This window comes from Xenopus laevis, chromosome 2L, assembly GCF_017654675.1.
Source record: "Xenopus laevis strain J_2021 chromosome 2L, Xenopus_laevis_v10.1, whole genome shotgun sequence".
Taxonomy (NCBI): Eukaryota; Metazoa; Chordata; class Amphibia; order Anura; family Pipidae; genus Xenopus; species Xenopus laevis.
The window spans coordinates 92,578,663-92,722,841 of record NC_054373.1 but is presented as its reverse complement, the minus strand read 5'-3'; the positions used below and the strand labels follow the sequence as shown (position 1 = coordinate 92,722,841).

The window sequence follows — 144,179 nt, the reverse complement described above, 5'->3', positions numbered from 1 at the left end:
GTTACTCGAGTAGCATGGATACAAAAAGCTAATTGTAAAGTATACAATTGTGCTGCCTTCTGTACGTTGTACTGTACAAAAATCCACTGGTATAGTCAGCAATTCAGAAGAAGGAGACAAGAGCATTAACATAGTTTTTAACAGATAACATCAACTTTCCATTAATAGGCCGTTTCAAACACAAGCCCCGACTGTGGGGCTCAAGCTGAACACAAGTGCATACAAAGGTTTTACAAAAAGTTCTATAAAAAGTAGTATTTCAATCTGATTTATCACTGTATAACAACACCAATGATTATTTCACTAGTAAATGGTTATATACTGTAACTCCAAACAATCCATACAATACAGATTTATATTAACTGAATACAAATTGACATCTGTTTTGTTTAGGGATAAACATACTTACCTCATATTCTGCACTGAAGCCAGCACGATACAACACTTGCTCAGCAACATTCCACAGGAATGGTATTCCTCCTAGCAGAAGGATAAGCTAAAGATAAATAAGAAAGTAGTTACATCCAAGCATAATATTTTCAACCCATATATTATATATACTGCATTTTAATAAACTAAACAGCTTTAGACCAGTATTACTTTAACTGAAGCCAACTAGCAAATCTGTGGAGATTCAATAAATTCCCAATGACAAAAGATTACAAACAGAAAATAAAGGTCTCTAACATACAATACAAAGTTCAATGCTACTGGTAATTTTGGAATAATACAAAAAGTGGTTAGTACAAACCATAAATAGATATACTCCTGCTGTATATCACAGGATGTACACAAGATGGACAAGTAAGTGTGTGTGGGTGTGTGTTGAAGTGATACTGACACTAAAAAAAACTACTTTTTAAAATATGAATGTACATTAACAATTACCTATAGGTCATGCTGATGTGTTTTGCAGAGAGTTTTGTTTTTGTAAGTAATTGTTAGTTGAAGTTCCTAAACCTGACTGTTTTGCCAACCTGACTGGGATCCCCCATTAGCTCCCCATCTTCTTTTCAGCTGGATCAATGCACATGCTCTGTGCTGCCGTCAGTTACCTGAGCTTAGGGACCCACTTAAAATATACTTTATATACAGAAGTATGTACAGAAGCCTAAAACATAAAGTACATTTCTGCCCTATTTAGGCTTTAGTTCTCCTTTAATATTACCACATGTAATTCAACAAAGCTTTCCTGGGATCAGAGAGGTAATCTGTGGGGGGGGGGGTCTATCTGACCAATCAGCTTTTGACATGAACAAATGCATCAAAACATATACCTTTCAAAGGTGATAATCTTCAAACTGCCCTTATGTTTGCCCTACATTTTTCTTCCACGAAGACCAATAAATTGTTTCTATGTAGGAGCTACATCAATATCTGTTCCTTGTCTAACAAAATTTGATCAGGTAAATTATTGCCCAGCTAAAAGGCTTTTGTATGGATATAATTAGATTTCTATAGTTTATAATTCATGCACTAGAAACTAGCAAACTTATTTATTAATCGTGTATAAAACTGATGCAGTTTGCCAAACTGAGGTGTAAGAGGTAGGGTGGGAAAAAATTAGTCGTAAGTGAAAGGCACTTGTAAGGTTTATGTTACTTGGTTGCATTGAAGTGAAAGGAGGAGGAATGGAATTGGCTTGTCTGAAAGGAAATGTTATAGTAGTATATGGTACATATCTTTCCTCTCTTTTTGAAAACATTACGAAAGTTTTTATTACTGAATTTTAAATAATTTTAAATAATTGTTTTATCTCTGCACCAAAAAAAGATTTGATATTTTCAGATCACTGACATCCAAATTAAATGGGCTTGTGCAGTACCATACCAAACTTACCCCGATAGTACTACTCTGTCATCCTGTTGGCAGAGTCCACCGTTGTAAGCAGGGGGTCGGTGACCTCCCAGCTGGGGGGGGGAAATCAGAGATTTCTTTTTGACTGGCAAAGAGGAGCTGCAGAATATCTTGGTAACACTTCATTTTCAAAAACTTTCAAACCTGGAAATGTTTGTAATGGCACAGGTTGTTCACTTTCAGACATTTGTCCGAAAATGAACATCCCCTTTAAAAAGAAATGATCACATGGATCACAGAAACATTCTTGGAATCCCATGGCAATTTTAAAAAGGCAGGTTGGGAGCGCAGCTGTGCTCAGAAAAGCAGGCAGAACTTTCATTGTGCATCACTTTTACTTGAAACAAGGCGAGGGATATGTAATGGGGGTTGGGGAAATAACCCCTTAGATTCAGGGGCAAGGCATTACTTACATAGGATGTTTTTGTTTGTTTTCAAACAGTGGATATCAGTTGTGTTTGTATGAAAAAATATATATACATTTACCCATTTATTTCTGGCAAGTTAGACAATCTGTATGCATGAACTGAATTGGTTCAGGTGAGAAAGTGCAGTATATTTTCCTTTTAAATACGAAGAATGAATGATTATTGCTGAATATTGTTTATTACATACCGTGCCTTCTGCCTCAGAATACAATCCTGACCAAAAGCTGAAGGTACTTTTATCCAGTTGATACAGGCGAGACTTTTCAAATGTCTCTGCATCCATAATGTTTCCTAGTTCAGCCGGTACATGTGTTGTGGTACGATAAATCTTTCTCTGAAAATATAAATGAAAATATTATCTTCCGTTTCCCATTTTAGAGATGAGGGCTTATACATCTCATGCTTATTATTCACATGTTTAAGTAATGCACAATACAAATATTTCACCCTAACATTATTTCCAGTAAGGATGGCTTGCACATTGTTTCCAGTTGCACTGTGAGAAGGAATTTAGGGGAACCATTTTGCTTCAAAACCCATCTAGTAGTCTAATTAATGAGTGTATTTTAGGGATGCACAGAATCCATTATTTTACTTTCTAATAAATTATGAAAGATATTTGATACGGTGTGCGTGTAACATTTGGAGCACTGGATTCTACAATCTATACACAGCCCCCGGCTAATGACATGTGCGGGCTTGAACGGTGGATATAGATATATATAAATATATATATATATATATATATATATATATAAATGCATTAATGGACAGCACCTTGTAGCTGCCCCTGTGCTCGGAAAAGAATTCATATACAAAAAGAACAAAAAACCTTATGATGAAATCAGGAGTGTTCAAATGTAATAACTGTGTCATGTGTAACACATTAATACTTTGGGACCAATTTCATTTTTTCGTTATTTATATCATCAAATGCCCATGTGGGTTGTTGTATTGCGGCATGACCACAAGGCAGTTGAGAGATAGGATTAGCATGCATCGGTCAACGATACGGGCGGCATTGGATTCAAATTATGATAATAAATTATTTTAATAAGAAGGTAAAACAGGATATATTGAAACAGCCTATTGCATAACATTGGCTGAAAGCAAAGCACCCGATCGCCTCATTTAAGTGCATGCCCATTGATTTTGTGAAAGCTCCACGCAGGGGTGGAGATGTCAATTAGATTCTACTACAAAAAGAAGCATTCTGGACATTTGAATTGGGGTGCCTGGCTCCTAGAGGACTGAACTCTACCCTCCAGTTTAATGGTTTTCTAAATAAGAGATAATGCATTTGGGTTGAATTTAGCGAAACAATATAACTAGCACTGAAAGGATTAAATGGTTTTCAGCATAGATTCTCAAACCTACTTTCAGGCTTTACCAGCACATCATGTACTTGGATAACCAAACAGTAGCATAGGTGAGTCTGTCAGACTTATGCATCAGCTTATTTGATGTATCTGTGGTTCTGTGTGGACATTAAGTAAAGAGGGGCTGATAGGAGAAAGGAAAAAAAGGTAGGAGTCAGGAGGGGCCCATTTCATCTGATTGCAGATGGAAAACACGAGAAAGACAGAGCAGGGTCATAGCCCAGTGAATGGGCTCATGTGTATGTGGTTTTTTTTTTTTTATCTGAGGTTCATGCATCAGAGGATATAGGATATATTCACTTTCATAGCTAATTAACAAAATGGCAGAATAAAAAAATATCCTTAGGAGACTTCTTATCAGAGGCACAGATTCCAGCCAATCAGAATTTAGGCTGCCAGTCTATCCTGACTGCTCAATTAAGCAAAGGATGCCACAACACTTCACCTGGCAAATCAATATCATAATAGCTTTACCTATAAGCGGAGGCATGTAAATAAAAGTCTGTAACGGAAACACTATTCTCATTGTGAAAAGTTATGCCTTTGCACAAATTTAATATAGCTTCTGTGAACCTGGAAACTGTTTATTAACCTCTCCCAGCAGTTGAAGACACTTTGCAAATTTTATAGTTTGTGCCAAATGTGAATGTAATAGAACTTCATACTGAAAAAAAGTTGTTCACTCCAAAAGATTACGACACCTTCAAGCACTTCTTAAAAGCGCGCAATTAAAATTCGCAATGCAATAACAGTTTAAGGAACAATATTACATTGCGAGATGTTTTCAAACAACTCTTGCTCGTGTGCTTGATAAATAGACATAATTTGAAGTTAAGAGGATTGCAGTCTAATGGAATTGTTTGTAAACGTTGCTATACCTACTGATAACCAGTTGCAGATTTAGTGGCAGATCCTGATACCTCTTGGGCACTCCTGCTTTAAAGTATATGAGCGATCGACTAGAACGACAACTTTTACCCACTTTGAAAATCGATATTGTTTTTAGACTAAACTATGCCATTTACAGAACATTTTTTCAGCCATGGAAGCATCTCGATTGTAAAATGATGTATTGTCATCTATTGTGCAAGTAATCCATTCCAGCATGCAGGCCTAGACTGGCAATCTGTGGGTTCTGGCAGATGCCAGAGGGGCTGCAGTAAAATGCCATAGAAAGTCAGTATTTAGTGGGGTGGTGGGGGCTGTTTGGGCCTCTATGTTGCCTGTTGGGGCCTCTGGGTACCTGAAATGCCAGGGCCTATTTTTATTCACAGTCCAGACCTGCCCTCATGTCACACTGCCTTGATCACCGCCCTCTCCAACTATGAGGCCTCCTCTAGTGCCAATTCTACTCGAGCCAACTAACACAGTTACTCACCTGTCTATTAGAAAGGTAAGCCTCCCATGTGTATACGATCCATGAAAAGAATAGCACCGAGTAGAAAATCTGACTTTCTACGGACAACTCGGCCAGCATTTGCATCATGACGGCAGCTGGAGAATGACCATGCACCGGCTTGACACAGAGACACCGAAAGCTCACAGCTCATGGGACAGCGAAAAGTCCCGCCTGTGAAAGCTATGCTGATTGGCTAAAGCACGTGTCTGTCCAATTGATTGGTCAGAACTTCGGACCGCCTCCCATTAGGAGAGTCTGGTAGAGCAGGAAAGGGGCGGGTTGCTCTAGTGAGCGAGGAAGTGGAGGATGATTGGCTGGTTAGCGGCATCGATCGTAATGACAATTATTTTGACTGCAGAAGGCGCAAGGCATTTCCAAGGATTTGCCAGAATTTTCCGCCAAAGACCGCATGTGTCTTTATTAATTCTTGCGTCGCTGTATAAAGGTGCATCCGCCATGCTTTTGGCAGGAAAAGAATAATGGTAGCGGCTAGTTCCTATTCTAGAAAAGGACCTGACGTCACGGTCATGTGACGCTACCATGTGACCGCTCCACTGCGGCTTACCTATTCGTGAGCGGCAAATTCAAACATGGGAAAGTGGTAATGGGTTCTAGTGGCGTGCTGCCGACTCTTGACAGGACCTGCAACTAAATTCCCATGGTTGCCAACTTGTATTGTATGTTTAGTACAGGTTGCAACCTCTACCTCAGGTTTTGGGGCAGTTTTTACACACCCAAATGCAGCTACAATATTGTTGTTGGAGCTGGGGTTTTTACCATTACTCTCGCCAGTGGTGGAACTACCAGGGGAGCAGGGGCACGCCACTCAAATGCGGTCCAAAAATGGCGTACGGGGGGCGGCTGCGCGTCACGCACCAGGGCCCGCCCCCCTCTAGTTACGTTACTGACTCTCGCACAATTACGGTGCAACAATGGCAAGATAAAAATGAAAGGCAAGACATACTGACACAGCTATAATATAGTGAATAAAGTACCCCCTCTTGTAAAATATAAGGATATTATTAGTTACCGAGGAGTTTCATGACCATATAAAAACACGAGGCCGAAGGCCGAGTGTTTTTATACAGGTCATGGAACTCCGAGGTAACTTCTAATATCCTTATATTTTACAACTGGGGGTACTTTATTTATTATAATACACAAATTTTAGTGAGTCATGTGACAGAAATGACATCACTACTCACCGTTTATAACTGATGACATCACTACTCACCGTTTATAAGGATATAATTTACAGGATATTCATGGCTTTTGTGTATTATAACATTATATTCATTAACCATAAACAGAGAATAATGTAATGGACAACTTGGGAACAATACATTGTATAGAAACTGTTGCCTTGGTGTTTCATGAGCTGACAGAAAATGTGGAGCGCCCAGTCAAGTAATAGAACATGGGATAACGGTCATGAGAGGGACTTCTATTTAAAGGGGAAGGAAACCTAGTCGGCGCAAACATACCACCCCCCCACCCGTTTGTTGCCCACCCTCCCTCCTCCCCCCTGGCCTACCTGTCCCGCTGGGCAAATGCCCCTAACTTGTTACTTACCCTTCTGCGCAGGTCCAGTCCAGGGAGTTCACAGACGACATCTTCTTCCACGCGATCTTCTTCCTACTGTGAACGGCTTTTTGGCGCATGCGCAGTAGGATCATTTCGCCGGTACGGATCTACTGCGCTTGCGCCAAAAGTCACGTGCATGCGCAATAGATCGTACCGGCGAAATGATCCTACTGCGCATGCGCCGTTCAAAGCAGGAAGAAGATCGCGTGGAAGAAGATGTCATCTGTGAACTTCCTGGACTGGACCTGCGCAGAATGGTAAGTAACAAGTTAGGGGCATTTGCCCAGCGGGACGGGTAGGCCAGGGGGGAGGAGGGAGGGTGGGCAACAAACGGGAGGGGGGTGGGGGTTTGCGCCGACTAGGTTTCCTTCCCCTTTAAGGAGAAGATCATTGCCCCTACACCTTTTTAAAGTACCAGTAACACCAAGTTAGCTTAACACTTAATTCCCCCCAAACTTCTATATAAGTCAGGCTTACTCTCCCCTTTGGTTTTCTTTTTAAATCTTGAGCTTCAATCTGACTTCCAAAGTGCTTCATAACAGAATGTGAAAAGGTGACGGCCGCTTGAATTCCCCTGTGTGCTGAACCAGAAGTCAGCTTTACATGGATGACCTAAAGCACCTAAGCTTTTTTTTTTTTAAGCATCTGCAGTTCAAATGTCTGTTTCTTTTCCTTCAGACAGCTTTGAGGGTAATATTGTGAGCATATATATTAAAGGAACAGTTCAGTGTAAAATTAAAACACTGGGTAAATAGATAGACTGTGCAAAATAAAAAAATGTTTTCAATATAGTTAGCCAAAAATGTAATGTATAAAGGCTGGAGTGATTGGATGTTGAAAAGAATAGAACAGAACTGAAATTCCTGCTTTTCTGCTCTCCAACTCTGAGTTAAGGTGGCCAAACAGGGCCAGATTTAAGATGCTGATATGGGTCCTTTAGACCGATTCGGCAGCTTATCTGCCGATGTGTGGGGACTCCCGATGGGTCCCCCCAATCGATATCAGGCCAAAAATCGTGCAGATATAGATCGAGCAAGTTTGGTTTTTTTCTTTTTACAGGATCGCATCGGCTAGTTGATGTCGTCCTGTGACCCGTCGGCGCCCCAGAGCCGAATGTTCGGATTAACCTGATATCGCCCAGCTGTTAGTGGGCATATCGGGTTAAGATTCGCTCGTTTGGCGAGCTCTAATAGTGTATGGCCACCTTTAGTCAGCGACTCTCTCTGGACATGAGTAACTAAGTGCTTCAGTGAGTGCTTCAGAACAGATCCCTGCAGCTTTCACTGTGAGCAGAAAAACCTCTGTACCTATGTGTCTCTCAAAATCTCACTGACAGCTGCTAACACTGGGGGGGGGGGGTACGGCAGGGGCAGGGCCCTGAGAGTAACCCTGGTGGGCCGCGGATCCCCAGCCCGACCCTGACAACATATGTAAGGGCACAGCCTGCCGCTAGACATGTAAAGTCAAATGTGGTAATAACTAAGCTGGTATGCAAGAATATGATAGAAAAATTTTTATTTCAGATACTGGAGCATACAACTACCAACATCCTCCCTGCTAGTGCAGGAATATGTGGAAGTGCCACAACAGGATCAAACTTTTTGTTTTATATGTGACATTTGGTACTAAAGTTACACTTCCTACTCTAAATGCAGAACTCCCTGTACCCCCTCAGTGGGGGCCCCCGTTACTGCCTCAGAGATCTCTGTATGTCTCTAGTCATTGCTAAACTACCCAGCAGTCCCCGTGATAACTAGTAGCTGAGCTGTAGTTCAGTTACAGACAGAGATCTAAGCAGGGCCGTCATTAAATGGGGACAGGGTGGTCCAGTCAGGGGTCCCAGGAGATCTGATGGGGACCCTGGTTCTAAACTGCTTATGTTTATAGTTTATTAGTGTTGTTTCAGAATGTGCAAGTTTGATATGTATGCGATTGGCTGTCGATTGGCAGGTAAGTGCAGCAGATCCATATATGGGAAACAGGGGGGCATATTTAGATGATACAAAGGGCAATTTTGGGTGTTTTGTCACCCATCATTTATAGTAGCTTGGGTAGTGGGGCCATCGCTCCCAAAATTGCCCCATTGTCTACCAATCTAATTACTTGGAGAGTGGCTTGTCATGAAACTGTTCCTAAATGGCATCTGTGTGACAAACAGGGATGGGGGGGTAATTTAAGGCAACTTGGCATTACATTCCTGCAATAAATAAACTATGATTGTATAAGATACATTGTGCTCTCTGGCTATTACTTTCTAAACATGGGAAATTTCTGCAATTGTACACAATAAACTAAGTATTAATTGGATACAGATACCTAGATATTACACTTATAAAGGTTATCACCTGAAAATGGGATTCTGATGGCAGCTCTGACCCCCAATCAACTAACACATGTGGGTGTCAAAGTGCCTAAAATCTCCCCATATGCCATCTCTAAAGGGAGTGAGACCATCAAAACTTATATTTCTAAGGCAATGGGTGTTTGGTTTACTTGTTGTTGCATTTGAAGCATTAGACAATTTTTTCTGCCTCTGCTGTAAATGCCAACGGTCATTTGTCATCTGTCATTTTCCAACGGTCACACTCATCCTAACAACAGTCAGTGGCCTCAGTACTAGAGTGGGTGACAGTTCAGAGAGGCTTAAGTAGAAAGACAAGTAGCACAAATCAGAGAAATAAATGTCTGCCCTTAGGATTCCTGGCATTATGGGTGCAGGGGGACTGATAAGAACACAGCTGGTTATGGGAAGCAGGCATACTAGGTACATGCAGGGGGAAAGGAAAACCAATAGGAATATGGAGATGTATTAATATAACCAAGTATTCATAGAGCATGATGGGATCTGTAGTGCTGTTACAAGCCCACCCTGATCATGACATTATAAGCAATACAAATGCTACCTACCTCTTATGGTCAACCCTTATACTGCATCATGAAGGCCATTTCCACATGCCAGTGATAAAAGCCTACATCCTGATTGCCCAACATTTTTGTTAGCTAAATTGCACACGCAATGGCAGTCAGGTTCCCTCACTTCCCTCACACAATTATAGCCTTATAGTGAGTGCATTATGGGACCTGTAGTTTATGCATTGGCATACTATTTTTAATCATAGTGTAGAAGGATAAAGAGCTGACTGCCATTTAAAGGGGAAGGAAACCTCCTCGGCGCTAACCCCCCACCCCCCCTCCCGTGTATTGCCCCCCTCCCTCCTCCCCCCTGGCCTACCCCTCCCGCTGGGCAAATGCCCCTAACTTGTTACTTACCCTTCTGCGCAGGTCCAGTCCAGGGAGTTCACAGGCGACATCTTCTTCCACGCGATCTTCTTCCTGCTTTGACCGGCGCATGCGCAGTAGGATCGTTTCGCCGGTACGATCTACTGCGCATGCGCGTGACTTTTGGCGCATGCGCAGTAGATCCGTACCGGCGAAATGCTCCTACTGCGCATGCGCCAAAACGCCGGTCAAAGGAGGAAGAAGATCGCCTGGAAGAAGATGTCGCCTGTGAACTCCCTGGACTGGACCTGCGCAGAAGGGTAAGTAACAAGTTAGGGGCATTTGCCCAGCGGGAGGGGTAGGCCAGGTGGGAGGAGGGAGGTGGGGCAATACACGGGAGGGGGGAGGAGGGTTAGCGCCGACGAGGTTTCCTTCCCCTTTAAGGCATCTGGGGCTCTAGAAGTGTCAGGGTCCACAGCCCCCATTATGCTCCTGCTCACAATGTCCATTATTATTTCTCCCCAAAAAGTGAAATATTCCAAGAGATTTGAGAGAGAAAGCGATTGTGAGAGAGACGCAAAGAGAAGAGAGAAGACAAAGAAGAAAGAAGACCTTGAGTGACCCCCTGCCAGAGATTAAAAACATCTTCTCATTTGGGATCCTCTGGACAAAGGTACTGGTCCTGTATTTCCCCCTCTATAATATGCGCTTGCAACAGTAAGGTTAGCTTATCCCTTGGCTGTAGGAGTTGCCATGCTGTTCATTATAGATGTAGCTATAGCTGTTCTTCTTCAGTCTCACCTTTGTTGGGGGATTTATATTTAGTCTGTCCCTGCAGTTCCCCTTGGTTGGCCCCAACCCTCTATTGTCCCTGAAATTCAATGTAGAGTCCCCACCCCTGCAATGTACTTTATCCCACTAGTATAAACTGGACTGTATGCTTTTCTATTCCAGGGCACCCCTAACATGGGACTCCCATGGAAAATTTCCAGGGTGGGGCAAATTAGGTATAATGTAATTTAAGGCAGGTGGGCAGCCAATCAGAGCATTTGAATAGTTCCAGTAGGTTCAGTAGAAGCACAAAAAAAGGGGGCATAATATCATGGCAGGTAAATCATATTAGTAAACGTGCTTGTTCCTATGTGCTGTCCCTATACATATGGCACCTCTCCACATTAACTCTAAGCTTCCCAAATCTCTATTTTATATTGCAGGGGTGTCGGAGATGGGCTTGTGTTCAAGCAAGGACCACCTTTACATAAAAGGCTATCACCAGGTAAGGCTGCTCTCTAAAGTGGCTGCTGACAAAGGTACCCAAGGGGTTAAAGGGAATACTAACCCAATTATTAACATGTTGTATCTTTCACGTAAATGTCATTAAATAGAAATATAACAGGGTTTAGTTTAGTGTTTGCCATGAGCGTTACATTTTCCATATTGGGAGTTAGAACTTACTAGCGAGAGTTGCCATGTTATTTGCTCTGTCTGTAGAGATCATAGTTACATAGTATACATAGTTACATAGTTAAATCTGGTTGAAAAAAGACAAAGTCCATCAAGTTCAACTCCAAATGAAAACCCAGCATCCATACACACCCCCCTCCATACTTTCACATAAATTATATATACCCATATCTATACTAACTATAGAGTTTAGTATTACAATAGCCTTTGATATTATGTCTGTCCAAACATCATCCAAGCCACTCAAAGGCATTAACTGAATCAGCCATCACATCACCCAGCAGTGCATTCCACAACCTCACTGTCCTGACTGTGAAGAACCACCTACGTTGCTTCAAATGAAAGTTATTTTCTTCTAGTCTAAAGGGGTGGCCTCTGGTACGGCGATCCACTGTATGGGTAAAAAGGTCCCCTGCTATTTGTCTATAATGTCCTCTAATGTACTTGTAAAGTGTAATCATGTCCCCTTGCAAGTCTACAGGCAAAATAGTCAGCACAACTTTGTTAAATCTTCTTACTTTGTATGGGTGCAGGTTCTCCAGTGGCCACTTCCCACCAGCAAATACAGCAGAGATTCAATGTGAACAGCACCACAATATCTTGTTGAAATTTAAAATGCCTTTATTGCACACTTATAGGGCATTACCGCAACGTTTCAGGCCTCACTTGGCCCTTTTTCAAGCTCAAAAGGGCCAAGTGAGGCCTGAAACGTTGCTGTAATGCCCTATAAGTGTGCAATAAAGGCATTTTAAATTTCAACAAGATATTGTGGTGCTGTTCACATTGAATCTCCCTTGCAAGTCTACAGTCTACCCTCATAATTTAAGTCTTCCATCCCTCTAACCAATTTAGTTGCGCGTCTCTGCACTCCAGCTCATTTATATCCCTCTTAAGGACTGGAGTCCAAAAATGCACTGCATACTCCAGATGAGGCCTCACCAGGAACCTATAAAGAGGCATAATTATGTTTTCATCCCTTGAGTTAATGCCCTTTTTTAAGCAAGACAGAACTTTATTTGCTTTAGTAGACAGAGAATGACACTGTCCAGAATTAGACAACTTGTTATCTACAAAAACCCCTAGATTTATAGAAACTCCCAACACACTGCCATTTAGTGTATAACTTGCATTTATATTATTTTTGCCAAAGTGCATAACCTTGCATTTATCAACATTGAACCTCATTTTCCAGTTTGCTGCCCAGTTTCACAACTTAGATAAATCACCCTGCAAAGTGGCAGCATCCTGCATGGAACCTATAGTTTTGCACAATTTAGTATCATCAAAAATAAAACAGTACTTTCAATGCCCATCTCCAACAAATAAACAAAAACAAATAAACAAGTTGAAAAGCAAGGGACCTAATACAGAGCCCTGCGGTACTCCACTAACAACATTGGTCCAATTAGAAAATGTTCCATTTACCGACACTCTTTGTAGTCTATCTTTTATCCAGTTCTCTATCCAGGTACAAATACTATGTTCCAGGCCAACATTCCTTTATTTAACAAGTAACCTTTTGTGTGGAACTGTATCAAATGCTTTAGCAAAGCCTAAGTAAATCATATCCACTGCCATCCCAGAATTGAGGTCCCTGCTTACCTTCTCATAAAAAGAAATTAAGTTAGTCTGGCAAGATCTATTACGCATAAAACCATGCTGGCACACACTCATAGTATTATGATTTTCTATAAAGTCCATCCTTTATTAACCCTTCGAAAAGCTTTCCTACCACTGACGTCAGACTAACTGGCCTATAGTTTTGAGGCTGAGAACAGGATCCTTTTTTGAATAGAGGCACCACATTAGCAATTCTCCAGTCTCTCAGCACTATGCCAGACCTCAATGAATCCTGAAAAGTTTACTAAAACTGGGAATATTAAGAAGGAAACCTTCATTAACTGGTTCCTCATTTGTGTAGACAGACAAAAAATATGAGTTCAGAATCTGTACATTTATTTTGTTTTCATCAACCAGCTGACCACCCTCTGATACTAAAGGTCCCACCCCTTCCTGCTTCATTTTTTTACTATTAACATATTTAAAAAATAATTTTGGATTCTTTTTAAAAAATATCCTTTTCCATATCAATTTTAGCTTGCCTTATAGCTTCTTTGCATGATTTATTGGCCTCCTTGTACCTTATAAATGATTTGGCTGTCTCAGCTAACTTGAAAGCCTTAAAAGCATGTCTTTTCTTACCCACCTTAACACCAACACTTCTATTGAACCAAAAAGCTTGGGGTCCAATGGAATGATGAGGAATGCAGGGTTCTCTTTGTAGCTTGATGGTGCTCATGTATATGCAGCCATATTCCCTTCTATTTTAGTTCCCTCTACCGCAATTCCAACCACAGTGTCGCTTATTTCCCCATTTATTTCTACCGTAATTCCACCAGCGGTGCCACACTTACACCTAAAAATATGGTTCCATAGACAGGAGCACCCTCAAGCCACTCGATAGACCCTGCATTCCTCTTTACTCCATCCCTCAGACTGCAGAAGCCGGGTCTGCAGGCTGCCTGGGGTCCAATGGAATGGAGAGGAATGCAGTTTTCACCTAGCAGCTTAAAGGCTCTCCCATGTATATGTAGCCATATTCCCCTCTGTTTCAATTCCCTCCACCGTAATTTCACCAGCGCTGCACCCCTTACACATAAAATATGGGTTCATAGACAAGCGCACCCTTAAGCCACTCAGTAGACCCTGCATTCCTTTCCATTCCATCCCTCAAGACTGCTGAAGCTAGGTTCTGCAGGCTGCCTGGGGTCCAATGCAATGGAGAGGAATGCAGTGTTCACCTTGTAGCTTAAAGGTGCTCGTGTGTATGCTAGCATATTACCTTCTATTTCCATTCCCTCCATCGCAATTCCAACCACAGTACCCCTTCTTTCCCCCTAAATATGGTTCCATAGACAGGAGCACCTTTAAACCACTCGGTAGACCCTGCATTCCTGTCCACTCCATCCCTCAGACTGCAGAAGCCGGGTCTACAGGTTGCCTGGGGTCCAATAGACTGGAATATAGTGTTCACCTTGTATCTTAAAAGCGCTCATGTGTATGCTGCCATATTCCCTTCTGTTTCCCTCGATTTAATTTGCCGCATTGATCCTGGGAGCAAATACGATCGCCTTTTAAGGGATCAGGAAGGAATTTTTCCCTCTAGTAAGCAGATTGTCCCAAGCTTTCCAGAGGTTTTTTTTAGTGCAGTTTATCTAATTAATATCAATAAAACTGTGACTTACACATATTTAAAATCAAGTTGCTTTGTGTGTGTGTGTCTTTATTCTGGGTATTGGTCACATTTGGGAGGGGTAACATATAGATGGGGTGGGTGGGGTGAGAATGGAACAAATAAGAATCACTAAAAAGTTAAAGAAGAATGAAAGTGAAATCTACTCATGTTCTTGTTTTATAAGAAACCCAGTCAGTGGAAACCAAGTGAGCTTCAAAGCAGGAAGTAGTTTTCTGTTCTTTTAAACATGCAGTCACTCCAGTCTTTATACATTTACATTTTTGGCTAACTAACGCACATGTTTTTTTTCAGCTCTTTAAGCTTAAAGGCTCCTTAAGCCTTTAAGCTCAGCATAGCAGAGGAATTCAAGCTGCCATCACCTTTCTGCTATGGAGCACTTTGGAAGTCAGATTCAAGCTCAAGATTTAAAAAAATAAATAAATTAGAGTAAACCTGACCTAGTACTATAGCTATTTGAGGATGAATTAAGTGTTAAAAAATGCAATAATGTATTTACAGGCACAAGCAATTTCTAAAGAAATGAATTGGGTGGGGGTGGCAATTTGGAGTGGTTTGGTGTATGTTCACAGCACTGAAAACACTGAAGCAGCAAAATGTTGGGTCCATAAAGAGGGTACACATCAATGACTGTTCAATTAAAAGAGTCTAGTATATGTATAGGATATATTTAATTCTTTAGGCTAATCAAAAGGCTGAAGAATTTGTTGCAATTTCCCATTGACTTAAATTGGAAGCTTGTGGTCTAGGGCACTACCAGACGTGTTCTTCACACTGCTGCTACTTCATCTTCTTACCTAAGAGAGCTGCAAAAATTGGAAGGTGGCTGATCTTTTAGGCCAAACTGCTTGGCAACTTCCACACGATAATGAAGTGCTCAACCCCTGTGTTCCGTCTCGTCAGACCAGGTGCTTAGTGGTCAATTACCCTCTCTGCCATGGGTTGAAATCATATATTCAGTCCATACGACCATAGCACACTGACAAACAGGTTTCTGTTGCGTTTCAAGTGTTTTATTGGCTCATTACAGTAGAAAAAGGCAACGTTTCGGGCCGCACAGGGCCCTTTATCAAGCCCTGTTGCTTGGCAACTTCCTGCATTAGAAACTGATTGGTGGTCAAATTCTTCCCAATCTAACTGAGTTTGAGGGCATGGGAGCTGTAGTATGAAGGGATCTTACAGAGGGTATACTCAGAGTCATGAGCAATTAGTCCATGAAAACTATTCTCACAAAAGAAGGATACTACCTCCAGGTTATGGTCCTCCGAGCTCTGAAATACCTGGAATGCAGAAACGGAGTTTCAGTAAACATATTCAATACATGTTATTATATTAAGACTAGAAAGTAGTCTCTGACCCTCTCCCCACTCATGACATAAGCCTTCATGCACATGATTGACATGTTTCCCAGAAAGCACCAGCTGCTCTGTTCAAGTTTAGAATGTGGAGCTCGGGTGGCACCAAGGAAAAGGCTGGTCAAGATAAGAGATATGGAGCTTCACAAGGAAAGATGGGCCTTTACTGCATTAGGGCTGCTGTGTATCTGAATTGGTAACATCACCCCTAGTACAAGAAACATTATTTCTATTCCAACACTTTTTTATCCATAATACATAATTTAAAACCTGCTTACCAGGTGCAATCTTTAAAATGTATCAGTACTGGGATTAACTGGCCACTGCACAGATTACACTTCAAATTCAGATTGTAAAATCCTGCATAGTTCACACCTCTAATCCCCCTGCACTGTTCACACCTGTAACCCCTGTATTGTTCACACCCCTAAATCCCTTTACTGTTCACATCTCAGACTGAAAGTGCCCACACTGTTCACACCTAATGCAAACTGCTGCAGGGGCACCAACATTGTGTCACTGTATGTAGCACAGTATGAACTGCCAGGGCTGGATTTATAATGCAGGTTGCCCTGGGCCTACTGCTGCTCATCACCCCCATCCCCTCCCCTTCCTTTGTGTACATGCAGAAATTTTCAGCATCGGGTCTGGAGTACTGGTGATTTGTGCACATGGCATTTTAAAAACTATTGTATCTCCTGCAAATTCCCAGTGCTTTAGAACCAATGCGGGCGTGGTTGGGCGTGCCGCCCCTCTAAAATTCTGCCGCTCTAGGCCCAGGCCTTTCTGGCCTTTCCACAAATCTGAGCCTGTGAACTGCTCGTATTAGAGTCGTCCTGATAGGTTTCCCTGTCTCTAGCTGTAGTCTGCTTCCCTATGCTCTATGTATGTGCCATACTCTGCCTGCCCTATGCTCCTTGTGTGTGCCATACTCTGCCTTCCATATGCTCCTTGTGTGTGCCATACTTTGCCTGCTCTATGCCTCCTGTGTGTGCCATACTCTGCATGCCCTATGTGTGTCAGAGCTGTTTGTCATACTCTTCTTGCAATGTTCCCACCATAAAACCCAACTACATCTGCCACAGATATGGAGAAATGTTTTGTGCAACAAAGTATGCCCTTGTATTTCAAAGTCTTGTAAGTCTAGTGATTGTGAATCCCACTTGGGGTTGTTTGCTTTAACTCTTTGCCTGCCAAGCACATACGCTGTACGTTCTGGCAGGCAAGGACTTTAACTTCCAAGAACGTACCTAGTACGTTCTGGCAGAAATCAGTGCTGATCTCTGCATCAGCGGCTTTAGCCACCTCAACAGAGATTTAGCAGTGCTGACAGCCCCCTGGGCAACAAGGCGGGGGGGTTGTCATGTCGGTCCTGCAACAGGATTGTCGCAGGGACGACCTAAAATCGCAGCAAGAAGCAACTTACCAGCTCCTCCATCTTCCTTCTTCTCTCTGCTTCACTGGCGACACCCACTCACTTCCTGGCTGCAGTGACTCAGCACACACGCTGCTGAAAGTCTTCAAGCGCAATCTGACTGTACCTCCTGCTCCAGCAACGGTAAGTGGCCTTTATTTTACACACACACTACACCCACTTGTATAGATCTATACACAGTTACACACAAATTTTAGTAAAGATTTTTTTTTTCATTTTTTTGTAGTTATGCAAACTTATTTGCACTTTATTTCACACTTATATACACACTGTCACACCACTTTTAGAAGTGTATACACAAAAAACTCATAAAGAGGGCTTTTTTATTTTTTTACTTTTTCATTTTACTAATTTGTGTTTTTTTACCCCTAAAAACCATTTGTTTTGGCAGCATGACTATTGGGTAATCGATTTTGGCCACTAATTATGCTGTTCGATCAGTCATTTTGTTATTTCATTGATTTACACATTTTTTGTGGTTTTATTGCAATTTTATCCCTGCATTATTTTTCCTTATGTATCTTTAGTATAGTTTTGCTGTTTGGTGCTTTGGTATTGAAAGATATGTTTTACTTTGTTTGATCCGTCAGAATATGTACTTTTCAAAAATATATGGTGTTCTGGGGGCTTTTTACAGTTTGGGGGTCTTACAACACATAACGCAAAGTTGGGGTACTGTTTTCAGCAGCTTAGTTGGCTAGTGTGACAATTCATATGCATGTTTTTTATTTGGGGTCCGTACACAACACATACTTTGGTAAATCTATGCATATTGGGCATCAAGCTATTCATTAGACCTCTGATGTCCATATTTAGGGTGATTTTTCTTTGTACGTAAAACATTGTGTGCGAAAAATGCAGCAAACTGCAACATTTTTAGGCGATTTTCAGAAATGTTGGATTTGTCAGAATGTGTACTTTCCAAAAACATATGGTTTCGGGGGGTCTTTGCTGTTACGAGGGTCTTGAGGCACATAATATGAAGTCAATGGTCTATGTTCACAGAAGGCGAATCGGCATTGGAGAAAACTCATATGCACTATTTTTATTTGGGGTCCGCACATGCCAGCTGCCTTGGTATATCAATAGGGATGTAGCGAACTGTTCTGCGGCGAACTTGTTCGCGCGAACATCGGCTGTTCACGTCCGCCGCAAGTTCGCGAACGTCGCGCGACGTTCGCCAATAGGCGTTCGCGTCAAAATCGTTCGACCATTCAACCATTCGATCGCTAAAATCGAACGATTTTTGTTCGAATCGAACGATCGAAGCCATTGGATTGAATGAAATCATTCGATCGAATGGCTTCGATCGTTCGATTCGAACGAAAATCGTTCGATCGAACGATTAAAATCGAACGATTTTCGGATGTTCGAAGTTCGCGAACTGTTCGCGAACTGTTCGCATTTTTTGCCGGTGTTCGCGAACGGCGTTCGCGAACACATACTCGGCGGTTCGCTACATCCCTATATATCAATGCATATCGGGCATCAAAGTGTTCAGTAGTCCCTTGGCATCAATATTTATGTTGTTTTACAATTGTATGCAAGAAATTGGGTGAGATAAATGCGGCCAATTGTAATATTTTTAGGCGATTTTCAAAAATGTAAAAACCGTTGCTTTTATCGCAAAATTTGGGAAAAACTTGCGACTTGGTACTTTGGAGTACAAGGACATGCATACCCAATTTGTGTTTGCGGGAATGTGTACTTTCCGAAAATATATGGTTTTCTGGGGTGAACTTACCCTTTTCTACTTTTGCCCACCCCAAAACTATGTAAATGTCTTGATTTTGCAGTACCTAAAATTACAGACCATATGGGGGTCTTCCTTTTGGGGCTCCTATATGCCACGTGCTTGGGTACACCTATACATATTGGGCATCAAACTGTTCAGAGGACCCTAGGCTTTCATATTTGGGGTGATTTCTCTTGATACCTAAAAGTATGTGGGTAATATGATGCTGCAGGGTAGAAATTTTGAGGTGATTTTTGAAAATGTCACCAAAATCACCAAATTTAGAAATGATTTGCGGCTTGGTACTTTGTAGTACAAAGACATGCATACCCAATTTAGATTCATGGGAATGTGTACTTTCCGAAAATATATGGTTTTCTGGGGTGAACTTACCCTTTTCTACTTTTGCCCCCCCAAAACTATGTAAATGTGTTGATTTTGCAGTAACTAAAATGACAGACCATATGGGTGGTCTTCCTTTTGGGGCCCCTATATGCCAAGTGCTTGGGTACACCTATACATATTGTGTATCAAACTGTTCAGAGGACCCTAAGCTTTCATATTTGGGGTGATTTCTCTTGATACCTAAAAGTATGTGGGTAATTTGATGCTGCAGGGTGGAAATTTTGAGGTGATTTTTGGAAATGTCACCAAAATCACCAAATTTAGGAATGATTTGCGGCTTGGTACTTTGTAGTACAAAGACATGCATACACAATTTAGATTCGTGGGAATGTGTACTTTCCGAAAATATATGGTTTTCTGGGGTGAACTTACCCTTTTCTACTTTTTCCCCCCCCAAAACTATGCAAATGTGTTGATTTTGCAGTAACTAAAAAGACATACCATATGGGGGTCTTCTTTTGGGGCCCCTATATGCCACGTGCTTGTAATGGAGTCTGAGTCAGGATTCCAAAATGGTGACCAAGATGGCGTCCAAGATGGTGGCTCCCTGGTTCCTCGCGGACGCAGCCAGATGACGCCCACCTCTTCCCGCACTCTGATTGGTCGCCAGCGACGGAATGGGCGTCGGCGTCAATAATCGGCGCCGGCGTCAGTCGCACACGTCAGCGCGTCGGTCGCTGACGTCAGCGCGTCCGCGCACATGTTATGACGCCGATGCGTCCAAAATTGGCGCCAAACCTGGGCCTATAAGAAGGAACTCTGGGAAGTCATCAGTGCCCAATTATAGGTCTTAGCTTGCTATTCCTGGGTGTGTTCTTCTGATATTCTTGCTTATTGTGTACCGACCTCTTGCCTGGATTCCTCAACTTTGAACCTCTTCTGCCTGGACTGATATCGTTGCCTGTTTGACCATTCTTTTGTCTCATCCCTATCTGTACTGCGAACTTGGACTTTTGTTACCTCCTCCCTTGGTCCTCACTACCTCTGAGGCCTTTGGCCTTACATTATAATTGGGCCATGGACCCTTCGGAGGAGAATCCAGCGCCGCCTGATGTCGGTGGAGCGCTTCGTGGTCTGGCTTCCCGGATGCAGTCCTATGAGGTACAGCAGTCTCATTTTGGTCAGGCTCTGGAAACAATACTTGCTAAGTTGTCGGCTCTAACCCCCGCTGATCCTGTTCCTGCACCTGTACCTGTGACCCCACTTCACGTCTCCGAGCCCCGCATTCCGGCTCCCCCACTCTACAGTGGTGACCGTGCAGCTTGCCGTGGGTTTATCAACCAGTGCGAACTCCACTTTGCACTCTCACCTTGTCAATTCGTTTCTGAACGTGCCAAGGTGGGCTTCATATTCTCCCGTCTGCAAGGAAAGGCATTGGAGTGGGCTTCACCTCTATGGGAGAAGGAGGATCCCATTATCGATAACGCCAGAGCCTTCGTTCGTGAACTTCGAGTGGTCTTTGATGCTCCGGGTCGTGCTACTGCTTCCTCCGCACGCCTGTTCCATCTTCAACAGGGAACTCGCTCGGTCTCGGAGTACGCCATTGAATTCCGCACCCTGGTTGCAGAGACTTCGTGGAATAATGACGGGTATCACGCTGCCTTTTACAACGGTCTGGCGATACGCATAAAGACTGATCTGGTGTCCAGGGAAATTCCATCCCGTTGGGAAGATCTAGTCGCCCTGGCCATAAAGGTAGATACTCGGCAGAGGGAGTTTCAAGCTGAACTCGACAGAGAGCGCTCCCCAACCAAGAGATTCCACAGGTTCCAACCTACTCTGGCTCCTCGTTTCCAAAGACCCTTCCTTCCCAATCCGGCTTCCTCCTTGTCTTCTCCAAATCCTGCGGCTCCTGCTTCTTCTTCCCTGCCTTCGGAAGAACTGATGCAGATCGGACGGGCTCGTCTGACCGAACAGGAAAAGCTTCGGAGAAGGGCTGCTGGACTTTGCCTCTATTGTGGTGGAAAATCCCACTTCGCTTATGAGTGCCCAGTGAAGCCGGGAAACACCAACACCTAGGTAAGACTGGGGAGGCTTACCTGGGTGGAATTGGTCCCTCTCCCCATTCTTCTGCTCAACGCTTCCTCCTTCCTGTGCAGATTCGTTTTGGAACCCAGACGATTTCTTCTGAAGCTTTCCTTGATTCCGGTGCAGCTGGGAATTTCATGGATAAAGTCTTCGCTGAAAACCACTCCATTCCCCTGCGATCTCTGGCTGTTCCTCTTCGTGCTTTGGCGATTGATGATCGTCCATTATCCTCTGCTACAATTTCCCACTCCACCGATGAACTTTCCGTTATTGTGGGATCCATGCACCTTGAAAGACTGTCCTTTCTTTTGATCAATTGTCCTTCTACTCCCATTGTACTAGGTTTGCCCTGGTTGAATATTCATAACCCAGTAATAGACTGGGCTTCATCTCAGATCTCCCGATGGAGTCCCTTCTGCCAACAAAATTGTTTACCCACCAAATCCATCATTAAAGTTTCATCTGTATCTTCTAATTCTTCTGTGCCCTTGGTTTATCAAGCCTTCTCTGATGTCTTCAATAAAAAGTCTGCCGAAGTCCTGCCTCCCCATCGTCCCTATGATTGCCCCATCGAACTTCTTCCTGGAACCATGCCCCCCAGGGGTCGCACCTATCCGCTTTCTCCTTCTGAAACCCGTGCCATGAAGGAATACATTCAAGAGAATCTGCAAAGGGGTTTTATTCATCCTTCCTCTTCCCCGGCTGGAGCCGGCTTCTTCTTTGTAGAGAAAAAAGATGGAAGTTTGCGGCCCTGCATTGATTATAGAGGTTTAAATAAAATCACAATCAAAAACCGTTATCCCCTTCCTCTCATCTCCGAACTGTTCGACCAACTCAAAGGGGCTTGTCTTTTCACCAAGTTGGATCTTCGTGGGGCTTATAATTTAATTCGGGTCAGAGAGGGAGATGAATGGAAGACCGCATTCAACACCCGTGACGGGCATTATGAATATCTTGTAATGCCATTCGGTCTCTGTAACACCCCCGCGGTCTTCCAAGAATTTGTAAATGACATTTTCAGGGATTTACTGGGCCAATATGTGGTGGTGTACTTGGACGATATCCTTATCTTTTCCAGGAACCTTGCTGAGCATCGTCTTCAAGGTCCTTTCCCGTCTACGGAGAAATAACCTATTTGCCAAGTTGGAGAAGTGTTCCTTTGAAGTATCGTCCATCTCTTTCCTTGGTTATATCATTTCTCAACAGGGTTTCAGAATGGATCCTGCCAAGATCTCTGCTATCCAGGACTGGCCTCTCCCCACCAGTATCAAAGCTATCCAAAGATTTATTGGCTTTGCTAACTATTATAGACAATTTATCAAGGGGTTTTCTTCCAAAATTGCTCCCATTCTCTCGCTTATCCGAAAAGGGGGTAAGCCTCAGCATTGGCCACCTTCAGCTTTGGAAGCATTCAAGGATCTTAAAACTTCTTTTTCTTCTGCCCCCATTCTCAGACACCCTGAACCATTGCAGCCATTCTTCATTGAAGTTGATGCCTCAGATGTCGGTGCAGGAGCAATTTTGTCCCAAAGAGCGTCTACTGATGGAAAACTACATCCTTGCGCTTTCTTTTCTAAGAAATTCACCTCTTCTGAACAAAATTATGATGTTGGAAATCGTGAGTTACTGGCAGTAAAACTTGCCTTAGAAGAATGGAGACATTTGTTGGAAGGCTCTTCCGTCCCTGTGACCATCTATACAGACCATAAAAATCTTGAATATATCCAGTCACTCAAACGTCTCAACCCTCGTCAGGCCAGGTGGGCATTATTCTTCTCTCGTTTTAATTTCATTCTAACTTTTCGGCCTGGTGCTAGAAACAAGAAGGCAGACGCTCTTTCCAGAAGCTTTCTTCCTGAAGATCTCTCTTCCGTTGAACCAGAATCCATTGTACCTCCCACAAAGATCATCGCTGCTCTATTTCCATCCTTGGCCTCCCAGTTATTATCAGTTCAATCTTCTGCTCCTGTAGGAACCCCTCCTGGTGTTGCCTTTGTCCCTCCTGAACTCCGTCATTCCCTTCTGGTTCAGTCCCACAGCTCCAAGCAGGCCGGGCATCCTGGGATCAGAAAAACCACTGAACTTCTGTCTCGTCTTGTATGGTGGCCTTCCCTAAGAAAGGAGGTCAAAGACTTTGTTTCTTCTTGCTCTGTATGTGCCATATCCAAGTCTGGACGTTCCCCTCCCAAGGGGTTACTCTTACCACTACCCATTCCTTCTCGCCCATGGACTCACCTATCTATGGACTTCATTGTGGACCTCCCTAACTCCTCTGGTTACACTGTTATTTGGGTAGTAATTGACAGATTCAGTAAAGTCGCACATTTCACTCCTCTTCGGAAACTCCCCTCGGCCCCTGAACTTTCTTCATTATTTATCAAACACATTTTCCGCCTCCATGGTTTCCCTGCCGAAATTGTCTCTGACCGTGGTTCTCAATTTGTTTCCAAGTTTTGGAGGTCCCTGTGTAAAGCCCTTGGTGTCTCTCTTCAATTTTCTTCTTCATACCACCCACAGTCTAATGGAGCAGCAGAGAGGGTTAACCAGGCCCTTGAACAGTTTCTTCGATGCCATGTATCTTTGTGCCAAGACGACTGGGCGGATCTGCTTCCGTGGGCTGAATTCGCACATAACAATGCCTTACACATGTCTTCTGAAAAATCCCCTTTCTTCTGTATGTATGGTCTTAACCCTTTGGCTTTTCCTCAGGACTTATTACTCACCAATGTCACTGCCGCCAATGACCAAGCTGCCCACATGTCGGCCATCTGGCACGCCACGGTTGTCAATCTGGAGAAAAGTTCCTTGGTCCAGAAAAGATTCGCGGATCAAAGAAGAATCCCTTCCCCTCTGTATGCACCTGGTGACAAGGTTTGGCTATCCACCCGGAACATTCGTCTCAAAATCCCCTCTCCGAAACTTGGTCCCAAGTTTATTGGTCCCTTCTCCATCTCTGAGATCATCAATCCGGTGGCTGTCCGTTTACAACTTCCCTCGGAAATGCGGATTCCAAACGCCTTCCATGTCTCCTTGCTCAAACCTGCAGGTACTTGTTCTTCTTCTTCTTCCTCCTCAGCTCCTGTCTTGGTGGACGGTCATCAAGAATTCGAGGTAAAGAGAATCCTGGACTCCCGAATTTTGAGGGGCACCCTACAATACCTCATTGAATGGAAGGGGTTCGGCCCTGAGGAGTGCTCCTGGGTAAGAAGTGCAGATGTCCATGCTCCTCTCCTGGTCCAAAAATTTAATCGGCAGTTTCCTTCTAACCCAGGTGGTCCTGAGGCCCCCCCTAGGGAGGGGGGTACTGTAATGGAGTCTGAGTCAGGATTCCAAAATGGTGACCAAGATGGCGTCCAAGATGGTGGCTCCCTGGTTCCTCGCGGACGCAGCCGGATGACGCCCACCTCTTCCCGCACTCTGATTGGTCGCCGGCGACGGAATGGGCGTCGGCGTCAATAATCGGCGCCGGCGTCAGTCGCACACGTCAGCGCGTCCGCGCACATGTTATGACGCCGATGCGTCCAAAATTGGTGCCAAACCTGGGCCTATAAGAAGGAACTCTGGGAAGTCATCAGTGCCCAATTATAGGTCTTAGCTTGCTATTCCTGGGTGTGTTCTTCTGATATTCTTGCTTATTGTGTACCGACCTCTTGCCTGGATTCCTCGACTTTGAACCTCTTCTGCCTGGACTGATATTGTTGCCTGTTTGACCATTCTTTTGTCTCATCCCTATCTGTACTGCGAACTTGGACTTTTGTTACCTCCTCCCTTGGTCCTCACTACCTCTGAGGCCTTTGGCCTTACAGTGCTTGAGTACACTTATACATATTGTGTATCAAACTGTTCAGAGGACCCTAGGCTTTCATATTTGGGGTGATTTCTCTTGATACCTAAAAGTATGTGGGTAATACGATGCTGCAGGGTAGAAATTTTGAGGTGATTTTTCTGAAACGTCACCAAAATCACCAAATTTAGGAATGAATCGCGGCTTGGTACTTTGTAGTACAAAGACATGCATAACCAATTTAGATTCGTGGGAATGTGTACTTTCTGAAAATATATGGTTTTCTGGGGTGAACTTACCCTTTTCTACTTTTGCCCCCCAAAACTATGTAAATGTGTTGATTTTGCTTTTGCAGTACCTGAAATGACAGACCATATGTGGGTCTTCCTTTTGGGGCTTCTATATGCCATGTGCTTGGGTACACCTATACATATTGGGCATAAAACTGTTCAGGGGACCCCAGGCTTTCATATTTGGGGTGATATATATTGATACATAATAGTATGTTGGAAATACAATGTTGCAGGTTGGAAGTTTTGAGGTGATTTTAGAAAATGGCACCAAAATTGCCAAATTTAGGAACGGTTTGTGGCTTGGTGCTTTGGAGTAGAAAGACATGCATACATGCATTTGGATTCGGGGGAATGTGTACTTTCCGAAAATATATGGTTTTCTGAGGTGAACGTACTTTTTTCTAACTTTGCCCCCCCCCCCCAAACTATGTAAATGTGTTGATTTTGCAGTATCTAGAATTACAGAACTGATAACTCAAATGAGGTGTCTACATTTTAGGACCCCTATATACCACATGCTTGGGTACACCTATACATATTGGGCATCAAACTGTTCAGTGGACCCCAGGCTTTTATATTTGTGGTGTTTTACATTGATACCTAATGATGTGTGGGAGATATGATGCTATAGAGTGGAAGCTTTGAGGTCATTTTTCAAAAAATTCACTAATTTCTATAAAACATTATAACTTTAGGAAACAATTGCAACTTGGTAGTTTGGAGTACAAAGATATATTTACCCATTTTTGATTCACCAGAATCTGTTCTTTCTAATGATGTGTGGGAGATATGATGCTATAGAGTGGAAGCTTTGAGGTCATTTTTCAAAAAATTCACTAATTTCTATAAAACATTATAAATTTAGGAAACAATTGCAACTTGGTAGTTTGGAGTACAAAGATATATTTACCCATTTTTGATTCACCAGAATCTGTTCTTTCTAATAATGGGTAGTTTTCTAGGGTAAACCTACTGTTAGTGGAATGTTTGGCCTTGAAATCAGAAGTATGCCGTTTGGGGAGCGGTGCTTTGGAAATTTGGTAGTGTACTGCTTGTAGATTTTGATCTATACAAGTGAGAAATCTCCATAAAACTCTATAAATTTTTTATTGCCGCATTCAGGAGACACAGACCTTTCCAAATCGGCTGTGTTCTTGTACATAAAATAAATGATCTTTCTGATATATGTGATTGTTCTTTGTTCTTTTTACAGAAGTAGAATTACACCAAAATGCTTGCAAATTTTGAAAGTTCAGGTTGTCCTGAAAAAAAACCAATATATTGTTTTCCTGGGTAAACTAAAAGACCGCCCCAGGAAAGGTCCTTAAAGGAGAAGGAAACCTAGTGGGCGCAAAAACCCTCCCCTGTGTTGCTTCCCCTCCCTCCTCCCCCCTGGCCTACCTGTCCCGCTAGGAAAATGCCCCTAACTTGTTACTTACCCTTCTGCGCAGGTCCAGTCCACGGAGTTCACAGACGCCATCTTCTTCCAAGCGATCTTCTTCCTGCTTTGACCGGCGCATGCGCAGTAGGAGCATTTCGCCAGTATGGATCTACTGCGCATGCGCCAAAAGTCACGAAATGAAATCGGAAAACTACGTGACTTTTGGCGCATGTGCAGTAGATCCGTACCAGCGAAATGCTCCTACTGCGCATGCACCAAAATGCCGGTCAAAGCAGGAAGAAGATCGCGTGGAAGAAGAGCAAACAAATTTTTTTATATTCAATTTTGAAATCTGACATGGGGCTAGACATTTTGTCAATTTCCAAGCTGCCCCTGGTCATGTGACTTGTGCCTGCACTTTAGGAGAGAAATGCTTTCTGGCAGGCTGCTGTTTTTCCTTCTCAATGTAACTGAATGTGTCTCAGTGAGACATGGGTTTTTATTATTGAGTGTTGTTCTTAGATCTACCAGGCAGCTGTTATCTTGTGTTAGGAAGCTGCTATGTGGTTACCTTCCCATTGTTCTTTTGTTTGGCTGCTGGGGGGAAAAGGGAGGGGGTGATATCACTCCAAGTTGCAGTACAGCAGTAAAGAGTGATTGAAGTTTATCAGAGCACTTGGGGCAGCTGGGAAATTGACAATATGTCTAGCCCCATGTCAGATTTCAAAATTAAATATAAAAAAATCTGTTTGCTCTTTTGAGAAATGGATTTCATTGCAGAATTCTGCTGGAGCAGCACTATTAATGGATTCATTTTGAAAAAATCTTTTTTTCCCATGACAGTATCCCTTTAAGGTATGAAGACCCAAATTAGGGAAAGATCCCTTATCTGGAATACCCCAGGTTCCGACCATTCTTGATAACAGGTCCCATACCTGTACCTTGCACTTGATCCAAACTAAGATATAATTAATCCTTATTGAAAGCAAAACCAGCCTACTCGGTTTGTTTAATGTTTACGTGATTTTCTAGCAGACTTAAGGTACAAAGACCCAAATTAGGGAAAGATCCCTTATCCGGATAACCCCAGGTCCTGATCATTCTGGATAACAGGTCCCATACCTATACTTTCCCTTTAGAACACCAACACAATGAATTGTGAAACACTGCGGGTATAGTTTTTAAAAAAAATATGCATAGGGCCTGGAGGAATACAGAGGGTTGTACCGGGTATTCTACTCGGGAGGCCATATTCATGGTTACAAGGGACAGCTACTAGTGCCAGTCTGATAAGAGATTAATCAGAAAACTCATATGAAACAGAATATCTATGTTTTACCTTTAGCACAAAGCAGCACTCAGGTGTGGGATTTGTGGTTATCTCTCAGGCATGAAACTGGCCCATAAAACATGTATTATTGCCTAAATCTATAAGCTGGTCACAATAATGTGCTTTAAGGGGCAGATTTATCAAGGGTCGAATTTCGAAGTATAAAATACTTTGAAATTCGACCATCTAATTAAAATACTCGAATATCGAAGTCAAAGTATTTTTCACCGAATTTGGCCATCAAACAATCTAAGTAAAATAGTTCGAAATGAACAATTCGAACAATTTCAAAGATTTTTACTTCGAAACAAAGTCAAAGTAAATTCGTCGTAGTATCCTATTCGCTGGTCGAAGTATCCAATTACTTTGAAAATTCCCTCTAATTCACTAGTTTTTTAAATGACCCATGTGGGATAAGTCGAGCTGCAGGGTGCTGATCTGGTTAGAAAAAGCACTCAGCAGTGATTATGAAATGAATAAAGGGGGAATAAAATATAATATAAAATATGTGGAGCAGAGCACATTTCATTTCATTTGGGGGCTTATTGAAAAAAAAAGTGTTAGCAAATAGATCCCCTACACAAGCCAAGGGCAACAGCACATACATAACAATGTCAAGTGCAGATTGGTTACTAAGAGGTTAAATAAATTTAAAAATTTATGATTGCCACTCAGATTAACCCTTCCCAATCAACTCTTATGGAACTACAACTCAAAACTGAAGAGGGTTGCAGCAAGGCTGACAGGCCCCAACCCTCAGTCTCTGCAGAGCATGAGGACAGCAACAACAGAATAAGAGGTTGCCAGATCAATTACAAGCAGGCCTTACTAGCACCCAGTATGCACTGCCGTGGTTATAAACGGTACACAGAATTGATCTGGCAGCCCATTTCTAGCCCCAGCATTTAAAAGTGTTGTTCACCTTTAAATTAATGCTATAGTAATTCTATAATAATTCTATAATAGTATGATGAAGAGAGATATTCTGACAGCGTCGGACTGGGGGGCCCGGGGCCCACCGGGACTGCTGGTCCAGGGCCCCCCGCTCCCCTACTGCGCCGCACAGAGTTCGGCACGACTGTGCATTTGCACCGCTCAAACGCCGCCATGCGCATGCGCGAGCGGCGCTTCTCGGTGCGCATGCGCAGGCGGCGGTGCGCATGGGCATCGCCGAAAACTTTTTTCCCCCATAATTTTTATATGTAGAAGGGGTCTGGCCCGGCGGGGGCCCACGAGGGTCGGGGCCCACCGGGTTTTTTCCCGGTGTCCCGCCGGGCCAGTCCGACACTGTATTCTGAGACAATTTGCATTTGGTTTTCATTTTTTTTTTCAGTTATTTTGATTTTTCAATTTTGATAGAAAAAAAAGATAGATATAAATAAATCAAAAACTATATAAAAGAATAAAAGAAAGCCAAATGAAAAGTTGCTTAGAATTAGCCATTCTATAATATACTAAAAGTTAATTTAAAGGTGAACCACCCCTTGGAAGACACCACTGTGCAGAAATTGCTTGCTCCTTACAGATGATCCTGTGAGATTTGTCAATACAATATGACAGCCAGGGCCTGGCATCAGTCAGTCTCATGACAGGGTGCAGATCTAGGGATTTGTCCCATTCCCCTATGGACCTATTTCTTTCCCATGAGCCCCTACATGTTACCCAGCACGGCCTCCCTCTATAATGAAGGGCTAATGAATCGTACTCCGGTAACATTGGGGGCTCATGGTTACCAGTAAAGGGACCTATGGGGAGGCTGGTGGTGGCTACTAGAGAGTGAGGGCCCTGTGTGAGGGTGGTTTTGGGGCCCTGTGTGAGGGCAGGTTTGGTGTCCTTTGTGAGTGCAGGTTTGGGGCCCTGTGTGAGGGCAGGTTTGGCATCCTGTGTGAGTGGCGAGGCCACAAGGGCCCGGGTCAAGCAGAATATTAGGGGCAGCATGGCACCCAGCTGTTTACTGGGGAGCAAAGCTCCCCAGTGCTCCAGGGGGCTCGCATGTGCGCTTGCACCGGAGGGGGTATGTGGGCGCTAGGACTGCTCGGCCAGGCACCTGCTAGGGAACCCCTGGGCCCTGTGCTATTGTCTGGCTATGGTCCTGGCCAACTTCAACAAGTCCACAGGCACCACAGCCCCTGGGCAACACTTCTCCAGGAACTCCTGGAAGCCCTGCACCCCCATGATGCTGCCGGGCGGAACAGGGCTGAGGCAGTGGAGAGAAGCACTGAGACAGCTTGGGGGGGGCAATAGGAAACCACTCCACCAGTCCCGGGCTGTCAGATGCAGATAATGTACGGAAGAGGCGAGGTCCTGCTATGGACTCGGGGATCCTTCCTCACAGTAGTCTGTGGGGTGAGGGGTGGGATCACTGTGCCTATGAATTTCTGTGGGGTGAAGGGGGAGTCACTGTGCCTCTAAATTGCTGTGCATTGTGGGTATTCAGTAACCAAGACTCGGCAGAATAACTGCGCAAAGCAAAATTTTACCACTTTGACACCTTTTTGGCACTGACACACGCTTTGGCAGGAAGGTTTTACAAGCCGCAGTGATCTCTTGCACATAGGACCTCTTGCCTACCCTACTTTGGGGACAGCTTTGGTATTCCCCACCAGGACTTCCGTCCCTGGTTGGAGGCCCACTGTTTTTATTAGACATGGTTTGGCATTAGCCAACAGGTTTGTTCATTAATTTTTACTTGGGTCACGTTTTTCGACTTTATTTGGTACAAACTGATTAGGGCTCCGCCCATTGGAGGGGTATAGCCAGTGGAGGAGGAGCTATTTATTCTTTTGGTTGTGTCCTGCCTCCTAGTGATACGAGCTATACCCCACTGTTTCCTGTGTCCCCCAAGCGACTGAAGAAAAAGAGATTTAATGGTGAGTCCACAAAATTTCTTTATTCGGTATTTGCGCGTTCAAGAGACACAGAACTTTACAAATCTGCTGTGTTCTCATACATAAAATAAATTATGTTTCTGATGTATGTGATTGTACTATGTGAAACATGATTTTTCATTTTATTAGATACATAGAAGCCTATATCGTTTTACAGAAGTGGAATTAAACCAAAATTCTAGCATATTTTGAAAGCACAGGTTGTCCTGAAAAAAAAAACAATGTATTGTTTCCCTGGGTAAACTAATAGACCCCCACAGGAAAGGCTCTTAAAGTAAAAGAGTACAAATTGTCTAAAAACTGCTTGGCAGTAGATGTTTGCATTTAGGACAAATCGGCTGGCAGGGTTAAAAATCAAAAGTCTTTTGGGACAAAATTAATATAAACACTATAATAAATGTTATAAAACAGCAATCCAGAAGGCAAAGAAAGGAAATGAAGAGAACATTGTGACTGAGGCTAAGACTAACCCCAAAAAGTTTTTTAAGTATATTAATAGTAAAAAGATGCAGGTAATTTGAAGGCTTGTTAAGGGATCAAGTTCAAAATGTCCTAGTGAATGGCATTATTAGCAGCAATCAGCATGGCTTTATGAAGGAAAGGTTATGTAAGACAAATTTAATTGCTTTTTATGATGAGGTAAGTAAAATGCGGGACAGTGGGGGGCAGTCAATGTCAACTATTTGGATTTTGCCAAAGCATTTGATACCGTGCCCCATAAACTACTGCTTTCTAAACTAAGGTCTGTTAGGCTTAATGAAGTCGTTTCCAAATGGATAGGAAACTGTCTACAGGATAGGGTACAGAGGGTGGTTGTTAATGGTACATTCTCTACTTGGAGTAATGTTCTTAGTGGGATCCATCAGGGCTCTTTATTGGGTCCACTTTTATTTAACTTGTTCATTAATGACTTAGGGGAGGGTATTGTAAGTAATGTATCAATGTTTGGACAAAACTATCCAGCCCAATGAATTCCATCCAGGATGTGGCACTTGCAACAGGATCTTGACAAACTGGCAATCTGGGCAGCTAAGTGGCAAATGAGATTCAATGTTGATAAATTTAAAGTCATGCAACTGGGATGTAAAAATATACACTTAACAAAGAATTGTCCCCTCTATACTCACCTCTAATCAGATGGGTTTTCTCCAGAACAGGCACCCTGTACAAGCGATCAGGAAAGCTATAGCCACAATCTATCAATGTAACCTGGAAAAAAGAAGACAAGGTTTATTAATCAACTTAGATGCAGATAAAGCATTTGATAGGATCTGGCACACACATATACGACGACTTCTGAAATTCCAACACTTTGGGATACACATGCTTAATCTTTTCAAAGCCTTATATGACTCACCTTAAACCTTCCTGACAGTTAATGGGTATAACTCAGAAAAATTTAGAATTCAACAAGAAACCAGACCGGGTTGCCCCCTCTCCCCTCTAACATAGCGTTAGACCCTTTAATACAATACCTCCTTCTTAATAAAACCTTTCCAGGAATCCCTCTGGGACTATTATAACAAAAAATAACAGCTTTCGCAGATGATCTTCTTATTTATTCAACATCCCCAAACAGAATTGCCCGCAATTTTAGATACCATCCAACTCTTTAGTACATTCGCAGGCTTCCGAATAAATCTGACTAAATCAGAAGCACTGGATATTGGTGTTGAAGGAACAAATAACAGGAATGACTTTCCATTTACGTTAGCAAGATCACATATAACATATTTGGGTATTAAACTACCAAAAAAACATTCAGAATTATACTCTCTGAACATTCGCCATACTATAGATAATACACAACAAGAACTCGAAAAATGGGAGATGTTGAACTTAACATTTCTAGGTAGAATTCACTTAATAAAAATGATTGTTTTCCCAAAAATATTATATCAACTGCAGATGTTACCGTACAGCATAAACCCTCAGATTATAAAAGATTACTCAAAACACTTCACACCTTTATAAGGAAACAAAAAAGACCTAGGATAAGCCTGTTTAAGTTGCAACAAACTAAAGAGATGGGTGGGGTAAATTTCCTAAACATATGTGAATACAACGAGGCATCACTCTTACGTTTCACAGGTGATTGGATCTACTATAGAAATGTATATACCTCAACAGAACTTTATCAAGTACTGAAAGGAGGCCTGTCTCTTAATTTCTTTCTCCACTCTCAGCTAAAAGACATTCCTCAAGATATGCATGAACATCCCCTATTCATAGACACATACAAAACTTGGAATACAGTAAGGCATAGATTTAAACTCACATCAGGCAAATCCATGTAACTCACATGGATGGGTAACCCAACATTTCCAACGGGGAAAAATAATAGAACATTACTGAACTGGCAAAATCATAACTTGAGATTGATCAAAGATGTTGCTACTGACAAATTCACCATAATTACCGAAGGAAACTTAGCTCAGAAATTCCCATTTCTATCTGAAGACTACCTACTCTCTATTCAAATTCTACATTTTGCTACAAAAGCTCTACAACATCTTTCTCAGATCGATAAAAATAACCCAATAAATACATTATGGCCCAGAAGCACTACAGTTAAGACTACATCTCAAATCTATCGCAAAATTATGACCACATTATTAATTGAAACTCCAAATAAATTTATAAGCAAATGGACCTCAGTAATTCCGCAGACAGAAGCTGCTAAAATACTCCAATTTCACACAAAGACTATGCAAACGCTTTCTACTAGTAAATATCAGGAAATGTCTCTACAGATACTACATCAATCGTATCTGACACCACTTCGGATACATCATATAGGTACTACAAATGCAGACAAATACCTGAGATGCCAACAGCCTAGAGCTGACCTCATACACTGTCTATGGCTTTGCCCTAGTATCCAAAAATTATGGGGAGAAATTCAGGGATATTGAAAATCTCTAACACAACAAACTGCACCCTTTACATTAACATGGGCAATTTTTGGAATCCCCCCCACACAATTAAAACTTACACATTCGGAGGGACTCTTAGCAGAAAGATTAACTGCTGCAACCAGGAAAACTATTTTACATCACTGGCTTTCTTCATCTGCCCCCCCTCCACTCTCATTAGTCAAACAAAAACTCCATTACATTTTTCATATGGATTGGCTGGAATCTATGACAAATAAAGAACTGCATACAGAATTTTTTTTCTTAACTTGGATGAGTTACATAGCCTTCCTTCCCACACACATTAAACACCTATTTACTCATTTAGACACACTACCTGGTTTGACACAGAATTACTATCTAACAATCCCACCGTACAGGAAACAGAGCTATACATCCAGAACCTTTCTCATTCATGGGAATAGAGCCATCGATCACCCCCAGGAGTCGCCAGATAAACCGGATGTTACATTCAAATTGTTAATTATTTTCAAACTAAGATGTAAGGAAATATTGTTGTTTTAATTAATCCCATATTCAAGCTATCTACATTAACTCACAGGTTTTCAGATAAATCGCTAAGCTTGTATTGACAATGGAATCTTTTCTCTTTGTATAATTTATGTACCTCCAAATTTCCATTTTGGATTAAACAGTTGCAGCAGCACTCCGATGTTTGAAAAAACTTTTTATTCGTGCAACAACGGCAACGTTTCGGACTATTCCAGCCCTTTATCAAGCCAAACAAAATGTGTAACAAACGTGCTTTTAAAGGTGATTAACAGGTGCTTGATGGGAGGATTTACCTCCCAATTAAGAGACTCAATTCCCAGCAGTCTCTGTAGAATATCTGTGGAAATTTGTGCAAAATTATCTCTCAAACAGCTCAATACATTGATAATTAAATAACTCATCTATTGTGTTAAGAATCATTTAAAAATGTATAAAAGTTTAAAAATTTAGAAAATCGCGATAAAAATCCAGTATAATACATTTCAATTGTGAGAATTCTGAGAATTTTGTGAGACACAATGTGATGCTGTAACATTATAATCCATAGTGGCGAGTTTTAAAATTTCTTATGACTCACATATTTACTCTGTCACTGGAGTTCTGGATGTCTACGTTTGTCAGGACACCAGCAATTCCCAGGATAGGAGCAACATACTTCTAAAATATAAAAAGTATACATGAGTATGAGCAATTCAAGTATAGTAAAAAGATGCTTAATAGTTGAAACATTGTCTATTCCATATAGAAACTTTGTATACATCATAGAATTACATTTTGTTACACTAAAAGCACGATACAAGAAAATACCATCTCAAATAAATACTTCGGGAGTATATTCTCTGTTTAATCCCCCAGGGTTCAACGTACCCAGTTTCAATATCCATTTCATTTCCATTTTCTTTAGCAGTTGCACTCTATTTCCCCCACGTCTCAGAGGGCCCACACTATCAATCACTTGTTATCTTAATTGGCTTACTGTGTGTCTGGCTTCCACAAAATGTGCCGGAATTGGCAAATGTGTGTAATGACATCTAATGTTAGACTTATGTTGTTTAATTCGGTCTTTTACTTTTTGTGTCGTTTCTCCCACATATGCCAATCCACATGGGCACTTAATTCAATATATGACATAAGTTGAATCACACGTATAAAAGTTGTTGACTTTAATCACCTTTCCCGTATGTGGATGTGTGAAAGTTGTTCCTTTTGTGATGTTATTACAATTGGCACAATTCAGGCATGGGAATGTTCCCATTTTGGGAGCTCCTAAAAACCTCTGTGTCCCTTTCTTTGTTGGTCCCACATCTGCCTTTATGACTATATCTCTCAAATTTCTACACCGTTGGTATGCCATTTTTTCCAAATTTCCATTTTGTTACTTTGTTATTTATTTTATTTGGAAAATAAATAAAAACATATGTTAAAAATAAATAAATATCCATTTATACCCTTAATGGGACTGCACTAGGCAAATCCATAATGGAGACGGAGCTTGGTGTCTTTTTATATAATAAACTTGGCTTTAGCAAATAATGCAAGTCAGCAGCATCAAGGGCAAATAAGGTCTTGCGCTGTATTAAAAGGGGCATAGATTCACTGGAGGAGGTGGTCATTCTTCCACTTTATAGAGCACTGGTAAGGCCCCATCTAGAATATGCTGTACAGTTTTGGTCTCCATCGCTCAAACAGGACATTATTGAATTAGAGAGGGTACAGAGAAGGGCAACTAAGCTGGTAAAAGGAGTGGAAAATCTTAGCTATGAGGAAAGACTGGCCAAGTTGGGGATGTTCACACTGGAGAAGAGGCGCTAAAATCAATACTGACACAATCCTTTAAAAATCATAGGACGTGTCAGTATCAGGTGCTGCACCCGCAATAGTTCCCCTCAAAGCCACCACCAGCCCCGCAAACCTGCGTTGACCTGACCCTTTGACACTGCTAAAAGATCTTCTGTGCTGTTTCAGTGACACTGGTCTGTGGGTGGCACAATCCTTCTATAGGCTAATTACAAATGAAAACAGAACTTCAGCCTATGGAAGGATCACTCCGCCCCCAGCACAGCATCATGGAAGCAAGGCAGAAGATCCATTAGTAGTGTCAGAGGGTCGTCTGCTTTGAGGGAAACTATTCCTGGTGTAGCAACTACTTGATACTGACACATTCCTATGATTTTTATAGGAACTTGTCAGTATCACTTTAAGGGGTGAAATGATACTATGTACTGTATAAATATATAAGGGGATCACATAATAGTCTCTGTAATGCTTTATTTACAAGTAGGTATTTACAGCTGACAGAAGAAAGAGGTTCCGGCTAAATATTCGGAAGGGGTTTTTTACAGTGAGAGCTGTGAAGATGTGGAATTCTCTCCCTGAATCAGCTGTACAGGCTGATACATTAGATAGCTTTAAGAAGGGGTTGGAAGGCTTTTTAGCAAATGAGCGAATACAGGGTTATTTTTTTTTTTTTACACCCAGGTCACGTCTGTTGCTGGGTGAGCAAGGTTTCCTTTCCTCATCCAACTAGATTATATTCATTTATTCATATATGATCCACTGCGGGACTGTGCAGCTTTAAATTCTGTTGTATATTAATATAGATCCAGGGACTAGTCCGATTATTCTTTCAGATTAAAGGACTGACATAGCCCTGTTTAGAAAATATACATGCTGGATTGATAAGTATATATCATTTAAGACTGGTTTACTCCTATACAATCATGAAATATGCAGCTGAAACAGGGCCAGAACTAGGGGTAGGCAGATGAGGCACCTGCCTAGGGCAAAACCATGGGGGGGGGGAAATGTGGGCGCTGGGCAGGTACCTGTTAAAGGGTTTGCGTATCCTAGTCTGTGTTTACTCCCCTCTGCTGTGCTCTCCCCTCCATCCACTGCCTTCCCCTCTGCCTCTCCTCTGTTACATGCATGCGTGCTCATGTGTGTGCCCATGGGGAGCAGTGTGGTGGGCCAGGCGGCCTAGGGCACCCCATCGGCTTGGCCCGGAGTGGAAAACTAACTGGCCACGTTGAGTTTATATTTTATGGGTATCTGTTATTTAAGGGATATGGCAATAATATTCCTATAAAACTGAAAACCCATAACATCAGCACACAGCAAGCCTTATAAGTAGGTTGTTATGTCTGTATTCTTAAATAAAAAAAAGGGTTTTAGAATGTATTGCAGCAGGTAGTTCTTTATTCCGTTTAACTTGCAGTCCATGCTAATATACATTCAATATTAAAATGTAAACCTATTTTGGCTTAAACAAGCTAAAACCATCTTACTGGCCAACTGTCCTGTTTTCTGTGGGACAGTCCCAATTTTGACAGCTCAGCCCGCAGTCCCGGGTTTCTTACTGAAATGTCCTGACTTTCTCTTAGATCTCCTTTGATGGACACCAGAAAAAGATACAAAGCTTCTTAATTAACTTCATTAAAATAAGAGCCTTTTTGGCAGTAAGCCCGGAACAGACCACAGCTGCACTTAGATACATGTGTAACAATTTAAGATAAGCAAAGAAGCAATTGTAACTATTTTAGATAAGCAGGTCTCTTGGGAGAAATGAGACTTGCAGCTTAAATGGCAATTCACTTTCATTATCAAAACTGTTATAATACATAAAACATGGCACAAAAACTCAAAGAAATGTTTAAACTTTTTCATTTTTTTCATTTAGTAAAATGGACATATTATGGGGTGTGGCCATAAAATGGGTGTGGCCAAAAATGTTTTGCCGTGCTGCGACCAGCACACATTTTTGTCCCTCATTTCATCTATCAAATGTTGGAAGGTATGCAACAAGAATGGTAAGCATGGGTTATATAAGACACTCTTTCAGCAGTATGGACCTTTGCTATGTGGAAGGAACATGTGAGGTGTTGTTTCACTACACCTAAACACTGCCAAAACAGAATAGAAAAAAGGACACCAGGGGTTCTATGCAAAACAAATAACAAATGCTTTATTCAATATAAAGCACCATATGGTTAACTACTCAGCACATGAGGTAGTTGAATAAATGCAAGTACAGTCACAGGTGTTAGTAGACACAGCACAGATGGCAACATGGTAGGAATAGCTTTGAGACTTGAAAGTTTCAACTCTAGGTTCTTAATACCTCATGTCGTCCAGAACCCCCAACAGTAGACATGGAACAGGTATGGAATATAGCCTGATTCCCTTGTCAGTAGTGCAATCCCTTCAAGCAAGCAGAGCCTAGGGGAGAGCTACTCCCTTCTATCCTCCTTGATGGAGCACAAAGCTGCTCTTTCTAACTAAAGCTCAATAGGGCTCATTAATAAACAGTGGGCAAATTTGCATTTGGGCAGCATCCCATAGCAAACAATCAGTGATTAGCTTTTTTTCTGCCAGCTGCAAGTTAGGCTCTGAAAGCAATCATCTGATTGGATGATTCATATGGTTGTCATTGTTTACTGCCTGGGTGCAAATTTGCTCACTGTTTATAAATGACTCCCACTGACTCACTATCCTGCTTTAACAGTTTCTATCCTGTACACTAGCTAACCTCATTCACAGGGCCTTACACCTCTGGTGCCTTGTTGATCCCAGGCTCATGGGAATATCCACCAGGATCAACTGATATAGGCCAAAGAGGAAAGACCACCCCTTTCCAAACAGGAAACTGTCATCAACCTAAGGGCCAGTGAAAGGGTTATGCAAAAAAACATATGTAATTGATTTCTATACAAATCTTTACATGCAATCTCTTTATAGCCATTCCATGTGACAATTGCCTGTTGTGCACACATATTAGGAAGTTCCACTATGGTGCACGGCAGGCAATTGGTGTCAAGCGATTTACATGCTGCACAACAAATAAAAAAACAAACAAATACAAAAAGTATTGTAGAAGTGATACCTATATTAGCTAACAATAAAAATACATTGCAAGCTTTTGGAGCACCAAGGCACCTTTGTCAGTCAAAATACAAATGAAAGCTAGAAAGGCACAGCATAAATACTGTTAGATCAGTAAAAGGTATTTATGGGCAATAAATTAGGAAGTAACAGATAAATACAGATAAATTGTAGATATACAGTAATAAATTGAATTAGAGTGGGTTGTAAATAGTCCAGGAGTCTGGATTCAGCCAGGTCACAGAAATAAAAATCTCCATTCCTTACGGAAAACTTTTGTTAATTAGGGATACCATTTGGAGGTTATTGTTGATCAAATCCACAGAGCAACTCAAATACCCAGAGACACACTCTTGGATTACAAAGAAAATACAGAAAACACCAGGGTACCTATATGTAGTTACCTACAACTGAACATTATTAGAAAAATAGCCAGAGACCTGCAACCCATGCTCCATACAGATACCCGACTAAAACAAATATTCCTGGAACTACCAATCTTGTCTTATAGACAACAACCTAATCTGAGGAAAATGATTATCAGAAGTGCTCTTCCTAAAACAACTAAAGCAGGTCATTTCCCTGCAACAACAACAGATGTGAAACCTGCAAATACATCCTGTGCAAAGATCAAGTTGCTATGCCAAATACACAAAAAGTCTACACCAGGGCCGGAACTAGGGGTAGGCAGAGAAGGCACATGCCTAGGGTGCAAAGCTGAGGGGGCGCCAGGCACGTACCCCTCATGTCCGGTCCCCTCACTACCCTTCTTCTTGCGCTTCTGTGCGCACTCCAATTGGCGCTTCTGTGCATGCGTGCCGGTGGATTATGCGTGGACGTCAACTCAGTGTGGCCCGGCTCTGATTCCTGCGCATGCCAGCAAGGGGGCGAAGCAGTCGGCCGGGTTGCCTTGGGCGCCCGGCTGGCTTGGCCCAGGCCTGGTCTACACCATTCGTGTGCTTCATCCAATGTGGTATACATGTACTTGGTGCTCTACAGGAGGCATATACATTGGGGAAACAGGACAAAAATTGTGCACAAGGATGAAACATCACAGGCAAAATAAATACCAAATCATGTGATACACCAGTGGGGCAACACCTCTGCAGTCAAAATCACAGTCTTCAGGACATGCAGTTCTTAATTCTTAAAGGGATACTGTCATGGGAAAACATGTTTTTCAAAATGCATCAGTTAATAGTGCTGCTCCAGCAGAATTCTGCAATGAAATCCACTTTTCAAGAGAGCAGATTTTGTTATATTCAATTTTGAAATCTGACGTGGGGCTAGACATATTGTCAATTTCCCAGCTGCCTCCAGTCATGCGACTTGTGCTCTGATAAACTTCAATCACTCTTTACTGCTGTACTGCAAGTTAGAGTGATATCACCCCCTCCCTTCCCCCCCCAGCAGCCTAACAACAGAACAATGGGAAGGTAACCAGATAGCAGCTCCCTAACACAAGATAACAGCTGCCTGGTAGATCTAAGGACAACAATAAATATTAAAAGCCCACTGAGACTGATTCAGTTACATTAAGTAGGAGAACTAACAGCAGGCCAGAAAGTAATTCCATCCTAAAGTGCAGGCACAAGTCACATGACTGGGGCAGCTGGGAAACAAAATGTCTAGCCCCATGTCAGATTTCAAAATTGAATATAAAAAAATCTGTTTGATCTTTTGAGAAATGGATTCCAGTGCAGAATTCTGCTGGAGCAGCACTATAAACTGATGTGTTTTGAAAAAAAAATGTTTTTCCATGACAGTATCCCTTTAAAGGGAACTTTAAAACTGAAGAGGAAATTAAGATTTATGAATTCAAATGTATGTAGTTATTTAACACATTAAGACAGGGCCTTAATTTAGGGTCAAGTTTCATGTCACACTATGTGACCTGACTGAATCCAGACTCCTTGACTATTTACAACCCACCCTAATTCATTGTATTATCTCAACAATTGATCTCTATCTATCTGTAACTTCTTAATTTATTGCCCATGAATACCTTTCACTGATCTAACAGAATATATGCTGTGCCTTTCTAGCTTTCATTTGTATTTTGCCCGACAAAATGGACCTTGGTGCTCTGAAAGCTCGCAATGTATTTTTATTGTTAGCCAGTATAAAGGTATCACTTCTACAATACTTTTTGTATTTGTTTGTTTTTTATTTGTTATTTTTGCTACTGGCTAACACAGTACCACAGTTTTTGTTTTTTTCTTTTATTTATGGATCTTGCCTACCCTTCCCATTTTGTTTCCAGCCATATTTTGTTTCTGTGCACTGACTGTGGTGACAGATCAACTTTTTTGTCTGCAAGGCAGGGGACTGTCAGAAGAAAAAAAAATGTGTAATACAGTTTAAATACAAATAGGTTTTATTTAATCAAAATGTAAACACAAGGAAAACCAAAGAAATGCATTTAACATTGATCTAATGTACAAATAACCTGAGTGAGTAAAATGAAATGTATTAGAAAAATTGCAAGGATGTTGTTCTAGTTAAAAAGGTTCACAAATCTGACTTAGAAAGCAGTAATAAGAATTCTATATTAATGTTTGGCAAAATATAGAGGATATCTAAATAATCAAAATCTTAAAAAACACAACCAAGATCTTAAAAAGATCTTTTCCAAGATATTTTAGATATGTACTTTTGGCATATAGCTACTTTGTAAACTTGAAATCTAAAGTCATTGGAAACATTCTTAACAGATTGTTGAAGTATTGCTTGGATTTGGATATGGCATTATAAAGTTTAGCTAGATGGAAGAAATTAACTTAATCATTTAATCTACAATGTATTACTGTCCTCATCTTCATCATCCTTTTGTGAAGTTTTCAGAAATACAATTAACATTACAATTGCTAAGAATGTACATACAGAACCACATACAAGGTAAGCAATGCCTAGAAATTGGTTTTTTCCTCCCATCCAAGACACGCTACTGAACACAATCTTTTTGCTTCCTCCAAAGCTTAGTACAGGATAATCTATAAAGGGTATTGTTAAGGATAAACAAAGAGGAGAAGTTAAGAGTTTGCAGAGCAAGCAGCTGGTGGTGCATAAGTTTTAGTCAATCACCCATAATTTTATGGGATATACTGGGATATACTGAAATATCAGCATACTGCTCTCTATAGTGTGATAGCTTTGGTGTCCATTTACTAAAGTATGTCAAAATTGACTATAACTGAATTAACATACTTTAGATAGAATAATTATCTATAACTCGTGATGATGCAGATATCCTTGAGCAAAGCTTACATGAACTTATGTTTACTAAAGATGGGTGCAACAACTGCGTTATTTATGCAAGCACAGTGGTTTATTTCAGTTATTTCTTGCAAGATAAAATAGTAATTTATGAATGTATTATTTTCAAATTGTATTGTTATCATAAATGAATACACTATTTATAATATATAGATATAATATATAGAACATTTGTACATTCTTCCCTCCCACTAAGCTATTTCTGGCATTTTAAAGTAGCTGACAAGCTGGTGCTGTAATCTTTATATACACTATACATAGAGGGCATGTTTTATACAGTGAAGAGCAAACCACTGCCCTGCTTTCAGGTCTGGCTGGTACAAAAAAATTGGTTAGCTTTTTCCAGTGTATTGGTTTGCTGTAAACATAAATCTTTGTATTATTTAAAAAAGGATACTGTACACAATCTTCAGCCGATATTCCCCAGGCGGTAGACCTGTTGTAAAATTCCCAGACTCAATTCTGCGATACAATTTCCGGAAAGTAGGCAAAGCTGCTGTTCGCATCCAAACAATGAAATCTTCATTTATAAACCCTGTGTTATAGGGATCATCCGAAAGATTGTATACAGGCGTTAACCAGTTTGGAGGCTGTGCTGTACCTGTGGAGCCAAGATATAGTAAATGTGGTAAATTATTTCTTGCTTTCAGTGAATAAAATAGAGGAGTTAGAGTTCCTAGACCCACTTTATAGCTGCACTGTTGGCTCAGCTCAATCTAGTCAGTGGCTGACTCAGGATATGGTTCATAAAACTTTGCTAAAAATTAATATGAACAAGGCACCAGGGCCAGATGGAATACACCATCGGGTTCTAAGAGAGGTTAGTTCAGTTTTAGAGTAGCTTCTATTTCTGATTTTCTCCGACTCTCTTTGATCTCATACCTATGGATTGGAAGAAAGCTGAAAGAATTCCTTTATTTAAAAAAGAATTTCAATCTCAGCCTGGCAATTATAGGCCAGTAAGCTTGACATCCGTGGTGGGCAAATTGTTTGAAGGCTTGTTAAGGCTTTACTTGGTTATGAAAGATAGCTCACAGAATAATTTGATCCAGGGACTGGTCCAATTGCCATCTTAGTCAGGAAGGATTTTTATCCCCACTGAGGCAAATTGAAATTTAAGGATATAACCAGTTGCTAGAGGATACTATTTTTATCCTCATTTACACTACAGGCATGTTTTTTCTAGTTGTGTATGAAGTACTTGTGTATGAACGCTAAGGGGGTTATTTATTAAAGGTTGAGTTGTTTTTTACCCCAAAAATTGCAAGGGTATTTTTCAGTCAAAACTAAAGTCAATGGCAGAAAATGGGTTTTTTTACAGTGGGTTTTGCTCGATAACCTAATTAATTACATTTTTTGGGGGGGGGAAATGCAATAAATTAGAGTATTCAGGTTTTTCACACAAAATTTGCTTTTTCAAGTTTTTTTCATTCATGTTTTTTCATAAATTAGAAAACATTAGAGTTGTTAGTTTATTCGAGGTATAAAAAAACCCTCAAACTTGACCTTTGATAAATAACCCCCTAAATGTCGATGGTACTTAGATTTGCACCGATAAGCCAATTATTGTACATCTCGATCAGGTAAAATATTGATCTGAATCCGAATCCAAATTTCCATATTTAAACTTATTTAGTAACAAAAAATAGTTTCATTGATTGTTCAGAGCTTTAAGTTCTCAATTCAAGTTTTCTGCCAAAAACTCCCAACATCTAGCAGGCTGTTAACCTCTTCAAATAGTTCAAGGGACCCTTGCCATCAACTTCTACAGTACCATGACAGGTTTTAGGTCTTGTATTTTCGGATTCAAGCTATTTCCAGAGTCGGGGTATAATTAATCTTGAATATTCTAGGTTTTTTTTTTTTAAATCCGAAAACGTGAGTTTTGACCCCAAAAAAAACTCGAATATTCAAATTGTCATGGAAAAAAACAACTCAAACTTAAATAAAGCTGCCCCTAAGATTTGGTTTGGATAAAGCGATATGGGCTGGTTTAATATAATAAAATTTTTAATTGTTATCAATATTTTTTCCCAAAAACTCCCAAAAAAATTTAATTTTGTTTGTCTTCACTTTTCCAAACTGGAAATGAAAATCTTAAAAAAAACAAAAACAAAAAGTAAAATCTCTCCATCTAGAACCTGCTGAAAAAAATCAACAGCTGAGGTTAACCCATCCCAATTTTAATAAAACACAAAATATAAAACAGCAGGAAAATTTCTGATCATGTTTTGTCAACATTCTGTACCATCCTCCCAAAAAAATATACATTTTTTGAATATGCCCTTAATGCTGCATTCAGATTCAACAGAACTGAAGTCTGAATCCTGGATTTGGTGCATCTCTAATTAAAAGTCAATGATTAGTTGCTGTAGGTTAGCACTAAAGTGTTTACCTTACATGTTCATCAAAAGACAGGGTCCTGCTGCTAAAAAAATATTTGTATTTGAACAAATAATATTTCAGCTTTACCTTGAAAGACTGACTTAAGGTAAGCCAAAGTTTCATTGCCGCTTGTCGGATTTCGAAATTTAACATTGTAATCAGTCCACCACGAGATTCCTTTTCCTGCGAGTGGAACTTCAACATATTCTCCATTCTCCTTATAGTACAGGGAAATCGTATCTAGAATAAATTAATTTTATAAAGTACTCCACCAGTAAGTTCCATATGCTCAGGCACAGATCTATGATTTGGGTGCCACTAGGCACTAGGGTCTAGAGTAACTTCTCCAAGGGCCCCCCATCCCTGGCAAACATGCACATGTACAGGTTTCTGGATATTGTTGCCCTAGGCCCAGGCCTTTGTGGCCTTCCCTGGCAATGCTAGTGGGGGAGTACCATGGGCCCCCCTACATGCACACACATTTCTGAAAGCATTGCTCCCACACAAAATTAGCCCATTACATACAGCCAATAACGTGACAGAAACAATATTACGATCTTACCATTAAACATGCTATTAGCAATAGCACCACAGGGAGCAATTGGGATATTTTCTGAACTCAATCGATATGGAGAACAGTCATTAGAAGGGCTCTGCAAAAAAAACCAAACAAATTAATGACTTTTTCAGTTTGTTCAGTTTTATTTTCTGACCAGTAAGAATTTTATTTTTATCTAATAAACTTCTAATATAGAAAATAAATAGTAAATCAGTAATGTTATCCCTAAATCAATGGTCAAAATTCTTATCTGTCAAAGTGTTTACAAACCTAAGTCATTGTGGCAGAGTATATCTCTATTCAACATAAGCCCATTAAAAAATGCTTGTATCGAATGTGTGCTCTGCCTGCAGTGACAGTTCTGTGAATATGCTGCTTTGTACATTACGTGAAGAAAAGGCAGCTGAACCATATAAATTGTGGTACTCAAATAGGAGTTTTTGTATTCCTTCATAAAGTACTAGAAAGCTTTTAGAGCAAATAAGATTGCGAAAAGGCACAGGTGTTTTATATGGTTTCCAAATAAGGAAGCCATGCTTTATATACAATGAATAGAATCACTTACCTTAAGATTGTCAATTAGTCCACTTAGTTGCTTTGGATCTCTTGAGATCATGTAACGATAGTGGTTCTGGTAGAAATTAGACAACTCGTAATACATAAAAACAGGTCCCTTAGAGGAATAAAAAGTGAATTTTAGTATACAGTTTGCTTTTAAAGAATAAATATTGGATAACTGAAACCCCTAATTTTGTAGGCAATGATATATACTATAATACACAAGAGCCATGAAATCCTGTTATTACAGTTTTGCTAATGAAGGCGAATTGCCCTTTAAGCTGTGAGTCTAACTTTTCCCAAGGGACCTGTTATCTTAAATTGTTACAATTACTTATTTGCTTATCTAGAAATTGTTACAAATGTATCTTATCTTCTGTTGTGGCTGTTCTGGGCTCTTTGCCAAAAGCCAATTAAGTTAAAAACTTTTTGGTTTTTTTCTGGCTGCTCGGTGCAGAGAAAAATGACACTTTCCAGTACAAATAAGGGACTGCAGGTTGAGCTCTCAAAAGAGCCTGGGAAAAGAGACAGCAGGAAGTGGAAGAGATGGGCAGAACTAGTAGGGTTTTTGCAGAAAACTTTTTAAAGCACATTCCTTCTATATTTAAAAGAGTATAATGAATTGGTACATTCTTGTTTTTTACATAATATGTCTCCTTTAAAAATACACAATAATATACTGTATGCACAATGGTCATGTGTCTTAGATTTAGAGATGTTTTATTGTCTTCCTGGTGCCTAAATGAAAATATATTCACGATTTGCTCATAAACCATTTAACATTTATTGCACCTTTATCAGAACTGGTGTTGCAATATGTAGTACATAATGAATATTATACCACGGATTAAACTAAACCTCAGTGATGGCTTGATTATATGCCAAAGAAGTAGTGTATGTATGGGTGCACTGTAAATAAGTTTGTCAGGCAGGAATTCCTTTTTTGTTGCAGTCATGTTTTCAAAATTTAGAGTGACCTATAGGGCTCTTACACATGGGTGTTTTTTGCACTTAGCATGCATTAAAAAAAACACTGCTGTATAAAAGCACTTAGAGGGGGGTTATTCGCCTTTAAACTAACTTTTAGTATGATATAGAGAGTGATATTTTGAGACAATTTGTGGTTTTTGGCTTTTTTTTCAGCAGCTCTCCAGTTTGCATTTCCAGCAATCTGGTTGCTAGAGTCCAAATTACCCTAGCAACCATGCATTGATTTCAATAAAAGAATGGAATATGAATAGCAGAGGGGCTGAATAGGAAGCGGAGTGATAAAAAGTAACAATAACCTTACAGAGCATTTATTATTTATATGGGGTCAGTGACCCCATTTGAAAGCTGGAAAGAGTCAGAAAGAAAAAGGGATATAATTCAAAAACTATGTAAAACAGGTAATGAAGACCAATTGAAAAGTTGCTTAGAATTCTAAAACATACTAAAAGTTAACTTAAAGGTGAACCACCCATTTAAAGTCAGCAGGCACTCCACCAAGCACAATTAGGTTACACCTGATGTTATTCTTCTTATGTACATTTTAGGAACAAAATCTGCCTCATGTTTGTAATTACAGGAAGTTGCCCTTGTCGTCACTTGGGCTCATTTATCAACACTGTGCAAATTTACCCATGGGCAGTTCCCTAAAGCAACCAATCAGTGATTAGCTTTTTAAAGCCAGCTACGAGTAGAACAATGAAAGCAGCTATTTGATTGGTTGCCATGGGTTACTGCCCATAGGCAAATTTGCCCAGTGTTGATAAATGAGCCTAAGTGATGACAAGTGCAATTGCCTGTAATTACAAACATGAGACAGATTTTGTTCCTAAAATGTACATAAAAAGCATTTTCAGACCGAAATCCACCTCAGGTGTAGACATCTAATAACAAGGGCCATATTTGCTAATGTATGGGTGAATCTAACCCACCATAAAATTCTCAAAATAGCAAAAATTCACCAAAATGCATTAAAGTCTATTGGTGCCAATTTGTCACGCGATGTGGCGTGTCAAATTTTTTTTAATGCATGACAATTTTTTTCACCCATTGGAGTCTGTGGGCATCATTTTTGCAGCAAATCCTGCTCACTACAATCCTGCTCTTGCACAATTTGTATTTATGATGATATTTAGGCATCTGCTCAAGACAATTACACAGACATAAAAAAGGACTAACCAGCAATACCGTGTTAAGCAACTTAAAGTTTGAGAACATTTAGCCTATAGCATACCAGAAGCCAGCCTCCACAGTGTTATCAGTAGGGAATACATAACAAAACGACCTGACATAGTATCCATATGTATTCTTTGGTGTCCACAGCAGTGGCATAACTATAGAGGGGACAGACCCCAGGGGCTTGGGGTGGCATGAGGGAATAGGAGGCACATTGGCACAGAGGACCCACAATTTGGCTTGCGTAATAGGTATAAATGTGGATGGAAGAGTCTGAAGAAATCATTTTTATTATCAAGTGTTATTTCAATTATATTTTCAACATATATAAAAAATTGTCTTCCCCATCGTATAGCTCTACAGTACACTATGCCTACGTTTGTAATTCATTTCACATATCTCTTAAACATGACAGAAATCTATACTTCTATATTTATTTAAAAGAAAAAATATAAAATACACAGTTCTGGGAACAAAGAATATTTTGTTTACCTGGAAGAATTCTGTAATGTTAAATAGGACATCACAATCGCAAGGTTTTGATGCGTTTCTGCATTGATAGCAGTGGTCTCCAGGCATAGCACCACTGTAATCATACTTTTAAGAAAATGAGGGTAGAACATGAGAATAGCCAAGCAAACTGCAGAAATTCTATACAAATCAATTAGATTAGAATACAATAGAACACAACCAGTGTGTGTGGATGTCATGTGTTATACACTGAATACCCCTACCCTATAAACAATTGTGGTGTGCTCCACACCGGCCCCCCCCAGAATTTCCCATACATTTTTTAGGGTAAGGGCCTCACAAGGAAAATTCGGGCGACTTCAGAAAATGAAGCGCTGCGACTGCCATCCCGCAGGCGATTTTTCATTATAGCCGGCGGGAAGGCAGTTCAGCGAGATTGTAGCCCCAAAGAAGAGGCAATTTGTCGTTGGGGCGACTAATCTCCCCAAATCTGCCTGTGTGCCCTTACCCTTATAAGCCTTTGCCAGCATAAACCAACTTGGTTTTAATAAACCAGTAAAAAAACGCAGATCATGTCAGCCCTTTGATATCAGGTACACTGAAATCCCACTGAGATCATGCATTTGGCCTAACATAATCACCATCTAAAATGTGATTATTATTGAAGGATGAGGTAGAAACATGTCTACAGTAAAGTTAATGCCAACTTTGCAGGTAGGGTTGCCACCCGGCTGGCATTTTACTGGCATAGCCGGTAAAACACCTGCCTGGACTGGGGCCAGTATTACAAATTTACCGGCAATGTAGCTGCTGGTAATTTGTAATACCCTTAAACGCCCTTGCCCTCTGGTGGAAACTTACCTTTTCTTCTTCATCGTGGCCCTATCCCCACCACTGGCTGGCAATTTTTTTTTAAAAAGGTGGCAACCCTTCTTGCAGGTTACCAAAGCTGGAAGCACATTAAAAAACACAATGCAGATTGGATCTGATATCAGTGCAACAATGACATGGGGCTACTGATACAGCTATCTTTTTTAATTAGTTGAAATGCTGTCACTCACCTCACTTTCCTTAATGCTGTTTGAGGAATAGTATAAACCTATGCCAATTGCTATGAAAGATAAGCCTGCAAATAAGAAGAAAGGGATAACAATGCCAGCGGAGAGTAGTGGTTGCCATGCTGGGAGTCGCTGCTGAGTAAATGCAGTGTTATCTGGTCTCTGTGATGAGAAAGGCTCGTTCTTGTTTGTCAAGTCTTTGGAAGAGGATTTCATTTTGCTGCTGTTAAAAAAAAAAAATTAGAGTGGCAAGAGTTATTTCCTCTGCTGTTCCTTCAAATTTTTCCAATTCCCTTTTTGTCCCACTTGTGCCAGGGTAGCTAAAAGAGTGGCTGGGGAAGGGGATCCTAACAACTACAAACAAAGCGGACCCAGTTGTCTGGACCCCCCCCGTGACGTCTGCTTCCTCTATAGTTATGCCACTGACCATAGGGTTATCAATTCATGTTGAAATAGGGCTAAATGGCAGAGTTAAAATAGCAGATAACAGATTATCTCTGTAGAATACCATTATACTCTACAGAGTTTAGCTGCAATGTAATCCGTCTTTTCTCCTTTTTCAGACTGAATGGCTAACCAGAAACTTGTTTATATATAGTAGTTTTTCTGTGGCAAACATACCAGTTTTACCAGTGCAGGGCAACAGTACATTATTGTATAGTTAATTTTTCAAAACACTTCAAATTTTTGGTGTTACTACTCCTTTAAGAGGCAGCAAAGAAATCATGTGAAGAGCAGAACCTTACTTGCAGAAGAAAGAGGCTGCATTCTTAGGCAATGGCACAATATGCTAGCCTATTTAGGGGGCGGTCAGCTTCTTTAAAAACCGTGGTGCAGACTGCGCCAAAAAAATGTGTGTCCGGGGCCTAAAAGAAATGCACACTCCTTTATACCGGCACTACCATGATAACCGTTCTCCAATGAAGGGCACTTTGTATGCCCCGCAAACAATGATAGTAGGACTCATGGGACTTGTTATCGTGAACAAAAATTATTTAATTATAGTCAGTGTTTTTGTTCTACCATGGGGACCTTTCTAATGACATATAAAAACAACTTCACAAACTGAAATTGGTTAGATGAAAGTGAAACAGGCACCAAAACCCCTGTGACTTCAAATGCAAATTAAATGTAAACATTGAATCACCAATCTGTAGTAAAATTATTTTTCTTTCCATCAAAAGATCAGTGGTAGTCAACTGTATTAACCACACATAGCACATGACTTAAAGGGGTTGTTCACCTTTTGGAAAATAAAGCTAATTTAACAGCCCATGTCATAAAAACGTTTTTGTAATGTATCTTTAGTACTTAAAATGTTTGCCTTCAGAGATACATACCATAGAAGTGGATAATCTCTGCAAAAACTCAGTTCTTTGATCCGATTGGCTGAATCTTGCCAGCCAATGGAATTGAAGATATGCAAATGTAGCAGGAGAGTGAGAGCATGAGCAGTACAGATTCAGTCGTGAACTTCTTAACACATAAGAGAACTGAGAGAGGTTTTGCAGAGATGATCCATAGCTTCTGTAGTATGTATCTCTGAAACATTTTAGGTAATAAAGATAAATTACAAAAACGTTTTTTATGACATGGGCTGTTAAATTAGCTTTATTGTCCAAAAGGCAAACAACCCCTTTAACCCTTTCCCTGCCAGCCGTTTTGTCCTAGATGCGAACATCTACTGCCAAGCAGTTTTTAGATATTTTGCACTCTTTCACTTTAAGGGCCTTTCCTGGGGTGGTCTTTTAGTTTACCCAGGAAAACAATATATTGTTTTTTTCAGGACAACCTGAATTTTGGTGTAATTCTACTTCTGTAAAAAAATATAGGCTTCTAAGTTTCCAATAAAATGAAAAAACTCATGTTTCACAAAGAACAATCACATATATCAGAAACATCATTTATTTTATGTACGAGAACACAGCCAATTTGGAAAGGTCTATGTCTCCTGAACGCGCCAATACCAAATATATATAGTTTTATGGAGATTTCTCACTTGTATAGATCAAAATCTACAAGCAGTACACTACCAAATTTCCAAAGCACCGCTCTCCAAACGGCATACTTCTGATTTCAAGGCCAAACATTCCACTAACAGTAGGTTTACCCTAGAAAACTACCCATTATTAGAAAGAACAGATTCTGGTGAATCAAAAATGGGTAAATATATCGTTGTACTCCAAACTACCAAGTTGCAATTGTTTCCTAAAGTTATAATGTTTTATAGAAATTGGTGAATTTTTTGAAAAATGACCTCAAAGCTTCCAATCTACAGAATCATATCTCCCACACATCATTAGGTATCAATGTAAAACACCCCAAATATGAAAGCCTGGGGTCCACTGAAAAGTTTGATGCCCAATATGTATAAGTGTACCCAAGCATGTGGCATATAGGGGCCCTAAAATGTAGACACCTCATTTGAGCTATCAGTTCTGTAATTCCAGATACTGCAAAATCAACACATTTGCATCGTTTTGGGGGGGTGTAAAAGTAGAAAAAAGTAAGTTCACCCCAGAAAACCATATATTTTCGGAAAGTACACATTCCCACGAATCTAAATTGGGTATGCATGTCTTTGTACTCCAAAGTACCAAGCCGCAAACCATTCCTAAATTTGGTGATTTTGGCGACATTTCCAAAAATCACCTCAAAATTTCTACCCTGCAGCATTGTATTACCCACATACTTTTAGGTATCAAGATAAATAACCCCAAATATGAAAGCCTAGGGTCCTCTGAACAGTTTGATGCCCAATATGTATAGGTGTACCCAAGCATGTGGCATACAGGGGCCCCAAAAGGAAGACCCCCATATGGTCTGTCATTTCAGGTACAGCAAAATCAACACATTTACATAGTTTTGGGGGGGTTGTAAAAGTAGAATAAAGTAAGTTCACCCCAGAAAACCATATATTTTCGGAAAGTACACATTCCCATGAATCTAAATTGGGTATGCATGTCTTTGTACTCCAAAGTACCAAGCCACAAACCATTCCTAAATTTGGTGATTTTGGCAACATTTCCAAAAATCACCTCAAAATTTCTACCCTGCAGCATTGTATTACCCACATACTTTTAGGTATCAAGATAAATAACCCCAAATATGAAAGCCTAGGGTCCTCTGAACAGTTTGGTGCCCAATATGTATAGGTGTACCCAAGCATGTGGCATACAGGGGCCCCAAAAGGAAGACTCCCATATGGTCTGTCATTTCAGGTACAGCAAAATCAACACATTTACATTGTTTTGGGGGGGTCAAAAGTAGAAAAAAGTAAGTTCATCCCAGAAAACCATATATTTTCGGAAAGTATACATTCCCACGAATCTAAATTGGGTATGCATGTCTTTGTACTCCAAAGTACCAAGCCGCAAACCATTCCTAAATTTGGTAATTTTGCTGACATTTCCAAAAATCACCTCAAAATTTCTACCTTGCAGCATCGTATTACCCACATACTTTTAGGTATCAGGTATCAAGAGAAATCACCCCGAATATGAAAGCATGGGGTCCTCTGAACAGTTTTATGCCCAATATATATAGGTGTACCCAAGCACGTGGCATACAGGGGCCCCAAAACGAAGACCCCCCCATATGGTCTGTCATTTCAGGTAGCGCAAAAGCAACCCATTTACATCATTTTGAGAGGGGCAAAGTTAGAAAAGAGTAATTTCACCCCAGAACACCATATATTTTTTGGAAAGTACACATTCCCCCGAATACAAATTGGGTATGCGTGTCTTTGTACTCCAAAGTACCATACTGCAAAGCTACGCTAAATGCTGTTGTTTTTATGACATTTCTAAAAAATTACCTAAAAATATTGTAATTGGCTGCATTTTTCTCACCCACTTTCTTACATACAATTGTAAAACACCCTAAATATTGATGCCAAGGGTCTACTGAACAGTTTGATGCCCAATATGCATAGATATACCAAAGCAGCTGGCATGTGCGGACCCCAAATACAAATAGTGCATATGAATTTTCTCGGCTGCCGATTCGCCTTCTGTGAACAAAGACCTTTGACTGCGCATTGTGTGCCACAAGACCCTCCTAACGGCACAAAGACCCCCAAAACTATATATATTTGGAAAGTACACATTCTGACGAATCCAAATTTGCTAAAAATGTGTTTGTACTCCAAATGATCAAAGAGCAAATGACGCTAAAAGGAACAACAATGAAAGCATAAAATACCAAAAATCAAATACAATTAGGCAAATCAATAAAATAACAAAATAACTGATCCAACAGTGTGGTTAGTGGTCAGAATGCTTGATCCACTAGTCACACTGGTAAAGCAACAGTTTTTTAGAGAATTACAAGAAGGAAACTGGTAAACTGAAGAACTAAAAAAAAAAAAAACCAACAAAGATCCTATAAGTGTGTGTTTGTGTATACATGTGTGTGTTTGTGTATACATGTGTGTACAGCTCTGACAAGTGTATAAGTGTGTGTATATCTGTATGTGACCCTGTAAAATACATAAAAAGCCAGTAAATTAAAAAAAAAATAATCTACCTTTAGTTATATGTGTGCTGTGTATGTGTAAATGGATGTATGTATGTTTGATTGCATGTATGTGTGTGTGTGTAACTGTGTAAATAGAAGGGCACTTACAGTTTTTTGGAGAAGAAGGGATCAGAAGCAGATCTGCAGACTCCAGGATCGCAGAGATCAACAGCAGGAAGTGCGTGGGCAGAGCTTCACACGAGGTCGGTCCAGGAAGAAGCAGCACAGGGGGAGCAGCATACAGCAGCCAGGATCAGGAAAGAAGTCGGGTCCTGCGACAATCGCAGCACAGGACCCGACTGGCAGCCCCCTAGGCTAGTTGTTTTGGGGGTGGAGGGGCCAGGAGAACCTCTCTGCACTTTGATTTTTGCAGGAGTGCAGAGAGGCAGCTGATTAAAGAAAGAACGTAGCTCCTACGTTCTTGGCACTTGCAGCCTTTTTTTAAAATAACGTAGGAGCTACGTTCTTGGCAGGGAAAGGGTTAAATGTACTAGGTCAGTGATCCCCAACCAGTAGCTTGTGAGCAACTTGTTGCACCCCAACCCCTTGGATGTTTCTCTCAGTGGCCTCAAAGCAGGTGCTTATGTTTGAATTCCAGGCTTGAAGGCAAGATTTGGTTGCATAAAAACCAGATGTGCTGCCAAACAGAGCCTCCTGTAGGCTGCCAGTCCACATAGGGTCTATCAATAGCCAATCACAACCCTTATTTGGCACCACCTAGGAACTTTGTTTCATGCGTGTGTTGCTCCCCAACTCTTTTTACATCTGAATGTTGCTCACGGGTGAAAACGGTTGGGAACCCCTGTTCTAGGTGATGCATAAAAAAACATTTAGCCATATAGGTATGAATGAGATATGGTGGGAGTGAGAAAAGCAGAGAATTGCCATGATTGAGATAGATCATTATAGGTAGACCACCAGATAGGGTTGAACAGTTCAGGTGGCAATGAGCGGCTCTATAGCTTGTATCTTATGAGTTTCTGTAGTAACCATGGGACTGTGGTCGCACAAAGAACTTCTGTATAGTGTCTTGTGTCTTTTCTTTTTCAGATAAATATCACTCTGGCACCACACCAAATAAAATAGAAAATCTAGCAGTGGTGTTATACCATACAACCGACCCCCTGTCCCTCAGGCCCACTGTGGCAGTGGGGTCTTCTGTATGGTATTCCCCCTTACAAATTACTTTGGGTGGGACGTTTGGCATGTAAGAATGGTGTGCAAAGGGCCTCCCATAACATTTTTTCAGGGTGGGGCCTTGTCAGTCATAATTACACCACTGGATAAGAGAGTGAGAAAGAGGTGGTAATTGTAGGGCTCCCTTGCAAGCAAAGCAATGGACGGTCAATAAGAGCTGTTATTATTTAGACAGCTTTGCATAATAGAGAAGCCCACTAGAAATCTTTGACTTTTGGGGCGTTATGGTTGACTTTGGCATTTTGTTCTCAGATAGGATAATAGGGGTGTATTCAATGTTTTAGTGCCACAAAATCATCACTGCCACATTCAATTCACTTGACTGGGAAATGTGCGACAGTGCTGGAACTGGTGGATATTAGCCTGAAAATGCTTAATGGACAGCCTGTTAAACATCAAGATTCAGTAGAAAAGCATACCTTCAATAAGTTTAATAGTGCTCATTAAATGCCTCATTTAAAAGATTTAGCTGTGACAGCACAATACCTATTAATTAAAATAATTGCCCCTTTAAAAGAGAACAAAACCCCCTTGCTAATAAAACCCCTACCCTCCATAGTCCCCCCCTCCCTGCTCTCCCCCCCTACAAGTGTTCACACAAGTAAATGCCCCCAAGCTGGTAATTACCCCTCATTGCAGATTCAGAGCAGCAGAGCTCACGGGCACGATCTTGCGGCACTTCGGGAATCTTAGATTCCCTTCTGCAATTTCCGTGGCTTTCGGCGCATGCAAAGTTATTCGGGACTGGAATATTGCTACAACTGCGCATGCGTCGATACGACGCTTATTTGCTGAAGATCGCCCCTTTGAGCTCCACTGTGCTGACTCTGCAACCATCAGTAGCCATTCAAATTGTCTGGTTTATATATACACAGCACCAAATAACATAAGAAAGCACACATTATGACAAAATAGCATTAAACTGGTGAAACATGGTTAATGTTCAAACACATTGTATAAATGAACATATTTGCGCTAACTCTACTTCTGTAAATTTCCCTCCATAGGAGGTTATAACATTGATATTGCACCCCTGTGTGCTTTTCGAGCTTAATCCAACAGAAAATCATATTAGATGATTAGAACAATGCCATTGGTACGGTTTAAAAAAACAGAACAAAAAATACAGGCCTCTCTACAAAGTAAAGTTCTAATATAGTAATGTTGCCCGGATCCAATAAAAAAAAAGCTAGTAATATCTTACATGTTGTGGAACTGAATTTCTTGTTGTCTTTTCTTTTCAGTATACGAATGTAGAGTCCTGTTGCTTCGTATAAACACGAGCCTAGTAGCCACTCCTAGCTGCAGACAAGGTGGATAAACCAGTTATCCTACAGCTGTCTCCTTATCTCTAGAAAGCTAGTCTCCTAGTCATTAAGGTGCAGCTTGTTCAGCCCCTTTAACTGCTTCCAGCTACACTTAAAATCATAAGTGTTACTTCATCCTGCTTAAGATACAGTGTAACAAATATACAAATCTGCGGGAGTGATGTAACAGTCAAAACAGTACAGATGTCCATTAAAGATAAAGAAGGAGATATCTTTTATTTTAAAAGAGGTCATAGGTTACATTCACTAATACATTTGCAAAATGTTCAGGGATTATCAAAACCAAATAAAGTTTTGTTAGTGGATGAGCCTATTTCATTCCAACTCTTAAACCTTAGAATGTAACTGAACACGTCATCGGTGTAAAAACCTACAAAAGTTTCCCAGGTTGAAAGACCAATTACTAATAGGTTAAGCAAACATAGCATCTGATTCCATTGCATCTGATTCGTTGTACCCAAAGGCATTCAAATCTGTGTTTCAGCACAGTTGTGTTCCATTGTGTGTTTTTAAACACATGATGCTTTTTACGTATGTAAGTTGTTCTCGGGCATATTAAAACAGATGCATGTCAAACTTTAAGAATAAAAAACATAAATATGCAGTTTTTCTACTTGGACGTCTCGGCTTGCATTCCAATAGATGCACATTGATACGCCCTTGTATAAGAATCCTTACATACAAAGTCAAACAAAGACACTTTTGTCAAAAGTCCAGGAGCTTTTACATTTATTTATTATGAAAGCCTTTTTCTTATTAGGTCACCCTATGGTTTAAGATTACTTTTTAGCATACCATTTACATGGGGATCTTTTATCTCGAAAACTCATTATCCAGAAAACCCTGAAATACAGTAGTGCCTTTCCATTAGTTTTCCATAAACCATTTTTAAACCCTACATTGTATGTGATGGTAACTAAGCTAGCATGTATCCACATTGGTGGCAATGCAATCCTTTAGGGTTATCCATATTTACATTTTTAGTAGTCTTAAGGCATGATGATCTACATTTTGGAAAGATACTTTATTCAGGAAAACTCAGATGCTAAGCATTCGTAATAACATCCCTTATTTATACATTTTGGATTATGTTAGGTGGAGATTTGGTAGTTCTAGTTCAGCAACACCAGGAGTTACCCATATTTGCTCTAATTGTATAAAAACATGTGTTAAAAGGAAAATATAATTTATGTAATGGTATGTGTGCACAAGCAATTATTTTGTGTTTGGTATTTCCCTGTTGTTACAGATCCTAAAAGAAGATTGATCACATTTAACACTTGTGCTGCTATGTAGTGGAGCAAATCAAAATCTACTGCATGTCTATATACATGCATATTCACTGTCTGTTTACCTTTTGACACTTAATTGCACAGTGCTGGGTGGGATCTGCACCCCCCATGTAGGTATCCAGAAACAGAACCAGCTTTTGGATGCAATTCAATATAGGCTATATATGCTTGTGGGTGACTGTGTTAGGGCTCCTACTGACGAGCGGTTGAAGCTTCGCTCCCCTGCGTTCCGTTTTTTCTGCGTTCAGCCGCAGGGGAGCGCAGGAATAGACGCATTAGGTTTAATTCAATGGGGCTGTACTCACACTGGCGCCACGGGCAGGTTGAGACGCAACATGCTGCATTTTTCCTGCGGTCGGCGCCTACATGCGCCTGTGTGAGTACAGCCCCATTGAAAAAAACCTAATGCATCTATTCCTGCGTTCCCCTGCGGCTGAACGCAGAAAAACGGAACGCAGGGGAGCGCAGCTTCAACCGCTCATCAGTAAGAGCCCTAAGAAAGTGGATACATAACATTTAAGAGGTGTGCCCCTTCATCAGTTGTGCAGCATTTAGGGTAGGACTACATGGATGTTTTTGGCGCAATCCGACGCGCTGCAACAATATGCCAGCGTCAAATCGTATGCAACGGAAATAAGGTAAGTGAATGCATTGTCAGATGGTGTCGTAGTGTTGATCCGACGCGACACAACTGTCAGATGCAGACGCTGTACACTGCGTCTGCATCCGACAGACGTGTCGCATCAACGCTGCGACTTCATCCGGCATTTCCATTACTTATCTTATTAGTTTTGTTGCAGCGCGTCGGATCGCGACGAAAACGTCCATGTAGTCCTACCCTTAATCACTGAATCTCTTAAATAGACACAGAACTTTCGGCATTCCGTGGTGCTGGGAGATAATGCATTGTATGCAGAAATTTTCAAATATCATTTAGTTAAGTTCAAACTACCCACTGTCTGCATGTCTGCAATATATAAATATATACACAAGAGCCATGAATATCCTGTAAATGATAAACTTATAAACGGTGCTTAGTGATGCCATCAGTTATAATAGAAGCTTAGTGATCTCTGTCACTTGACTCTGTGAAACTGGTGTATTAATTATAAAAGTACCCCCTGTTGCAAAATATGAAAAATATGAGAACATTAGGAGTCACCTTGGAGTTTCATGACCTGTATAAAAACACTCTGCCTTCGGCCTCAAGCTTTTATATGGTAATGGAACTCAGGGCCGCAATTTGAAATCACAGGGCCCCGTACAACAACATTTTCATGGCCCCCCGGGCCCCAGCCACCCTGACGCCCAAGCCCCACTCCAGACCCCGTCCACTCCACATCACAGTTAAAAGACCACACAGACATCAGCGCTAAAAAAGTAACCCCCGCCCACACACAAGTTATAAAAAGCTATTGATGGTCAGGGCTCCCTGGGGCCCCAAAAATATTTTTAAAAAAAACATTGGTGGCAGGGGCCTATAGAATATTGAAATAATACATTGGTGGCCAGGGGATTAAAAAACAAAAAGCAAAACGGTGTTTAGTAGAATTGAACTCATGGCTTCAACTTCGGCTCCTTTCGTGACTTTGGGTCTTTTCACCGCTTCAGGACTTGAATAGTGATGGGCGAATTTATTCGCCAGGCGCAAATTCGAATTTGCGCGATTCGCCGCCAGCGAATAAATTCGCAAAACGCCCGCGAATAAATTCGCAAAACGCCCGCGAAAATTCGCGTCAAAAATTTACCGGTGTCAAAATTTTTTTTTCGAAAAAACGGACGCTGGCGTCAAAAACGGGCGCCCGCGTCAAAAACGAGACGCCGGCACCGTTTCGCGAAAATCCCCCCATCGCTAGACTTGAACTTCAGCTGTTTTCCTGACTTCAGGTCTTTTTCGCAGTTTCGGGACTTCGGCTTTGGCTATTTTCGTGCCTTTGGGTCTTTTCACCGCTTCGGGAGTTCGGCTGTTCGGCTGGCCGCAAATCTTCGGCACTTGCAAGGGGGCCCGGCTTTTTCAAAACTGCAGCACTGCCGGGCACCCCTTCATGCCCGGGTCCGGGACACTTGTCCCCCCCCTGATGGCAGCCCTGATGGAACTCCTCGGTAACTTATAACATCATTTTATTTTACAATACAATCCAGAATGATTTGCCATTGAGAATCCTACTTACCATCTCTACATCATTCATCTTAATATTATCTAACATACAGCCATTACTGTGCAACTTTAGATTCCTAGTACTCAGTATTAGGAATCTAAAAGTTGCACAGTAATTTCTGTATGTTAGATAATATTAAGTTGTATTGTAATAAAATACCAGAAGGCCAAACAGTTATTAAATGGATCCTTTTTAGCCAAACTATGTTTAATACATTCTTTTGAAGCTCAAACTGCAGAAGCAAAGAACAATGAGTTGTATATACATAATCAGGAAGAATTATTGTTGAAGAATTCTCTTGCATTTATTGGGGTAGCTGTAATAAAGTTTAAATGAGCAAAGATACTTTAAAGGGGTTGTTCACCTTTACTTTAAATTTTCGTATGATGTAGAGAGTGTTATTCTAAATTGAATTGCAATTGGTCTTTATTTTTTATATTTGTGTTTTTTTAAAATGTTTTCACTTTTTGTTCAGCAGCTCTTCAGGCTGGAATTTCAACAACTATCTGGTTGCTGGGGCCCAATTTAACCTAGCAACCAGCCAGTGGTATTTACAGTATTGCTGTTTGGAAAGAATATACTTTGAAAGGGGCGTGACACATGTCTCTTTACTAGAAGTGGAAAGTTTGACAAAAGGTTTAGACGCTTCATTACTCATGTGCATTTAAAAGTTCATGTGCAAACTAGAAAGGGAAGTTTGAGAACAAACTTCATGTTAGTTGGAAAAAAACATGTGAACCCACTCAATGAAATCTGATTGGCTTTTGTTGTCTCCGCCCCCTTTTTGTGACATTAAACCTTAGTCCCCCAGTGACCAACTGTGAAGTTTGGGGATACTGGCATCAAATGTTTGAGAATGGCTGCAGTTTTAATTTTCCCATTCAAGTTAATGCAGTTATTGGCTCTTCCCACTTTTGGTCGTCCAACCAGTATTGCCTTTTCATTCAGTTTAAGCACATGACTATATGATTCAAGTTTGGTGAGTGCATCTTCAAAGCTGTAACAGTGGCAGCCATTTGAAAATCTTCCCTGTCAAAGTCAATGAAATAATTGGGGTGTTCTGAGTGCCACCTCAAATAGACACAAGCAACCTGCTCCGCTATAGGTTGATGAAGTGCAGAGAGTTTGGGTGCTGTACCCATAAAACTGTAGGAGGAGTAGCTTTTAGAAGGGGGGGGGTCGCTAAGAATTACGAGAATAAGAAGTGGAAGAATAAGGTGAAGTCGAAGAACAATATGTTGGTTTTTTCAAACCAACATAATTATCCTTCTCTAAAGGAAAACCTATATGCAAAAGTTGATGTGATGGAATAATAATATTAGTAATCAGTGAGGTATTGTATATATTGTAAGATATGGGTGTCTAAAGGGCACGATATTGTGTGTATTTCACCAGCATTAAGCTGGTGATTTCAAAACTCCAGGGAAAAGTGTGGTGCTGCAGCAAGTAATGCTGCTTCATTCTGCTCCAGCTCAGTAAAAGCTGTGTTAAGGGTCCCTGGATTGGATGGAAGAGAGCAGGGTGTGCTTCCATTCCTTGCTCCAAGCTAAAGGCAGCTAAGTAAGTAGCTACAGGTTTGATGTAGTTAAAAGGAGGTGTGGAGGAAAACCTCAGTGCTACTTTCCTCTAGAGACCTCCTGGAGTGGAGGAGGGTGAGGGGCCACATGTGCTTGTGAGCTCCAGGTAATAAGAGTGATTCCCCTGAGTTGGAGTGAGTACAAGAGAAACCGCTCCCAGGCGACAAGTGTGCCCAGAGAGGATTCTGGGATTTATGGTCTGCTGAAAGCCAGTGAGCGCAAAACTCAAAAGTGAGTAAAGAGAACTCCAGTAAGGGTGTGAAGCTGGACTATTTATGTTATGTGATCCCCCCTCATGGGGGGCCAATGGGCTGAAGAATTGTGTTTTGTTGAAAATAAAAGCTAGCAAAGCTGGAGTTTAAACATGAAAGACTTTGTCAGTGTCCACTTCTGTGCTGAATTCTGTGCCGTGGCCTTGGATTTCGCTATCGGAAGCTCACAATATGCACAATTCTCAGGAGATTACAAACTCTGCACCACAGTCCTCTATTATCATTTTATTCCCCTTGTTGTAGTTTTGCCATTTAAGGCTTATACCTGTAGCATACACTTTGTCCTTGTCCACAGGTGTTTGGTGGCAGGTTGAGTGGTTTAAAAAAACAAAAAATTCAAATATTTTTATTTCTGTACAGTAACCTGAGTGCTGTCCCCATAAAGCTGCTGCTCTTGGTGCCTATATAGAAGGTATGGCCCTGGTAGATTCTATTCAAGTAACTGACAGGCTACACAGTCATGTTTGCATGCTTCTCCACTGGCTAAAAAACAAAGAATGCCAAGGCCTTCTCTGCCTTATACACCTGCTAAACAAAACTGAAATGTAAATACGTGAACACACATACTTTAGTAAACTTTTGCACAATGGACAATAAACGGTTCAGTAGACCTATAGCTTTCATGTCTATGGTGTTTTATATTGGTACTTAAAGGACATGTAAAGCTTACATTTTCCAACCATATAAATAAGTTGGCCATATCTTCCCTACCAAGCTACATTGTTTGTATTGTATTTACTCCCTCCATTTGCCAGCACCATCACAGGCGTCCCTGCCGACCCCCTCCCACTAGACCACCAAGGTAGGTTGTTACATCACCCCCCCTCTAGGGGGGGCCACTGGACCCCCAGGTCTCTCAGGAAACATCTGATGGAATAGTTTCCTGAGACGCTCAGCCCTGATGTCACTAACCGAAACCCAAGAGTTCTCCTCAGGGCCATAACCCTTCCATTTGACCAAGTACTGCAGCTTACCTCGCACGAGGCGAGAATCGAGGAGCTCTTGGACTTCAAATTCAGACTGACCTTCAACTCATACTGGGGGAGGAACAGACAATTGACTTACCTGTGAAGCTGGCTTTAGAAGAGAGACATGAAAAGAATTAGAAATTTTGAAATTATCAGGCAGTTTGAGACAAAAAGAAGAGGGATTAATTATTTCAATGATGGGATATGGACCAATGAACCTGGGCCCCAACTTGAGAGAGGGGACTTCAAGCTTAATGTTCTTTGTAGACAACCATACAGAGTCTCCTACCTGATATTTGGTTGCCTCTCTGCGAGGCCTATCAGCCCCTTTTTTCTGAGCGGTTGTAGCTGCAGAAAGAGAGTCATGCACCCCAGACCAAATTTTTGCAAATTGTGTAATAGAAGAGTTGACAGAGGGTACAGGGGACAAAGAACCAGAAAAAGAAAATGCTTTGGGATGTAAACCGTTGACAATAAAGAATGGGGATTCACCAGTAGAAGAATGAGTTGCATTATTATAAACTAACTCTGCCCAGGGCAATAGTTCAGCCCATGAGGACTGTTTGTCAGACACATAACACCTTAAAAATTGCTCAAGGGATTGATTAACCCTTCGGTTTGACCATTTGTTTGAGGGTGATATGCGGTAGAAAATTAAAATTTAATACCAACCAAAGAGCAGGAAACTTTGAAACAAATTGTACCCCTCTGTCAGAAACAATATTGACAAGAAACCTATGCAACTTAAAAATGTTAGAAATTAATAATTCGGCTAAGGTTTTGGCAGAAGGGAAGTGTGGGAGGGAAATGAAGTGGCTCTTTTGCTAAACCTATCCACCACCACCCAAATAACAGTTTTCCCTGAGAGGAAGGAAGATTGACAATAAAATCCATTGAAAGATGGGACCATGGTCTGTCAGGAATTGGAAGTGGCCTTAACAACCTTTGTGATAATTTTTTAGAGGATTTTGACCTCTGACAAATAAGACAAGAACTAACAAATTTTCAGACGTCCTGCTTAAAGGAAGGCCACCAAACATTTAGAGACAAAAGGGACACCGTTTTAGCGATGCCAGGATGTCCCACCATTTTGGATTTATGGGCTTCATCCAAAACCTGTTCACTCAAATTTTCTGGAACAAATAATCTACCCGAGGGACCTCGGGTAGTCTATACAGGGAAGAAAGACCACCATCTTTTGTCTGATAAAACCTCTTTGTAGGTTTTCCTGGATATATTCTTTCATTGCCTGGGCTTCAGGCAAGGAGAGAGGGTAAGTTTCACCATGAGGGGGAGTAGATCCAGGAATAAGATTGATTGGACAGTCATACTGTCTATGTGGGGGTAAGATCTCTGCGGCCTTCTTAGAGAACACATCAGAAAAGCTTGCATAAGCTGCAGGTAACCCCTCAAGGGACGAGACTGCCACCACTGGAGGAAGGCAAGAACCCTTACATTTAGAACCCCATTGGAGAATCTCCCCTGTTACCCAATCTACATGTGGGTTATGTGCCTGAAGCCAAGGTAATCCTAAAATCAGAGGGGAAGAAGCACCCTCAATAATGAAAAAGGCTAGTTCCTCAAAGTGTGAGTTGTTGGAACACATGGATAGAACTACAGTTTTCTTGGTTACCAGGCCTGAACCTAAAGGTTTTTTGTCCATCGCTAAAATTCTCATAGGAGGGCTAAGAGAGGTTAAAGGAACATTAAACCTTACTGTGAAGGCAGCATCCAGAAAATTCCCCTCTGCAATAGAATCCACAAAAGCTGAGACCTTGACAGAGCCCGTAGGCCATGTTAATTTAACCGGTATCATAATCCTAGAGGAAGAATGGGGAGAGGAAACCCAAATGGAGCTCCCCTTCTCCATTTAGGCTTGGAAGTTTCCCGGCCTCTTAGGACATAGATTTAGAAAATGATCCTTTTCCCCAAATTAAATACAAAGACCCAAATTCCGCCTGCGGGCCTTTTCCTCAGGAGTTAGATGGGATATGCCCAGTTGCATAGGTTCTTCCTGAGGTAAAGGCACAGAGGGATTAGGAGTTTTGACATTAGTAACCACATTGGGAAGGAAAGACTTAACATTGGTAATCCCAGAATGAAAAGAAGTTCCCCTCTCACCCCTTCTCTCCCTCTGTCTTCTATCTACTTGGATGGCTAGAGACATGAGGTCATCCAGGTTAGTAGATAGAGGGTAATTCACTAGGCTGTCTTTGACAGAGTCTGGGAGCACTATCCGGAATTGGCTACGAATGATTTGAAGATTTTAATACGGCACTTTATCCAATGCCTGCCATAGAAAAAAATAATGTCAACCCAAAGTAAAAGTCTTGTCATTGTTGGATGAAAAGGATGGCTTTTGACACATTAAACTGAATAAAAGCAGCGATTATCTCACCGCATTCTGGATCCCTTTTGGACAATACCAAAAAGTTACTAATTTGGTACATTAGAGAATACTTATACTTTAGTACTGCTGTGCCAGGATACTTTCTGCACAGTCACAGGCGATAATGACAATAATATCATTTGACTCTTAAGGCCCCCATACACGGGCCGATAACAGTTGGCGACAAACTGAGTCGGCAGCTTATTGGCCCATGTGTGAGGACCCTCCGACAGGCTTCCCCGATTGATATCTGTCCGAATGTATTGCCTCTGAAAGCAGGGGGGCCCAGCTAATCAAGTAAGTGAAGCATGGCCGGCCCAACCCCCCTTAGACACAAAACCTGGGCAAGCAATTTTATTGGGGGGATCTGGCCAATTTTTTTTTACTTGCAGGGGGGCCATTGATCACCAATGGCTTTTTATCACTTGTGGGGGGGCCCAGGCCATCAAATTTTTTTTACATGCAGGGAGCCGCTGATCACCAATGGCTTTTTATAACTTGGGGGGGCCCTGCCACCAATGTTTTTTTTTAAAAAAAAAAAAGCTTTTATGGGGGCCCTGCCACCAATGTTTTTTTTTTTAACTTATAGTGGGGCCCTGATCACCAATTTTTTTTTTAACTTTTTTAACCCTGACCACCAATTTTTTTAAAAAAATTTTATGGGGGGGCCTGGCACCACAGTTTTTTTCTAACTTATAAGGGGGCCTGACCATCAATAGCTTTTTATAACTTGTGTGTGGGGGGTTACTTTTTTTAGCACTGATGTCTATGTGGTCTTTTAACTGTGGTGTGGAGTGGGCGCGATTTAGGGTGGGGCATGGGGGCCGGGTGGGCGGGCCCTGAAAATTTTGTTGTACGGGGCCCCGTGATTTCTAATGGCGGCCCTGCCTGTGGCCACTGGGGCCCAGAAACCCAAGGATCCTGTGGTTACAGGTGCAGGGCAGGGAAGGCAGTAAATTGCGGCTGTGTTGGGAGACGTACTCACTATGCATGCAACTCACAATGAACAACCTTCACAAGTTAGGCTTGGGAGTGCACTAGTGCGGAAGCGAAAACATTTTTTTGCTAAGGGGACCTAGATAACTGAGGCAATAGTGGACTGCAACACTCTCAATGGAACACAGCACCCAAACAACCTAATATACCATGGAGTTAACTATAAAGACTTCTGAGAAATACGATTTCTGGTTATACACTAAGGAAGGCAATATTAGGCTTAATGTGATCATTGGCCTTATGGACAGACAATTGGATTACAATGGTGGGAATAGGAACTGTGAGAATTCCATAAACTAGCTGATGAGGGCCTCGTACCAACAGACAAGTCAAACATGCTCCGTACACATCTTGAAGATTTTTGGCCAGATATCGGATTGGTGGGCCATTAGGTGGGTCCCATACACTGGCAGATACTGTGCGCCGAATCAGCTGCCTTAACTTGGGTAGAGAACTGCTCATTTAGGAACCTTGCCATTTATGTATGTATGACATAGTTCTAGACAGGAAATTAGCTAATTCCCAGAGAAGTATACTTAGAAAAGATGGTTTCTAAGATCTAGAAATGCAATGCCAGGCGGCGGCAACTAGGTTGAGATCCTTTTTTTCATCCTTCTCCCGCTGGAGCCTGTTTCCTCTGCAGATATGCATATACCAGAGCACTCTGAATCACCAGTTCGATGACTTGCAGCAGACTTATGAGCCCGAAGCCAGGTTGGCTCTAATACAGAGGGAGAAAGACAAAACAGAAGCCCAAAGGCAGATACGGGAGCTTTGAAGATGTCAATCTGAGCCAGAGGCAAGTAGAATTGTGCTGAGGGGCCTGTTGGGCAATCAAGCCTGAAAGGGGTGGTTCGCCTTCTGGTAAACTATTAGGGGCATGTTTACTTACATTGGAAATAAATATCTAAAGAGATTTCTGAAGATATTGCCCATAGCAACCAATCAGATCTTTGCTTTAGTTTAAATCTAATTGCTGATTGCTGCCATGGGCAACTCTCCAGAGATCTCTCCAGATATTTATCTCCAATATTAGTTTTCTCCCTAAGTAGAATGGCATCTACTCAGCAAATATTCGATCGCTCTTAATTTTTTCATAGTTTTGTAATGAGTTGCCTTCCTCTTCTGAGTCTTTCTAGCTTTCAATTGGGGGGGGGGGGTGTCACTGTCCCAAGCAGCAACAAAATTTAAAAAGGAAGAAATTAAGGAGTGGCCCGTACGGGGATCGAAGCCGTGACCTTGGCGTTATTATTACCACGTTCTAGCCAACTGAGCTGACCGGCCGGAAAGCCAGGCGTCGATCAAAGGGGCCGCCGTGGCATGGCTCCCGTAGAGAAGTGGCACGGGAGAAACAGGAAAGCCCTTTTCTTGGGTGGGCACACCATTGGCCGGAAAAGCGCCATCCTGCAAAGACATCACCAAGGCTATCGAGGCGGCCGGTGTGTTCCCTCTCAGAGGGGCAAAATCCCAGCCTCCCCGTCGGGGAATTGAACCCCGGTCTCCCGCGTGACAGGCGGGGATACTCACCACTATACTAACGAGGAACCCTGCACCCTTGCTCAGGCTAGACAGGAAGGTAGGCGAAAATGTGGCTTACGGCTCGCTTGTCCCGCGCTCTCTGTGGATTCCTTTACCCTGCCAGAGGCCGAATCCATTGTGTGAGTCTCCCCTACCTCATCAGAGCCTCTAGCGAATGAATGCAAAGCTGGGTGGCGGCAACTAGGTCGAAACCCTTTTTTTCTGCTTCCGCCGGCACCTATTTCCACTGCAGAGTGGCCTCTACTCAGCAAATATTCGATCGCTCTTCATTTTTTCATAGTTTTGTAATGAGTTGCCTTCCTCTTCTGAGTTGTTCCAGCTTTCAATGGGGGGTGTCACTGACCCCAGCAGCAACAAAATTTAAAAAGAAAGAAATTATTGGTCCGTGAGGCGACAATTTTGTCATTATTCCTACTTTGTATTCATTATATTTCAATCGTGCATCTCGCCTATTCATATTCCTGCCTCACTTTCAAACCAGTGCCTGGCTGCGAGGTTACATCGGACCCAAGCAACCAGACAGCTGCCAAAATGACAAAGTGGAGAGCTTGCAGAACATAAAAAGCGAAAGAATGCAAAAACGGCAAATAATAGAAAATGAAGACCAATTGCAATCCGTATCAGAACAGCACTCGCTACAGGACATAAAAAGTGAATTTAAAGGCAACTGACCCCTTGGAAGGCATGGAGAGTGCATCAAAAAACACGCTTATTCCCGTGAGCCCGGCTGCAAAAACGTTCCATGCCTGCAGGGTCCCGAAGCATAGCAGATGTGACGTTATAAACCCTCGAAGGGTGCCGCGGTGCCTCCCAGATTAGGGGGCCGAGGAGGAGCCCAGGGTAGGGTTCGAGCTGTCAGGGAGCCTGGTATAAGGATTGGCCCGTACGGGGATCGAACCCGCGACCTTGGCGTTATTAGCACACGCTCTAGCCAACTGAGCTAACCGGCCGAAAGCCAGGCGCAGTTCAAAGGGGCCGCCGTGGCATGGCTCCCGTAGAGAAGTGGCACGGGAGAAACAGGAAAGCCCTTTTCTTGGTGGGCACACCATTGGCGGAAAAGCGCCATCCTGCAAAGACATCACAAGGCTGTCGAGGCGGCCGGTGTGTTCCTCTCAGAGGGGCAAAATCCAGCCTCCCCGGGGAATTGAACCCCGGTCTCCGCGTGACAGGCGGGGATACTCACCACTATACTAACGAGGAACCCTGCACCTTACTCAGGCTAGACAGGAAGGTAGGCGAAATGTGGCTTACGGCTCGCTTGTCCCGCGCTCTCTGTGGATTCCTTTACCCTGCAGAGGCCGAATCCATTGTGCGGGTCTCCCTACCTCATCAGAGCCTCTAGCGAATGAATGCAAAGCCGGGTGGCGGCAACTAGGTCGAAACCCTTTTTTCTGCTTCCGCCGGCACTATTTCCACTGCAGAGTGCCTCTACTCAGCAAATATCGATCGCTCTTCATTTTTCATAGTTTTGTAATGAGTTGCCTTCCTCTTCTGAGTTTTCCAGCTTCAATGGGGGGTGTCACTGACCCAGCAGCAACAAAATTAAAAAGAAAGAATTATTGGTCCGTAGGCGACAATTTTTCATTATTCCTACTTTGATTCTTTATATTTCAATCGTGCATCTCGCCTATTCATATTCCTGCTCACTTTCAACCAGTGCCTGGCTGCGAGTTACATCGACCAAGCACCAGACAGCTGCCAAAATGACAAAGTGAGAGCTGCAGAACATAAAAGCGAAAGAATGCAAAAACGGCAAATAATAGAAAATGAAGACCAATTGCAATCCGTATCAGAACAGCACTCGTACAGGACATAAATGAATTAAAGCAATGACCCTTGGAAGGCATGGAGAGTGCATCAAAAACACGCTTTTCCCGTGAGCAAAACGTTCCATGCCTGCAGGTCCCGAAGCATAGCAGATGTGACGTTATAAACCCTCGAAGGGTGCCGCGGTGCCTCCCAGATTAGGGGCCGAGGAGGAGCCCAGGGTAGGGTTCGAGCTGTCAGGGAGCCTGGTATAAGGATTGGCCCGTACGGGATCGAACCCGCGACCTTGGCGTTATTAGCACCACGCTCTAGCCAACTGAGCTAACGGCCGGAAAGCCAGGCGCAGTTCAAAGGGGCCGCCGTGGCATGGCTCCCGTAGAGAAGTGGCACGGGAGAAACAGGAAAGCCCTTTTCTTGGGTGGGCACACCATTGGCCGGAAAAGCGCCATCCTGCAAAGACATCACCAAGGCTGTCGAGGCGGCCGGTGTGTTCCCTCTCAGAGGGGCAAAATCCCAGCCTCCCCGTCGGGGAATTGAACCCCGGTCTCCCGCGTGACAGGCGGGGATACTCACCACTATACTAACGAGGAACCCTGCACCCTTACTCAGGCTAGACAGGAAGGTAGGCGAAAATGTGGCTTACGGCTCGCTTGTCCCGCGCTCTCTGTGGATTCCTTTACCCTGCCAGAGGCCGAATCCATTGTGCGGTCTCCCTACCTCATCAGAGCCTCTAGCGAATGAATGCAAAGCCGGGTGGCGGCAACTAGGTCGAAACCCTTTTTTTCTGCTTCCGCCGGCACCTATTTCCACTGCAGAGTGGCCTCTACTCAGCAAATATTCGATCGCTCTTCATTTTTTCATAGTTTTGTAATGAGTTGCCTTCCTCTTCTGAGTTTTCCAGCTTTCAATGGGGGGGTGTCACTGACCCCAGCAGCAACAAAATTTAAAAAGAAAGAAATTATTGGTCCGTGAGGCGACAATTTTCTCATTATTCCTACTTTGTATTCTTTATATTTCAATCGTGCATCTCGCCTATTCATATTCCTGCCTCACTTTCAAACCAGTGCCTGGCTGCGAGGTTACATCGGACCCAAGCAACCAGACAGCTGCCAAAATGACAAAGTGGAGAGCTTGCAGAACATAAAAAGCGAAAGAATGCAAAAACGGCAAATAATAGAAAATGAAGACCAATTGCAATCCGTATCAGAACAGCACTCGCTACAGGACATAAAAAGTGAATTTAAAGGCAACTGACCCTTGGAAGGCATGGAGAGTGCATCAAAAAACACGCTTATTCCCGTGAGCCCGGCTGCAAAAACGTTCCATGCCTGCAGGGTCCCGAAGCATAGCAGATGTGACGTTATAAACCCTCGAAGGGTGCCGCGGTGCCTCCCAGATTAGGGGGCCGAGGAGGAGCCCAGGGTAGGGTTCGAGCTGTCAGGGAGCCTGGTATAAGGATTGGCCCGTACGGGGATCGAACCCGCGACCTTGGCGTTATTAGCACCACGCTCTAGCCAACTGAGCTAACCGGCCGGAAAGCCAGGCGCAGTTCAAAGGGGCCGCCGTGGCATGGCTCCCGTAGAGAAGTGGCACGGAGAAACAGGAAAGCCCTTTTCTTGGGTGGGCACACCATTGGCCGGAAAAGCGCCATCCTGCAAAGACATCACCAAGGCTGTCGAGGCGGCCGGTGTGTTCCCTCTCAGAGGGGCAAAATCCAGCCTCCCCGTCGGGGAATTGAACCCCGGTCTCCCGCGTGACAGGCGGGGATACTCACCACTATACTAACGAGGAACCCTGCACCCTTACTCAGGCTAGACAGGAAGGTAGGCGAAAATGTGGCTTACGGCTCGCTTGTCCCGCGCTCTCTGTGGATTCCTTTACCCTGCCAGAGGCCGAATCCATTGTGCGAGTCTCCCCTACCTCATCAGAGCCTCTAGCGAATGAATGCAAAGCCGGGTGGCGGCAACTAGGTCGAAACCCTTTTTTTCTGCTTCCGCCGGCACCTATTTCCACTGCAGAGTGGCCTCTACTCAGCAAATATTCGATCGCTCTTCATTTTTCATAGTTTTGTAATGAGTTGCCTTCCTCTTCTGAGTTTTTCCAGCTTTCAATGGGGGGGTGTCACTGACCCCAGCAGCAACAAAATTTAAAAAGAAAGAAATTATTGGTCGTGAGGCGACAATTTTGTCATTATTCCTACTTGTATTCTTTATATTTCAATCGTGCATCTCGCCTATTCATATTCCTGCCTCACTTTCAAACCAGTGCCTGGCTGCGAGGTTACATCGGACCCAAGCAACCAGACAGCTGCCAAAATGACAAAGTGGAGAGCTTGCAGAACATAAAAAGCGAAAGAATGCAAAAACGGCAAATAATAGAAAATGAAGACCAATTGCAATCCGTATCAGAACAGCACTCGCTACAGGACATAAAAAGTGAATTTAAAGGCAATGACCCCTTGGAAGGCATGGAGAGTGCATCAAAAAACACGCTTATTCCCGTGAGCCCGGCTGCAAAAACGTTCCATGCCTGCAGGGTCCCGAAGCATAGCAGATGTGACGTTATAACCTCGAAGGGTGCCGCGGTGCTCCAGATTAGGGGGCCGAGGAGGAGCCCAGGGTAGGGTTCGAGCTGTCAGGGAGCCTGGTATAAGGATTGGCCCGTACGGGGATCGAACCCGCGGACCTTGGCGTTATTAGCACCACGCTCTAGCCAACTGAGCTAACCGGCCGGAAAGCCAGGCGCAGTTCAAAGGGCCGCCGTGGCATGGCTCCCGTAGAGAAGTGGCACGGGAGAGAAACAGGAAAGCCCTTTTCTTGGGTGGGCACACCATTGGCCGGAAAAGCGCCATCCTGCAAAGACATCACCAAGGCTGTCGAGGCGCCGGTGTGTTCCCTCTCAGAGGGCAAAATCCCAGCCTCCCCGTCGGGGAATTGAACCCCGGTCTCCCGCGTGACAGGCGGGATACTCACCACTATACTAACGAGGAACCCTGCACCCTTCTCAGGCTAGACAGGAAGGTAGGCGAAAATGTGGCTTACGGCTCGCTTGTCCCGCGCTCTCTGTGGATTCCTTTACCCTGCCAGAGGCCGAATCCATTGTGCGGGTCTCCCTACCTCATCAGAGCCTCTAGCGAATGAATGCAAAGCGGTGGCGGCAACTAGGTCGAAACCCTTTTTTTCTGCTTCCCGCCGGCACCTATTTCCACTGCAGAGTGGCCTCTACTCAGCAAATATTCGATCGCTCTTCATTTTTCATAGTTTTGTAATGAGTTGCCTTCCTCTTCTGAGTCTTTCCAGCTTTCAATGGGGGGGGGGTGTCACTGACCCCAGCAGCAACAAAATTTAAAAAGAAAGAAATTATTGGTCCGTGAGGCGACAATTTTGTCATTATTCCTACTTTGTATTCTTTATATTTCAATCGTGCATCTCGCCTATTCATATTCCTGCCTCACTTTCAAACCAGTGCCTGGCTGCGAGGTTACATCGGACCCAAGCAACCAGACAGCTGCCAAAATGACAAAGTGGAGAGCTTGCAGAGGGCAAAATCCCAGCCTCCCCGTCGGGGAATTGAACCCGGTCTCCCGCGTGACAGGCGGGGATACTCACCACTATACTAACGAGGAACCCTGCACCCTTACTCAGGCTAGACAGGAAGGTAGGCGAAAATGTGGCTTACGGCTCGCTTGTCCCGCGCTCTCTGTGGATTCCTTTACCCTGCCAGAGGCCGAATCCATTGTGCGGGTCTCCCCTACCTCATCAGAGCCTCTAGCGAATGAATGCAAAGCCGGGTGGCGGCAACTAGTCGAAACCCTTTTTTCTGCTTCCCGCCGGCACCTATTTCCACTGCAGAGTGGCCTCTACTCAGCAAATATTCGATCGCTCTTCATTTTTTCATAGTTTTGTAATGAGTTGCCTTCCTCTTCTGAGTTTTCCAGCTTTCAATGGGGGGGTGTCACTGACCCCAGCAGCAACAAAATTTAAAAAGAAAGAAATTATTGGTCCGTGAGGCGACAATTTTCTCATTATTCCTACTTTGTATTCTTTATATTTCAATCGTGCATCTCGCCTATTCATATTCCTGCCTCACTTTCAAACCAGTGCCTGGCTGCGAGGTTACATCGGACCCAAGCAACCAGACAGCTGCCAAAATGACAAAGTGGAGAGCTTGCAGAACATAAAAAGCGAAAGAATGCAAAAACGGCAAATAATAGAAAATGAAGACCAATTGCAATCCGTATCAGAACAGCACTCGCTACAGGACATAAAAAGTGAATTTAAAGGCAAATGACCCCTTGGAAGGCATGGAGAGTGCATCAAAAAACACGCTTATTCCCGTGAGCCCGGCTGCAAAAACGTTCCATGCCTGCAGGGTCCCGAAGCATAGCAGATGTGACGTTATAAACCCTCGAAGGGTGCCGCGGTGCCTCCCAGATTAGGGGCCGAGGAGGAGCCCAGGGTAGGGTTCGAGCTGTCAGGGAGCCTGGTATAAGGATTGGCCCGTACGGGGATCGAACCCGCGACCTTGGCGTTATTAGCACCACGCTCTAGCCAACTGAGCTAACCGGCCGGAAAGCCAGGCGCAGTTCAAAGGGGCCGCCGTGGCATGGCTCCCGTAGAGAAGTGGCACGGGAGAAACAGGAAGCCCTTTTCTTGGGTGGGCACACCATTGGCCGGAAAAGCGCCATCCTGCAAAGACATCACCAAGGCTGTCGAGGCGGCCGGTGTGTTCCCTCTCAGAGGGGCAAAATCCCAGCCTCCCCGTCGGGGAATTGAACCCCGGTCTCCCGCGTGACAGGCGGGATACTCACCACTATACTAACGAGGAACCCTGCACCCTTCTCAGGCTAGACAGGAAGGTAGGCGAAAATGTGGCTTACGGCTCGCTTGTCCCGCGCTCTCTGTGGATTCCTTTACCCTGCCAGAGGCCGAATCCATTGTGCGGGTCTCCCCTACCTCATCAGAGCCTCTAGCGAATGAATGCAAAGCCGGGTGGCGGCAACTAGGTCGAAACCCTTTTTTTCTGCTTCCCGCCGGCACCTATTTCCACTGCAGAGTGGCCTCTACTCAGCAAATATTCGATCGCTCTTCATTTTTTCATAGTTTTGTAATGAGTTGCCTTCCTCTTCTGAGTTTTTCCAGCTTTCAATGGGGGGGGGGTGTCACTGACCCCAGCAGCAACAAAATTTAAAAAGAAAGAAATTATTGGTCCGTGAGGCGACAATTTTCTCATTATTCCTACTTTGTATTCTTTATATTTCAATCGTGCATCTCGCCTATTCATATTCCTGCCTCACTTTCAAACCAGTGCCTGGCTGCGAGGTTACATCGGACCCAAGCAACCAGACAGCTGCCAAAATGACAAAGTGGAGAGCTTGCAGAACAGGGGGGGGGGGGGGGGGGGGGGGGGGGGGGGGGGGGGGGGGGGGGGGGGGGGGGGGGGGGGGGGGGGGGGGGGGGGGGGGGGGGGGGGGGGGGGGGGGCAAAATCCCAGCCTCCCCGTCGGGGAATTGAACCCGGTCTCCGCGTGACAGGCGGGGATACTCACCACTATACTAACGAGGAACCTGCACCCTTACTCAGGCTAGACAGGAAGGTAGGCGAAAATGTGGCTTAGCTCGCTTGTCCCGCGCTCTCTGTGGATTCCTTTACCCTGCAGAGGCCGAATCCATTGTGCGGGTCTCCCCTACCTCATCAGAGCCTCTAGCGAATGAATGCAAAGCCGGGGGCGGCAACTAGGTCGAAACCCTTTTTTCTGCTTCCCGCCGGCACCTATTTCCACTGCAGAGTGGCCTCTACTCAGCAAATATTCGATCGCTCTTCATTTTTCATAGTTTGTAATGAGTGCCTTCCTTTCTGATTTTCCAGCTTTCAATGGGGGGGGTGTCACTGACCCACACAAAAAATTTAAAAAGAAAGAAATTATTGGTCCGTGAGCGACAATTTTCTCATTTCCTACTTTGTATTCTTATATTTCAATCGTGCATCTCGCCTATCATATTCTGCTCACTTTCAAACCAGTGCCTGGCTGCGGGTACATCGACCAGCAACCAGACAGCTGCCAAAATGACAAAGTGGAGAGCTTGCAGAACATAAAAAGCGAAAGAATGCAAAAACGGCAAATAATAGAAAATGAAGACCAATTGCAATCCGTATCAGAACAGCACTCGCTACAGGACATAAAAAGTGAATTTAAAGGCAACTGACCCCTTGGAAGGCATGGAGAGTGCATCAAAAAACACGCTTATTCCCGTGAGCCCGGCTGCAAAAACGTTCCATGCCTGCAGGGTCCCGAAGCATAGCAGATGTGACGTTATAAACCCTCGAAGGGTGCCGCGGTGCCTCCCAGATTAGGGGGCCGAGGAGGAGCCCAGGGTAGGGTTCGAGCTGTCAGGGAGCCTGGTATAAGGATTGGCCCGTACGGGGATCGAACCCGCGACCTTGGCGTTATTAGCACCACGCTCTAGCCAACTGAGCTAACCGGCCGGAAAGCCAGGCGCAGTTCAAAGGGGCCGCCGTGGCATGGCTCCCGTAGAGAAGTGGCACGGGAGAAACAGGAAAGCCCTTTTCTTGGGTGGGCACACCATTGGCTGGAAAAGCGCCATGTTGCAAAGACATCTCCAAGGCTGTCAAGGTGGCCGGTGTGTTCCCTCTCAGAGGGGCAAAATCCCAGCCTCCCCGTCGGGGAATTGAACCCCGGTCTCCCGCGTGACAGGCGGGGATACTCACCACTATACTAACGAGGAACCCTGCACCCTTACTCAGGCTAGACAGGAAGGTAGGCGAAAATGTGGCTTACGGCTCGCTTGTCCCGCGCTCTCTGTGGATTCCTTTACCCTGCCAGAGGCCGAATCCATTGTGCGGGTCTCCCCTACCTCATCAGAGCCTCTAGCGAATGAATGCAAAGCCGGGTGGCGGCAACTAGGTCGAAACCCTTTTTTTCTGCTTCCGCCGGCACCTATTTCCACTGCAGAGTGGCCTCTACTCAGCAAATATTCGATCGCTCTTCATTTTTCATAGTTTTGTAATGAGTTGCCTTCCTCTTCTGAGTCTTTCCAGCTTTCAATGGGGGGGGGTGTCACTGACCCCAGCAGCAACAAAATTTAAAAAGAAAGAAATTATTGGTCCGTGAGGCGACAATTTTGTCATTATTCCTACTTTGTATTCTTTATATTTCAATCGTGCATCTCGCCTATTCATATTCCTGCCTCACTTTCAAACCAGTGCCTGGCTGCGAGGTTACATCGGACCCAAGCAAAAAGACAGCTGCCAAAATGACAAAGTGGAGAGCTTGCAGAACATAAAAAGCGAAAGAATGCAAAAACGGCAAATAATAAAAAATGAAGACCAATTGCAATCCGTATCAGAACAGCACTCGCTACAGGACATAAAAAGTGAATTTAAAGGCAACTGACCCCTTGGAAGGCATGGAGAGTGCATCAAAAAACACGCTTATTCCCGTGAGCCCGGCTGCAAAAACGTTCCATGCCTGCAGGGTCCCGAAGCATAGCAGATGTGACGTTATAAACCCTCGAAGGGTGCCGCGGTGCCTCCCAGATTAGGGGGCCGAGGAGGAGCCCAGGGTAGGGTTCGAGCTGTCAGGGAGCCTGGTATAAGGATTGGCCCGTACGGGGATCGAACCCGCGACCTTGGCGTTATTAGCACCACGCTCTAGCCAACTGAGCTAACCGGCCGGAAAGCCAGGCGCAGTTCAAAGGGGCCGCCGTGGCATGGCTCCCGTAAAGAAGTGGCACGGGAGAAACAGGAAATCCCTTTTCTTGGGTGGGCACACCATTGGCCGGAAAAGCGCCATTCTGCAAAGACATCTCCAAGGCCGTCGAGGCGGCCGGTGTGTTCCCTCTTAGAGGGGCAAAATCCCAGCCTCCCCATCGGGGAATTGAACCCCGGTCTCCCGCATGACAGGCGGGGATACTCATCACTATACTAACGAGGAACCCTGCAGCCTCTCACAGACTAGACAGGAAGGTAGGCGAAAATGTGGCTTACGGCTCGCTTGTCCCGCGCTCTCTGTGGATTCCTTTACCCTGCCAGAGGCCGAATCCATTGTGCGGGTCTCCCCTACCTCATCAGAGCCTCTAGCGAATGAATGCAATGCCGGGTGGCGGCAACTAGGTCGAAACCCCTTTTTTCTGCTCCCGCCGGCACCTATTTCCACTGCAGAGTGGCCTCTACTCAGCAAATATTCGATCGCTCTTCATTTTTTCATAGTTTTGTAATGAGTTGCCTTCCTCTTCTGAGTCTTTCCAGCTTTCAATGGGGGGGGGGAGCCCTGACCCCAGCAGCAACAAAATTTAAAAAGAAAGAAATTATTGGTCCGTGAGGCGACAATTTTGTCATTATTCCTACTTTGTATTCTTTATATTTCAATCGTGCACCTCACCTATTCATATTCCTGCCTCACTTTCAAACCAGTGCCTGGCTGCGAGGTTACATCGGACCCAAGCAACCAGACAGCTGCCAAAATGACAAAGTTAATACGTCATTGTATTAATCTTCTTATTCTGCATACTATTTGTTATCATATTGATTTTTATGGTTTATTGTGAAAACCAAATAAAACATTTCAAATCCAAAAAAATAAAAATAAATGACAAAGTGGAGAGCTTGCAGAACATAAAAAGCGAAAGAATGCAAAAACTCCCCTTTATGGGGACCGAAACGACGACCTTGGCATTATTTGCTACACTGTAGCCGACTGAGCTAACCAGCCTGAAAGCCCGGTGATAGTCAAATGGGCTGCCATGGCATGAGGCAAGGCTCCCGGGGAGAAGGGGCTCGGCAGAAGTAGGGAAGCCCTTCCATTGTTTGGCAGAGTTCCATTCTGAAAAGACATCTCCTAGGCTGTTGAGGCTTGCGGTGCATGCCCTAATATTCTGGTCTCTTTAGCAAACCACTATCTACTCAGCAAAAAGGTTGTCTGAAATAACAACACTATGCTGTAACATACCCGTTAGTTATTCAGCAAAAAAAATTGCACTTTTTCCATCTTCTAACCTAATGTTGTGTCACCTTTTCACTTATTTTTGACTTTGCAAAAACTTTAGTCGCTGAAAGTGCTCAAGGCAATTAAATATTACATAAGATATCACATAAGAAATATTCAAGTTTTTCCAGAAGCCCGATTCAATTCTGGTTACGTATAACATTTATTAGTGCTGTCCAACTTTTGTCATACCGAGGGCCAGAATTTTTCTGGCCTACATCTGGAGGGACGATAATGGAAGCCACTGGCTGGTTTAAACCACACCCACTTTAAACTAAACCCATGTTACCGCAAGACCACGCCCACATTTATGGTGGTAGCACACCAAAAAACCTAAAGGTTGGTTCTCACTGCAGGAATATCACTTATATGTGAAAAAAGTTGTCATATTAATACATATGTTTAAATCCATATGCCTCCTTCCCTGTGGATAACACAGCACCCCCACAGCACATGATTAAGCAACTTAGGGCCCCTAACAACAATTTTCAAATGCTAACAAACCCCCAGAACAAACCCCATACCAGGCGTATATTCCACAGACATAGCAGGACACACACAGACAGTGTCTGGCACATACAGGGAGCATAGGGTAGGCAGAGTATGGCACATACAGGGAGCATAGGGCAGGCAGAGTATGGCACATACAGGGAGCATAGGGAAGGCAGAGTATGGAACAAACAGAGGGCATTGCAAAGGCAGAACAGAGCAAGAGAAAGGGAAACCTATCACGACCATTCAAACATGTACTACATACAGTGACAGTGCTGGTGCCCCTTTACATGTGTGAACAATCCAGGGAGATGACATGTGTGAACAAAACAGGAGTTTATAGTCTGCATTTCAGGTGTAAACAATACAGGGGCCAGTTAACCTCTGTAGTGATACCTTTTAAATCTTCCACATGGTAAACAGACACAGCAGGCAGATTTTCATGTGGGGGCCGCCAGTTGGGCATCACTGACATATTTTATCAAAACCTTACCAGCCATAGCCAGGTGGCTAGCAAAGACCATTAACAGTCTTACAGAACAGCAAAATACATTTGCCCTTTTCAGTGCTCATTCCAGTGCTATTAATACATTTTGGGTTATTTCTAATGCAGACACTCCTGAACCAATTTGGAAGGGCCTCAACATCAACCTTCATTCAATTTTTTTAGGTCTATCAAACTGCTCTAGCATCCTTTGGGTGATAAGTCCTGCAGGCTGCCATCTAGCGATAAGGACATTTTGTACAGAACCCAATCAATGGTTGGATGTATCCTTTGACAGGATGGGCCACTTAAAGTGGACCTGTCACCTACACATAAAAAGCTGCATAATGAAAGTCCTTTGCAAATTAAATATGAAACCCCAAAAATTGTTTTCATTAAAACATCCATACCTGTTATAAAGGTGTTTAAATATCTAAACTGTCAATCAAATATTACCGCCCCGCCTCTATGCCCGTGGCATAGAGGAGGGGCAGTCAATTACTTTCACTTTCCATTCAGCACTTCCTACATTTCACTGCTCTCCTTACATTCCCCCTTTCTTCCTGAGGCTCTATAATTGTATAGGGCACTGCACATGGACATCAGGTCCCCCATTCTGGTGCATACACAAGATTTTGGGGTGATACACAATTTCCCTTAATAACTGTGTCCACAAAATGGCTGCTGCCTGCTTGCTGTGATTGTATAATTCCAAGACAGAAGGAAACAAAATTTAAAAAATAAATACCGTGTAAGTAAAGTTTATTTTGCTCAACTAACATGATAGAAAAAAATTTGAAATTATTTCTTAGGGTGACAGGTCCCCTTTAAGAGATAGTGGGTTCTTTTCTCAAAGGCCTGGGCTATTAGTGTAGTGCATTACATGGCCCACAGGTTCAACTGATTTGGAGAGTGGAAAGAAGGTAGGGCAGAATTCCTACTGTTTTGTAGGGATGTAGCGAACGTCGGAAAAAAAGTTCGCGAACATATTCGCGAACTTGCGTCAAAAATGCGAACGGTTCGCGAACCCCATAGACTTCAATGGGAAGGCGAATTTTAAAAGCTAGAAAAGACATTTCTGGCCAGAAAAATGATTTTAAAGTTGTTTAAAGGGTGCAACGACCTGGACAGTGGCATGCCAGAGGGGGATCAAGGGCAAAAATGTATCTGAAAAATCCATTGTTGACACAGCGCTGCGTTTTGTGCTGTAAAGGGCAGAAATCACACTACATTTCTAAACCTGTGTAATAAAATGCTTTAAAACGTCCGGCGTCTACATGCCAATCAAGTCGTGTAAAAGTTACAGCCTGTTCACACGCAAAGACGAAACGCGGTGCTTACTGCAACGCTAAAAGACGCAAAGAGCTTTAATGAATGATACCGTCAAGTGAGCAAATAATAGTTTTTAATTACTAGTTGCTTGTCACCTCCAGGATGTTCGTCCTGTTGGTGGCAATATTTCTGTAGTGATGTGTTTAGCAGTCACCGTGCTTGTGCGCACGTGCACGGTCAGGCAGAGGTAATTCAATGTACAGTGAAGTGAACCAAAAAACACTGATTCTGCAGTGTGGGCCCAGTTTTGGTCTACTTTATTGATCACCTGCGGTGACCATAAAAGATGCGATTTTGCCACTGTTGCAGAACCCTGAAAAATTAGGCATGTGTACTTTCCTGAAAAATTATGTTTTTTTTGTCGCAGCCACTGAACCAGAAGTCCAGAAACAATATGCCATATAAATGCTGAAAATATTAATTTTTTTTTGTGGCAGCCACTGCAGCACAGAGGCCAGAAAAAATATGCCATATAAATGCAAACAATTGCCATATAAATGCAAACAATATAAATTTTTTTTTGTCGCAGCCACTGCAGCACAGAGGCCAGAAAAAATATGCCATATAAATGCAAACAATATAAATTTTTTTTTGTCGCAGCCACTGCAGCACAGAGGCCAGGAAAAATATGCCATATAAATGCTAACAATATAATTTTTTTTTGTCGCAGACACTGAAGCACAGAGGCCAGAAAAAATATGCCATATAAATGCTGAAAATATTCAATTTTTTTGGTCGCAGCCACTGAAGCACAGAGGCCGAAACAATATGCCATATAAATGCTGAAAATATTCATTTTTTTGTCACAGCCACTGAAGCACAGAGGCCAGAAAAAATATGCCATATAAATGCTGAAAATATTCATTTTTTTGTCACAGCCACTGAAGCACAGAGGCCAGAAAAAATATGCCATATAAATGCTGAAAATATTCTGTTTTTTTTTGGTCGCAGCCACTGAAGCACAGAGGCCAGAAAAAATATGCCATATAAATGCTGAAAATATTCATTTATTTTTGTCGCAGCCACTGAAGCACAGAGGCCAGAAAAAATATGCCATATAAATGCTGAAAATATTAAATTTTTTGGTCGCAGCCACTGAAGCACAGAGGCCAGGAAAAATATGCCATATAAATGCTGAAAATATTCTGTTTTTTTTGGTCGCAGCCACTGAAGCACAGAGGCCAGAAAAAATATGCCATATAAATGCTGAAAATATTCATTTTTTTGTCACAGCCACTGAAGCACAGAGGCCAGAAAAAATATGCCATATAAATGCTGAAAATATTCATTTATATTTGTCGCAGCCACTGAAGCACAGAGGCCAGGAAAAATATGCCATATAAATGCTGAAAATATTCAGTTTTTTTTGGTCGCAGCCACTGAAGCACAGAGGCCAGAAAAAATATGCCATATAAATGCTGAAAATATTCATTTATTTTTGTCGCAGCCACTGAAGCACAGAGGCCGAAACAATATGCCATATAAATGCTGAAAATATTCATTTTTTTGTCACAGCCACTGAAGCACAGAGGCCAGAAAAAATATGCCATATAAATGCTGAAAATATTCATTTTTTTGTCACAGCCACTGAAGCACAGAGGCCAGAAAAAATATGCCATATAAATGCTGAAAATATTCATTTTTTTGTCACAGCCACTGAAGCACAGAGGCCAGAAAAAATATGCCATATAAATGCTGAAAATATTAATTTATTTTTGTCGCAGCCACTGAAGCACAGAGGCCGAAACAATATGCCATATAAATGCTGAAAATATTCATTTTTTTTGTCACAGCCACTGAAGCACAGAGGCCAGAAAAAATATGCCATATAAATGCTGAAAATATTCTGTTTTTTTTGGTCGCAGCCACTGAAGCACAGAGGCCAGAAAAACTCAGGATTTACCTGGATTCAAATTAAACCAGTAGGGTTTGCACCCTAGTTTGTAACGGTGGTGGAGGGAGGAGGACGCTAAAGGACAGCTGTATGTGGAGTCATGAGGCGTGCAGAGAAGGACAGCTGCATGGGGAGTCAGAATCAGAAACTCAGAACAAGTCTTCCGGCGTGCAGTAACCCTCCGAGATCCACCCCTCATTCATTTTAATAAAGGTCAGGTAATCCACACTTTTGTGACCTAGGCGAGTTCTCTTCTCAGTTACAATCCCTCCTGCTGCACTGAAGGTTCTTTCTGAGAGGACACTTGAGGCGGGGCAAGACAAGAGGTTCATGGCAAATTGTGACAGCTCTGGCCACAGATCAAGCCTGCGCACCCAGTAGTCCAGGGGTTCATCGCTCCTCAGAGTGTCGATATCTGCAGTTAATGCCAGGTAGTCCGCTACCTGCCGGTCGAGGCGTTCTTTGAGGGTGGATCCAGAAGGGTTCTGCCGCTGCCTTGGACAAAAAAACATTTGCATGTCTGACGTTACAGAGTGGCCAAAGTGCTTTGTCCTTGCAGGTGCGCTCGTGGCAGGATTACTGGCACCTCTGCCCCTGGAATGTTGATGAGTTCCTGAAGTGACATCACCCTTAAAAGCATTGTACAACATGTTTTGCAGGCTGGTTTGTAAATGCAGCATCCTTTCAGACTTGTGGTATGTTGGTAACATTTCTGCCACTTTATGCTTGTACCGAGGGTCTAGTAGAGTCGCGACCCAGTACAGGTCCTTCTCCTTAAGCCTCTTGATACGGGGGTCCTTCAACAGGCATGACAGCATGAAAGACCCCATTCTCACAAGGTTGGATGCAGAGGTATCCATCTCCGCTTCCTCGTTATCAAGGACTGCATCATCCACGGTCTCCTCCCCCCAGCCACGTACAAGACCAGGGGTCCCCAAAAGGTCACCACTAGCCCCCTGGGAAGCCTGCTCCTGTTGGTCCTCCTCCTCCACAAAGCCACCTTCCTCCTCTGACTCCACTTCTGACACCTCTCCCTGCGTTGCAGCAGGTGCCTGGGTTCGTTCTGGTGATTCCGACCAGAAATCGTGCGCTTCCTGCTCCTCGTCACGCTGGTCTACAGCCTCATCTGTCACTCGTCGCACGGCACGCTCCAGGAAGAAAGCAAAGGGTATTAGGTCGCTGATGGTGCCTTCGGTGCGACTGACCATATTTGTAACCTCTTCAAAAGGGCGCATGAGCCTGCAGGCATCGCGCATAAGCACCCAGTAACGGGGGAAAAAAATCCCCAGCTCTGCAGATCCAGTCCTACCACCCAGTTCAAACAGGTATTCGTTGACGGCTCTTTGTTGTTGCAGCAGACGTTCCAACATGAGGAGCGTTGAATTCCAGCGAGTCTGGCTGTCGCAAATCAAACGCCTGACTGGCATGTTGTACCGCTGCTGAATGTCAGCAAGGCGTGCCATGGCTGTATAGGAACGTCTGAAATGGGCCGACACCTTCCTGGACTGCCTGAGAACGTCCTGGAATCCTGGGTACTTTGAGACAAAACGTTGTACTATTAAATTCAGAACATGTGCCATGCAGGGCACATGTGTTAAATTGCCCAGTCTCAGTGCTGCCAACAGATTGCTTCCATTGTCACACACCACTTTTCCGATCTTCAGTTGGTGTGGGGTCAGCCACCGATCGGCCTGTGACTGCAGAGATGACAGGAGTACAGATCCGGTATGGTTTTTGCTTTCCAGGCACGTCATCCCCAAGACAGCATGACAACGGCGTACCTGGCACGTCGAATAGCCTAGGGGGAGCTGGGGGTGCACAGGTGTGGAGGAGGAGGACCCAGCAGCAGAGGACGAAGAAGAGGAAGAAGACGAGGTAGAGAGCGAAGGAGGAGTAGAGGTGGTGGCAGAACCGTGTGCAATCCGTGGCGGTGACACCAACTCCACTGTCGTTGTTGAGCCACACATTTCCTGCTTCCCAGCCATGACCAAGTTCACCCAGTGGGCAGTGTAGGTGACATACCTGCCCTGACCATGCTTGGAGGACCATGCGTCAGTAGTCATATGGACCTTTGGCCCAACACTAAGTGACAGAGATGCGGTGACTTGGCTCTGCACATGGTGGTACAGGTGTGGTATTCCCTTTTTTGAAAAAAAATTGCGGCTGGGTACCTTCCACTGCGGTGTCCCAATTGCTACAAATTTGCGGAAGGCCTCAGAGTCCACCAGCTGGTATGGTAAAAGCTGGCGGGCTAAGAGTGCGGACAAGCCAGCTGTCAGACGCCGGGCAAGGGGGTGACTCGCAGACATTGGCTTCTTACGCTCAAACATGGCCCTCACAGAAACTTGGCTGGGGGCAGATGACTGGGAATGGGAACTGGTGGTCAAGGTGGAAGGCGGAGTGGAGGGTGGTTCAGACGGGTCAAGGACAGCAGAGGTAGAGCAGTAAGATGCTGGACCAGAAGGAGGGTGGCTTTTAGTTTGCCTGTTGCCTTTGAGGTGTTGCTCCCAAAGTGCTTTGTGCTTGCCGTTCATGTGCCTTCGCATAGAAGTTGTACCTATGTGGCTGTTGGGCTTCCCAAGACTCAGTTTCTGACTGCACTCATTGCAAATTACAACGCTTTTGTCAGAGGCACACACATTAAAAAAATCCCACACTGCTGACCTTTTTGAGGCTGGCAATCTGGCGGTAAAAGTAGAAGTCGGCGGCGTTGGCGGCAATGGCGGGTGCGTTGGCCGGCTGACCACAGGTGCCGATACATGTTGTTGCCCTACTGTTCCCTGCGAGCTGTCCTCCCTGCTTCTTCTAAGTCTTATTCTCCTCCTGCCTCTCTGACTCTCCGTCTCTCCATCTGAACTATCCTCCTCTTGCTCTCTTCTACTGGGCACCCACAAAACATCAATCTCCTCATCATCATTCTCCTCAGATGCATCAATTTCTTCTAACAGCTCACAGAAGGAAGCAGCAGCGGGGACCTCCTCGTCATCACTCATTATGTCCATCTCTGTTGTGTTCTCTGCCAGAATTAAATCTGGTGTAACGTCCTCATCTCCTTCATCTTCTTCTGCCAATAATGGTTGCGCATCACTCAGTTCAAGAAACTCATGTGAAAATAACTCCTCTGACTCCAGTGAAGAAGGGGCGCCGGTGGTGGAGGAAGTGTTACGTGGGGTGCCCATAGCAGTGGAGGATGAGGATGTTGTGGTAAAGTTAGAAACGGTAGAGGATGGGGTGTGCTGTGTAAGCCAGTCAACTACCTCTTCAGCATTTTGGGAGTTCAGGGTCATTGCCTTTTTAAAACTGGGCAATTTCCTAGGGCCACAGGATAGCATAGCAGCACGGCCCCTAGTGCCTCTGCGTGGCGGCCTGCCTTTGCCTGGCATTATTTTTAAACAAAAACAACAACAACTCAGGTGGTGTTTCTGGAGACGGTATTATTATTGATATTTAGACAGAATGTGAACAAGCTCACACAGCTAGATGGCAGTGGTTTGAAAATGAAGAACACACTGGGCAAATAATGCCTACAAGATCAACGTATACACTACAGCAGTGGTGGATACGGAATATATTATTGCTGCTTGAAAAACGTCACTCAGGTGGTGTTTCTGGAGACGGTATTATTATTGATATTTAGACAGAATGTGAACAAGCTCACACAGCTAAGTGGCAGTGGTTTGAAAATGAAGAACACACTGGGCAAATAATGCCTACAAGGTCAACGTATACACTACAGCAGTGGTGGATACGGAATATATTATTGCTGCTTGAAAAACGTCACTCAGGTGGTGTTTCTGGAGACGGTATTATTATTGATATTTAGACAGAATGTGAACAAGCTCACACAGCTAAGTGGCAGTGGTTTGAAAATGAAGAACACACTGGGCAAATAATGCCTACAAGGTCAACGTATAAACTACAGCAGTGGTGGATACGGAATATATTATTGCTGCTTGAAAAACGTCACTCAGGTGGTGTTTCTGGAGACGGTATTATTATTGATATTTAGACAGAATGTGAACAAGCTCACACAGCTAAGTGGCAGTGGTTTGAAAAAGAAGAACACACTGGGCAAATAATGCCTACAAGGTCAACGTATACACTACAGCAGTGGTGGATACGGAATATATTATTGCTGCTTGAAAAACGTCACTCAGGTGGTGTTTCTGGAGACGGTATTATTATTGATATTTAGACAGAATGTGAACAAGCTCACACAGCTAAGTGGCAGTGGTTTGAAAATGAAGAACACACTGGGCAAATAATGCCTACAAGGTCAACGTATACACTACAGCAGTGGTGGATACGGAATATATTATTGCTGCTTGAAAAACGTCACTCAGGTGGTGTTTCTGGAGACGGTATTATTATTGATATTTAGACAGAATGTGAACAAGCTCACACAGCTAAGTGGCAGTGGTTTGAAAATGAAGAACACACTGGGCAAATAATGCCTACAAGGTCAACGTATACACTACAGCAGTGGTGGATACGGAATATATTATTGCTGCTTGAAAAACGTCACTCAGGTGGTGTTTCTGGAGACGGTATTATTATTGATATTTAGACAGAATGTGAACAAGCTCACACAGCTAAGTGGCAGTGGTTTGAAAAAGAAGAACACACTGGGCAAATAATGCCTACAAGGTCAACGTATACACTACAGCAGTGGTGGATACGGAATATATTATTGCTGCTTGAAAAACGTCACTCAGGTGGTGTTTCTGGAGACGGTATTATTATTGATATTTAGACAGAATGTGAACAAGCTCACACAGCTAAGTGGCAGTGGTTTGAAAATGAAGAACACACTGGGCAAATAATGCCTACAAGGTCAACGTATACACTACAGCAGTGGTGGATACGGAATATATTATTGCTGCTTGAAAAACGTCACTCAGGTGGTGTTTCTGGAGACGGTATTATTATTGATATTTATATTGAATAATGGGTTGAGTGCAGAGGAATCTTGTATTTGTCTATATGTATTTTGTGGTCACACCCTCATTGCACCCCCGCCTAATGATTTTAAAAACTAGTGGTGAGCACAACTTTCCCTTGTTTATTATAGTACTACAAGAGCAGTGACCAGCTCCATGTTGTAGCCCCCACCCTCTCCAACTATAGTCAGGTGATCCCACTGGTGTCTAATAAAAGGGCAGCCAAGTTTGGGAGTTTTACTTTGAAAGCAGCTAGTAAGTTACAGGTAAAACGTATTCGTCCCTTTTATAAAATGTATAATTAAACCATAGAATTCTTAATGAATCAGATGAAAATTGAGCATAGGACTGGCCAGATATGGGATGACTTTGACGTAGTTGGCCAGCTTAAATATATTGCAATATATGGACAAACAATCCCTGTTTTGTTTAAAGGGTAAGGCATTTTTCAGTAGCAGTATGCACAAAATGTCTCTGTCTTAAATATATTGATAATGGGTTGAGTGCAGAGGAATCTTGTATTTGTCTCTATATATATATATATATATATATATATATATATATATATATATATATATATATATATATATATATATATATATATATATATATATATTTATTACACATGACCCACTGAAACATGCGTATTATAATAGATAAAGTACCCCTAGTTGCAAAATATGAGGATAGTAGAAGTTACCAAGGAGTTCCATGGCCTTCGGCCTTGTGTTTTTATATGGTCATGAAACTCCTCTGTAACTTATATATCCTTATATTTTACAAGAGGGGGTACTTTATTCACTATATATATATATATATATATATATATATATATATATATATATATATATATATATATATATATATATATATATATATATATATATATATATATTATATTGAATAAAGTACCCCCTCTCCCTGTTGGTAAGGCATCCACGACGTATAGAGAGAGGATGAATAATCACAGGAGCGCTATTAGAATGGCTCTGGCGACTGACAAAGTGGACCAACCGGTTGAAGTATAGACATACGCTCCCCCAGTTTAGACACATGATCATAGACCATATTCCGGTCCCGCCAAGAGGAGGTAATAGAGAACTTTCACTGGTGCAGAAGGAGTCAATGTGGATATACAAACTGGACACCTTGGCACCCAAAGGACTCAATGAGACTTTGCCCATGTCCACATTTTATTAAAGAATGGGATGGGGGTGGGTGGACCTGGATTATGACCTTTGGTGATTTGGACTGAGTTTACTGAGGGGATACTGAGGAGGTCTACGGTTCAGGATCATTGGTGGACTAAAGTGATAAAATGGAGATTGTATCCCCATCTTTGCATTTGGAAACCTGGTCACATTGTAACATACAAGGGTATCGGAATTGTGATACTGTGACCTAGAGAATTATGAGACTTTTTTTATCTTCCTCGATGATAGGAAGATACCCCCTGAGTAGCATGAACAGCTCCGCCCCCATGGTAAGCACAAGCAGTATACCCGTCTGTCTAGGAGGTAACCCCAATGTAGGTTCGGTTGGAGTGACTACCCTGGCTTCTGTATGCTTGTCATTAAGATAAACCGAGGTGCGCTGAGAATGGTTGAGCTGTGGTAGGCTGGGCACACTCAAGACCAAAACTACTCCCAGGTGGTAGATGGGCAAATGAGCCCCTGAGAGAAACCCCCCCCCCCATTACATCGGACAGGTGAAACCTCTGACGTCAAGTTGGAGGCTGACACCAGAGCGTAAGGTAACTGTGGGAGGGATAGAGGGGCGTTATCTCCTGACGAGAGTGGAGGAAAGTTTGTAAGTGTGTGAACGCCCACCAATCGGAAGGATGAGGGGAGGAGCCACAGCTCCCACAGCGCTTGGAGGGTTGCGGATTGTATTGAATATGACATTTGGGTATGTCATCTCAGGGAAACAGTGAGGGGTTTTCCTGCTTTTTATGACGGCGGTGGTAACTGCATAGAGGGTACTGAAGGGCGCTGTGGGGCTGCGACCGCTAACTGGGGGTAAGTATATAACCAGCCTGATGACTCTCACTACATGACATCGGGCTTGGTTATGCATATGTATTTTAATAGTTTTGTCACAAGGTTTTCACTATCCGCTGGCACTGAAACAAGAAGCTGGATATATGGTTTTTGTCACAGGGGTTGACAACAAGCTCACCATAAGATTTGATTAATCTAGGTTGACACTTCTCTTTTCACATGACTCTATGTTGTGGTGGGCACTTGATGATGATGTCACAGGCAGATTTGGCGCCAACACTGCATGTTAAATATGACCACACTTGTGTAATGTTTGTTCTTCCTGAGGACGGCTAGAGTTTTGTAGCCGAAACGTCGAAGAAATCACAGCCTTTGCGGCTTTGGGAAGGTGTGCAGCATTTTGGACTTAATACACACACACACACACACAGTGGTAGATGTATAAATGTACATGTCCATAATATTCAGTCCACTACTGACTTTACCAACTTAAACATTACCTTCACTTCATAGGCGGATGGTGATTTTTTTGTTTGGGGAGGCTAAAAAAAATTAAGTACCGGTATCTATATGCAATAAGTCAACAATAGACTTAACAACAATTCTTATAATTTTGTGTCATACATAAATGGTGTTAACTTTAAAAGTACAACAACATTTTTTAAACCCTTTTAAAAGAAAGATGCACTTTGTAGCACGGCAAGTTGATATAAAATATATTTTTATAATACAAAATATACTTTTTCGTCTTCGTTCAGTCTCATAGCTTTCACTCTGTTTGATCACTTAAAGGGCACCTGTTGGGCAAAAATATTATCCCCAACCAAAGGTGCGGGCTAATAGAGCCTGCACTCCGGTTGGGGGTTACTATTTTTTTTAAAAAAAAAAAAGTTGCCCCCTGCCAGCAATTGGACACCCGCAACGGGAGGGAGCTCCCTGTGTAAGCGACCATGTCGTACATAGAGCATGCACTTAAAGAGTCACGTGCATAATGAGTAAGTTCGCTCATTATGCACATGCGTGTGCCCCGTGCCCCAACATGGCCCGATCGTCAGGGGGGGACAAGTGTCCCGGGCATGAAGGGGGGCCCGGCAGTGCTGCAGTTTTGAAAGAGCCGGGCCAACTTGAGAGCACCAAAGCCGTGCGCCCATTTTCTAAGTCCCGAACAGCCAAAATGCGGATGTGCCGAATAGCCAAACAGTCGAAGGACCTGAAGCCACGAAAACAGCCGAAGCCGAACTCCTGAAGCGGCAAAAAGACCCGAAGTCATGAAAACAGTTGAAATTGAAGTCCTGAAGCAGCGAAAAGACCCGAAGTTGAAGTCCTGAAGCCACGAGTTCAATTCTACTGAACAATTTGTGTGGTTTTTTTAATCCCCTTGCCACCAATGTATTATTCTAATATTCTATAGGCCCCTGCCGCCGATGTTTTTTAAAAAAAATATATATTTGGGGCTCCAATTTTTTTAACTTGTAAGGGGGGCCCTAGCACCAATGTTTTTTTTTTTAAAGATATTCTTTGGGGCCACAATTTTTTTTAACTTGTAAGGGGGGCCCTGGCGCAAATTTTTTTAAAAAAATATTTGCTGGGGCCCCAATTTTTTTTTAACTTGTAAGGGGGGCCCTGGTGCGTTTTTTTTTTTTAATTTTTGGGGCCCCAATTTTTTTTTTTTTTTTTAACATGTAAGGGGGGCCCTGGCGCCGTTTTTTTAAAAAAAATTTTGGGGCTTGGGCCCCAGTGTGGGCAGGGCCCAGGGGGCCCCGAAAGTTTTGTTGTATGGGGCCCCGTGATTTCTAATGGCGGCCCTGCTGCTTGTACCAGGAGCTCCCTCCCGGTGTTGGTGGCCTTGCGCTGGCGGGGGAATTTAAAAAAAACTAATGTTACCCTCAACCGGAGCGTGGGCTCTCTTAGCCTGAACCTTGGGCTATAATATTATTTCCCAACAGGTGCCCTTTAATGTTAGATGAATTCAATACTCACAACTACCTTACACTCAGCTCCCAGTTTGTTATTTTTTTCTGTCCCACAGGGACCAGCAGGCCCAGCCCTCACATCAATTCAGCACACTTCATTTGCTGCATTTCCAAAACTTATTTAAGCACCCAAAATTACCCATCTAACTAAAACATTCCCCCATTAATCCCATTAGAATTCATATTCCTGCCTCCCCACACTCCATTCCGAGCAAGATTAACTCTTACAGCCACAAAAGACTCTCAACCTTACACTTGTGTCTGTAGTATTTGGTATTCAAGAAATCCGCAAACAACTCCTTCAGCTTACATATACAACAAAATCATATATGAAGAAATGCAGCCACATTTAATGCAGGAATAGCAGGATGATTATTATTAATAGGTTATATTCCACACCTTCTGTTGCTCGGAGCCTCAGTTTCCCTGCACTGTAGATTTAGCTCCGTGTAGTCCCTCCCCCTGGTGGCCGGGCAATTGTTCTTGGAAGCAGGGCAGGGAAGAGCAATAGATTCTGAGCCTAGGAACCAAGGAACAACTCCTGAGACAGCAAGGTAGAGTATATCAGGCTTGATTGTTACTGTCTTACTCATCACTTCTCTATCACACCCATCCCACGGAACTTTGCCAGTGCTAGATTAACCACTTGATTTTTAGTTAGGGTACATTTACAATGGACAAAGGTTTGAGAAGGCTTAGCCTTCCCAAGCCTTAATTAAAATCCGCCTATGCTTCACTTCTTTCTGTATTGCTCTGTATTCCCTATAGTACACGACTGGATTAATCGATAGATTGTAATGAAAAATATATCGAAAGGGAAGAAAACTAGACAATTTTAAAATAATTTTCATAAACAATTTTAATATTTAAAATAGAACTCAATAAGACATTATGCTAATGGATACATGATTTATAAATCACGGTTACAAAAAAAAAAAAAATCAGATCCATACCAAAATAATGTTAACAATAAGGACATTCACATCCCCTTCACCCCATTATATTGAAATACTTTTTGTAAGTTCACTGAAAATGTATGCTTGGTAAACATCCACTTTTTTGTCTCTTCACTGCCCAGCACTTTTCCTAATGCAACCACTCATTAATCCTCTACATAGAGAATTTATAAGAGGGGTTAAGGAGAAAAGTACCAACTTTCTGGGCAATCGACAAAATACCGGTGTGCTTAAGGCCTTAGCAGTGATTTTATTATGATAAAAAATGCTGACTAATGCAGTCTAACATGGTTTCCATGTCATGAATATCCGTTTTTTAAAAAAACAGCCAGGGAAGAAAGCTGCAGTAAAATAAGAATCCATTAATGCTTTTTGTTGGTTGGAAAGGGGCATGTCCATATGTAATTAATCCATCATGTTATCAAGATCCAGTTGAACCTTACTATAACGTTGGTGCTGGAAGCCCAGGGGTAGCCTGACGAGGTAGGTTATACACAACTCCAAGGAACTGGTCAGCAATACGGCCAGCTTCCCTCAATCCACTCAGAAGAGCCCCGTGGACAGTTGCTGGATAATTTCTAATGGTGTGTTCACCCGCAAAGAAAAGGCGCGGTATAGGCTGATAGATAAGGAAAAACAAGTGAGTTTTTTTACAGACCAAAATTTGTCAAATAAAGAGCATTCTTATACAGTTGTTTCCTAGTAAAATAATATAAATGATTGCTTAATACTACAACAATATAATGTAGTATAGTAAAGATGACAGTCTTTTCTGACTTTTACTACAAGAACTAGTTTTTCATATTAACACTTTATTATTATTATTTTTGCACATCATTTTATACAGTCCAATGAAAAACATTATGCTGTGCGATTTATTTAATGTAAATACTGAGGTGAATAAGTATCTTCCTTTAGGATTTTGTCCATCGACATATCTGGTTCAAAAAAATGAGGGCCAAAATAGCAATAGAAGATTTTGCTGGAAGTCCAGTCTAAAAGTCAGTTAGGGGCAGAAATGGGGTGAACACTTATTTTCTGTCCCAGGTATTCTTGTATGGATGCGTAAAAGTGGGCAGTTACACTGACAGACTGTTGGTGCACCTGCTGTAGCCTGAAGCTTTCACATAACTTTTGCCCTTAGTATCTGATTGAATTTTTTCCCCTGCCCTGCAGCTAAATCCTGGTCCCCTTACTGTCCCTTCTAACACCTGCTTAATGATGTAAAAAAAATAATTTTAAGGCACATTTACAACAGCAAGTTCAGTGTAGAAAGTGCAATTTATTTTTTACCCAAAATGCAGCATTTTTAATTAATTCTAAGAGTATGATTTAAAAACAACACTGGCTTTAATGTATAACAGAACAGCCCTCTCTATCTGCACCATTCCCAGTGCATTTTTAGACCAGTTAAAGGGATAGGGACACTATTGCCAGTAACAGGCGGTGCTGAGCAGAAGTGGGAGGAGGTATGATGCAGGTGCCTGTGGTTGGGAGAAGGTGTTTGTTCGTTATTAAATTCAAACAGATATGGACCTTCCTTTATAGAGTGGTGGACGATACAAGCACAGGTACGAAGTACAGTTGTGTACTAAATACAGTAAGTAAGTGAGGGCATTCTCGGTTCTGCATTGTGATAAAATGAAGAACAGTTCATCAGTAAATTTCTAATCTCCTTAGATCCAAAGTCGAACGTAACAAAAAATGTTGTACTCCCAGAAAAAAAAAGCTTAAGTGTGGTTCCATTACTAAAATGTTTATAGATGAGAAAGCACGTCAAGAAGGTATGTAAATGGGATTAAGGCATTTTTTTCCTTTTAAATATACTAAAAAGCAAATGTGTACATGTTTTAAAGCATCTATACACAGTCATAGCTCTGCATACACTTGCAAACCATCAGTTAATGCGAAACTGGTTATGCTAATTTAAAATCATTTGTCTATTCACAGAATACACTAACCTGTGGTGCACCAGGAATGGCAGGGCCAGGAGTAATTGGCTGAGCCATTAAGTCATAATCATTTCCTGAAGATCCAGCAGCCACGTATGAATAAGAACCTCTGGCCCATGGGTCAGCCCGCCAGCGGCTGACAACAGTTTCTTTTGGCTACAGGAATAGAGATTTAAATATAAGAAATACATTAATATATATTTCAAACTGGAAAAGCTACATACGAAAAGATTTCATTTCAATGTAGCAGTCACATCTGGTCCAAAATTCAAAATAACTGGACTGTGTATAGCGGTGATCACTAGTAACAAAAATCCATGAGACGTTTCCACTGAACAGTTGCATCTTTAAGAAAGAGCTCTGGCAATCCTCAAAAACTATGTTTTACTGACCTGAGGAACAGCACTGCTTCCAAATATCCCTTTGAGGATGGCCAAACAGCGTCCAACAATAACATCATCACTGATATTTTCCATAATTCCTGCAGCTTCTCCTGCTACCAAAGCCAGCAATATTGGTGCTATCAAACAAATAAAAAAAATGAATAAAACACTATATCTGCTTTATAAAAAGAGATATCACCCTCCAATTACCACACATTAAATCTGACATTATTTGGAAATATGTCACCAGTAAAATTTTTAAATTAGAGCTAAAATAAAAAGGTTTGAGTGTTTGCACATACTTCTTAGAGAACTTTCTGTATGGTTATCATATTGTTTCAGCAGAGACAGTGTACCCAAAAATTAAATATTTGATTAACCTCTGTAGAGATTCCAGAACAAGAAAAGCTCCCCTCTGCTGGCAGTGGTGCTCCCAACATGACCAAACAAGTTTACGGAGGGGTCCCAAAATACTCTGTCAAAGCAGAGTACCACCTGACAAAGAAACAGAGATGGTATATTTTAAATATCAATATTTTAGATGTGTTTACAAGAATATGAAAATCTTAAGCAATGCTGAATTCATCACAATAACAACGATCAACAAGAAAATAGCAGAGTGACACTATTTTAGGAAAAAAACAGGGAAATGTCAGAGCAGTGTATGTTGATGAACACAAAGGGCAGATATTTTTATTTCAAAGAGGAATATGAAGCGAAATTGCCACTTCATGTAGCTCACTTTGTTGAGGTTTCCAAATCCCATTCTTTGAACAGCAGATGTCTTCCACTCTGGAAGTGGGGGAACAAACTGAACCGCTGGTGGCTGTTGTTTAAGTACACCCAGTGGAAGAGTACAAAGGACAGCATCACATTTATAAATGAAAGTCTGGCTTGTAGATCGAGTGTTAACTGCTATAACTTCACATCCTGTAAGGAGAAAATACATAACATGACTCCTCAAACAACATAAGTTAAACATTAAATATTCCAGAGAAAACGTGAAACAAGCTATCCCTGCCTTTTCAGTCTTTTCAAAAACTACAGATTGTTTGGGTTTTTTTACATTAAAAGGGATAGAATGTAATTTTAAGCATTTCTAATATATACTATTTACACATTTTCAATGGTTTGAAAGCAATTTGTAAATGAAACGGATATTAAAAGCAGTGTTTGACAGTTTACATTCTTTTCACTCCTGGCTCGGACTCCTTACAGTAACACCAAAAAAAAAAAAAAGAAAACAGTTGTAAAGTAATTAAAATATAATGTACTGTTGCCCTGCATTGGTAAGCGTTATGGGTGTGCTTTAGAAAGCCTACAATAGTTTATATAAACAAGCTGCTGTGTAGCCATGGGGGCAGCCATTTAAGCTGAAAAAGGAGAAAAGGCAAAGATAAGCACTATAATAGAATACAATGGTATTCTACAGAGTATCTTCTATGTAACATAAGGCTTGAATGGCTGCCCCCATGGCTACACATCTTATTTTATACAAACAAAAGCAGTGTTTCTGAAGCAAACAGGCCAGTTGTACCATTGTAGGGCAACAGTACATAATACCTGTATTTCAATTACTTTAATGCACTCATTTGGTGTTACTGTTCCTTTAAACAATCTTGCAGCCATCTGATAAATGCTGCTTAAAGGGAACTATCGTCAAAATGAAAATGTAATATAAACTTCCTCATACTGAAATAAGAAACTCTAAAAACAATCAATTAAATATTCTGCATTGTTTCTGAAATGATCAAGTTTATCTTCATTATCCCTCTCTCACAGGGGCGCTTCTATGAGGCCGCCTGAGAATCTCGCCTCAGGCGGCAAAATGTCGGTTAGTTGAAGGGGCGGCATTTGGACTGCTGTGCTGGCCTGGCGTGCTGTGAAGTTAGAAAAAATTTAAATGTGCGCTGCGTGTAATGCGCCTGCACCGGCGACTTTCACCTTGTCATGTCAGTTGACAGGTGTTCCATCCCCTCTTCTACTGCTGCTGACGGGCGGCTGCCTCAGTGCCGCCCTTAACTCCTCCTATGATGTGCCTGTGCGGAGTGCGGAGACGGAGTCAGGCCAGTGCGCATGCGTCACGTGACGTTGTTACGTGCTGGCGCTGCGCTCCGCTGCCTGCTCCCTGTCCCTGCTCACGTGACGCCGGTGACGTCACTATCTCCAGGGTCGCTGGCTGGGTCGCTGGCTTTTGGAGTTTCGACTGCAGGCTGCAGCAGTGCCTGGATTTGTTTTTGGACTAGTGCCTGGGGCGGCTGGCTGGCTGTTGCTGCATCTGTCTAGGGCCTGAGTTTGTTCACAAGAAGTACCAGGTACTGTACTGACTGTACTTACAGAAAAGTTAATAACAAATATTTGTAATAAATAATAGTTGTACTACCCCTGTCTGTTCCACTCCCACTGTGTGTGTGTCATAAAAAAGTCAAGGCTTAAGTTAAAAAAAAGTATAGAAAAGTTAAAAAATAAAAAAAAAATTAGATTTAAAAAAAAAAAAATGTATGTTCCCTGGTTAATACATAAAGACGAAATTCAACGTTTTTGTGGAAATTAAGGGGGAAATTTACTAAAAGGCAAAGTGGCTAACGCTAGTGAAAATTCGCCAGCATAATGTAATTTTTGCACTTTGCCTATTTAACGGGTGCTGGCGTAAATTCGCCAGGTGAAGTTGCGCTCTGAAAAAGTGACGTAACTACGCTAATTTGCAGATTTTACTGAACGTTACCTCTTGAGCCAGACTTGACTTCGCCAGCTCAGACCAGGCGACGTTTACATTTTTTGGGGGTACCCTCCTTCTCTCCTACATTTCCTAACATGGCACAGGGGCGTGGCACAGGGGGCGCATTGCCATACTTTCGCCTCAGGCAGCAGAAAGGCCAGAATCACCCCTGCTCTCTCAGCATCTGTTTCTCTTCATTCTGTCTTCTTGCAGCAGTTGGGTGTCAGATATTCATTGACAGTTAGATCCAATATATTTTAGGGGGGAGGCTTCCTTTCCTACAGATGAATTAGAGCTCATTCAAATAACATTCCAGTACAAACAAAATTACTTGTGTATAAATCCTGCATGTACAGAGACAATATGTCTGGTGATTGTAATAAAGTGAGCTTTAATACATCTTCTAGTCCGGGGCTGTTCAACTGGTGGCTTGTGACCCCCCCCCCCTTCTGTGGCCCCCCACATGCTGTGTCTTCTTACCATATGCAAGATTTAAAAGGTAGAGATTAACTGGCCTCTGCATTGTTTAAACCTCAACTGCAGACTGTAATCCCCTGTATTGTTCACACCTGGGATCCCTCTGTATTGTTGAAACTGACACCTCTATTGTTTATATCCTAAAGTCCTGTACTGTTCACACCTGAGACCCAGACTGAAACTGCCACATTGTTCACACCTTATTCAAAATGCTAATGGGCCACGAGCACTGTGTCACTGTATGTAGTAAATATTAGACTGATAGCTTTCCCTCTCTTCTGCTCTGTTCTGCCTTCCCTCCCTGTGTGTGCCATTCTCTGCTTGCCCAGTGCGGCTTGTGTGTGCCATTCTCTGCTTGCCCAGTGCTGCTTGTGTGTGCGCCATTCTCTGCTTTCCCAGTGCTGCTTGTATGTGCCATGCTCTGCTTGCCCAGTTCTGCTTTTGTGTGCCATTCTCTGCTTGCCCATTGCTGCTTGCGTGTGCCATTCTCTGCTTGCCCAGTGCGGCTTGCGTGTGCCATTCTCTGCTTGCCCAGAGCTGCTTGTGTGTGCCATTCTCTGCTTGCCCATTGCTGCTTGTGCGTGCCATTCTCTGCTTGCCCAGTGTTGCTTGTGCGTGCCATTCTTTGCTTGCCCAGTGCTGCTTGTGTGTGCCATTCTTTGCTTGCCCAGTGCTGCTTGTGTGTGCCATTCTCTGGTTGCCCAGTGCTGCTTGTGTGTGCCATTCTCTGCTTGCCCAGTGCGGCTTGTGTGTGCCATTCTCTGCTTGCCCAGAGCTGCTTGTGTGTGCCATTATCTGCTTGCCCAGAGCTGCTTGTGTGTGCCATTATCTGCTTGCCCAGTGCTGCTTGTGCGTGCCATTCTCTGCTTGCCCAGTGCTGCTTGTGCGTGCCATTCTTTGCTTGCCCAGTGCTGCTTGTGTGTGCCATTCTTTGCTTGCCCAGTGCTGCTTGTGTGTGCCATTCTCTGGTTGCCCAGTGCTGCGTGTGTGTGCCATTCTCTGCTTGCCCAGTGCTGCTTGTGTGTGCCATTCTCTGCTTACTCAGTGTTACTTGGGTGTGACACGCTCTGCTTGCCCAGTGCTGCTTGGGTGTGCCATTCTCTGCTTGCCCAGTGCTGCTTGGGTGTGCCATTCTCTGCTTGCCCAGTGCTGCTTGTGTGTGCCATTCTCTGCTTACTCAGTGTTACTTGGGTGTGACACGCTCTGCTTGCCCAGTGCTGCTTGGGTGTGCCATTCTCTGCTTGCCCAGTGCTGCTTGGGTGTGCCATTCTCTGCTTGCCCAGTGCTGCTTGTGTGTGTCATTCTCTGCTTGCCCAGTGCTGCTTGTGTGTGCCATTCTCTGCTTACTCAGTGCTGCTTGGGTGTGCCATTCTCTGTCATTCTCTGCTTGCCCAGTGCTGCTTGTGTGTGCCATTCTCTGCTTACTCAGTGTTACTTGGGTGTGCCACGCTCTGCTTGCCCAGTGCTCCTTGTGTGTTTCATTCTCTGCTTGCCCAGTGCTGCTTGTGTGTGTCATTCTCTGCTTGCCCAGTGCTGCTTGTGTGTGCCATTCTCTGCTTGCCCAATACTGCTTGGCTGTGCCTTTCTTTGCTTGCCCTACTCTACCTGTGGGATGTAAGCCTGTTAGGGGTTTGTTCTTGGGGTTTGTTAGCATTTGGAAATTGTTGTTAGGGGCCCCTAAGGTGTTTAATCATGTGTTGGGGGGGATTGTTGTATTATCCACAGGGGAGGATGAGGCATATGGATTTAAGGGTATATTTTTAATATAACTTCAATTTTCCACATATGAGTGATGAGGGATTTCCCTGCAGTGAGCAAAAACCATTTGGTTTTTTGGTGTGCTACCACCGTTAATGTGGATATGATCTTAAAAGTTATTGTGGTAATAAAGGTGTGTTTACAGTGGGTGTGGATTAAAAAGGGGAGTGGCCAACACTGACTTCCATTATCGGCCCTCCGCCAGTAAAATTGTGGCCCTCGGTACCACAGAAATTGGACAGCACTGTTCTAGGCAATGAAGCCCCCCTATAAGATAGATTGGATCTAACTGTCAATGAATATCTGACACCCAACTCCTACATTAAGAGAAAATGAAGAGAAACAGATGTTGAGAGGGATAGTGAAGATAAACTTGATTATTTCAGAAACGGTACAGAATATTTAACTGATTTTTTTTTTTTTTTTTTTTTACAAAGTTTCTTAGTTCAGTATGCTGAAGCTTATATTAAATTTTCATTTTCACAATAGTTCCCCTTTAAAAACCCTAGAGGAGGTTTGACTCCTCATACATTGTCAGATGCACACCCAGAGATCAGAAGAAGATAAATACTACTTTCACCTGCAGTTAAGACTTTCAAATAACTTTAAAACCTGTAATATAACATGTATAAAAAAGCTGCTAGGAATTACACTTTCTTACAATATTGGGTGGAGGATCGTTTTAAAATGTGCTTGTTGTCCAGTACATACAGTATACATACCTGATGCTGTGTATCGTACTTGTCGGACTGCAGTATTTAATTTAATGTCCAGTCCTTCTGCTAATGCCACAGGAACACAAGAATAACCATTTCGGACTGTTAGGTGGCTGCCTGTGAATTCAAAGTCATCATCCTATTAAAAAAAAATAAAAAAAAATGTACAAAATGCATTCAATAATGTCTAACTTGCATAGCACAGTTCCTTTGAAGAAAAAAGTTAAAGGGGGTTTGTGTTCACATGCATTATCATTCTGTTATATAAAATGTCCTTTTAACCATTTTGTAGTTTTGAATTATTTGCCTTGATCGTCCTTTTTCTAGTTTACAAAATGAAGTCACTGACCTGGACAACAAATAAAACTATTCAGTATATCACTGTCTACATGGTACTAAAAACTTACCTATTTTAAGGGAAAGTCAACCCCAAAATAAAAATCTGCCCAACAAAAGAAAACATAATTCTAAGCAACAATGCAATATACGTTAATGACAAATTTTCTATGGTAGAGTTTTGTAAAATATTTTCTCTGTAAGGGCAATAAACAGCAGGCTCTGTCGATTGAAGGAAATCTGCTCTTCTGCATGCACAATGCTAAAAAAAACGCCCCTCCAAATTCACTGGAATCAATGCACGTAAACAATTTACATGTAGCGATCCCAGTCAAATGCACATTTTTTTGCGTGATTATTGGGATAAACACATGCAAAGCTTTGTGGCCCATGACAGAGAATTCCAGTAGGCAACAAAGCATCCCATCTGTCATGGCTCTAAAATCAACAATAATTAATTAATAATAGCTATACAGGAAGTAGAAAGTCAGATGAATATCAGGAAAATATAAAAGGAATATAAAAGGAAATACACCCAAGCCATAATTGTGTGTCTTACAAACATAAACTCTAAACTGTGCTAAACTGATACATTAAATTGATGCATTACTAATCTTCAATGAGTCTCATTATTCAAATCAATAGATGGTTGCTAGGGTAATTTGGACCCTTGCAACCAGGTTGCTGAAATTGCAAACGGGAAAGCTACTGAATAAAAAGCTAAATTACTCAAAAACCACACATAAAAAAAGAAAAACAACTGCTAATTGTCTCAGAATATCACTTTCTACATCATCCTAAAAGTTAATTTAAAGTGGACCCGTCACCCAGACACAAAAATCTGTATAATAAAAGTCCTTTTCAAATTAAACATGAAATCCAATTTCTATTTTTTATTAAAGCATTCATAGCTGTTGTAAACTCATTTAAAAATCTCAGCTGTCAATCAAATATTGTCTGCCCCGCCTCTATGCCTAGGCATAGAGGCGGGGCAGACAATTACTTTCACTTTCCATTCAGCACTTCCTACATGTCACTGCTCTCCTCACATTCCCCCATTCTCTTCACCATTTAATTGTGTAGCCAGGGCATGGGGATGGACATCAAGTCCCCCATTCTGGTGCACAAACAAGATTCTGAGATGATACAAGACTTGTCTTAATAACAGTGTCCACAAAATGGCTCCTGCCTGATTGTTATAATTATTAATTCCCAGACTGATGGAAACAAGATTCAAATAATTTATATAGTGTAATTAAAGTTCATTTTGCTTGATTAATGTGATAAAATAAGATTTTGAATAATTTTTTTCGGTGACGGGTCCACTTTAAAGGACGAACAACCCCTTTAAAGGTTGCTGTCATAACTAATACAGTTGTTGCTAATATTCCACAGATGCAGCGGCGAAATGCATTAACGAAATGTAGCAAATTATAACAATTCAGATTCTGCACCTGAATCACTGAGCTGCCAGACTGAAATACCAGAGACAGGAATTTTAAACTTTAATATTGGAAAAACGGTAAGAAATGTAAAGTCTATTTCTGATGAACAATGTAAAAAATTGAACTGAAGAAAGTGTTTGAAATGTGAATAACCCATTTAAATGTTGAACTACCTTCACGCAGTTGGAGAACAACGAAGGTAACCTTGGCTTAAAGTGTGAAATACAACAGTAAGGGAAGTTACATAAATGTCAAATATGGGTATGACCAGGCAATCGAATGCTGCCTGAACTTTGGAAAGGTATGCTTTGTAGTGGTCTCTCAATTTTCTTTCATTTTGAGCCCTTTTCTATAACTAAAACATAGCATTTTGTGCATCACTTAAATTAGTTTTCAAAACATTACCTGATCCCAGTGCTTCAGAGAGAGGGTTGAGAGGGGGGTTGCATTAGCAAATTCTAAGTTTGCAAAATGCCAATCCAATATCTGTCTGTCTCGAGATGACAGGTAAACATCACTAGATTAAAAAAAAAAAAAAAAAAAAAAAAGAAGAGGCTTAAAATAAAGATGAGAGGGAGAGAGAGACACATACAACGGTTTCAGTGCAAAACTGCTATGCATTTTATGTTATTTGTCTAAAGAACCATTATAGTGGCCCATCAGAGTGCCCATTGCTCTACCTAGGACATATTTTGTAAAAAACCTTCCTGTCCTATTTATTTAAACCTGTTACAGAAAGACAACTACATACAGTTCTAATACAGTTCAGCCTTAGTTGTAAATGTGATACTAAACTGTCAAACGTGCTGTTAATCAGGTGTACCTGCTGACGATTAAACCAGAAACTATGACATTTCTGAGAGGGCATCCCTACTCCATAAAAAAAAAAAAAAACATCTATTAAACGGAGGATATTAATTTGCTGGTAAGAATAAGAGGAGTCATAAATGGAGAGCAAAATGATGTCCTTGAAAGATGTCAGGGAAGGAGCTGATCCCCCTACCCAGTACAGAAACTTGTATTTGCCCTACAGTGGCTTCCTCATCAGATAAGCCCATATCTGCAAACAAAAAAAGAAAATCTAACACCAATTGTGCATATTTTCACACTGTGATATGCTAATAAAAACAGGGTTCAAACATGAAATTAGTAGGCTTTATACAAGCAAGCCTTGCCTGTATTGATACAACATATTAAGAAGATTACAGTCTAAAATGCAGAGGGTGTCCTTTAAAACATAATATATTATAGTGTCACTTGTACTTTGAAAAAAGAGAAGTTGAGCAGCTAGCCTGGTATTTGCAGTTCAAAAACAGATGTATTAGAAACGACTAATTAAAAAAAATGTAAACAACTATAGTGCTCAGAGGAGCACTCAAATATTGCATTAATTATCTATTTAGGTTTATAACCCATTAACAAAAGTTCAAATGTTAGCACTGAAAAGTGTTTTAATCCCTCTGCTCTTGTTGAAACGTTTAAAGGGAAGAGAATCCAACTATTGTAACCCAAGCCCCACATCTCCATGCTTTCTGCAGGCTAAAGAAGATGCTGCCCTGTCTATATAAGAAGGCCTGTTAAGCCTAGACATGCTGAGTCCAGAAAATGTCAAGCTACTCATTGACTCCAGAAAGAACAATACCTCACAAAAGACACTGATTCTACTTTGGTTTGGTAGTATTTTTCCATGACAGTTCACAAAAGATAAACAACTCAGTGAGCAAGAAATAAACACTGTGCCTGGTGGCATATTTCACCCATATACAACAAAAAAAGAAGATGGCCTCCTTTTGCTTCATGTCAGTCCAGTTTTTTTTTTAAGGTAAGTTTTTATTAGTTTTAGTAAACAAACAAACAAATATAATATAACATTATGCCAAGCCAACAATGTTCGAGTATGCAAAACATATCTGACAAGCACATTTAAATAGGTAGTGTGCATTTGCCTGTTCATCCAGGAATTAGTCAAGCCCTGCTTCACACCATGGGGTCCAAATTTGATTAAATTTCCCCTGTGTGCCCCTTGCTTCCGATGTAAGTTTAATTAGGGGGTATAGCTTTGTTGACCAATTGCTTCCATGTTTTAACTGTTGGTGGAAGGGGGTGGAACAGGAGGGATCGGAATCAGTTCCTGGTATATTTGGACATCATAAACCCACCCAGGACTCCCAGGAGACAAATAAGCGGAGAAAAAACAGTATATTTATATGTTAATTGCACTGGGCTATATATTAGCTTATAGATAGCAAATACACAGGGGTAATTTTCAAAGTGTATTGTACACAACACGTTGCATTTTCAATTATTACCAGGTCTGAAACAAAAAATGTGCATACCTAGAGGATACATACCTAGGAGGATTGGCCTCAAGTTCTTGTAATTTTTCTTCAAGTTTCACCTGGGTTTCTGCTAACTGGTCATATTCCTGTTGGAATAAACAAATGTGAAGCTCAATTGTCTCAATCAATTGTGGAGTATACTTAAAATGTATGCATTTCTACTAAATAACTAAAAACCTTGCAAAATGCTGTGAGGTCTCGGTGTTTACACTTCACCAAGAATTCGGCGGTGATGTCACGTGGAGGCTTTACTTCAGATGCCTCCTTGTACTGCTGATGAAATTCTTTGATCTTTTCTTTGACGTTAACCATCTGAAAATATATCAACATTTTAGGTACAATATCTTTCCCATACATATTTGGAAAAGTGCAATGTCAACTCCTCCCGTTACATTTTCCCTACATTCCCATTCCATCCATTACCCACCACTGTAGTTTCCCAATGCAAAGGGGGAAAAGAAATCACAATACTTTGGCACAAATGATCATTTAAAATTCATGATGTAAATAGGTGATTTATTACTTTAATATATTGAACAACTTTAAAGGTTTTTTTTAAACCTTTTAAGTTAATTTTTAGTATGTTATAGGATTGTCAATTCTGAGCAACTTTTCAATACATCATTATATTTTTTTCATAGTTTCTGGTTTATTTGCCTTCTTCTTCTGACCTTTTCCAACTTTCAAACGGGGGTCACTGTCCCCATCTAAAAAGCAAATGCTCTTTAATGGTAATTTATTGATATTGCTACTTTTTTTTCCTCATCTTTCTATTCATGCCCTCTCCTATTCATATTCCAGTCTCTTATTCAAAGCAAAGCATGGCAATAGTTTAGCCTTTTTTCAACCCAAATTATGCAATGTAACTATGTAATTACATAGAGGTATGGAAGCCATTATCCGGAAATCCGTTATCTGGAAACCGTTAACCAGAAAGACCAGAAGTATGTCTACCATAGACTTCATTTTATCCAAATTTTTAAAAATGATTTTCTTTTATCTGTAATAATAAAACAGTACCCTGTACTTTATCCCAACTAAGATATAATTAATCTGTATTGGAAGCAAAACCAGCCTGTTGGGTTTATTTAATGTTTACATAATTTTCTAGTAGACAAGGTATGAAGATCCAAATTACGGAAAGATCCATTATCTGGAAAACCACAGGTCCCAAGCATTCTGGATAACAGGTCCCATACCTGCAATTAAAACAAGAGGCATGCCTCTAATGTACATATGCTACATCCCCAGTTTAGATATTAGTCATGGGCTCATTTACTTGTCCAAAACACACAAAAAATAAAGCAAATAACCTTTAATAGCTAAAAATCACTATTTTACCACCAACAGTTACTTGGAGGAAGCACACATATGTGCAGCCCATGTTACATGCAGCACAAGGCAATGATCTGCACAATCCTTCTTTGAGATCTATGTCACAGGTGCAACAGCAAACCTAAAGCAAGCATTAAAGTACAAGGCTTTCTATGAAGTGAAGGACTCCTTTGTGCCTGAAAGCGCTCCATCTGATGTGACAATTTAAGCACAACTGGCACAAGTAGGCATAACCATTACAGTGCATATACATGTAGCAATAATGTATTGTGACTAGTCACAATAATGTATTGTGACTAGCATTTAAATTGTATGTATTATTGCATCTAGTTTTTAATAGACCCCTCAAATGTCCAGAAGCTCTTGATCATAGGTGTTGGCAGATGGACTAGGACTGAACAACAATGTATCACCCATTATTTCTAATAATGCAAAAAAAAAAAAAAAAAAAAAAAAAAAAAGACATCCAAGCAGGACAACCTCAAATAGGAAATATATAGTGAAAAGAGTACCCCCTATTGTAAAATATAAGGATTTTAGGTCCCCAAAGTGTTCCATCCTATATAATAAAGTTGAAGTGTCTCTGCGTCCAGTCCCTGTGTCCATGGGATTGCGCTACTGCGCATGTGCCTCACGGACCGTCTCTGGCGAAGATTGACTACATATGTTCTAGCGCCCGTTAATTTAACGGGCTTAATGTCTAGTGACCATATAAAAGCACAAGGCAAAGGCCAGGTCATGGAACTCCGAGGTGACTTTGAATATCCTCATATTTTTCAACAGGGTGTACTTTATTATAATACACACGTTTCAGCGAGTCATGTGTCAGAAATGACATCACTAAGCTCAGATTATAACTGATGACATCACTAAGCACCATTTATAAGGAAATAATTTAAGGTGATATTCATGGCTCATGTATTATATAGTGAATAATGTATCTCCAATTGTAAAATATAAGAATAATATAAGTCACTGTTCCATGACCATATAAAGGCATAAGGTCGAAGTCCGAGGGCTTCAGTGAACCATTTGACAGAAATTACATCACTAAGCACTGATTAGAACTACTGCTATAACTAAGCACAGTTAATACGAATATTATTTACAGTATTTTCATGGCTCCTGTGTATTACAACTAAATAAACAAACACAACAAATGCTTAAGTAAAACCAAAAATGAAACAAACATATCCACACCTTATTAAGAAGCTCCTTCAATTCATCCTGCGTTTTTACTATTTTTTTCCAGTGTTCTATTTGTTCGTCTTTGACATGCTTTTCTTGCAACCTAAAATCAAATATCAAAGTAAAGAAGGTGTGAATGTTTACCTTTATTTATATAGCAGTTGTATATATGCTGTACATTTTTAAAGCACAGACGAGGAAGAAAACATTGCAATAAATATAATTCTATAACATTAGTACATACATAAAGGGAAAAATACAACTTTCATTCAACAAATTGTGATGCAACATGCTCTTTTTTAATAATTCTGAATAAAATCAATTAAAATTTCAATGCCAGTGTGCACAAACAATAATCAAACAACAATGGCAGACACAGCAATGGCAGATTTATATATGTTCAACATATTAACAGATAAGTAGATTCTTTAAAAAAAAAAAAGAAAGAAGATAAACATGTATTTATATGATAGCGTTTCTCTCTCTTAGGTCAATTTAATATGGGGTTTTCTAAATGGTGTAAGGCTCTAACAGAGACCCATGGCAATCAAAATGCCTGAAATTGGCTTCCTTTACTCTTACGTGGGAAGAGTGGACAGGCAATTCTAGATATTTTGAGCACAGTGGAAATCAAAATATCCTTTGTACCACCTCATAACCAGAAGTCTTTATACAAAAGTCTGTTTATTGTTGCATCAATGTTACTTTAGGGCAGAGACACACTCAGATTCGGGGAAATTAGTCAACCACCGACAAATCTCCTCTTCTTCGGGGCGACTAATCTCCCAAACTTTGGGCGAGGAAACTTTGGGAGACCTAGGAAAACAAAGTACTCAGAGTGCCATCCCACTGTTGATTTAGATTCTAGCCGGCGGGAGGCAGTTCGGGGAGATTAGTCGCCCCCAAAAAATGAGATTTGTCACTGCCTATGAAGTTCAAGGCTTAACAAGCTAATACAACCAATTAAGTGTTGCCAGTAATCAGTATTGAGCAGTTACATGCATTCAAATTAGCAAAATTACAAGGGTACCCACATTTTTCACATATCCTTTTTTTTGCTACAAATAGCAAGACACAGCTTTTACTTACTTATAGCCCTGCATCACAAAAACTAGTCCAATGTAAATAGGTCTAATACATGTGTAACCAAAATACATCTTACTCACTTGTTTAGCTTAAGGGAAGAGAAAAAATCCATGCTGTAACTGTGTTATAAAACTTTAATTTTACAATCACAACCTACAAACTTTTTAATAAAGGTTAAAAACCAACTTACTGTATAACCACTTCCAAAGCCTGCCCTAGAGAGACAGGTTTATTGTTCAGAATGTTGAAGTCAAGTTGATGGCTCAGATAGGATGTAGCTTCCAATAAACGATTGAACTCTTGTTCTACCATTTCATCCTTTTCTTTTGGGACCTAAATTGAAAGTTAAGAGACATAAAATGCTGTACATTAAAAAAAAAAACAAACAAACAACAAAACAAATAATATATACTTTGACTAAGCTTTTGCCTGCTCAGCATGTATTTCCTACATGCTGGTACTCAAAGGCTCTTACTCTAATAGGAAATATATATATGTATATATATGATATAGGAAATATGTTTCTTGGCAGTTAGAGTGTGGGGGATGTAAACCCCTGAGCAACAAACCAAGCAGGGTGTAGTCATGTTGACCTTGCAATCCAATAGTTGGGGTTGTCATTTTAACTACAGCCCCCTGCACTATTGGAAAAGGGTGTGTATAGGTATGGGAGTTATTATCCTGAATACTAGGGACCTGGGCTATTCTTTGTAAGTTCTGTAATTTGGATCTCCTTACCTCAAGTCTATATAAAAATAATTTAAATGTTAGGGAAAGCCAATAGCAAGGTTTTGCCTCCAATAATAGTTACATAGTTAAATTGGGTTGAAAAAAAGACAAAGTCCATCAAGTTCAACCCCTCCAAATGAAAAACCAGCATCCATACACACACCCCTCCCTACTTTTAATTAAATTTTATATACCCATACCTATACTAACTATAGAGCTTAGTATCACAATAGCCTTTGATATTATGTCTGTCCAAAAAATCATCCAAGCCATTCTTAAAGGCATTAACTGAATCAGCCATCACAACATCACCCGGCAGTGCATTCCACAACCTCACTGTCCTGACTGTGAAGAACCCCCTGCGTTGCTTCAAATTAAAGTTCTTTTCTTCTAGTCTAAAGGGGTGGCCTCTGGTACGGTGATCCACTTTATGGGTAAAAAGGTCCCCTGCTATTTGTCTATAATGTCCTCTAATGTACTTGTAAAGTGTAATCATGTCCCCTCGCAAGCGCCTTTTTTCCAGAGAAAACAAATCAGGATGACGGTCCCTTGAGGTACCGAAACGCGTTGATGTTTGCATGATCCAGTAAAAAGTTTTTCTAAGAAAAATCTGCCGTGAGTGCTTCCTTCATTTTTTGGATTATATATATATATATATATATATATATATATATATATATATATATATATATATATATATATATATATATATATATATATATATATATATATATATATATATATACATACATACATACACACACACACACACACACACACACACACACACAAATGTTTTATGATAAAAATTACGACACATAAAATGTTGTAAAACCATTACTGCTCTCTCTATAAGTATCCCATAAAGTCCACACAAAGACAATGAATATTGAAGTAGATGACACACTCAAATCACATAACTATAGGAAGAACACTAAACAAGAATAGTATTAATAAGATCAAAATATTATGAAGTAGGTAAAGCACCATGTTGTAAGAACCTCCATGGTTGATATTGCAGTGAACAACTAAATGTCATACATGCATCCTATGGCATCCGTCACTATGGGGCCCATTTACTTAGCTCGAGTGAAGGAATAGAGGGAAAAAAACTTTGAATTTCGAATGTTTTTTTTGGCTACTTCGACCATTGAATGGGCTACTTCGACCACGTAGTTCGATCGAACTAAAAATCGCTCTATTCGACTATTTGAAGTACTGTCTCTTTAAGAAAAAACTTCGACCCCGTAGTTCGCCACCTAAAAGCTACCAAAGTCAATGTTAGCCTATGGGGAAGGTCCCCATTTGATCGATGGATTAAAATCGTTCGATCGAACGAATAATGCTAAATCCTTTGAGTTCGATATTCGAAGTCGAAGGATTTAACTTTAACAGTCAAATATTGAGGGTTAAATAAAGGAATTGTTCAGTGTAAAAATAAAAACTGGGTAAATGGATAGGCTGTGCAAAATAAAAAATGTATCTTATATAGTTAGTTAGCCAAAAATGTAATGTATAAAGGCTGCAGTGATTTGATGTATAACATGTCAGTCAGAAGACTACTTGCTTTTCAACTCTCTTGGTTTACACTGACTGGTTACCCTGGCTACCAGGCAGCAACCAATCAGAGACTTGAGGGGGGGCCACATGGGTCATTTCTGTTGCTTTTGAATCTGAGCTGAATGCGGAGAATCAATTACAAACCCACTGAACAGATATGTACTATGTGGCCCCCCTTCAAGTCACTGACTAACTCAGAGTTATAGAGCTGAAAAGCAGGAAGTTGGATTCTGGCTGTTTTATTAGATCTGTTCACTCCAGCCTTTATATATTACATTTTTGGCTAACTAACTATATTAAAAACATTTTTTATTTTGCACAGCCTATCTATTTACCCAGTTTTTATTTTCACACTGAACTGTTCCTTTAAGTAAATTTGCCCCTAAATGTGTTCGTTTTTCAAAGTTACATTAAAAATACTATGCACACTGGCTTCATATAAAACACAAGAACTTTTGGTATAAGATAGAAACAACTGTTGGACAAAAACAAACTTACAGCTTGTCCATTAGCCTCATAGAGTGGGCACTTTTGCTTGATTTTAGCGAGTTCCATGTTAACTTGCTTACTAATTACAGCCATTGGATTTCCACCTTTGAAAACAAAAAAAGAAAATCAGTCTTGAAAACAGATCCAGATCAGTTTGATATATGCATACTGCTTAATGTAACCAATAACTGAATGTAGAAATTCAGCGTGCCTCTATAATGTCCCCAAAATGATGGTCAAAATGAAACATAAAAACAGCAGCTGTGCATACAGTTTGTCATCATAATGAAATAGGGCTAATTGTTTCAGATTAAACAGCAGAAAACAGATAAACTCTAAAGAATACAATGGTTTAGTTATCACACAATAATCTAAACCTATTGTATTATATTTCTACTTATTTGCTATCTGCTGTGTAACCTGTGCCTTTTCTCCTTTTTCAGACTGAATGGCTACCTCCTTGTCTACATAGCAGCATATTTATATGAACTATAGCAGTCTTTGAAGCAAACACACATGTTTAGGACAGAGACACATGCTGCAATTCGGGGAGATTAGTTGCCGGCGACAAATCTCCTCTTCTTCAGGGCGACTAATCTTCCCAAACTGCCTCCCCGTCGGCTAGAATGAAAATCACCGTCAGGATGGCACTCGAAACACTTTGTTTTTCGAAGTCGCCCAAAGTTTCCTCGTGGGGCGACTTCACTGTTTCAGACGTATGGACTGCTCACTTATGTTCAAACAAAAGTGAGGAGTCCGTACATCTGAAACAGTGAAACTGCTCCAAGAACAAGTGTGGATTTGAAAGAGCTTGAAATCCAGACTACAGGGGGACAGACTGCTGGCACAGGAGTGAGACCGTTCTGAGCACTAAACACACACGGAGTGGGACAGAGAGTGAGATGCACAGACAGATAAGGAATTTATATGCGATTACTATTTTTTATCATGTGAGTGTAATTTTGTATGTGGGGATATGTTCAACTAAAACTAAATACTGCACTTAGAAAAGATTCCCTGTCTTTTGCGCTTTTATTTTTTTACATTTCACTAGTCACTGATTAGATTCTATGGGTTTCTGCCTATGTGCAAATATAACAAACAGAATTAGCTACAGTGTTACTTAATTGAGGAGTGCATGAGAGACCTCTATTGACCAAAAGAGTTAATATGTCAAAAATTATATATATATATATATATATATATATATATATATATATATATATATATATATATATATATATATATATATATATATATATATATATATATAATCTGTGTCAAAAGACCGCACTCTGAAGACCGGACTTTGCTTAATCTTTGTGGGTGCAGGGTCCAAAAATTCATATAGAGATTTGTTTGCAAGGATCTGCACACCAATGTTATTTTCATCAAAAATAGTGTTTTATTTAGTACATAGATCCGACGTTTCGGCCCACATTTGGGCCTTTTTCAAGGGCCTTGAAAAAGTCCGGAATTAGATCAAATATAATCACATAATACTAAACGAGCCTAGGAAAAACAAAAAAGCATGCACCAGCCCACAACCAGAGCCTTGCACCAGCTTGTCTGTTAATGACAAGCTGGTGCTATAGTATGCACATCAGAGTTTCAGTAACACACATGCAGTGATCTTATAGCATAGGCGAGGCATGACACATTAGCATGCTGAAGACAGCAGCAGCATACGATCATTTATTCCTGTTTATATAGTCCTCCCTTTTGTTCTGCATATAGTTCAATTTGCATCATATATGCAATAAACTCACCAAGTCCCGTGACCACCATTGCACCTAAATCAGCAACATAGTTTCCTTTACGAAATGTAGCAACTCTTCCACCAACTCGATCCTTTGTTTTAAGAAGGACAAATAAAATAGAATTATTAATGAATGCTGATACATCAATATATGATTAAATGGGATGTATAAAATTTTAACCAAAAAAAAAAAAAAGTTCTATTATTCACTTGACGTGAATTAATGACTGAGACAGTGTATGCATTTTTTACAGTAGTCTGCAGCAATATTGTTCAAAAAACTTCCATAATGCTTGCATTAGTCAGCATTACAATGCAGAAATGCAAGATAAATTTCTATGTAGTTTAAAAAATACAAGGGAAAGTGTTCCCTGCCCTGTAGCAAAACGTAGCGGTTAATAGTGCTGCTCCAGCAGAATTTTGCTCTGAAATCCATTTCTCAAAAGAGCAAACATATTTTTTTATATTTAATTTTGAAATTGGACATGGGGCTAGACATATTGTCAGTTACCCAGCTGCCCCCAGTCATGCGATTTGTGCTCTGATAAACATCACTCATTCTTTAATGCTTTACTGCAAGTTGGAATGAAACCCCCTCCCTTCCCCCCAGCAGCCTAACAACAGAACAACGGGAAGCTAATCAGATAACAGTTTCCTAACACAAGATAACAGCTGCCTGGTAGATCTAAGAACAACAATCAATAGTAAAATCCAGGTCCCACTGAAACACGTTCAGCTACATTGAGTAGAAGAAACATCAGCCTGCCAGAAAGCAGCTTCATCCTAAAGGGCTGGCTCTTTCTGAAAGCACATGACCAGGCAAAATGACCTGAGATGGCTGCCTACACAGCAATATTGCAAATAAAAAGAAATACACTTGTTGATTCATGAATGAAATTTTATATTGATTTGCAGTGTAAACAGTGTAATTTAGAAATAAAAAACACAACATAAAAATAATAACAGAATAACTTTAAGGAGTTTATTTGTAACCTTCTCATAAACAAATTGAGTGCTCAGAGGAACTGCCGTCCCTGCTTAGGCATAAACAAGTCCTGCTATAAGCCAATCCCTTTTTTGAGTAAAGTCTGAGCTCAACTATATATAATTTGTTATACAAACTAGTTACTTGTTCTACAAAGATATTTTTTTCTTACCCTGGCCTCCAACACTGTAACATCCATGCCAAAACTCTGCAGCTGTCTAGCTGCAGCCAGGCCTGAAACACCTGATCCAATGATGATGACCTTTCCTGTTTTCTTTGCTGAAAATACAGACAATTTATGTATTTATATATTTTTTCATGTATTTTTATATTAAAATTCTATGTTATATTAAAATGTAAATATTTAGTTTACAAAGGAAAAATATACAGTACTACTCTTTTTGATAAAAGCTCAAGGTGCATAAACAATATCTAAATTTCCAAAAATAAATACAAACACATATATACCCTTTTATTATTACACAAACATACCAGATCACACAGACTGAAAGCAAGTAATTTTACTATAAGACTACTACTATAAGAACCATTGCCTCATGATGTTCTATTGTAAAGTGATGGACTTTCACAGAATGCATCAATTCGCAATAGAACAAGGTCAAGGAAAGTCTGGATCACCCTAAGGGGGAAGCTAGTTTTCAGTATGTCAAAAAAGGAAGTATATTTTGTTTTTAAATACTCACACCAGGCAACACTGTCCACAGTTTTGGCTGCCCAGTGGGAACTAGCCATAGGAAAAGAATGTATGAAATCACACACAATTTGATATTTAGTAAAATTCTCCATAACCATGTATGCACATAAGCAAATATTTGCTGCAATAAACTGCTATAATTAACAAGAAGATGATCACAATGGTCTGCCAGCAGGGTGAAGATGAATGAGACACATTTGACTAGTCACACAGTGGGTTACTAGCCTTATCTATTAAAGTTGAAGGGACTCCACTAGCAGAACATATTTGATGCTGAAATAGTAAAGACTGATCAACTGTTACACATTTTTAGAATAAAAATCTTACGGGTACAAAGTAGAATATCCGTAAATCTCTAAAGTAATATGAGCCTTGTTCTCTACTAATCTGAACCTTATTCTCTACAAAGAAAAAATAAAAACTAGAGAATTAAAAGTGATATTTTATTGTACAACTCTGAAATATTTGTAATATCACATTAAAAATAGTATTCAGTATTAACATTACAGTTATTGACACCAATTTTTCTGATTGTATTCAGTCTAAATATCAACTTCAATTGAGAGAGAGAAACAAAATAAAAACACAATTAAACTATACTTTAAACAATACAACAGGACGACCTGCTTACGTATGCGTTTGCTTACTTGGTAATGGCTTCAGTCTTTTGTAAATACCGAAGTTTATTAAACCATGCCTCTCAAGATAGCAGTGTATTCTATGTACCAGCACAGAATCACCTAGAAGAAAAACAAAAGTGCAAACAAGGTAAGAATTGAAAATTACAACAGAAAAAATATTATATGTAAATAATGAATGTTCATTTCATATAAACATATTTGTGAATATTAAAAATACTGCATGGTTCAGCTCAAAACAGTTTATTAAGAATTTTTTTTGCTTTTTGTTTAACACCACATCAAATTACAATATCATTCTGGGTTGAAAAAGTTAGGGCCACAGGCTTCCTAAAAGAGATAAAGAAGAGGGGCTTGTTTCTAAACTATATAAATTATTACCAAGTCCAGATTAAAATGTTAGTATTCTTAGGGGGTTATGAAATAAAAGGCACCAAGTCTGCCCAGGAGCAGTAGCTCATAGCAACCAATCGTCAGGTGGCATTTGCTGGTCACCAAGTCTTACTGGTTGCTAAGGTTTACTGCACTTGATCAAATTTAGTTCATTTTATTATATATGGGGGTTTGCCTTATAGTTCTTCAGATAAAGGGGAAAAAGCATCTATAAAAGACATTACTTTTTTAATGCTATCAAACATTTTATTTGTGCTGATGTAACATTTTAAAATGCTCGCTTATACGCAGCCTAGATAAGGCAACTTTCACACCATCCTAAAATAACATGTTTAAGCTCAGTTTTAGTGCAAATGCACGTTTTAAATATGCTAGCCACAAATCTTAAATTCCTGTTTGTGCCTCCAGACAACGTAGCATACAGACTCACAATCCCTTATGTGTGGATCAAAACTACAGCTGCTTCCCTCTTTACATATATAAAGCGAGATAAATGTACCCCATCCTGCCCCGCAACAGCCAAGCTCTTGTGTTGTGCAAACCAATTCTTTTTAGACCTGGTAACAGACATGGTAATGCTGGACATTCTTGTATGCATAGCACTGGCTTTAGCTTTTATTTACTTACATACCATTAATAAGGCCCATGTATATTTTCACCACTTCATAAAAACTAAGCTGATATTTTAAATAGAAGTGAGCTACTTACTATTGTAAGGAGCTTCCAATTGCTGAAGCGAATTCTCAAAGATAAGCTGAACCTTTGGATTGTCTAACCACAACTGCAACTACAAAAAAAGTGGAGAGTTTAATAAAATGTTAAAACATCTGTAATCACTAGCTTTTCAGACTTTTAAGATGTACATCTCAAAGCCCCTCTTTGAAAAATATGAATTACCAACATTGTGCCCATGGTGTTTATTTACTATATTCCAAATTCTGGATTCAGCATAAAAATGTTAGAAATTGTCAGCTACTGCCTCCTTCTGATGATGGTCAAATGCAGGAATGGACAACGTTTAGGACAAATCTTGTGGCATCATTTTCATGCAATTTACATTAACACTAATGTCACTGGTCACTATAATAATTGTAATATAATATTTGTCACATCAACAAACTTGGGATGGCATTTTTCCCAGAGAGTGGTAATAAGGATACATAACATAAGCATTCATTTTCAATTTAGCAAAGCAGAATTATAATGGCATATTCACTTACTGTACGATTTCGAATATACAGAAAAACTTTCTGGGTCTGCTGTGGACCACTGATGATATCTGGGAAGCATGCCGCCTCTTGGGAAGTCATTCTGTCATGTGGGAGTCTACTCTGAAAAGCTGCACCCTCTACACCTAACAAAAGCAAAACACCATTTGATTAATCTTAATTCTAGCACGGAGTTCTTCATACATGTTACTTGGTGAATAAGCTTTCATCAAAAATGTGTAAAACCAGTAGCATTTTAGAAAATTTGCAGTTGGTTTCATTGCTTAGGAGAGGGCCTGTATAGAAAGAAGAGTAATAAAATGTAGTAATAACAATAGATTTATAGCCTTACAAAACATTTGGTTTTTAGATGGGGTCAGTGACCCCCATTTCAAAGCTGGAAAGAGTCAGAAGAAAGGAAATAAATCAAATATTATAAAAAAAGAAAAAATGAAGACAAAATTCCAAGTCATTCTATAACAGTATAAAGTATGAAATTTTTTGCAAACTGACTAGGGAAATTGGTAAAACTGCATTGTAAATGAACATTTCAAAATAAACTCCAACACAAATCTGAATGTAGATTACTTAGAGGGGGATAGATTATCTAAAACACTACAGAATTGATTATAGTTTTAAAGTTTATTTTCATGAGATGAAAATAAAAGTTCCCCTTTAAAGGAGAACTAAAACCACCTTGCTAATTAAAAACCCCTATCCTCCATAGTCCCCCCTTCCAGCTCGCCCCAGCACAGGTGTTAACATCCCTCCAAAAGCTTGTAATTACCCCTCGTTGCAGAGTGACAGGGGACACCTTCAGCGCTTTGGAAATCTTCGGTAAGTAAGCGATGTATCGGCGAATGCACAGTTGGTGCAGTGTTCCACTTCTTGATAACTGCAAATGCACCGAAAATTACCGAAGTGCCGGAAGAAGACCCGAAGATTACCGAGGCGCCTGAAGATGGCTCCTGTAAGCTCTCTCACTCTGCAACGAGGGGTAATTACCGGCTTAGGGGCATTTACTTGTGTTAACACCTGTGCTGGGGGGGAGCGGCTATGGAGGGAAGGGGTTTTTATTAGCAAGAGTGTTTAGTTCTCCTTTAAGGAAATAAGCCCTTTGCTTAAACATAGATAAGCAAAATGTAAAGCTATGACCTTTAAATGTGAGCCAGGTAGTCCTGAATCCTAATTATTTATGTTGTTCTATTTATTTATTGTATTCATATGTTTATACTTTTCTCCCATGTGGCTGCAATAATGTCTGGCTACTAATTATTTTATAAATGGAACGAGCATTGATGACAATGGTAACTAAACCTCACAGTGTTTTACTGCGGACCATGGCCCTTATAGAATGTAAAATGCACAATGCTCTACTGTGATATTAAACACATTAAAGGGGTAGTTCACCTTTGAGATAACTTTTTATATGATCTAGAGAGTGATATTCTGAGATAATTTGCCATTTGTTTTCATTTTTTATTATTGAAGGTTTTTGAGTTATTTTAGCTTTTTATTCAGCAGCTCTTCAATTTGATCTGGTAACTAGGGTCCAAATTACCCTAGCAACCATGCATTGATTTGAATAAGATGCTGGAATATGAATAGGAGAGACCTGAATTTTTTTTTAGAAGGGATCAGCAACGCCCATTTGAAAGCTGCAGAGATTCAGAAGAAAAAGGCAAATAACTATAAAAAATAAACAATGAAACCCAATTGAAAAGTTGCTTAGAACTGATCATTCGATAACATACTAAAGTTTACCTTAAAGGTGACCCACCCCTTTAATACATGCATTCAATTGCTTAAGTGGAAAAGATGTTGAAGAGAAACTATGTTGTAGATATACACCTCCCTAAACACAAACAAATGCCATATATATTTCATGCGTTAAAAACAATATAACCAGTGACAACACAATGGGGCCTATCAGGGCCACCATAAGGGGGGAGAGTTGTAGGGGGCCCGAGGGTAAGGGGGGATCGGCCACGACACACTTACTTGATTTGCCGGGCCCCCATCTTTCTGAGAGCTGCTGACTTCGGGAAGGCATGGACGTTTAAGGTGCCCTGGCCACCAATTTTCTTATAATGGGGGGGGGGGGTCTGGCCACCAATTTGTATATCTCATGTGGGGTCCTAGCCAGGGCCGCCATCAGGGGGGGACAGGGGGGAGAGTTGTAGGGGGCCCGAGGGTAAGAGGGGCCCGGCCACAACACACTTACTTGATTAGCCTTAAAGGTGACCCACCCCTTTAATACATGCATTCAATTGCTTAAGTTGAAAAGATGTTGAAGAGAAACTATTTTGTAGATATACACCTCCCTACATACAAACAAATGCCATATATATTTCATGCGTTAAAAACACCATACGTGGGGTCCTAGCCACCAATAATTTTTAATGGGGGGGCCCTGACCACCAATATCTTTTCATTTTTATTAACATGTGGAAACCCTATCCAACAATATTTTTTTGTTTTTTTACTGTGTGGTGGGGGGCGGACCTGTGGCGTGTGGAGGGCGGACCTGTAGGTGGGGCTTGGGGTGGGCGCAGCCCAGGGGGCCCAGGAAATTTTGTCGTTTCTGATTGCGGTCCTGGGTCCTATAAACAAAATAGAGCAAGATTTGTACCTAAGCAGTAACTCATAGCAACCCATCAGCACTCTGATTGGCTGCTGTGGGTTGTTCTCCAGGTGCAAATCTGCCCTGCCCAGTCTGGACTTAAAACCTTGCAATCAAGTTGTCAGATGTTAATACCTACAGGGCTGGTCAACAGAGCAGAAGATCATACAGTAGGCTGTTTTTCTGTACAACACTTACCATTAGGCTCCTCAGGCTCACTTTCAATTTCTTCTTCTGGGGGGGCTTGTGGAGGAGGAGGAGGTGGCACTTTCTTATCTCTCTCTGCTTTTGCATTTCTTTCCTCTTCAGAATAATACTCGTCTTCTGAGAGATTTGCCAAACTTTCATCCATTTCGCGATACTCCACCTTAAATAAAACATATCCAAAAGCAACAGCAAATAAATGGAAACTGCTACAATTTTATTATTTGAATTTGCATCGCTCAAAAGGGCTGTTTAGTTTTCTGATGCTTTAAAGACACAGTCTATATAATTCTTAAAGATCCTAATGGTTCAAGGGCAGAACTGCCTTCCCCCTGCTATAATGAAAAATGCCAGCGCCAATGCACTTGCGGCACTTAGATTTCTGAAGTCGCCTCATGAGAAAACTTAGAGCGACTTCGGAAATCGAAGCACCGCGAGTGCATTGGCGCTGGCGTTTTCTCAATATAGCAGGCGGAGGGCAGTTCGGGGAGATTGTCACCCCGATTCTGCCCGTGTGCTAACGCCCTGAAGGCTCAGACATATTAGAAGGATCTCCAATCTCCTTTTGCCTCATTTGGCTAATGTCACACGTCATATTCTCTCCCAGCTGACAAAAATCTGATCTGATAGACATAAAAGACAAATGATCCCCATCTGTAGAAGTATGCTCAACACAGATAATAGTGGGTCCGGATGCACATGCCGCAGGGGGGTGTGCGGGCTGCGCACGTTCCTGGTAGGCGCTAGGACACAGACGGCCTAGGGGCTCCAAAAAAGAATATACGGCCCAGGTCCCATCTGTGCCAGCCTTTGCTATAAATGATAATGTGAAACATCTGATCCACTCTGGGTTCATGAAAACAAAAATAAGCGCAAATCTGATGGTCTGTGCTCACACAAGGCAGTTTACGACCTAAAAACACTCAAGTGTGAATTTGCTGACTAGTCAAGGTTTACATAAAGTGCAGATCACAGAAAATGAGTGGTTTTCTATAGAAAAAAAATGCCATGTTAGTCTAAAGTCAAATTTTAAATTTTTTAAGATAAGTAATTCACGCCTGCTGCCTCTCATATGATTAAAACACAACTGCCTAATAGCACCTACCGATAAAACCATACAGTCCCAATTTTGACAGCTCAACCCGCAGTCCCCGAAATTAGAGTCCTGTGCGACCCGACCCATACCCGCAACCCGGACCCCCATTCTTACCCGTTTGGAACCGCTACCCGACCCTACCCGCAAGTACCTTTCCCGCAACCCGGACCCGCTGATCATCAAGAATCTGGAAGTGCCGTCATTGTAAACCGGAAGTGACGTCATCGGAAGTTGCCGTGACCAGAAAAAAGGAGTAAATAACGCTATTAAGAAGACCCGTGGCCCGACCCGCAAACCAGTGTCTTTACACACACCCAGAACTTCTCCCCTCAACCCGCAAGGTACTGCAGATTTTTGTGGGTAACCTGCGGGTACCCGACCCGCTGCAGGACTAACTGAAATGTCCCAACTTTCTCTTTGATCTCCTGCACTGAACAGCAAGAAAAAGATACAGATTCTAAAACTTAATTAGCTTTTGGCAGACAGCCCAGAATATTTGGCAAATGAGCTTAGATACTTTTGTAACAATTTAACATAGGCAAAGAAACAATTGTAACTGTTTTAGATAAGCCAGGAAACTGTGACTTGTAGCTTAAAGGGCAATTGACTTTCCATTAGAAAAACTGTAATAACACATAAAAACCACAGAAATGTGTTCAAACTTTCATAACCTGCCAAATTTTGTAAAATGAACATGGTAATTAGGTGGCATTGTAAAAATTTGCTGCGCTAATCGCAGCAAATTTCTTTGTGCCTCTTTCGATTTCCAAAATGTTGCGAGGTATGCAAAATGCCACTTAAACTTGCACACTAAAAGATTTTCATGTGGCAATTAACTGAATCTACAAACTAAGTTTGTACTTGCCCAGCTTACTCCACTTGGGTCACTAGCTCTGATCCTGGAGCCAATTAGAGGTCCAGTTCATTGATAAGGTCTGAAAAGTTAATCTGCCGAAGTCTCATTTTCAACCAGGGGACCATCAGATGAGGTCATTAACAGGAGCCGCATATCATCTTGATTTCCTGCTGTTCCAATCATTCTGGTTATAAGCCTGAACAACTGGAACAGATAGGTGACCATACCATACATGGCCTTTGCACGGTATCCATTTGTTTTCCCATGTGGAATCGTAAAGAGGTGGTTCACCATTAACAACATTCAGTATGCTATAGAATGACCAATTCTAATAAACTCTTCAATTAGTCATTATTTATTTTTTATAGTTTTTAATTATTTGTCTTTTTCTTCGGATTCTTTACAGCTTTCAAATGGGGGTCACTGACCCCATTAAAAATACAAATGCTCTGTAAGGCTACAAATGTATTGGTATTGCTACTTTTATGATTTATCTTTCTATTCAGGCCTCTCCTATTCATATTCCAATCTCTAATTCAAATCAGTGCATGGTTGTTAGGGTAATTAGGACCCTAGCAGCCAAAATTGCAAACTCATGAATACAAATGAGTTCATGGATACAAAGATAACTTTTAGTGATTTTTTTATTTTTTGTGGTTCTTGAGTTATTTATCTTTGTATCCATGGACTCATTTGTTCATTTGATGAACTATTGCTTTAAAGGAGATCCAGGTTAAGAAAAACACCAATTAATTTCAAATCATTTTTTTGTGCAACAACAATCATTTCTATGAGTCCCAAACAAAGAACTTAGGGAAATGTAATGCCAACTCAACAGAACCATTTTTTAGGCCAGTGTCATGAAATAAAGATTTATTGTTGGCAAAAATTATTCCTAGCCACTGCTTATTTTTCAGACATTTAAGACCTTAATTACATTCATTTATCAGACACATTTTAGTTGATTGCCAAATGTTATTATAGGCTAATGGAAAACAATGTGTACAGTATACAGCTTCTGTATATATTCTATCTGGGGTTATTCCCTTTGCAGAAAGCACAAGGATATTTATTATATTTGCAACACATTGATAGGATGTTAGAGAAGTAATGTAGGTTCTCGCAAAGCAATTTGCAAGTAGCCTAGAGTAATAAGTCTGCTACAAAGAGGGGAAGAAAACAATTTTTTTTTACTTTCTGCATGTCAAGGCATATTGGAGTGGAGAGCCAAGGCAATCACTGGCATCAGCAATGATCCCGGTGTGCCTTGTTTTTGTACATCACTATTAGCCTAGAGTCTTCATTTGTAGTCGGGTTCACAGTGCAGTACAAGTAGATAGGGATGCACATATCCCAGAAGACTCAAAAACATCTATAAGTTATTTGCAGGTACAAAAGGAAATGGAAATGTGCCAGGAATTCACCTTATAGGAGAAGGAAAGGTTACAACTAAGTAAGCCTTATCAGAAAGGTCCATCTAAATATACCAGTAAACCCCCAAAGTAATGCTGCTCTGAGTCCCCTGTCAAAAGAAACACTGCATTTCTTTCCTTCTATTGTGTACACATGGGCTTCTGTATCAGACTTCCTGCCTTCAGCTTAAACCTCATTGCCCTGGGCAAGAGCATGCTCAGTTTGCTCCTCTCCCACCACCCCTCCCTTCTCTACTGTAATCTGAGCCCAGAGCAGGGAGAGACTCAGGCAGGAAGTGATGTCACACCATGTTAATACTGCAGCTCCTATCCTAAACAAACAGAGAGTTTCTAGAGCTTTTTACTCCGGTATGGTAAAACATTCTACAGAATAAATATAGCATTCTCGCTTGCACTATTGCAGCTAATCTATTGGCAATAAAATACCTCCGTAGCTTTCCTTCTCCTTTAAGTGCTCCTTGAGCTGTCAAAGGCACCAAATAATCATTATAGCTACAGTATTTAGATATTATTTGAAATGCCATCTATTCACAATACAAGTAAGAGTTGGAGCCTTTGTTATATAATTTGGCCTTTTCTAATGGACTCTTTGTTTGCAGGAGCAGATGGCTGACAAGAACCTCCTCTTTACTGCTGTTTACAACTGGAGTTACTTACACAACAAAGAATTAGAACATATGTTGCATGAATAAAGGGGTGTTCAAGACTGTTGAAGCAGCAGTCCATTTAGCTACAGATTTGAAATAGGGCTGTAATGATACTAAACAGATAAATGCCAGCAGAAGGGGAAGCTGCACATGAACGCAAGACTCCTAGACTTTCATCATATAAAGGGTTGTTTTTCCCTATAAAAAGGCTTATAAGTTGAGTTATACTAAAATGGTAATGACATGCAAAGATGCCTGGAGCACATGTGCAAGACTGAATAAAAAATACTTTCAAGGTACACATCTGGCTCGGGTCATCCCATATTAAATGCCCTCCCCCAGCCCATATAAAAAAGTAAAAATGGCTTAAAGGGCAACTGTTGGGTAAAAATGTTATCCCCAACCAAAAGTGCGGGCTAATAGAGCCCACATTCTGGTTGGGGATAACAGTAGTTTTTTTTTTTTTTAGTTTTTGAAGAAATAAAAAAAAAGCCCCCCACCAGCGTTATGTTACCCGCACCAGGAGGGAGCTCCCGGTGCCAGCAGCCATGTCCGTTCACTTGCATGTGCATAACGCTCATGTGACATCACGCGCATAATGAGCAATTTGGGGCAGCTTTTCATTATGCGCAAGCGAGTGACCGATAATTCCAAACCAGAATGCGGGCTCTATTAGCCCGCACCTTTGGTTGGGAATAACATTTTTTCCCAACAGTTACCCTTTAATTCACAGTTTTCTTCCTTTGTCACGGTTGCTGCAAAAGGACGGATTTATCAAAATCTAATAATTCTTATTTTTCCCTCACAAGTGAGAACCACTACCTTGTGTTTGATCTTGCACATTTCCTATTACAGGTATGGGAACCTTTATCCGGAAACACGTTAACCAGAAAGCTCCTTATTACAGAAAGACTGTCTCCATTTTATTCAAATCAAGATTTTTTTAAAATGATTTTCTTTTTCTCTGTAATAATAAAACAGTATCTTGTACTTGATCCAAACTGAGATATAATGAATTCTTATTGGAGGTAAAACAATTCTATTTTGTCTAATAAATGTTTACATGATATTCTAGTAGACTCAAGGTATGGAGATTCAAATTATGGATATATCTGCTATCCGGAAAACCCCAATGGATAACAGGTCCCATATCTGTATTTGTATCAATTTCCATGCCTCCTCACCACCCCAAAAAATGTTCTTGTGGATGTGGTCATCATAGGCTTCTACTGAATGGATTTACTAACCCAAAAAAAGAATTCTCAAGACCATCCAGGGATGATTATTAGTGATAATTATTTAACCAAAGTGTTTATCCTGGTGTACCCTTTGTACAGAATGGGTTTCGTCACCTCAGCAAGAAAACTGATTATCACAGAACAATCTGTATAAAAATTGAATTTTGGGAAAGACGGAGCTATGGGGGACGTATGGACCTTTGACAAACCTGTCCTGCATGCAAAATAAAATGGATCAGACCAATCTGTTCTTGACTTTGGTACAAGTGTCCCATTAATGAGGATTACAGAACCCATAATCCTGCCCAGCAACTGGCACAAAGTGAAGCACACATGAAAGTTTGGAGCACATATCCTAACTGAATTGCATACCTGTAACTTACAGCCCCTTTATATTACTCTACAACAGTGATCCCCAACCAGTAGTTCATGAGCAACATGTTGCTCTCCAACCCCTTGGATGTTGCTGTCAGTATCCTCAAAGCAGGCGCTTATTTTTAAATTCCAGGCTTGGAGTTTTATTTGCATAAAAAACTAAGTATAGTGCCAAGCAGAGCCTCTTGTAGACTGCCGGTCCACATAGGGGCTCTCAAATAACCAATCACAGCCCATAATAGGCACTTTTTCATGCATGTGTTGCTCCCCAACTCTTAACATTTGAATGTGGCTCACGGGTAAAAAATGTTGGGGACCCCTGCTCTACACGCTATCTGACCCCAATACTAAACTGGTCTTTAGTGCTCACAGCACAATTATTTTCCACACAGAGGCATAAAATGCTATGAAAATATACTGCATTAACAAGGAACTAACCACAACAGTGCCAGACTAATTAGCAGCCATACACCAAAATAAATTCATCTTAGACTTAACAATAATAATGCTACACCATCTTTAATGTTTAACACAGTATACACTTCGGTGTACTCGCGCTGCTTTAACATTTGCATATAATCTTTTACTTATGCCCCAAATATACAAAAGAAGTTCTGTTCCTAGGAAGGAGCAATGGGGGGTGACAATCAAAGTCCTGGTCATTGGGATGGGGTGACAGTGGGGAAAAAAAAATAAAACAAATAATACTGCACCCAAACACTGCTGATTTTAGTAGGCATATTTTGGTAGCAGCAGAATGAGCTTATATAATGAGATGTATACAGTACGTTGGCACACAAAGCACTGCACACGGTAGAGCAGAAAGCAGTGAATGCCCAGTGGCAGCATGCTTGCCACTGGGTACTCCTTTTTAGCCACAGGAAAGCATTGCTTGCCACCATATGCCAATTTACAACAGATACACTAAAACCACTCTCAAATGAGGCAAGAAATTGCTCCTTTACACAGAGACCATTCCCAATCCACAAGAGGGAAATCATAAAAGAAAATTGCCCAGCATTGTGTGCCCCTCCCCCCAGCTATTGTTGAACTTTAATTCGCCTGATTCTGGCTGGCAGGGGATGCTGGGAGTAAAAACTGAAGCACAGCAGGAGGCCTGCACTACTGAACGAGAAGTATATCCATGGGAACTAGAGTCACTATCTCAGCAATATGTAAATACAGGAAGCCCTGACGCCTCTCACAAACCTTTGCCCTCTTCCTGCGGCTGGTCCTCCGGCCCTCAGGGGTCTCCGGCAGCCCCCCTTCCCCGCCCGCCATGATACTAGGAGCAGAGGAGGCTCCATGCTCTGTCCCAGGGGAGGCCCTCTCCTTCTTCCTTGGAGTCCTCTCTAGGCCAGTCCCTGTGTCCGGCGAAGCCATGATCCCTGAAGAAGAAGACGATGAGGAGGAGGATGAAGAAGAGGAAGAAGCAGGGAGCTGCGGGTCGCTACCGTTCTCACCACCCCCACTGGTTTCGGACTTCTTAGTAGTGAGCATCAGCCTGGAATATGTGGGGGCGTGGCCTCAAAGAAAGGTAAAGAGGCGGGCCGAATATCCAGAAGGAGCAACAGGAGTAGTAGGGACACGTTCCACGTACCGGCGGCAGAAGCTTTGTGTACTGGCGGTAAGCACGAGCCCCAGCGCTTCTACGCGCGCCCCTGCTGCACAAGCTTGGAAGACGAGAACGCGCAACAATGTTAAACCCCACCTCTCTTCATTGCTATTGGCCTATTTCTTATTCATATAACTCCTCCCCTCTGGATCCCTGTGTTGGGTTTGTGAGCTTCATTGTCTATCGGCTATTGGACTTCCCTGTTCAGGTCTTTTCGCTTACTCTTGGCCACACAAGCGCTTCATTTGTATCGTAACTCAATACGAACTGCATTTCCCGTATAATCCTTCCGTACTGCCGCTTTGCGCAAGTGAAAACCTCCGTTTGCGTTTTTTAACGCAAGTTTTGACATTCTTGTATGTCTAGATCTGTGGTTTTTGCCTGGCGTTATTCTGATTTCTTGATCAAACTATAAGATTTGTTCTTGGACGTTTGGGCTGAAAGAGACTTTTGCCTTAGGGAAAGCATACTTCAGCCAATTAGCCAGTATTGAGGTGAGCCTTTACCTGCGCTACCAGGCCCGGACTGGCAATCTGTGGGTTCTGGCAAATGCCAGAGGGGCTGCTATAAGGTCCCATAGAAAGTCACTATTTAGTGGGCTGGTGGGGGCTGCTTGGTCCTCTATGTTGGCAGTTTGGGCCTCTGTGTTCCTGAAATGCCAGGGCCTATTTTAATTCTCAGTCCAGACATGTGCGCTACATATTGTTTTTAGGCTTTCCTTGCCCTTTAAAGTTTTCTGCAGAAAAAATCATATTCAATCCTTTTTTTATCAAATGGTGATTGCTAACATACACTCATTGAAAGTTGTTTAGACCCTTGAAGGTAACCTGACCACCAAGCCAATCATTCTTACTTCTGTGTGGGCTGGACAGACAGAAGAGCTTGGGACATGTATGCACCAATCGTAAAAAGTTGCAGGTAAAATTTAGGCCCTGTGTAAAATGTATAATGAAGCAGTAGAATTTTTAATGAATCAGATGAAAGTTGAGTGTAGGACTGGCAAGAGCATATATATATATTATATAGTGAATAAAGTACCCCCTCTTGTAAAATATAAGGATATTACAAGTTACCGAGGAGTTTCATGACCATATAAAAGCACGAGGCCGGAGGCCGAGTGTTTTTATACAGGTCATGGAACTCCGAGGTAGCTTCTAATATCCTCATATTTTACAACTGGGGGTACTTTATTTATTATAATACACAAATTTCATTGAGTCATGTGACAGAAATGACATCAGAACTCACCGTTTATAAGGATATAATTTACAGGATATTCATGGCTTTTGTGTATTATATAGATATACAATGGGTTTATTAGCATTACCATCCCTAAAAGCTGTACTAATTGGGGATCGGTGTGCATTCATTCGCAGCCGCCTGAGGCGAGCAGCTCAGCTCGCCTCATTGGCAGAACGCTCCTGCGCAGACGTAATGTCTGGTCTTTTCCCAACATAAGATAACCCACATGGGCATGTTATTAAAAATAAACCACGTGTGTGGTAATATAATGTTGTATAGCGAAACGTCTGCCTGTTTGTGGATGAAGGAAGGAATCACCTCATATATCTGCACGAAGAGCAATTGGGACAACAAAGGCACCCTGGCTTCTAGGTTTCTTTTGATAACAATCCAAACCCCGCAGATTAGTACCCCCCTTTAAAACAAATCATGGAAGGTTCTGGGACTGCCCGCTGTAGATCAGTATCTGCCCAAATATTTTTCAAATACTCTTTTTACATTTGCCCAATGTTTTAGTACATTCATTGTACTTAGTACTAAAGATTAATCCAGTCTGCTTCAAAAGGACCCGCACTCCAAAATCAGTGAACCATCATATTTTATTGTTCATTCCTGTGCATCCAACGTTTCGGCCCACATTAGGGGCCTTTATCAAGGAAAAAGTACAAGTGAATAAGTGATTATTCATATACACCTAGCCCTTCCCAGTTCCAAAAATGAAGTTAAATATGACATCATACATGCACAAATTGCACACAATTAGCTGTTAGTGATAGAAAACGTAATTCAGCATTTAGACAGCAATATCGATTCTCACCACAAGATGTCAATGCTGAGTTAATATTCATTAGAGAAGAAGTCCTTTCAGAAAAATCCATCCATGTGCAACCTGTAAATTTATACAAATTACGTACTCGAATCAACTGAAAAGGATAAGTATTTGTTATTAACTGTTATTTTATAGTAAGGTTTTATATTTAAATATTGCGGTTTCATTTTTATATTTTTTTGTTTGTTTTGGGTGCTAAATAGCAACGTTTGGTGTGCTAGTGTGCTTACAGCAAGTTTGTAACTAATTTGGTTAAAGTGTGCTTCAAAAGCAGACCAGGCTCCTTGCAGCCCCGGGTTCAAGCTGTACCCCCTGCCAGGACAAATGCTGCATGAATCCAATGAAAACAGCAGCACTCCGGTATTATTGGCAAAAGTGAAAAACTTTACTTAAAATGCCTTAGGCAACGTTTCAGGCTACGCAGGCCCTTTGTCAAGCCATTAATTAACAGTGTCCACATGTGCTTAAATACCCAAAACAAGGAGGAGTCACAATCTCTCACCTCCATTACCCATAGTTCACAGTAAAATGTTTCAGTGCCAAAGATAATTGTATATCTCCTATTATACTAATATGTTATCCAACATACTAAGTGACTCATGTTTATACAATGTTGCAAAAAAGTGAGTTATTTAATAACAAGTGATGTGTTTATAAAAAACAGTATCTTTAAAAACATTTAAACAGAATATGAAACATATGTATCAAGGACAGGAAGCCTTACTTTACTTTGTATCTATATTAGATTTCTTGAGTTTACTTATCTGGCTCCAATGCTGAATTCAGGGGACAAGTACCCCAGAATTACTTGGAATTTGGAGCTCCCATATCTTTAAATCTCACTGTCCTAGAACATAATAAAAATAGAGATAAAACAATTATTTTACAACAGTTATTTTAAATCTATAAATACAGACACATGTTAAACACAAGCACAGTAGCAAAGTTATTTACAAGCACGTACTCATATAAACAACATAGGTGTATATTCTTTATTCAGACCACCTGGTGATAGAGTGCCCAGTGTATTAATCCAACGCATCTCTAATTTCTTCAGAATTTGATGCCTATCACCACCACGTCTCAGTGGCTCCACATTATCAATAACCTGATATCATAGTTGTGAAAGTGTATGTTTCTTTTCATGAAAATGTGCGGGTATCGTTAACTGCAATAATTTACAGCATATATTAGATTTGTGTTGTTTAATCCTTTCTTTTACATTCTGTGTCATTTCACCCACATACGCTAAGCCACATGGGCACTTAATCAAGTTGACCACATACCTAGATTCACAAGTATAATATTTTTTAATTGGAATGTTCTTACCAGTATGGGGATGCGTGAAAGAATTCTCTTTAATAGTGTGTGCACAGGGAATGTCCCCTTCTGAGGCGCTGCCAAAAATTGTTAATTTTCTTTTGTGAGCCTATATCTGCCCTCACCAAAATGTGCTTTAAGTTTTTATTGCGTTTATACCCCATTAAAGGGGGAGAAAAAATACTTTAACATATGAAATGCCTGATGGTAAAACCTGCCAATTTTTTTTCAAGATATTCCTAACTTGGTCACTGGCCACTGAATATTGACTAACAAAAGCCAGTTTACTTTCCTTTTCTATGGTATCTTTCTGTTTAGGAGTCCTGAGCTGTGCGGGGGTTAAACTTTAAATTGCTGTCAAATCTTCAATTAATTTACTTTAGGAATAACCCCTATCAATAAAGCATTCCGACATCTCTTTTAAACCAACTTTACATTGTTGTTTATTAGAAACAATTCTTTTAACCCTCTTGTGTCATCGGTAAGGATTTCAATAATGTTTGCTGATGGAAACTAGTATTATATAATAAATTATTCCTTTCTGTATCTTTCTTAAAAAGGTCTGTCTCTAACCGTGTACTATTTTTCTGTATAGTGACATCCAAAAAATTCCTCTCCATATCATGACATAGTGTGCATTTCAAAGTAGGTACCACAGAATTTAAAATGTGATGAAATTCCATAAGTGTTTCTACTGACCCTTCCCAAAACATTATGATGTCATCGATATAGCGATAATATAGGGAACAGTGTTGCTTGTAAAGTATATCTGTATAAACAAAAGTCTCCTCAAAATCTGCCATGTATAGGTTGGCATGTGTGAGCGTAAACCTGCGTCCAACCATATTCAGTGACAATGAGGAATTCACACAGAAATATGATCAGATTGTGAATAAGAGTTCATTTGACATTATTCTTCTAAATATTGAATTTCTGCAGAAGGAAATTGTTGAGACGAAACGTCTACAAATCACTGAAAGTGAACTTAAAAAGCTAGCCCGGTTGGGAAACACTGCAAATCTGTTCCATTATTTTCATACAAAAGGGGAAGAAACCTAGCAGACAGATTGGTAAAGACTGATATACAAGAGACTGGCTCCAATACTAGATTTGAGTACCCCAAATTTGGAACTTTCCCCTGTCTAAGTTGTGGGAGTTGCAGTTCCATCATTAAAAGTGATACTATCACACATCCACATACTGTAAGGGACATAAAAGACATAAGATTCCCATAAAAGCGTACCATACTTGCAATTCAGATTCCGTCATATATGCACTCAAATGCCCCTGTGGAAAAATGTATATTGGACAAACATCGAGACAAGTGAAAATCAGGATTAGGGAACACAAATATTATATCTCTAATTACGATCCTCAAAACAAGAAGACACACACACACACTAGTTGGCGAACATTTTTATTTATATAAGCATAATACATCAACACTTAGGGGCAAATTCACTAAAGCGCGAAGCGCCGAACGCTAGCGTTAATTCGCTAGCGTTGGCCATTTTCGCTACTGCGCAAATTCACTAACGAACGCTGGCGTAGTTTCACTAGTGTTACTTTGCAACTTTAGCCAGGCGAATCTTCGCTAGCGACGAAACTACGCAAATTCACTAACTTGCGCAGTGTAGCGAACGCTACCTTTTACGCTAGACTTCCTTCGCCACCTCAGACCTGGCGAATAAAATTTTTATTTGCAGATTTGAAGGCTTTCTAGGCATTTGTAGTGCAGATACGTGTTCCTCCATTGAAATTTGAATTTCGCGCCGTATGCAAATTAGCCTTCGCTAGCGCAACTTCGCTTTATATAGCGAAACAACGCTAGCGCAACTCCGCAACCTTACGCTACCCCTGTGCGCAACTTCGGATTTTAGTGAATTTGCGAACCGCTGGCGAAACTACGCCTGGCGAAGTGCGGCGAAGTTGCGCCTGGCGCAACTTCGCATCTTAGTGAATTTGCCCCTAAGGTGGTTGGTTTTAGAAGAGGTACAGGAATCCCAACGAGGGGGTGACAAACAGAGGCGAGATGGATCCTTAGGATGGACACTGTAGAGCCTCGGGGAATGAATGAGGTTATGAGCTACAAATGTTTTTCCTTTCAAATGTATCATGGATTATACATGGACTAACATACTGCTTACTGACTAGAACGTATTGACACTATACTGGTAGGATAATACTTTATTACCATTATTGGATACATGGATACCAATTGCTAATATGCTATGTTTTGTAACAATACATACTGCTACACTTTTGATGGTGTTAACTCTATGTAGGCCACAAGATGGCAGTACTGATTTATTCCAGATGTTTGTATGCACCTGGCCAGACTATGGAGCTGGTGCAAAATTGTTGGTGAGGTGAAAGGGTAAATAGCTTGTTGCATCACTATATTTTATAAACCTGAAGAAGGCTGTTGTACGGCCTAGCCAGTAAAATACCTGCCAAGGCCGGGGCCGGTATTACAAATTTACCGGCAATGTAGCTGCCGGTAAATTTGTAATACGATCAAAAGGAGCCCTCGGCCTGCCCCCAATCCCCTGCAACTTACCTTTTTTTTTTTGCCTCTTCTAGCGTCCGCGGGTCTCCGTGGCGTGGTCATGCCCCTTTTGACGTCACGCTCCGCCCCTTTTGACGTCAAGCCCGCCCCTTTTGAGGCCCCGCCCCGCAGCAGCCGGTAAATTTTTTTATAAAAGGTGGCAACCCTAGTTGTAGCCAAAACATGTTGTGCAGGATTTTCTGCAAAATAAAATGAAAACCTTTTAAAGCAAGAAATTGTGCTCTCCGGCTATTCTCTCCTTTACTCTGGTAGTGTACAATCGTGTAGGCTTTACATAAATGCAGTGACGTATGCAACTTGCCTTCTCACTTACAGGCTTTAACATCTAAGGGGCAGATTTATCAACAGTCTAGTAGAAAGTAGTAAAAGGAGAGCACTCAAAATTGCAGATTTAACTGCTTTTGCTTATTTATTTCATTCTGTGAAACACAACATGTTTCGGGCCCAAGAAAGCCCTTTCTCAACTTGAGAAAGGGCTTTCTTGGGCCCGAAACATGTTGTGTTTCACAGAATGAGATAAATAAGCAAAAGCAGTTAAATCTGCAATTTTGAGTGCTCTCCTTTTACTACTTTCTACTAGACTGTTGATAAATCTGCCCCTTAGATGTTAAAGCCTGTAAGTGAGAAGGCAAGTTGCATACGTCACTGCATTTATGTAAAGCCTACACGATTGTACACTACCAGAGTAAAGGAGAGAATAGCCGGAGAGCACAATTTCTTGCTTTAAAAGGTTTTCATTTTATTTTGCAGAAAATCCTGCACAACATGTTTTGGCTACAACTAGGGTTGCCACCTTTTATAAAAAAATTTACCGAGTGCTCTCCTTTTACTACTTTCTACTAAGATTGATACCTTTGGATGCACGGTACATCCATACAAGAGGATTGAGGCATTCACTGCATAACCATTGTTGGGCTGAGCGCAGATTCCCCCATATTCTACTTATCAACAGTCTAGGTGAATTTTGGAATTCAAAAAATTAAAATTTCGAGCTATTTTTTGTGTAGTTCGACTAGGGAATAGTCCAAATTCAGTTTGAATTACTGACAGGATCGTAGCTGCTTTTGGCCTTAAACCTATTGGGGACAATGTTTATTGGATCAACAACATTAACCACTTCAGTCCTGGGCCCACTATCATCAGCAAGTTCTTCTGCCCCCTTAGTATGTCTAAAATGCACTTTCAGCCGCAACTGCCTGGTGGCTTTCTTATATCCCTGTGTGTATATATATATTTATATATAGAAACTATTGGAGGCCAGCACAACACGTAAGTAGGTAAATGTTGCCTGGGTGCGATAAGCCCAAAAAGTAGAACAACAGCGTCGAGGAAGGTATGAAGAAGGTATGAAGAAAAAATGGTGTTTATTATTCAAAGCAAAGACTGACGTTTCGGCTAGCACTCTAGCCTTTCTCAAAGTGTTACAACAAACAATTACAGGCCCTAATAAACCCTAAAGTGGCGGGAGGGGAGGTAGTGACATCATCGGTGGGGGAAGTGTGGGGGTAACTAGGTGGCAGACCTCACCTACAACTCCAGTGTGTACCTCCGACTGCTTGGGCCTACGCAGATTTTGCGGCACCAAAAAGTAGCTACTTATTGCAGCCTGGAGCAATAGTGCGTATAGTACTGGGCCTTTCTTTCCCCTATCTCTGGCACTAGGGCGGTTACACAACTGCAGATCCGCCATTATTCAAGCAGTCCGCTATGAACTACATATTTTTATCACCAAGCAGACGGTACTACTGAGTGACTGGGATTTTGCCCCTCTCTTGTGCCCCTTTGTTCCCTCTCTTCTACATCTGACTCTATCTTTTCTGTCACTCTGTATATCATTGCTCTTACTTCAGAACCCTCAGATACCCAGGATGTCAAACTGATGCCAAAATCCTTTTTTATTTCCTTATAAGCAGCAGTAGCAACAACAGGTCACCAAGGTCTCAGTCCATAGCAACGGGACCTGGGGAACTCATGCCACCTACAGGAAGTTATGCGAAGGTGCACCACTACCACACTCAATCAGAGCTGTTCAATCAGCACCAAACACAAGGCCGCACTCTCGAGCGACTCAGAATTCGGTTTGACGTGAGGACCGGACTGATCATGGACGTACTCCAATGGAACCCCTACAGAACGGTGATGTTACTCCCCACCTCCCGTCTCAGTTTTCATTCAGCCAGGAACCGCTTACTATAGGTATTGTATAGCGCCTACCATTTCTTTTAACGAACTTCCAAGGACTTCCAGCATGTTGGGACCTGCTGTATTTTCATTTGGCAACATTGTCCGAGAAGATTAACTGCATCTTGATATATTTTGTGATTTATGGACTAAATGGCAACACTGTTGATATTAATTGCTGCATTTCCCTTTAATAATATCACTCGATAGGATTAACCGCGTCTTGATACATTTTGTGATTTATGGACTAAATGGCCAAACTGTTGATATTAATTGAAATAACCTTTCATCTCCAGGATTGACTGTTGTGTATATATATGGATTGTGAACCTGTACATATTATCTGTATTTTGATTGTTTTTTTCCACTCTATTGTGTGCACATCCCCCACACTTCCCCCACCGATGATGTCACTACCTCCCCTCCCGCCACTTTAGGGTTTATTAGGGCCTGTAATTGTTTGTTGTAACACTTTGAGAAAGGCTAGAGTGCTAGCCGAAACGTCAGTCTTTGCTTTGAATAATAAACACCATTTTTTCTTCATAAGACCTGTGAGTGCGTACCTTCCTCGACGCTGTTATATTTATATATATATATATATATATATATATATATATATATATATATATATATATATATATATATATATATATATATATATATATATATATATATATAAACGTTGGAGCACTGTGATGTGTGAAAAATCACTTGACTTACTAAGGGAAGTGCTGGTCTGGGAATGCTTTTTTCCAAATTGAGAGTATATATCTATATATATATATATATATATATATATAGATATATATATATATATATATATATATATATATATATATATATATATATATAAAAAACAAGGAAAAGGGACCGCTACTGCTCACCGCTGCTTCTAGCCAGGTGCTCTGTCGGACAGTATCCCAACTGCATATATCCAATGAACTCGAAACAAGCAGACGGCACTTCTGGAATAGGATTTATTGGGGTTACTGCTGTAGAACCTTACGCGTTTCGGGAGTAAATCCCTTAATCATAGGTAACAATACATTCTCAACAGCTGAGTTTTATACAAAGTGAAACAGTGCCCCCTAGTGGGGTCTCGTTAAAATACCTTCTTTATTTAAATATATCTAAAAAACATATATGCTTAGTAATACTGTTAAAAATGATAGTTTAAAAGCCAAACAATCTGAAAGCATAGGTGTCTTGAGGAGGATGGTCCTATACGCTATATTGCAATTCTCTAATAAATTTGTTTATATTTATTTTTTTATATTATTTGTTTCTTTATTTTTTATATTTTATTATGTATATTTATATTGAGGAGAGGGTGGGGGTGTTGGGTAAATCATTATTCAAGGTGAAACATAACATATTGACTATTCTGGGTCAAAGGTTGTTTCATTCTAGGGACCCAAATCTTATTGAGTCTAGTATAAATAACTAATGTCATGTCTAAAGTTCAGACCGTTAGGGATTCTGGTATCCAATTTGAGGATCCAGAATGCCTCTCTAAGATTTAATCTGTGGATGACATCACCTCCTCTGATTGATGTTTTTACTTTATTAATTACTTTAACTTTTAAGTCCTTCATACCGCTTGGTGAACATATTTTAAAATGTTTACCGACCGGGGTGGTCTCCTCCTTGTTGGTTATACTCCTAATGTGCTCCCTTATTCTCTCTTTCAGCATACGTGATGTGCGGCCAACATATTGTTTGTTACAGTGATTGCACTCAAGGAGGTACACAACATTTTTGGTATTACAATTGTAAAACCCTCTATTTTTGAACACCTGTCCTGTTTTGTTAGATTTAAAATCTGGACCCATCGAGATAACTTGGCACATTTTACATGTTTTTGCCCCACATCTATATGTGCCTCTCACTGTAAGCCAGTTATCAGCTAATTTGGGTGGGACCGATGAGACTTGACTGGGGGCCAGCATTTTTCCCAAAGTGGGGGCCTTTCTTGGGACAAATTTAATATCGGTTTGGGCCAAGATTTCGGACATTTTAGAGTCTCCTTCCAGTATTGGTAAATATTTTTTGACTATTTTACAGATTTGTCTATACTCCTCACTGTAGTCAGTAACAAAGAACATCTTTTGTTGTTGGGTGCCCCTCTCCATACCGTCTGCTATTGTCTGGGTAACACTCCTTTTTCTTTTTCCCAATGTAGATGCTGCACTTGCTCTCTCATATGCCGTTTTAATGAGTCGATTATAATATCCTCTATCTTTCAATCTATCACCCAACTGTTTCGATTGAAGATCGAACGTAGCGTCCTGACTGAAATTCCTACGGAACCTGATGAACTGGCTATAAGGGATACTATTTAGGGTGTGTTTCGGGTGACAACTATTATATTTCAAAATAGTGTTGCCTGCCGTAGGCTTCCTAAAGATTTCTGTATCTATCATTTTAGTGCATGGATTCCCTTTCAGGAAACAAATTTTCTCCTTGTGATATTCTAGTGAAAGTTGAAGGTTGTAGTGATTGGTATTGAGGTATCGATGAAATTCATCAATTGAACCCTGAGGGCCGTTCCATATGAACAGCAGGTCATCAATATACCTTCCATGCCACACTATGTGGTGCCGGAAGGGGTTAGCACATCCATAGACATGGCACTGCTACCACCGACCCATATAGAGGTTGGCATATGAGGGGGCAAAGGATGCCCCCATGGCAGTGCCACGTCTCTGGAGGTAGTAACCCCCGTCAAAGTGGAAGAAATTGTGCGTTAGTAAGAATTTCAAAACCAATAAATGAAAGTGAATAAAATCTTGTGTGTAAGTGTGTGATTCTTGCAAAGTGTCAGAAATGGCCTGTCTGCCCATGTGATGTGGGATCATGGAGTATAAGGATTTAACATGGAAATCCAGTGATATGTGTCCAACCATGTGATGGTGGATAGTTTCTCTATAAGATGTTCAGTATCCCTTATATAAGAGCCCAAAAGTGGGACTAAAGGTCTTAAATCTAAGTCAAGCCAGTCCGAAAGTCCCTCATTGGCTGATCCAATACTGGCAACTATGGGTCTACCCTCTGGGGTTTGGATCGATTTATGTATCTTTGGCAGATGGTGGAAGATGGGGATGGTTGGGGTGCGCCTAACCAAATAATCCCAATCACGTCTATCCACCACTCCCAAAGAAATGCCATAGGTCACCAATTCCTCAATAGTTTTCAAAAATGTATCTTGTGGGTTAGAAGAAAGGTGGGAATAAGTTTCCGTATCGTTCAGCTGTCGTTTAGCTTCTGCTATATAATCGGTCTTATTCAAAACCACAACACTGCCGCCCTTGTCCGCCTGACGTATAGTAATGTCTGTGGCTGCCTTCAATGACTCAAGGGCTTTCCGTTCCTCAAGGGTGATGTTCAATTTTTTGCACTGGGGAACCTTTGTATTAAGTTTCTTAAGGTCTTGTTCCACCAGATCCTGAAACATATCCATTGAGGAACATCTAGACTGTAAGGGGTAGAAGCTTGAATTAAATCTTTTATTGAGTATCGATCTACTGGTCAGTGACTCGTCCAAGGGTCTTTCCCTAGTGCTCTCATTTTCTAATGCACGTAGGTCAGCAAGACAGGAGTGTTCCCTAAATGTGTCAAGAGATATGGCCTGTTCAGTGGTCCCCTGAGCTTGCAGTTGGATACTATAATCTCTATGGGGGGGGCGGCTACATCTGCACCCTCACCCCCTGGCCTGAAATGTCTCCTTAAGGTTAGTTTGCGAACAAATTTGTTCACATCTAATAATGTATTGAACAAACTGAAATGGTGAGTAGGGGCAAAGGATAATCCTTTGCTAAGAACCGAGATCTGTGAAGGGGACAATGTGATGGAAGATAAGTTAACAACATTTAAAGTGTCCTGTCTTTCTTCTTGGGGTTAGTTCTCAATTTGTAGGGTGGTTCCCTTGAACCGTTTCCCACTCTTCTTGTCTTTTTCCCGGTCTGTCGTTTTTCCTGCCCCAATTTCCTCTCTCCTGTTTTTTCCGATTTGTGTAGTGATCCTGTCCGTGGTAGTTTTTTGGCTTCCTCGTGCCCTCCACAGGTGTCGCATCGTCCAGGTCCGCTATAGTGGGAGTACGTCTATTCTGACGTAGAGATGTCATATCATCTGTACAAAAGGAAGTTTCATCCCCCGAATCACTGGAAAAAGAGACTGATTTACTGCTGGTAGTTTTTTGGCCTTAAGATGGATTTAGGTCTTTTCCATATATAAACCACATTGTTTTCATAATCCATTCGATCCCTGTTCAATTTCCTTTTCTTCTGTAGGCTAACTGTTTGTTCCAGACTTGAGAGATCTTCTTTTAATTTCTTATCCAGATCACTCAAGTCTGGTAGCTTATCAAGACTTGATAAGAGAAGTTGAGATTCGTTGATATTCTCCCTAGTGGCAATCAATTCCTGTTTTTTATGATTGATGATTAATGCCATCAATTCGAAGGAACATCTCAACAGTGTATCATTCCATTTATTAATGAACATCTCATCGTCTCGGGCAAACGTGGGAAACTTCCTCATCCTAAGCCCTCTCGGAATTCTATTTATGGCGACATATTTCTCCAGTGTGACAATGTCCCAACAGAGTAATAATTCCTGTGACATATATTTCTCCAAATTATTAAAAATTTCAGGAATAGTATCATCATCCTCCTCAATAAAATTTTCGTTACTTAAAACAGTTTCAAACTGGTTGAACCGTGTAACCCTGTCCTCAAGTTTCTCCAGGGCATACAGTTTGTTTGGTATTAAAATTTCAACAGGTCTGTTATTAGCCATCTATTGAATCAATAAGAATTTTTTTCCAATAAGAATTTTTTTGGGCTAATACCCCAAACTCTCCCTTAGTTATAGACAAAGAGAAAACCCCAAATTAGGGGGGAGAGAGAAAGAGAGAGAAGGATGTTTCCCCTTTCAAATCTTAATCTACAGTACGTTTAGGGCAATAATGTGGGTTGAGTAATGATTATTGTATGTGGGGTTAGGGATAAACAGGGAAGATGTAACTGAAGTCAGTACCCCGTATTTAAAGAGTCCCCTAATGCCAAATATTAGACCGGATCCAGTGATGTCCAAGTTTTTGTATATAATATAATATAATAAGTCCAGATGGCATCCTTTAAGGGAACAAGGAAGTTTTTGTTTGAACCTACCCCCATGCACTCACTTTTCCATGCGTCCTATATCCGTATGGGTATCAGTTTTAGATGAATAGCATTTCTTACTCCTGGGCCCCCTCTTAGACTCTGGAAAGAGGCCCTCTTCCAACCCACATATGTATTGCCAGTTAATGGATATCAGTTTACAGTCAGATCGGTTTCTGGACACTGAAGTCACAGCAGCCCAAATTGCAATAGGAGTAGATAGATAGGTGCAGTACCTTCACAGTTGGCTGCTGGACGCACTGACGAATGGGGGTGCCAAGCCGCGTTATCAGTGTTTGTTATATGCGGCTTGACCGTCAGGTCCTTCCTCCAGTTGGCTGATAGACGCGCTTAAGACTGGGGATGTCACGCCGCCTTCTCAGTGTTTGCTGAATGCGGCTTCACCGTCTGGTCGGTGTTTGCTTTAAGCGGCTTCAGAAAAGGTTACGCCGTATCCACTCTGTTCACGGACATTAACAGCTGTTCCTGTGGGGCATGCGGCGTGGTATCTGTTGAGAATGTATTGTTACCTATGATTAAGGGATTTACTCCCGAAACGTGTAAGGTTCTACAGCAGTAACCCCAATAAATCCTATTCCAGAAGTGCCGTCTGCTTGTTTCGAGTTCATTGTATATATATATATATATAAACAAGGGAAAGTTGTGCTCACCACTAGTTTTTAAAATCATTAGGCGGGGGTGCAATGAGGCTGTGACCACAAAATACATATAGACAAATACAAGATTCCTCTGCACTCAACCCATTATCAACATATCTAAGACAGAGACATTTTGTGCATACTGCTACTGAAAAATGCCTTACCCTTTAAACAAAACAGGGATTGTTTGTCCATATATTGCAATATATTTAAGCTGGCCAACTACGTCAAAGTCATCCCATATCTGGCCAGTCCTATGCTCAATTTTCATCTGATTCATTAAAAATCCCTGTTTTGTTTAAAGGGTAAGGCATTTTTCAGTAGCAGTATGCACAAAATGTCTCTGTCTTAGATATGTTGATAATGGGTTGAGTGCAGAGGAATCTTGTATTTGTCTATATGTATTTTGTGGTCACAGCCTCATTGCACCCCCGCCTAATGATTTTAAAAACTAGTGGTGAGCACAACTTTCCCTTGTTTGTTATAGTTCTACAAGAGCAGTGACCAGCTCCATGTTGTAGCTCCCACCCCCTCCAACTATAGTCAGGTGATCCCACTGGTGTCTAATAAAAGGGCAGCCAAGTTTGGGAGTTTTACTTTCGAAAGCAGCTAGTAAGTTGCAGGTAAAACGTATTCGTCCCTTTTATAAAATGTATAATGAAACCATAGAATTCTTAATGAATCAGATGAAAATTGAGCATAGGACTGGCCAGATATGGGATGACTTTGACGTAGTTGGCCAGCTTAAATATATTGCAATATATGGACAAACAATCCCTGTTTTGTTTAAAGGGTAAGGCATTTTTCAGTAGCAGTATGCACAAAATGTCTCTGTCTTAGATATGTTGATAATGGGTTGAGTGCAGAGGAATCTTGTATTTGTCTATATATATATATATATATATATATATATATATATATATATATATATATATATATATATATATATATATATATATATATATATATATATATATATATATATATACATTCCCCACAATCACAGCACTCACGTTTAAAGATTTCTTGTTGGCCTGGGTGCGTGTATCTGATGTAGTCTGTATTCATTCCAAGTAGAGACCGCACTCACAGGGCTTACGAAAATACAAAATATTTTATTGTGAAAAACTAATGTTTCGGCTACAACTCAGCCTTTGTCAAAGTAACAAATACAAATGTGAAACACCCCTATATACATAGTAAACGGCGCGAACCGGTGGGTCGCAATTTCGATAGCAATTGTTTGGCTGATCTTACAAACCAGTTTGTTTCTTTTTGTCATACTACTTGCAAATTGCAAGTACCAAAGTGAGTGAAGACACAAGGCTTGTGTCAGGTACTTACCGGGGTTCTGAGAGACTAGGGATGTAGCGAACGGCGGAAAAAATGTTCGCGAACATATTTGCGAACTTGCGTCAAAAATGCGAACGGTTCGCGAACGTCGCGAACCCCATAGACTTCAATGGGAAGGCGAATTTTAAAAGCTAGAAAAGACATTTCTGGCCAGAAAAATGATTTTAAAGTTGTTTAAAGGGTGCAACGACCTGGACAGTGGCATGCCAGAGGGGATCAAGGGCAAAAATGTATCTGAAAAATACATTGTTGACACAGCGCTGCGTTTTGTGCTGTAAAGGGCAGAAATCACACTACGTCACTCAGGTGATGTTTCTGGACACGGAATGTGAAAAAGCTCACACAGCTAGGTGGCACTTGGTTAAAGACTGGGCAAACAATGCCTGCAAGGGCAACGTATACAGTAGTGGGTACGGAATATATTATTGCTGCTGTAAAAACATCACTCAGGTGATGTTTACGGACACGGAATTATTATTGTTATTTAGACAGAATGTGAAAAAGCTCACACAGCTAGGTGGCACTTGCATACCTCCCAACTGTCCCTCTTTTGACCACTCAACCCCCTGTCCCTCTTTTGTACTGGAAAGTCCCTCTTTTCTCTGCACTGAACAGCCAGAAAAAAAACAGTTTCTAACTTAATTAGCTTTTGGCAGAGAGCTCAGAACAGCTAACAGGTGCAAATAAGATACTTTGTAACAATTTTGACTCTGGTTGGTGCTGGTGGTGGTGAACTACTAGGAGGAGCAGCACACCAGTCCCTCTTTTCTCTGAACTGAACAGCCAGAAAAAAAATAGTTTCTAACTTAATTAGCTTTTGGCAGAGAGCTCAGAACAGCTAACAGGTGCAAATAAGATACTTTGTAACAATTTTGACTCTGGTTGGTGCTGGTGAACTACTAGGAGGAGCAGCACACCAGTCCCTCTTTTCTCTGAACTGAACAGCCAGAAAAAAAACAGTTTCTAACTTAATTAGCTTTTGGCAGAGAGCTCAGAACAGCTAACAGGTGCAAATAAGATACTTTGTAACAATTTTGACTCTGGTTGGTGCTGGTAGTGGTGAACTACTAGGAGGAGCAGCACACCAGTACCACTCCCCAACACAGCTAGAATAATAGCACTGGGCTCTTACAGTAGCAAAGTAAAAAAAACAAAAAAGAAAATAAAAGCAGTCCTTACAAGGACTATTGGGTTACAGGCAGCAGTCAGCAGATGAGAGATCAGAAGCAGTGCCCACAGCAGCTACATACAGAGCACTGCAGTAGAAGGTAGATTACTAGCCAGCAAAGCTACCTAACCTAAAATGTCCCTCAAATCCCTGCAGAGTTCTGTCCCTACAATACAGAGCAGTATCAAGTAGATTACTAGCCAGCAAAGTTACTATCAACTGTCCCTCAAATCACTCAACAGCTCTCTCCCTACACTAGCTCTTCCAAGCACACACAGGCAGAATGAAAAAACGCTGCAGGGCTTCAGTTTATATATGGAAGGGGAGTGGT

General features: G+C 41.4%; 3 protein-coding genes and 13 non-coding genes across 17 annotated transcripts in view; all 16 read right to left on the bottom strand.

The window, feature by feature from the left end:
* Nucleotides 1-5,487, bottom strand: part of zmpste24.L (zinc metallopeptidase STE24 L homeolog) — an 11,137-nt gene extending 5,650 nt beyond the window's left edge. The window contains exons 1-3 of one of the 2 annotated variants that reach the window (XM_018245203.2): nucleotides 5,043-5,487; nucleotides 2,473-2,619; nucleotides 410-496 (exon numbers count right to left, since the gene is read on the bottom strand). In XM_018245203.2, the coding sequence (XP_018100692.1) occupies nucleotides 410-496; nucleotides 2,473-2,619; nucleotides 5,043-5,150 (342 nt within the window). In that variant the 5' untranslated portion in view covers nucleotides 5,151-5,487. 2 annotated transcript variants of the gene reach the window in all.
* Nucleotides 5,488-41,883: 36,396 nt separating this feature from the next.
* Nucleotides 41,884-57,060, bottom strand: tmem30b.L (transmembrane protein 30B L homeolog). The gene is made up of 8 exons (NM_001091426.1): nucleotides 56,913-57,060; nucleotides 49,997-50,216; nucleotides 48,957-49,061; nucleotides 46,309-46,416; nucleotides 45,747-45,837; nucleotides 45,272-45,424; nucleotides 43,197-43,400; nucleotides 41,884-42,516 (listed from the first exon to the last, which is right to left on the bottom strand). Exons 2-8 carry the CDS (start codon nucleotides 50,207-50,209, stop codon nucleotides 42,317-42,319), a joined length of 1,074 nt encoding a protein of 357 aa, NP_001084895.1. The 5' UTR covers nucleotides 50,210-50,216; nucleotides 56,913-57,060; the 3' UTR covers nucleotides 41,884-42,316.
* An 11,101-nt stretch (nucleotides 57,061-68,161) lies between these two features.
* On the bottom strand, nucleotides 68,162-68,233 carry trnad-guc. Its single transcript has one exon. It is a non-coding gene; the product is annotated as a tRNA-Asp (tRNA).
* An 872-nt stretch (nucleotides 68,234-69,105) lies between these two features.
* Nucleotides 69,106-69,178, bottom strand: trnai-aau. The gene has a single exon. It is a non-coding gene; the product is annotated as a tRNA-Ile (tRNA).
* Nucleotides 69,179-70,253: 1,075 nt separating this feature from the next.
* trnai-aau lies at nucleotides 70,254-70,333 on the bottom strand. The gene has a single exon. It is a non-coding gene; the product is annotated as a tRNA-Ile (tRNA).
* Nucleotides 70,334-70,513: 180 nt separating this feature from the next.
* On the bottom strand, nucleotides 70,514-70,585 carry trnad-guc. The gene has a single exon. It is a non-coding gene; the product is annotated as a tRNA-Asp (tRNA).
* Nucleotides 70,586-71,454: 869 nt separating this feature from the next.
* Nucleotides 71,455-71,528, bottom strand: trnai-aau. Its single transcript has one exon. It is a non-coding gene; the product is annotated as a tRNA-Ile (tRNA).
* Nucleotides 71,529-71,714: 186 nt separating this feature from the next.
* trnad-guc lies at nucleotides 71,715-71,786 on the bottom strand. Its single transcript has one exon. It is a non-coding gene; the product is annotated as a tRNA-Asp (tRNA).
* An 865-nt stretch (nucleotides 71,787-72,651) lies between these two features.
* Nucleotides 72,652-72,726, bottom strand: trnai-aau. The gene has a single exon. It is a non-coding gene; the product is annotated as a tRNA-Ile (tRNA).
* Nucleotides 72,727-72,913: 187 nt separating this feature from the next.
* On the bottom strand, nucleotides 72,914-72,984 carry trnad-guc. Its single transcript has one exon. It is a non-coding gene; the product is annotated as a tRNA-Asp (tRNA).
* Nucleotides 72,985-74,490: 1,506 nt separating this feature from the next.
* Nucleotides 74,491-74,564, bottom strand: trnai-aau. Its single transcript has one exon. It is a non-coding gene; the product is annotated as a tRNA-Ile (tRNA).
* Nucleotides 74,565-76,406: 1,842 nt separating this feature from the next.
* trnai-aau lies at nucleotides 76,407-76,480 on the bottom strand. The gene has a single exon. It is a non-coding gene; the product is annotated as a tRNA-Ile (tRNA).
* A 188-nt stretch (nucleotides 76,481-76,668) lies between these two features.
* trnad-guc lies at nucleotides 76,669-76,740 on the bottom strand. Its single transcript has one exon. It is a non-coding gene; the product is annotated as a tRNA-Asp (tRNA).
* An 874-nt stretch (nucleotides 76,741-77,614) lies between these two features.
* Nucleotides 77,615-77,688, bottom strand: trnai-aau. The gene has a single exon. It is a non-coding gene; the product is annotated as a tRNA-Ile (tRNA).
* A 188-nt stretch (nucleotides 77,689-77,876) lies between these two features.
* Nucleotides 77,877-77,948, bottom strand: trnad-guc. The gene has a single exon. It is a non-coding gene; the product is annotated as a tRNA-Asp (tRNA).
* Nucleotides 77,949-92,954: 15,006 nt separating this feature from the next.
* kdm1a.L (lysine (K)-specific demethylase 1A L homeolog) lies at nucleotides 92,955-127,474 on the bottom strand. The gene is made up of 19 exons (XM_018246765.2): nucleotides 126,961-127,474; nucleotides 120,101-120,269; nucleotides 117,292-117,425; nucleotides 116,780-116,858; nucleotides 115,688-115,780; nucleotides 114,498-114,604; nucleotides 113,351-113,432; nucleotides 111,591-111,685; nucleotides 108,994-109,136; nucleotides 107,730-107,820; nucleotides 105,372-105,506; nucleotides 105,207-105,280; nucleotides 103,261-103,372; nucleotides 101,081-101,213; nucleotides 96,147-96,334; nucleotides 95,785-95,899; nucleotides 95,414-95,541; nucleotides 95,031-95,177; nucleotides 92,955-93,688 (listed from the first exon to the last, which is right to left on the bottom strand). The coding sequence occupies exons 1-19, from the start codon at nucleotides 127,249-127,251 to the stop codon at nucleotides 93,512-93,514; spliced, it is 2,493 nt and encodes an 830-aa protein (XP_018102254.1). The 5' UTR covers nucleotides 127,252-127,474; the 3' UTR covers nucleotides 92,955-93,511.
* Nucleotides 127,475-144,179: the final 16,705 nt, after the last annotated feature.

Excerpts from the sequence above, each read along its gene's own strand:
- tmem30b.L (NM_001091426.1), bottom strand. The coding sequence starts at position 50,209 with ATGAAATCCTCTTCCAAAGACTTGACAAACAAGAACGAGCCTTTCTCA. Across the intron at positions 46,417-48,956 it reads ACATTACAGAATTCTTCCAG|GGACCTGTTTTTATGTATTA; the intron begins GTAAACAAAATA and ends TATTCCTCTAAG. Across the intron at positions 42,517-43,196 it reads TCGGCTGAAGATTGTGTACA|ATTATCCTGTACTAAGCTTT; the intron begins GTATCCTTTTTT and ends TACCCTTTATAG.
- kdm1a.L (XM_018246765.2), bottom strand. The coding sequence starts at position 127,251 with ATGCTCACTACTAAGAAGTCCGAAACCAGTGGGGGTGGTGAGAACGGT. Across the intron at positions 117,426-120,100 it reads TGAGCCTGAGGAGCCTAATG|GTGTAGAGGGTGCAGCTTTT; the intron begins GTAAGTGTTGTA and ends TGCTTTTGTTAG. Across the intron at positions 116,859-117,291 it reads TGTATATTCGAAATCGTACA|TTGCAGTTGTGGTTAGACAA; the intron begins GTAAGTGAATAT and ends CTTTTTTTGTAG.